This window comes from Marmota monax, unplaced genomic scaffold (genome assembly GCF_021218885.2).
Source record: "Marmota monax isolate L192 unplaced genomic scaffold, Marmota_monax_Labrador192_F-V1.1 WCK01_AAM20220418_F8-fsc00009, whole genome shotgun sequence".
Classification (NCBI taxonomy): domain Eukaryota; kingdom Metazoa; phylum Chordata; class Mammalia; order Rodentia; family Sciuridae; genus Marmota; species Marmota monax.
Genome location: NW_026694710.1, coordinates 26,066,417 through 26,196,947, shown reverse-complemented (window position 1 = coordinate 26,196,947; position 130,531 = coordinate 26,066,417). Strand labels below are relative to the sequence as shown.

The window sequence follows — 130,531 nt, the reverse complement described above, 5'->3', positions numbered from 1 at the left end:
CTGTCCTTGTCACGAGAGGGCTTCCTTCTCTTGGACCTGCTTCTTGGAGGCATTTGGCTAGTGCCCAGACTTCATGTGTGATGTGTCTCACCAGGCGGTGGCCCCCCAGAAAAACATCGCAGCCCAGGTCACTGTGGGTCAGTTGGTCCTGGTTCCTCCTGTCCAGCTGTCCACCCCCATCCCCTGCTTCATCCTAACAGATCCCAGTTCTGTCCCAGGTTCTTCCTGACAGACGCAGCCCACGAGCCTAGGAAGCTGCCCTGGGCAGCTCCAGAGTGGGCCTGTCTTGGCTTGGGCTTCTCGGCTCATTTCATTCCCCTGGCCCAGTCCCTGAGCTCAGTGACAGGCCAACCCCAAGGACGCTGCTGGGGTCCTAGGGACTGACTTGGGATGCTGGGTCACAAGTGCCTCTTGCTTTTGCTGCTCTGTGTGGTGGCTGCTGAGGAGCTCCGTGCTGCTGCTGACACGGAGCAGCCTGTGGGGTGGCAGAGATGCCCTGGGTGGCACAGAGCAGGGGGCACAGCACAGCTGCAGGCAGTAGGTGAAGGAGGACAGGTGCCCAGACAGCCTCAGCTGACCAGCTGTTCCTCCGGCTGCCTGCAGTTCCCAGGAGGAATGAGCAGAGGCGTGGTGAGGAGTTCTCTGCATCCTGTGCCGAGGAGGAGGTGTCCCGCAGGACCCTGCTCTGCTGTCCAGAACCCGGCTGTGCTGTCCAGAAGAACCGGGTGGCGCCATCCTCCCCGCCCCCAGCAGGATATTTTGCAGTGCTTGAGCGCAGCAAGCCAGCCACCAGGGTATGAGGTCAAAGCAGGAGTCTCTGGGTCCCTCTGGTCCACATGGGCCATGCAGTGAGAGTCACCCACTGTGGTGCTTCTCCGGCCTGGGGCTGCCCCAGGGACCTGTGCTTCTGCAGGCCCTTGCTGCCTCTGTGAGGGGGGAAGTTCCGGGGAGGTTGTGTGACACGTGTCTCCTGCAGGAGAACCAGGTGCTTTGCAGCAAGCCACCTTCCAGGCAGGTGAGCCCCACCTGCGCCCCAGCTGCTCGGGTGGACGAGCTGAGCCTGGCTGACTCCACACATAGAGCCCCAAGGTCAGAGGTGGCCACCATGGGGGACTGCTCAGCCCCATGGGCACCCCCAGCAACACTGGCTGGGCAGCTCCTGTGTCATCACATGGAGACTCCACTGTCCATGGGGATGGCAGGACGTCACAGCCTCTAGGGGCACCTGAGTCACTCAGTGCTGCCCAGTGACCCCAGGGCAGGCTCTGGTTTGCTCCTGATTCTGCTCTGTGGCCTCTTGCTGGAAACATCCAGGGCATTATCTGTGGGCTCTGGGCTTGGGTCTTAAGTCCAGGAGTTTGATGTGGCTCCCTGTGAGAACCCAGCGTTCCATTCTGTTCCAAGGCTTCCAGGAATGCTCCACCGCCCTATTCCCCAGCCAGTGGAAGGACTGACCTCAGCGGGTTCCATCCCACAGTCTACCCTGCGGTGCTGGGAAAGTGACTCAGCATGCGGTGGTCAGAGAAGGCTGTTCCCAGCTGTGCAGTGGCCAGCAGGAGGTCAGGGGAGCACTTTGAAGTGAGGCCTCGTGCCTGAGGGTGTTCAATTCACACACTTGGTTGTGAGACTGAGAGCTTTGCTCATTCCCAGGCTCCGTCTTCCGCCTTTGGCACTGTCCTCAGTGAAGTTTGCTGGGCCTCGTGGTTGGTGCTGGAGGCCCATTCGGATGCTCCCAAGGACCCGCCGTGTCTGATGTTTGCACTGATAGTCTTACACGGGCAGGGCTCTTGGGTGGGAAAACGAATCCCAAGGCTGGCTGTTCAAGCTTCCGCCCTGGGAGGCTGTTCTATCCAGTTTGCAGAAATTCTTGACATCTCTCTTTTTTTAAAAAAAATAATTAATTTACTTATTTTTTATTCTAATTTGTTATCCATGACAGCAGAATGCATTACGATTCATATTGCATGTATAGAGCTCAATTTTTCATATCTCGGTTGTACACAGAGTATATCCACACCGTTTCTGTCTTCATACATGTACTTAGGGTAGTGATGTCCATCTCATTCCACCATCTTTTTTACCCCCCTGCCCCCTCCCTTCCCCTCCCACCCCTCTGCCTTATCTAGAGTTCATCTATTCCTCCCATGCTCCCCATCCCAACCCCACTATGAATCAGCTTCCTTATATTAGAGAAAACATTCAGCATTTGTTTTTTTGGGATTGGCTAACTTTACTTAGCATTATCTTCTCTAACTCCATCCATTTACCTGCAAATGCCATGATTTTATTCTCTTTTATTGCTGATTAATATTCCATTGTGTATATATGCCACACTTTCTTTATCCATTCACATAGTGAAGGGCATCTAGGTTGGTTCCATAATTTAGCTATTGTGACTTGTGCTGCTATAAACATCGATGTGGCTGTGTCCCTGTAGTATGCTGTTTGTAAGTCCTTTGGGTACAGACCGAGGATTGGATAGCTGGGTCAAATGATGGTTCCACTCTGAGCTTTCCAGGGAATCTCCATACTGCTTTCCATATTGGCTGCATCATTTTGCAGTCCCACCAGCAGTGTATGAGTGTACCCTTTTCCCCACATCCTCGCCAACACTTACTGATGTTTGTATTCTTAATAGCTGCCATTCTGCCTGGAGCGAGATGAAATCTTAGTTTTGATTTGCATTTCTCTAATTGCTAGAGATGTTGAACATTTTTTATATATTTGTTGATTGATTGTATATCACCTTCTGAGAAGTGTCTGTTCACGTCCTTGGCCCATTTATTGGTGGGTTATTTGTTGTTGTTGTTGTTGTTGTTGTTTTTTGGTGTTTAGCTTTTTGAGTTCTTTATATACCCTAGAGATTAGTGCTCTATCTGATGTGTGAATGGTGAACATTTTCTCCCAAGATGTAGGCTCTATGTTCACCTCACAGATTGTTTCTTTTGCTGAGAAGAAGCTTTTTAGTTTCATCCCATTTATTGATTCTTGATTTCAATTCTTATGCTGTAGGATTCTTGTTAAGAAAGTTAGGGCCTGATCCGACATGATGGAGATTTAGACCTACTTTTTCTTCTAATAGGCGCAGTGTTTAATTCCTAGTTCCTGATCCACTTTGAGTTGAGCTTTGTGCATAGTGAGAGATAGGGGTTTAATTTCATTTTGTTGCGTATGGATTTCCAGTTCTCCCAGCACCATTCATTGAAGAGGCTATCTTTTCTCCAGTGTATGTTTTTGGCGCCTTTGTCTAATATAAGATAACTGTAATTATGTGGGTTAGCCTCTGTGTCCTCTATTCTGTACCATTGGTCTACCCGTCTGTTTTGGTGCCAATACCATGCTGTTTTCGTTACTATTGTTCTGTAGTATAGTTCAAGGTCTGGTATTGTGATGCCACCTGCTTCACTCTTCCTGCTAAGGATTACTTTAGCTATTCTGAGTCTCTAAGTTTTCCAGGTGAATTTCATGACTGCTTTTTCTATTTCTATGAGGGATGTTATTGGGATTTTGATTGGAATTGCATTAAATCTGTATAGTGCTTTTTGGTAGTATGGTCATTTTGATGATATTAATTCTGCCTATCCAAGAACAAGGGAGGTCTTTCCATCTTCTAAGGTCTTCTTTAATTTCTTTCTTTAGTGTTTTTTAGTTTTCATTGTAGAGGTCTTTCACCTCTTTTGTTGATTTCCAAGTGTTTTTTTTTTTTTTTTTTTGAGGCTATTGTAAATGGGGTAGTTTTCATCGTTTCCCTTTCTGAGGATTTGTCACTGATATACAGAAATGCCTTTCATTTATGGGTGTTGATTTTGTATGATGCTACTTTGCTGAATTCATTTACTAGTTCTAGAAGTTTTCTGGTGGAATTTTTGGGGTCTTCTAGGTATGGAATCATATCATTGGCAAATAGTGCTAATTTGAGTTCTTCTTTTCCTATCCGTATCCCTTTAATTTCTTTTGTCTGTCTAATTGCTCTGGCCAGTGTTTCAAGAACTGTGTTAGATAGAAGTGGGGACAGAGGGTTTCCCTGTCTTGTTCCAGTTTTTAGGGGGAATGCTTTCAACTTTTCTCCATTTAGAATGATGTTGGTCTGAGGCTTAGTGTAGATAGCTTTTGTAATGTTGAGGTATGTTCCTGTTATCCCTAGTTTTTCTAGCGTTTTGAACATGTATGGGTGCTGTATTTCTTGAATGCTTTTTTGGCATCTATTGATGTGACGAATTACGTTTATTGATTTCCATATGTTGAACCAACCTCGAATCCCTGGGATGAACCCCACTTGATCATGGTGCATTATCTTTTTGACATGTTTTTGTATTTTATTTGCCAGAATTTTATTGAGAATTTTTGCATCTATGTTCATTAGAGATGTTGATCTGAAGTTTTCTTTCTTTGATGTGTCTTTGCCTGGTTTTGGAATCAGGGTGATATTGGCCTCATAGAATGAGTTTGGAAGTGCTCCCTCTTTTTCTAGTTTATGAAATAATTCATAGAGTACTGGTATTGGTTCTTCTTTAAAGGTCTTGTAGAACTCAGCTGTGTACCCATCGGGTTCTGGGATTTTCTTGGTTGGTAGGCTTCTGATGGTGTCTTCTATTTCCTTGCTTGAAAGTGATCTGTTTAAATTCTGTGTATCCTCCTGATTCAATTTGGGCAACTCATATGCCTCTGGAAATTTGTCGATGCCTTCAATATTCTCTATTTTATCAAAGAACAAGTTTTCAAAATAATTTCTAATTATCCCCTGTATTTCTGAGGTGTGTGTTGTGACATTTCCTTTTTTGTCATGTATGTTAGTGATTTGAGTTCTCTCTCCTCCTCTTCGTCAGTATGGCTAAGGGTCTGTCAATTTTACTTATTTTTTCAGGGAACCAACTTTTTGTTTTGTCATTTTTTTCAATTGTTTCTTTGGTTTCAATTTCATAGATTTCAGCTCTGATTTTAATCATTTCCTGTCTTCTACTGCTTTTGTTGTTGATCTGTTCTTCTTTTTCTAGGGCTTTGAGACGTAATGTTAGGTCATTTATTTGTTGACTTTTTCTTCTTTTAAGACATGAACTCCATGCTATGAACTTTCCTCTTAGAACTGCCTCATAGTGTCCCAGAGATTTCAGTAGGTTGTATCAGTGTCCTCATTGACCTCTAGGAATTTTTTAATCTCCTCCTTGGTATCTTTTGAAACCCATTGTTCATTCAGTAGCATATTATTTAGTCTCCAGGTGTTGGAGTAGTTTTTACTTTTTATTTTATCCTTGATTTCTAATTCCATTCCATTGTGATCTGGTAGAATGCAGGGTAGTAGCTCTACGTTTTTGTATTTGCTAAGAGTTGCTTTGTGGCCTAATAGATGGTCTATTTTAGAGAAGAATCCATGTGCTGCTGAGAAGAAAGTGTTATTTGCTTGTTGAAGGATGAAATATTCTATATATGTCAGTTAAATCTAGGTTATTGATTGTATTGTTGAGTTTTATAGTTTCTTTGTCCAGCTTTTGTTTGGAAGATCTATCCAGTGGTGAAAGAGGTGTGTTAAAGTCACCCAAGATTATTGTGCTGTGGTCAATTTGACTCTCGACCTTGAGATGAGTTTATTTGATGAACATAGCTGTTCCGTTGTTTGGGGCATATGTATTTATAATTTTTATGAGCAGAATGAAATGTCCTTCTTCATCCCTTTTGATTAACTTTAGCTTAAAGTCTACTCTTGATATGAGGATGGAAGCCCCTGCTGGCTTCTGCAGTCCATGTGAGTGTTATGATTTTTCCCAACCCTTCACTTCAGTCTGTGGGGTGTCTTTTCCTATGAGATGCGTCTCTTGGAGGCAGCATATTCTTGGGTCTTTTTTTATCCAATCAGCTAGCCTATGTCTTTTGATTGGTGATTTTAGACCATTAACATTCAGGCTTAGTATTGATACATGATTTGTAGTCCCAGCCATTTTTGATATTTAACTTGCCTTGGTTTCTCCTTGGATTAGCTCTTCCTTCAGTGTCAATCCTCCCTCTGCCGATTTTCATTGTTGTTTTTAATTTCCTATTCACAGAATATTTTGCCAAGGATGTTCTGACGTGCAGGTTTTCTAGCTGTAAATCCTTTTAACTATTATCATGGAAGGTTTTTGTTTCATCATCAAATCTAAAGCTTGATTTTGCTGGACAGAAGATTCTTGGTTCTCTCTCCTTCTTTCAAAGCTTGGTGTATGTTGTTCCAGGATCTTGTAGCCTTCGGGTCTGGGTTGAAAAATCTGCACATGACCTAATTGGTTTCCCCCATGTGTGATCTGATGCCTTTCTCTTGTGGCTTTTAATATTCTCTCCGTATTCTGTAGGTCGGGCATCTTCATGATAATGTTTCTTGGTGGGGGTCTGTTGTGATTTTGTACATTTGGGGTCCTGTAAGCCTCTTGAATTTGGTTTTCCAATTCGTTCTTCATGTTTGGGGAATTTTCTGATATGATTTCATTGCATAGATTGCTCATTCCTTTGGTTTGGACTCTAATCCTTCCTCTCTCCCAATAACTCTTAAATTTGGTCTTTTTAGGCTGTCCCACATTTCTTGAATGTTCTGCTCTCGGTTTCTTACCATTTTCAATGTGTGGTCTACATTCTTTTCAAGATTATATGTTTTGTCTTCATTGTCTGAGGTCCTGACTTCCAAGTGGTCTAATCTGTTGGTGATGCTTTCGACTGAGCTTTTAATTGGTTTATTGTTTCTTTCATTTCAAGGATTTCTGGTTTTTTTTTTTTTAGAACCTCTATCTCCCTGTTGAAGTATCTTTTGCTCCTGTGTTTGTTTCTGTAGCTCTTTGTCAAAGTGATCTTCTGCTGCCTGTATTTGCTGCCTTACATCACCCTCAGTTCACAGAACCTTTAGTCACGTACGTCCTGAGCTCCTTCTCTGCCATTTCTTCTGCTGTGTTGGCCATGGGCTCTAACCATGTGGTGTCTTCATTTGTTTGGGGCACTTTCGTCCCTTCTCTTTTCAGGTTGCCTGTGTGACTTCCCTTCTACCCCTGGGGTCTGAAGTGTTACTGTTTTACCCTGAGACTTATAGGGCCCCTGCAGGGTTCCAATACCTCTCCTTTGAGGGGGAAGGACAATGTTAACAGATCCCAATATAAAAAAGATACCACCCAAAAACTAATAGTTGCTATCAAGACGTTTACAGTTTGGTCACAATGTACAGAAATGGGGAATTCAATTATCATCTACAATATACTCAGTGGGTTTGTAAAGGGGGTGTAGGATGATATGTGGGGAGGTGGAGGTGAGGACAGAGAGTCATCATATCTTAGGAAGTGAGAAGGAGGAGTCTAAGGAAGAGGGTTAGTAGCAGAAGAAGAGAGAGGGATTCTTTGGGAAGACAGGTGGAGGGAAGACCGTGGAGGACATAAGACAAACACATATATATCAAGAAAAATAAAAAATGTTAAAATAGGAAAAATTGGAGAGGAAAAAGAAAGACATGATAATACCCACGCAGCTGTGACGCGCGATCCCGTCGTAGGGTCCTCGTTCCCTCCTTCATGCCGAGCCCTAGTTTCACCTGGATGTGATGGTGGAGAGTAAGGAGGGGAGAAAGGGAAGATCTTGAAGGAAGAAGGGGAGTGTTTTCCTGGCGCTCCGTGTCCTCCCTTCTCTTGCCGCCGGCCGGTCGTCTGTGGGTAGCTGGTGTCTCCGCCCTCAGGATGGTAGGGTCACCAGGTGTGAGGGCTGGCCTTGGGTGCAGGGCACCTGGAAGTGGGGTCCTGTTGGGAGACTGCACCCCAAGGATCTCCTTTGGGGTCTGCTCCTGTGACGTGGGCACTGGCTTATCTCTGCTCTGGCCTGGGGACCTCCCAGTCCCTGCCTCTGCGTGAGCCCCCTCACCTGCTCCTTCCTACTTCCTGATCAGGAGCCTTTCTCTCGGGGGTCCTGTGAGTGGCCCTCTGGAGGCTGCGCACCTGTCAGGAGGCTGTTCTGAATTGGGCAGTCCCTCTGCTGCTGGGGACTGGGGGGAATTTGGAAACTCTGGGTACCTGGCTGTCCGGTGTCCAAACTGGTGGCTCCCTGACTGAAGATGGTGATGGAGGTGACCCTGATGGAGGCCACTGCCTTCAGCCCTGGGGAGCCGGGTGGCGGGGGCAGAGTAGCTCAGCTGTGGCTGTCTTCAGAGCCTGCGCTGTCCCCAGGTGCAGGCAGGCTACCATGCATAGGGGCCTCTGGCAGAGCTGCCGAGCCCCAAGATGGAGGCGATGGGGGAGCCCCACATTGTAGACAGGGGTGTGCAACGGCGTGGCGTATGGGAACCCCGCACTGTGCTGGCGCTGGCTAGTGCCTTGATAAGTTGCTGAGGCTGGCTTTGAGCTCGCCATCCTCCTGCCTCAGCCTCCAGAGCCGCTGGGATGACAGTGCCCCCAGCACTTCAGGGGGAGTTTGACGACCTTCCAGCTCAGAGGGTCTCCCTCAGTAAGGGTCTCCTTTAAAGTCATAAAACAAACAATGCATCATATAAAAGGCTGAACTCAGGAAGGGAAGCACCACAGCCCTGCGGCTCACCCTGACCAAGGGCTCCCTGTGGGTGCTCCATTCCAGAACGTTCCCCGGGAGGCTTTTCTGAGCATAGTTCTACTCCCACTCCTACAGACTCCCCCTCATTGCTTCCACTAATACCCAATTTGGAGTCTTTTCTGGGCACCACACGCGCAGGGCTCATCCCAGCTTCTTAAAGGAATGCTCCATGTCCCGCGAGGGGAGCTCCGCGGCCGACACCCTCACTCTCCAGCCCTCAGCAGGACAAGCTGCCAGCAAGGGAGGACAAGCCTCTGTGGCGTGACTTTCCTACGCACTGGGACCAAGTCCTACCCACGCTGCTGGACCAGGGCACTGCACGAGCCGCGGCTGGTACTTCAGGAAGCCTTGCTGGGACCGGCGCCAGGTCCCACCACCAGCCCGGGGAGGAGCCACCAGGAGGTGGCAGTTTGGTGCTTCCTGGCCGGACGCTCCCCCAGAAGCTGGGCTGAAGGAGCCTCTGTCCTCCCTTCTCCCCGCCGTCTCCTGACCAGGGCCACAGGGACGGGCTGCCTGCCGGCCATCAGGAGGCAGGGTGACGTGGAGAGGGCGGGGCAGGCTCCAGGAGACTTGGGTTCAGGTTTTCCCCAGAGCAGATGAGATCAGTCAGGCCAAAGGACCCTGGCCTGTCCCTTCCCTTCCCCTTGTGCCCGGGGCACATCCTTAGGATCCCAGTCTGACACCAGGGCCATCCTTGGCCCTGGACCTGGTCCCCATGAGGCTGCTCCACAGGCTCACTGAGCCAGTGGCCCACAGCCTGTGACCGGCAGTGCCCAGTGCGCTGTGTGCCCATGTGCTCAGGGGCAGGAAGGGGCTCTGCAGACCAACTTTTGGGCCCTTCCTCCCTGGTCCCCTCTCTTCCCTGCCCGGCACTAGACACTGCAGGCCACCCACAGTGCAGCCACTCTGGGCCCCCCACTCCTGTCGACTGGCCTCGTCTTCTGCCCTGAGCCGCAGTGCAGACCTCTTGCAGGACTCACCTCAGCCGGGGCCTGCCACAGTCCGGCTGCAGCAAAATAACGGGGGGGGGGGTGTGACGAGCAACTTGTGTACGTTGATACAGCAGGAGTGGGGCCGTTTATTGCAGGACAGGAGGGGTAGATCTACATTCCACACAGCTTATCTAATTAGCATAAACTAGATACAGCAGTCAGCCAATCAGGAATCTCCACACTTAACGGCTCGCTGGCGTTACTTCACAAACCACTCCCTCTGCAAAATGCCAGGCGCCATCCTGACTTGTTTACAGACCCTAACAAACAGGGGCCATGTAGGGCCTGGCATCCTGCCCCAGGGCTGGAGTGTCCTTCTTCCCACCCGGCCTGCCCTGGCCCTGCCCTGGCCCTGAGCACCAGAGGCGCTCAGCATCCTGTGCTTGGTGCCCACCTGGAAGCCTGTCCTGCCATAGAACCTGTCCTCTCCCACTGCCTCTTGTCCCCTGTGTCCACCCAGCCTGAAGGAGAGCAGCCCTTCACGTTGGCAAAGAGCCAGGCAGTGGGCAAGCAGCGGAGCCTCTTCTGTGAAAGGGGTGTCCCCCTGGGGACTGGAGGACACAAGGCCACGCTTTCCTTAGAGGCTCAGGGGCAGTGGCTCCCGTCACCACCTCTGGGTGAGGAGCAGAGTGAGGCAGAGGGGTGCAGGGGACCTGGGAGCCTGCGACGGCCCACTCCTGGCAGAAGCTCAGGAGGGTCCGTGGGTCTGAGGGCCCCTGCCTGGAGGGAGGCTGGGTTGGTGCTGGCCTTGTGCAGGCCTGTCTGCGCCTCGGAGGCAGGGCTGTGCTGTGCCCCCTGGATGAGGCGGCACAACAGCTGTGAGTGGGGACCCGTGGCCAGCCCTCCAGCCGGGGTGCTTTGGGGCCCAGCCCTGAGTGCCTGAGCTGGACCTTGATGTCAGAGTCTCTCCAGACACCATCTCTACTCCTCACAGCTGTGCTTCCTTAGGATGCACACACACACACACAGACACACAGACACACACAGAGAGACACACACAGAGAGACACACACACACCGACACACCCACACAGACACACAGAGACAGACACACAGACATGCACACACAGACACACAGACACAGACACACAAACATGCACACACAGACACATACACATGCACACACAGAACATAGACACACAGACACAGACACGCACATAGAGACACACACACACAGACACGCAGACACTGACACACACACACAGACACACACAGACACACACGCACACACAGAGGCACACATGCACACACAGACACATGCACACACAGACTCACACACACACAGACACACAGTCAGACACACACAGGAACATACAGATATACACAGACACACAAACAGACACGCACACACTAACACACACACAGACACACATACAGACACACAGGGACACACACAGACACGCACACACACAGGAACCCAAACCAAACAGAGAACAGAGCAGGACGTGGAGCTCACCCGGCCACCCGCAGGCTGCCCGGCCACTGTCCGGTACAGGACCCACCCACAGTCACTCTGGGTGACCTCCCTGGGAAGGGTCAACAGTGTGCTCCCAGAATCCCCTGGGCTGCTGAGGACACAGGGGTGGTTGCCACATGTCTCCCAGGCCCCTGCCCCACTGTGGGAGCTGCTCCAGGACAGGACACAGCAGGAGGGAGGCAAAGCCCTGAGGCCACGGAGGCCACCTTCCAGGGCCAAAAAATAAAACAATAAAAGCAGAACAGGGCGGGGCCAGAGAACAGGTGGGCGGCTGGGCCCAGGGCAGCGGGAGCCAGAGAGCAGCCTGCCCAGGGCAGCAGGTGTGGGAGGGGGCAGGAGTGACGAGCGGCCCAGACTGCTCAGCCTGCGCAATCGGGAGGACGGGCCACAGTCCCCAGGAGCCGGCCACGCAGAGCCGCTGCCCCTCCCGCGGGGGAAGCGTCTCCAGCGTGTCTGGAAAGCCAGGCGGGACGCACAGGAAGCCTGCCCTCCACATCCGGCCCTTGCTGCTCACCTCCTGACAGCTCGGCTGGCCCTGCCTGGGACCTGCTGGCGCCGTGCTCCCCAGGTCCCTGCTGGACGCCCTGGCCACTTTGGCTCTTGCCTGAGGCTTCTTGTGCTAGGGCCCAGGTCACTGTCTTCTGGCCTCCTCAGTCAGCATCCTTGGCCCTGGGGACACTGCCCCGTGGGCATCTGCAGGCAGGTCTCAGGGTGCACCCCTTAGGGGCCGAACCCCACATCTCATGAGCACTTCTTGCCGGGGTCCTTTCCAGAGATGAAAGACCCTCTGTGAGTGGCACAGGAGAGGTGGCTCTCCAAGGTATGGCCCAGGGGCGGCTCTGGGTGCCACAGGGCCTGCCTTCTCCCTCCTCCCCACTGCCCGGGAGCCTGGTCCCCCCAGGGACCTAGTCACCACCAGCTCCTCATCAGCGGCTGGACTTCCCTGCCCGGGCCTCTCACCCCCTCCCCTTTCCCAGATGGCCTCAGCCCAGGGGGCCCCTCCTCCTTGAGCACCCTCCTTGCTGGCCACCACCCCTTGGCCTTCTTCCCTTGAGCTGAACTTGGCCTGCGCGTCCTGTTCTCTAATGTCCGTTTAACCAGCACCCTCAGTGGGAGACCTGGGCTGGGTCCACTGTAAGTGCTTCACCGGGCCTGACCTTCTCCTCCGTACACCCGCTGAGGTTCTCACTGACACCAGCAGCAAGAGAGGCTGGGCAGCCTGCCCACGACACACCGCCAGCGGGCGCTAGAGCGAGGGCAAGACAGACGCCTGGACCCTGCGTCCGGGCTGCCTCGTAACACACACTCCGCTGTCCTTGCCTGTCCTGGCTGCCAGAGCCCCCGGGGTTGCAGCCCCAGCAGAGTCCTCCGCGCCCCTCCTGGCCTCTCCTGGCCTAAAGCAGGGTAGGGTCACGGTGCTGTGTGAGGGCAGGAGCCCCCTCCTGCCGCACTCAGAGGTGAGGAAACAGGGGCACTCACGATGCTGCTGGATGCCGGCTGGCCCCGGCTGGCCCCGGTGTCACCAGCCTCACGGTTCTCACTCTTGTGAGACTGGAGTAGGATCCAACCCCCTATGGCCGTGAGCAGACCCCCGCCCCTCCCACAGCAGCGGGGGGGCCTGGGGAGCAGCCCCGGGGGTCTTGATTCCAGCACAAAGCTGCCAGCCCCTGGACCCCACTCTGAGGAGCAAGGCCGTTGGACCTTAGAATGCCCAGCCTGGGCCAAGGGGACAGGTGAGGGTCTCTCGTGCCCCTCACCACCAGGGGAACAGGGCTGCTGCCCGAGGCACATGGGGTGCGGGTCAGGGCAGGTTCAGGGCCTGGGGAACTGAAGGGGAAGGAGAGCTCACGGGCCGGGGAACTGAGGTCCGAGACCCGGGAACTGAGTCTGAGGCCCGCAGCACAGATGGGGCGTGACCAGGCCACCTCTCCCCCACACCCAGGGCCATGGGTCCCCATACTGGGGCCAGAGGGACTGGAAAGTCGTCCCTTTCTCCGAACACCAACAAGTCTCGGCCTCACTCCTGTCCACGGCCTTCGGACTGGCCAAAGTCGATGCAGGCCCCACAACTGTGGGAGCAGGGCCAAGTCCCTGCCAAGGCCACTCAGACCCTTGTCCAAGCTGAGGGAACCTGGTCCTGCCCTCAGGGCATCTTCAGGACTGGCTGGGGGACAGGCCACCAGACCCAGCCTGGCCCTGCCCCAGCCCTTACACCCACCCAGGGAAGGTCTCGGTCCTCGCTCGCCGCAGACGCTCGCGGACTTATTCTTAACCACAGCCTTCTGTGCGTGGGGTTCTAAGGAGCTGAACCCACTCCCTGCCCCGCTGCCCACCCCCAACCCCTTCCCTCCAGGCAGCCACGCCCTTCAAAACCCGAGAAATCTCCTGGGGCTTACGCCTGAAACCTAAAGCCTGGTACCACAGCGCTGCATCTCCCAGCCGTGGCCCTTCCTGTCTTAGCTCCCCTCTAAAGATGTCGGTAGCAAGGCGACTGCATCATGTCTGGCTGGATGCTGATTCAAGCCCCGACTCTCTCCTGACCCCCATCTCCAGCCCGTGTCACGTGGTGACCCATCGTCCTCTACCTGGATCCACTTCCTGTTGATGTACCTGCTTTCCACCGAGGGTCCCTGGGGACTAGTCGCCATGATCTCAAGGACCTGACAAGGTCTGAATCCACTTGATGGGCAGTTTGACGGGTTCCGAATTCTAGTTTGGAGATGGTTTTCCTGCAGAGGCCAGTTCTGCAGGAACGGTGCCATCCTATCTAGTTGCCAGCATCGCTATCCCAAGTTCAAAGCCACTCTGATTCCTAGTTCTTCAGAGTGACCCTCCCCTCTTCTATTACCTACTCAAAAGTTAAATTAAAAAGTCAGTGGTGCCCTGCGAGGTCCTGTTTGTCCCTCACGCCTGTGTCCCTCAGGAGGAGGAAGTGAGTCTTGCTCCTTCTCACGGTGGTGGAGCCGGACTGCAGAGCCCTGGAGCACCCAAGGACTAACAAGTGACCTCGTTTTCCCCAGGCTCCTCTAGTGCGGCCCCGGGCCAGTGGGGAGGAGGAACCCTGCATTTGTTGTCATCTCCGACGTCACAGGTGTTTGCTGAGGCGGTGGCTGCAGACTGAGCAGAGGGCCTGGCCTGCCGTCGTGGGCAGCAGGCGGCGCCCAGGAGCAGCAGGCAGAAGGCCGTCCTCGTCCTCGGCACAGCACCTGCTCTCTCCAACCCCACCTGGAGCGCCTGCCCTGGCCCTCCTGCAGCTGCTGCCCGGGCTCCCAAGAGCCACTGTTGAAGGAAGGCAGCTCAGGGGAGAGCCCTGAGGGAGGGTTGGGCACAAGCACACTGTGTTCAGGGACAGTGGGCTCCGCAGCCAGGAGGACGGAGCCAGAGCCCACAGGAGGATGGCGGATGGCGGGCTCCTGAGGCCACCCTGGCTGGAATGCTGGGTCCTGATCCTGCAGTGCTACAGCCTCAGGGGACATGAAGCCCCCCACCCCACTGACCCTCCCTGAGGCTTCAGAGAGGCGAGTCCCTGGGGACGGGCGGGGGTCTGTGAGAAGCAGCTCTTCCTGCCTTACTGGGGGGCGGGAAGGCCAGGGCCAGCCCACCTGGCCCACAGCTCAGTGTCCTGGACGGTAAGAACTCAGTGGATGAGCGCATGTCTCCTGGGAGCCCACGACGTGACCCTGGGCCTCGGTCTCTCTAAAATGGGGTTAAACCCTGACTTCCCCGGCCAGGTCATGAGGATGACCGCTAGCTCCTGTCCCTGCAGTGAGAGTGCGGGGCCTCCCGCCCCGGCTGGCATCTGTCCTCGCGGGCTCTGGAGAGCGCTGCCCTGCACAGTGCCCTTCCGTGCTGTGGAGGGAGGAGGAGGGACATCCAGAGCAGCAGAGGCCATGATGGCCCAGACCAATCTCCAGGCTGCATGGGCCGAACGCTCTGCGAAGGCAGCTCTGAGGGAAGGAGGGCGGCGTGGTGGGGCCCGGAGGCCTCAGAGGCTGACCTGCAGCTTGCTAGGCAGAGGAGTGGGCTCCTGCCCCCGCTGTCGGCTGGGGTTTCAGTGGGACCAACCAGCTCTGAGCGGGTTCTAAGTTGGAATCTCGGTGTTGCCTCTGCGGCTATGGCGACTAGGGCTGGGGTGTGGTCACTGGGGCCTGGGCTTCCTCTCTGCAGAGCGTGGGGGCGAAACTCCCTGTAAAACCCCATGATAATGAGCGTGGCTTGGGGGGCGTTAGCCCCCCAGGAGGGTCCTCGTATTATTGCCAGCAGCCTGGCTGTCTGCAAAAGAGCCAGGGACCATGGTGACAGACACTCATGACACACAGACGCCCCAGAAGCAGGAGCCCTGTGCAGACCGCAGCCCCCGTGGCCCAGCCCTGGGACCACCGCGTTCCAGGATGCGGGAGCCGGCCAGCTCCTCTGCTTCTCGTTAGGACCGTCCCCGCCCCCGCTGCAGCCCCTCCTGCCCGCAGTGTCTCAGTCCACATCGGGGCTGCCTGGGGACTCCCAGCCAAGTCTGGTCTGCTGGCCAGCCTCAAGCCAAGGGGCCCACGCCTTCCAAAAAGGAAGAGGCAGGAAGCCCGGCCCGTGAAGTCTGGCCCGAGAGCCAGGCCTGGGGTGAGGGGACGTGGATGCTGGCCAGCGAGTGAACTGGGCAGGCTGGGCCTCGAGCCGTAGGTGAGGGCAGTTCTGAAGTCTCTGCTGAGGCTCTTGAGCCTGGCCAGGGTCAGGGGGCGAACCGAGACCTGGGGCTCCAGGGCGCCGACCCAGCCCTTCCCTTGGGGCCTGGAGGGTGTGGATTTATTGGGGGTGGGGTAGACAGAGTGAGTGGTGTCCAGATGATTTCTGAGTGGGAAGACGGTCAGCAGGACGCTGGACACCAGCCAGGCCTTAGTGGGGATGCCCCGGAGGAGATGGCCGGTGACATTCAGGTTCCTCTCAGGGCCCACCTGCGTGGGCCTCCCTTGCTGGGTGCTCCGAAACCCTTCTGCCCTGTTGGGGTGACTGTTGGGCACATGTGCCTGGTCCATATGGCTGTGTGACGAAGCCCCATAGACTGCTCTCACGCACAACAGGCACCTGCCTCTCATGGTCTGGAAGCGGGAGGTCCGAGCCCAAGGTTCCGCAGGATGGGGTGGTGAGGCTCCCCTGGCTGGAGAATCGTCCCTGGGTCCTCAAGCGGCCGGTGGGGAGAAAGGGTGCTCTCCGGGGTCCTCGGGAAAGGGCACTGCCATGGCTTGGACATGGTTTGAGCATGTCCCCAAGGGTTTGAGTGTTGAATTTAATCCCCTTTGTGAGGTGTGGACAGGGTGGAAACTCAACCTGACCGTGGTGCTGGGGGCCCCTGGGAGGGGTTAGGATCACACGAAGCCACTAGGTGGAGCCCCCAAGGCCGAACCCTGGCAACTATGAGCAGAGAGAGGGCCGAGGAGACACACACCCGCTCTCTGACTCTGTGTAGCACCCTGAGCCACCACCGACTCCGCCAGCAAGAAGCCACCACCTGATGTGGGCGCTTGGCCTGCGCTGTAGCTGCAAGTGGAAGAAACCTCCTTCTAAAAAGCATCAGCCTCGGGCATTTCCTCACCTGAAGAACAGGCCGGACTGAGGGCCCACCAGGCCCCTCCTTCAGGACCTCCTCACGCCCAAGGTCCGCCTCCTAACAGTGTCCAGCCAGCCAGCGAATTCTCGAGGGAACCATTCACAGCAGCACTTCCAGGGGGCAGGGAGGTTACCCCTCCATAGCTCTTGGTTGGCCCTGGTAGGAGGGTCCCCAATGCCCCCAGTGACCAGCACTGGGCCTTGTGTAAGACAATGCCTGGACAACGCTTTGGGGACATGTACTTAGAACTGCCCACCCCCTTGGTGTCATGAGCTGCCACCCCCAGGTGGCCAGGGATGTCCCAAGCAGCCTCCCTGCTCTCAGAGCAATGGGGGAAGGTGTCTTGGCAGGTGCCGAGCCATCAGGACAGATGGGCCATCCTGCTGGGGTGGACATGGCGTTCTGTCCCTCCCTCTGGCCTCAGTCGGAACTGGTGTGGCGCCAGCTGGCAGCAGGGCGAGCTGAGAGGGAGCTGTCTGAGCGGCTGCTGGCGTCTCCCCAGGGCTGCAATTGACAGAGGGGAGAGAGCGTGATGGGGGGGGCCCGGGAGTGTGGGCCTCCCGTGTGTGCACTGCGTGTGTAGGTCGCAGATGCTGGCCAGTGGCCCCCAGCCTGTCATGACTCTGCCAGGGCTGCAGGTGGGGCCAGGCCTCTGGTGCTCAGGCCTGCCTCCCATGTGTCAGTGTCCCCTGCACCTTCACACCTGTGGAGAGGGGCAGGCCTGCAGGCTGGCCCTGCCCCTGTCAGCCCCGCCCTCTGCAGGGCGTGGGGTCCCCATCTGTGGATCTGCAGAGGCCCAGGGCTCAGCTGCAGGATTGCCCTGCCTGCTCTCCTCCCAGCCTCACTCCCACCCCTGCCTGGGCCTCCTCCCGTCCACCCCGGGCCTGAGTGAGACCCTGTGGCTCAAGTTCTGAGCCTGCATGGCTCCTAGCAAGAGACTGTGTCACCGTCACTGTCACTGCTGTTTGTGCCTCCTGCAGGAGTGCTGGATGACCTGAGGCCTCCGCCCTCCCCCCAGGCCCCGTGTCTCGGTGCTGCAGCCTGTTTGTGTCTGTTTGTCCCTGGAACTGCCCAGGATTCCCTGGTGTCTCTGGCTGTGGGAGCCACCCTGAGTCCCAGGGCGCACACCTCTTGTTGCTCCACAGGACGGTGGAGCTGACAGGATCCCGACACCCTTGGGGACTCCCACCCACTGGGCAGGAGCCAGCTCAGGCGTCCTGTCTTGCCACACAGGCCAGGGCTGCCGTCCTGGGGGAAGGGGCTGGACAGGTCACCTAGGGCCTCCCACCCCGGCTCCTGCTGCCTAGCACCGCTTGGCTCCGTCTGCACCCTTGACACACGGACACCAACCCCAGGGCCCGGCACAGACGCTACCTCACTCACCGGGGCTGCCAGCCTGCAGGACCTCAGCCATGGCCAGCAGGCCAGTCTGGGCAGGGGACAGAAGTTCCTGAGTCGGCTCCATCAGGCGGTGAACACCAGCCGAGGGTGTGGGGCAGCAGGGGCCGACTTGGTCACCGTGTCTCAGACTCCTTCTAGAATAGCACTTCTGGGGTCCCACCATGCACAGGGAGGGGACAGGGGAGGGGGAGGCCACCCAGCCCTGGGGAGCGCAGACCTGTGTGTACCTTTGCCCTGGGTGGCCTCGGAGACTCGAGTAGGACCCTGTGGGGGGGCTCCCATACCCACTCGACCAGTGAGAAATCTGAGGCCCAGGGGTGAGCTGACTAATCCTGGCTCACACAGCTACAGGTGGGGGGGGGTGGGCGCAAGATGCCAGGAAATGTCCTCTGTCCCCAAAACACATCCCACCGGCCACACTGCCTTCCTGACCCTGCAGGGCCAGCCCCTCCTGAGGTCTCACCCTTGAGCCTCAGGCCAAGCCAGGGTCCCCAGGAACTTCTCATGGAGAGAAGTCGAGAGGTGACCTCGGGCTGCCTGTCTCCTGAGGTCAGGGGTCCAGGTGGAGGCCTGAGCCAGGGACGGGAAGGGAGCCATGGCAGCAGGGCCACTCTCAGGGGACGCTAAGGCCCTGAGTGGTTGCAGGTGTCCCAGTTCGAGGCTCCCTCACCAAGGGCCAGCTCTGCGCAGGGCGGTGTCTGGTGGGCTGGAGCTCGTGAGGAGGGAGTCCTGGGTCCTCCTGGGGAGGTCTCACCAGGTAAGCAGATCCTGGCTTCCTAAATCACGCCTGCCAAGACCCTCCCGGTCTCACCAGGCCACAGTGAAGAATCAGGCGGTCAGACAGGCAGGAAGAGGGGGTGTGCAGAGCCCCAGTCTAGGAAGGTGGCCCCATGAGGGGCCTCATAGGCAGGGGGGCATCTTTGGGCATCACAGATGCAGCCTGACCTTGGACCAGCGGCCACATGCCCCTGGGGTGGGCCCAAAGGAGGCCCAGCCATCTGGCCTGAGCAGTGGCTTCCCTGGGCCCTGCAGGGTGTAGAGCAACGTCCCTGCCTCGCCCCACTGGGGACAGCAGCATCACTCAGGATTGTCACAACCCCAAACACCTCCAGCCATTGCTAAATATTTGCTAGGTCAGCATTGCCACTGATGAAGACCAGGGCTGGAGTCCCCTGGGCTCCTGGGGCTGGACTGTCCTCCTACCTGGTGCTGGACTTTCGGTGCTTGCGCTGTGACAGTCCACCAGGAGGGACACTTAATAAGGGGCTCTTTCCTGTGGTGTGTGACCTCCAGCGGAGTTAGGGAGAGCATCCCAGGGAGACGGGACGAGCAGGGTCAGGGTCTTCCCAACAGAGTGCTCCCAGGGTGTCGACCTGGGACGGGGTCTCAAGAGTCCCCCAGACACCACCCAGAGGCTGCGTCGAAAAGCCACCGACCTGCCTCAAAGAGGGGGCCCGCACCCCTGAGGCCAGCAGACAGGGATGTGGGTCCAACCCCATGTTTCAAGAGATTCCCGGGATCCACGTCTTTGGTGCCTGGCGCAGGGCAGTTATGATGCTGGTGGACACAGATGGCACATGACCATCATGACGGCACGAGAGCAGTTTTCCGAGCTTTTGCTGAACTCTTCAAAGTCCCAGTGAAGGACAGGAAGCTGTGCTTCTGAGGCTGGGTGGACAGCCTGGAGGCACGGCGACGGCGGGTCGGGGCAGCGCTGTGCCACCCACGGGGAAGCTGGGCCACAGTGACGTCTGTGCGTACAGACGGAACGCTCCGCGGTGTGATGTGACCGCCACGTGGCGACCCACCCTCAGAACGCTGTGGGTGCAGCAGTGGGCAGATGAGGAGCTGAAGGCCTGGGAGGCAGCCCGGCAGCTGGGCAGGGAGACTGCGTGCCCTGGGAACATCAGTGCCCCCCCACCCCTAGGCTCAACAGCCCCGTCCAACCCGGGAAGTTACTTTGCTGCTCTCAGGAGACAGATAGGATGTGGGCCCACACCTCAGTGCCCCGTTGCCACCGTGTGCTGGGTCACGAGCAGCGCTGACGTCTTTCTTTGTGCTGACCTGATTTTTCTGCAATGAACATGTGCTACTTCGACATTAGAAAAAAAACAGTGAAATTTTTTCTAAAGGAAAAATTGCAGAGAGAAAGGCGTATGGGCCTGAGGGCCGGGCCGCGTCCAGCCACTGCGCCTCCAGAGCGGCCTGGACGGGGCCAGGAGTGTCACCGGGACGGCGGTCACACGGCTCCTTCCTGGAATCTGGCAGCCCCCTGTGTCCCAGGGCTCCGACGGGGGGCTGTCTGGGGCCTGGGCAGCTTCCCATTTTCCACGGCCGAGATGGGCTGAGGGGACCGTGTCTCCAGCTGGGTCCTTTATGTTTGAACGCTTTAAAAGTGAACGATGCAGCAGGTCTGGTCACGAGTTCAGCTGAGCTTCTCAGTCGGGACCCCGTCTGCAGAGCCCACGGTGGAGAGGCCCGGGGAGGTCCGGGGCGATAGGGGCCTGCCTCACACCCTGCTGGGACTTCGAGGCCTGGCCTGGCATCACCCTGGGCCTCTGGGCTCCCTCTGCCTGGCGGGGGGCTGGAGAAGAGGGAACGCTCCTTCTCTGCCACTTCCCGCCTGTGCACAGGGCTCAGTTTGGCTCCCATAAGCCGATCGGGGCCAAGTGATCCCAGAAAGCCCTGGTGGGGGGTGGGGGGCGTCAGGGAAGGGGCTGTGTCGGTGGGCAGCTCAGGGCTGCGGACACTCAGGGCGCAGGGCAGTGGGGCCCTGGGAGGCTGAGGCGCACACCTCCGGTGGCCCCAGGGAGCCTGAGGAAACCAGAGTCACCCACACCTCCCAGCAGAGGACCCCCTAGGCACTGCCTGCCAGCACAAGCTCAGTCTGATCTGAGGTCGGGGTCACTGCCCGGCAGAGAGGTGGCCCTTGGGTGGATGATGGGGGCCGTCAGCAGGCGAGCTTGTTGAAGGACGGGCCACCACAAGGCCCGGCTCCTGCCTCCTGTGGCCGCCTCGGGACCGAGCGGTTGTTTCTGCCCATGTGTGCACAGAAGTGTCACCTGGTGAGCCACACCTGCTGAGGCCCTGGGGCGTGGTGGACAGGTGAGCTCACCCTTCTCTTCTCCTCGGGCCGGAGCAGGGCTGGGAGGACTTGATGAAGGAAACAGCGGCGAGGCTCCGGGCCAGACCTTGCCGGGCCGAGAGGACACGGGGCTGGCTCACTCAGCAGATATTTACCGGCCGCCCGCATGTGCCAAGCCCAAGGCTGAGCCTGCCTGAGCCCGCAGTGGCTCAGAGACCCTGAGTAGAGAGGGACCTGGTCACTGCGAAGCAGGCAAGGCTCAGTGTGGGGTCGCCAGCCGTGCCTGGTGCCACAGCCTGGGCTCCCCATCTTCCCGCTGTGTCCCAGGCAGGTCCCTCGCCCCTGAGCATCCACAGGAGTGGAACACAAACATGGCTCCAGGTCACTTGAGGATTCAGTGACATCACGGACAGCCGCGCTCAGCACAATGCCTTCCACATGGTGAGTGGTCAACACGGGGTCACCATGGTAACAGTGGTCAGACAGACTCTGCCGCCCAGAACGCGCATCCCAGAGCAGGGACCTGGACCCTGCCGACAGCAGCAGCCAGGCTCTGTCTGAAGGACGGATCAGGTGACGGGCCCACACCTGCCAGCCTTGGCCACACCACGGTGGTCAACACGGCCTCCACAGGCCGGGTGAGGGTGTTCCTGAGGGACGCGCTCAGAGCCGGCCTGCCCTTCCCCGGGGAGCCCGGGCGGGGCTTGGCCAGAACCGCCTGCTCACCTGGGCACTTGTACAGCAGGCTATGCCAGTGCCCGCCCCCACAGGGGCCTCATGTGGCAGAGCCAGAGGCTACTGCGGGCCCTGAAGTCGCTCTCTTGCCACAGAGCCAGACTCACCACACAGGGCCTCACTGGTGGGCGCTCCTGGGAGCATGGCCTCCACGCTCATTCCTCGGGGATGGGGTTCTCGAAGGGGGTAGCTGGCGGGAGGGGCTGGACACCTTGACCTCTGGGAGATGGACGAGCCCAGCTGCCACCCTGCAGGTGCCCCCTCCAGGGGCGCAGAGGCCCTTACCTGCGGCGCACCCTACAGAAAGTCCTCAGGGCCCTGACTCCGGGTTAGGAGCACTTGATTTCCCAGGCTCAGAGTCGGAGCCCACACCTTCATCCTGCTGGTGGGAAGAGGCTCACAACAGAACCTGGTGGTTCTCCTGTCCCTGGAGACTGGGGTGTGGCTCTGGCCCCAAGGTGTCGGGAAGAGGCGTCTTCCTCCCTGTGTGGACACAGCAGGCAGAATGGGAGTGGCAGCCGGGTGGGTGGTGTCCAGCCTCTGCCTCTGTGGAGGTGACAAAACGCTGCAGTATGGCATCTGCCCATGTCCAGGCGGGACCTCCCACTCGATCACCAGCAAGCTGCTGCCGCGGGGCCAGGAGTGTGGCATCGGCAGAGAGGCGCAGCCGGGCAGTGCTGCCACTCCTCGGCTCTCCTGGGCAGCAGCCACCTGGGCTCAGCTCTTCCTGCTTCCAGGAGACTCTGAGAAGCAGAGCACAGCCGGGTGGACACAGCAACTGTCCACCCAGAAGGGGCGGCGGCTGCACGTGGGTCTCCCTGTCTGGCAGGGTTGTCTCAGGACACTTCCGGGCTTGCCCCACCACCCTGGGCACTGTGACCATCCGGGGACCCTCACAAAAGCCCAGCTAGACTGCCTTTCTAGAGTCTTCCTGTCACCTTCTTCTGCCTGCCTGTCACCTCCTGCAAACCTCAGAGCCGCTGTTACCACGCCCGCTCCACAGGGAAGGGAGCCAAGGGCCTGCTCCACGTGCCAGGCTAGTTCTCCCAGATGGCATGATAACTGGCACTTGGGCACTGCCACAGTGGGCACTGTGCCCGGCACCGTCCATCTTTCCTGGAACCTCCACTTATGCACCAAGTGACAAGGACAGGCTGGTGGGGTCCAGAGCTCCATGTTCTTCTGGAGACGCTGCATGAGGGCCCTTCAGCCGAGGGCCCAGCATGGCCGTGCGTGACCATGTGTCATGGAAGCCACAGCTGCTCTGGGACTCTCTGGGAGACACCGTGACCTGCTGGAGTCAGGAAAGGTCTTCATGGCCATGGGGAAGGAAAAACGCCTCTGCAAGACAGGACAAGGGAGCTTCTACCTGGGAAGCTCGGGCTGCAGGTGGGGCTGAGGACTGCGGAGGCCGAGGAGACGACAGCTCTCCAGAGAAGGCTGGGGTAGGCGAGTGGGCCCTGCAGAGGGGACTGGGGATCCTTCAGTCATTTGCTGAAAGACTGGGATGTGCCTTCTCTCCTTTGTGCCCCAAGAAATATTGAGTCATTCTTCACCCCTGATGTAGCTATGAAATGGGCTCTTCTTGAGAAACTCTGATGTGATGGTGGTGGTGATGGCAGTGGTGATGGTGATGATAATGTTGGTCATGGTGGTGATGGTGATGTTAGTGATAGTGATGGTGATGGTGTTGTTGTTGTTGTTGGTGGTGGTGGTGATGGTGTTGGTAATGGTGATGATGGTGGTAGTGATGGTGATGGTGATGGTGATGGCGGTGGCGATGGTGATGGTGATGGTGTTGTTGGTGGTGATGGTGGTGGTGGTGATGGTGATGATGGTGTTATTGTTGTTGTTGGTGGTGGTGATGGTGGTGGTGGTGGTGTTGGTGATGATGGTGGTAGTGATGGTGATGGTGATGGTGTTGTTGTTGTTGGTGGTGGTGATGGTGATGATGGTGTTGGTGATGGTGATGATGGTGGTGGTGATAGTGATGATGATGTTAGTGATGGTGATGATGGTGGTGGTGATGGTGATGATGGTGTAAGTGATGGTGATGATGGTGTTGGTGATGGTGTTGGTGATGGTGATAATGGTGGTGGTGATGGTGATGATGGTGTTGGTGATGGTGTTGGTGATGGTGGTGGTGGTGTTGGTGATGGTGATGATGATGGTGATGGTGGTGGTGGTGGTGATGGCCTGTCATATTTTGGGACTTACCAAGGTCAAGCAGAGTTTTAGTTTTACTTTACCCAAGTATTCCCATTCAGTCCTTATGGAACCCCAAGGTTGCCCCATTATTGTTCAAATCCAAGCTCCCCTGAGCCAAGCGCATTCCTTGGTCATGTGCTAGGAATATGAGGGTGACTCTGACAGATGCAGCCCCAGCACATGGAGTGCACAGTCTGTTGGTGGGGACAGGCACATCAACTGATGGCAGGGGGGGACAGGCAGAGAACCCCAGACGAAGGGTCAAGGATGGCTTCCCAGGGGAGGTAGGATCTGGTCCTGGGGCAGATGGTGGTCTGTGGAGGCCAGCCGGCTCTGCCAGGGATGCTCAGCAGACCCCTCCTGAGCTGCCAGGGCTTCCACTGGCCAAGCAGAACCCAGCTGGCACCACCTCCAAGGCCTATTTTTAGGCTCAATTTGGCATTAAAAGCAAATACATTGTCAAGATAACGGGCAGCTTGGATCCCAGCCCTGAACAGGCCCTCTCTATGACACCAAAATAGAAAAGGGCTCTGTGTGGATGACAGGCTTCTGGCAGAGGCCAGGTCAGCGCACAGCCCTTGGATGTCCTGAATACCTCCTGCCCAATACAGTGTAGAAATGCATGCCCAGCAGCTCGCCCTGGTCCCGCAGCACACCGCTGGCCACTCCCAGGTGAGCGGGACAGGTCGCACTTGAGAGAGTGGGAGAGAGCAGAGGATCCGCCCGCCAGAGCCAGCAGCCTGAGGCACTGCCGCCCTGTCCCTAGGTGAGGAAGCCACGCTGAAGGACGGAGGCCCTGGCCACGTCAATGAAAACCCGCGCCCCCAGCTGGGCCCCGCGAGCTCCCCCCACAGGTATCTGGCAACACGCCACCTGCTTCCCGCCTCCCTCCCCATGGTCACCCCGCGGTGATGACCACTAGCCCACTTCAGGGCGAGACAAGTGAGGCCCAGAGAAGGCAAGAAACTTGCCCGACCAGTTAGTGAGTTGGGTTTGGACTTGAATTCAAGTCGGTTCGGCTATTGAATGTCCCCCAGGTCCCATGCGCTGAAGTCTAGGTCCCAGCTGAGGGGGGTCCTGGGACATGGCTCCTCTGCCAGAGCAGAGATGGTAGCCAGGCCAAGCCCTGGGGCCAGGGAGCCCAGCCCAGACCGCGCACTCAGGAAAGGGGTAGGACAGAGGCTCACAAGACCCACCAGGGAGTGAGGCTTTCGCTCTACAGGGGAACTGAGACCCACGGGGAGGCGGAAGCCTCAGTGTGGCTGTGGACATAGACCCAAGCCCAGGTGGTGTGGAGAGCGAGCCACGCACTGCCGGGTTTCAGGTGAGCTGATGGGGACAAGCTCCGTTGGCCCCGCCCCACCTTCACGCACACCCCGAGGACACAGGCTGGGCTCCACATGGGCGGCTGTGGGCATCAGACCAAAGATCAGGCCCCTGGAGCCCGGCGTACGCAGGCCCATGAGGATTGCTTATGTCGACATGTGACACAGCCACACCTCGACCTCAGGCTCCTCCTCCCTGTTTGACCACTGGCCCCCGGGATGCTATTTTCTTCTACTTTAAAAAATTGTGGTCAAATGCATATAACAAACTTTACCATTTTAAATATACAATCCAGTGGCATTTAGGGACATTTGCCTTGTTATAAAACTGTCCCCACTTGGTGTTCAGAACTTTCTCATCTTCCTAAACTGAGGCTCTGTCCCACGAGATACTCCCGCCCCTTCCCCTGGCCCACGTCTGCTGTCTCTGAGGACCCGACCGCTCCAGGACCCCCTGTGAGTGGACCCCGGGTTGTGTCCTCTGTCCCCGGCTTGTCCCTTGGTGCACTGCTCCCAGGGGCGCCCAGGTGCAGGCTTTCTGTGGCCGAGCCCCACAGTGTCTGGCTTCTCCCCTCATCTCCAGTGGACACCTGCAGTGTTCCCAGGAGGTGATTCTGGACCCCGTCAGGGCGTTGAGCGGCTGACCTAGAGACAATCGTGAGGAGCCCACGGCCAGCCACGCTGGGTCTGGAGACCCGCAGAGGAGGCCCGCGCCTTGTGTCCCCGCGTGTCCTGGGGGCGATCGCGAACTCACACACAGGCTTGTTGTAGTCACCTCTTTTTGCTGGTGTGACCAAAAGACCAGACGGGAACCATCAGAGGAGGAGTTTTCTTTGGGCTCAGGGTTTCAGAGGGTCAGTCCCTAGACGGCTGGCTCTGGGCCCAGGTGAGGGAACGTCGCGGCAGAAGGAGCTGAGGAGGACATGTCCTGAGGACATGGCCACCAGGAAGCAGAGAGAGACAGTTTTACTCCCCAGGGACAAAATAGAAGCCCCAAAGACACGCCCCTGGTGACCCACCTCCTCCAGCCACAGGCTGGCTGCCGGCAGTCCACCCAGTGAGTCCCTACGGGGAGCTAACCAGGACTCCGCTGCGTGCCAAGGTGCGCCTCTCACAGCCTGGGTACTTCACCCTGGAACCTTCCGGCACCATCTCACACGTGAGCTTGTGGGGGACACCTCACACCTGGACTGCAGGACGCTCCTGTGTGTGACGGGCGCAGGTGCCCACACCGGTGGACATACCAGGCTGGACAGAGGGGTGGGCTGGGCGGCTGCTGGGCCCCACCTGGGATGCTCTGGATCACCAGTGCACTCCAGACCCAGGGGACAGCTGTGCCGGTGGTGTGGCCGAGCTGTGGGGAGAGCAGGGGCCCTGCCGAGGGCCAGGCTGGGCACCTGAGACTCTGCGCCTACTCTTCTTCTCCTCCTGCCCCTTCCTTCTTCCCATCCTCCCTTCTCCTCCTCTTTCTTAAAACCTTTTAAACATATAAACATTGCCACCAGCCCCCAAACCACAGGGAAGCCCTGGACCTGCCCACTGGGGTGGGCGGACCCCGCGGGGGAAGACCTGGCCAGGGTCCCCGCTAAGGAGTGTGGGGTCGTCACAGGTGAGGCTTCTGATGGCAGGACACAGGCCAAGGGAAGTGACTGAGCGTCCTTCAACTCAGTGAAAGACCAAGGGGTGCCGCCCACTGCCTTCCTCACGCCGTCCGCGAGGCCTGACCACGTGCTGCTGCGCTGGCCTGTGGTGGGCCCAGGTGGTTCCCTGCCCCCCCCCCCCCGGGGACGCACAGGTCCAGTAGCAACAGGAGTTGGAGGATCGATGCCCTGGCTCCCTCATCCTTTATGTGGGTGACACTGCCGGTCAGCCCACCCCGTGTCCCTAGCTCCCACAAGGACTGTGCCAGGTGCCCAGGGCAGCAGCCAGCTCTTCCCACCCAGACTTCCTGTTCTTCCTCCTGCACCCAGCCTCGGTGTGTGCACAAAGGCTGACCCCTGGGCACGCCCAGGCCTCGCAAAAGAGCTGATCTGCTCTCTCCACACACCTGTCCCCCACGGCCACTCCAGTCCTGGCATCTGACCAGTCCATGCAACTGTGGAGAGGAAGTAGAGGAAGAGGGTCCCAGGTAGGGACACGGCACAGGGAAAGCCGAGGAGGGGGGAGGGGTGGCCATTAGGGAAGGGGATGGTGGGCGAGGCAGGGGGAGGACCAGGTGGCCGGGTGGCGGTGAGGCTGGTCTTGGAAGCCCAGGCGCATGGAGGAGGAACGAGGGCCGGCCGTGCTGGGGGAGCACCAACTGTGGAGGGGACGGAAACATTAGATGATAGCCCGAGAGTCCAGCACAGGTGAACTGACCAGAGCGTCCCAGCATCTGATCACCCATCTCAAGGGCCCCAAGGGCTGAGGAGGGGGAGGAGGCTGTGTCTGAGGGTCAGGGAGCAGTGAGCCCAGAAAGGAGTGTCCCCTGGTCTCCACTGTTGGCAGCAGGGCAGGTCCAACCTGGAGGAAGGCCGCCCCAGCGTCAGCAGACACACGGGGACAGGGCTGGTGACTTCTCCCTCAGTGGCCCGGGGGACGGTTTGGGTCAGGACATCCTATCTGTCTGAAGGTGGCCCCAGCTTCAGTGTCTGTGAAGCTCACCGAGGGCCCCGTCCCGCCCTTGACGGGGTCGAGGCCCTCAATGCTGGCTGGTCAGGGTTCGCTCAGAGGCCACCCCCACGCGGGGACACAGCCCTCAGCAGCACATTCTCATTGTGAGCGGCAGGAGTCTGCCCTGCCCAAGCACTGGCCCCCAGAGTCCCAGGTGCGTGCAACCAACCCAAAGGACACAGTCCTGTGGCCTTGCTCGAGGGCCAGGAGCCCTGGGGAGCTGGTCTGGGCTCACGGGGGAGGCGCCCCTCTCACTGCGCTCGGAGCCTGCCGTCCCGCGACTTGAACCCTCAGGGTCACTCCAGGTGAACTGGGCTGCACGATTTAACCACAGAGAGAGAGAGAGACCTTTCTCCTTGGGTCCTGTGGCGGCTCCTCTGACCCTAGGGGTCCTGGAAAGAGAGAGGAGCGCGTGCTGGACCTTTTACTGGGAAGAAGCCGTTCAAATGCGGCAAGGGTGGGATTCCACGGGGACAGGTGAGTGGAACTTGACCCCTGTGGTGACGCCTGCTCCTGGAGCCACGCCTAGCTGTCCAAGCTGGGACAGTGCTCAAGTCACCTCGAAATGTAGTGACGGTCAGGACCGGAAGGCATGGTCATTCAGAGCAGATCCCCACAAGGGCCCCCTGGGCACACCATCCGCCATGTCACAGGGGCCACTCCTAGAAAGTGCCACCCAGACCCAAGGCTGGAGTGGGCCTGGACATCTGGGCAGTGGCGGGAGCCACCCTGGGAGTGGGGGGTGGGAGCTTGTCCACTGTCCCAGGACACTGCAGGCAGGAGGTCACCCCCAGCCACAGCTCTGTGAGGTGCATTCCCCCCGGGGTTCCTGTGCTGGAGGCTTGGTCCCCAGGGTGGCAGTGGGAGGCGGGGCCTCGTGGGAGGTTGTCAGATTGCGGGGGGCTGCCCTTGGAAGGCTTCACGTACTACTGGGGGACGTTCTCATGGGGGGGTTGTTATGGAAGAGCAAGGCTGGCCCTCCCGGCTCTCTGGCTTCCTGCCTCGCCATGCGCTCCCCTCTGGCATGCTGCCACCATGATGTCATGGACCACGAGGACTTCACCAGAGCCCAAGTCAGGGGGCTATCTGATCATGGACTTCCAGACTCCAAAAGTACGAGCTAAATAAACCTCTTGTCTTTACATATTCTCAGATTCAGGTATTTTGTTATGGCAAAGGAAAAGAGACTACCATGCATTTTGAATGTACCACTTTACAGAAGGGGAAACTGAGGCTCAGAGAGATGAGAAGCATGGCAGAGCAGCCCTAGGACTGCTTCTAAGCCTGTGGTCCCTCCTGCAAAGTGCCTCTCCCTGCAGTCTCAAGTCAGGTCCTGTGGAGATGGGCCACAGAGAAAAATCTAGAAATAAATGTAAAGGCACCTGATTTCAGTGGCCAGTCCAGGACCGTGCATTTCCCTCCCTCTCTCCTCGACCCGTGGACAGGGCAGTGAGAGGAACAAAGGAAAGGATGTGGACAGGTGTCCAGGCCGGAATGGGAGGCTTCACCAGGCAAGGCTCAGGGGTTTCTGGGAGACGAATCTCAGCTGGCAGTGGGGGGGGGCTGCTGAGGGAGCGGATTGGGGGGCTCGGGGGCTTGGGGCAATCTGGACAGCCAGCTCCAGGCTGGCCACCTGGGGTGTGGCATGGAGCTTGGAGGAGGAGAGGGGTGGATCTGGCAGCGGTGTGCAGACGAGCTGAGCTGCTGGGCAGAGATAAGCCCAGCTCCTGGACTGCAGACGCCAGTTTCCAAGGGAAACTCAGCTCCGCAAAAGAAGGCCCCTCGTGTCGTCACTGAGGGGGAGGAAGCCCCCCTCTTGCACACCCTCAGTGAAGCCTGCAGGAGACCCTCTGCGGGCACCACAGGGCAAGGCCAGCTTTTTCCAGGGCAGGCTGAAGCTGTCAGGGGACACCACGTGGGTCCCATGTTCCTCGGCAGAGTCCCTCAGTGCTGTGTTGGAGCAAAGCCAGGACCAGCACATGAGGTGGGGGCAGATCCCCAGAGGATGGCAGAGTGGACTCCAGAGAGAAGAGGCTCACTCTGGCTGCTGGCAGGTGACTTAAAAATCATTAATGTTCCAGAGGAGTTGAGATTTAGCACATTATATATAGGTTGTTAGATATATGTTTAAAAAAACTGCCAGGTACCGGGGTGCATGCCTATAATCCCAGCAGCTCAGGAGGCTGAGGCTGGAGGATCATGAGTTCAAAGCCAGCCTCAGTAAAAGCGAGGCACTAAGCAACTCAGTGAGACTCTGTCTCTCAATCAAATACAAAATAGGGCTGAGGATGTGGCTCAGTGGTCAAGTGCCCCTGGGTTCAATTCCCAGTACCAAAAAAAAAAAAAAAAAAAATTGCCAGGCACAGTGACACACATTTTCCTTGTGACAGGAACTACTTTAAGTGTTTTAGTGACTTTGTCACCAGGAGGGAATTAAGATTAACTCCATCTGACAGATGAGAAAACTGAGGAAAGAGAAGTTAAGTCCCCCAGTCATGGCTAGAAAGTTGCAGAGCTGAAATTCAAACGCAGGTTACCTGGTTACAGATTCTGTGTTCTCATACAGACTCTAGTACTTCTGGAATGACCAGGAGGGCAGCATCTGTCTAGAGGGTTTCCAGGTTAAAACAAAAAATAGAACAGAACTTGGGTGATGCAGCCAAAGCTGTGCCAGAGGCAAATTTATTCCTTTAAGCATGATTTTTTTAAAGAGGCAAATTAATCCTAAAGAAGAAAGTAAGAGAGAGGGAATAAAAAAAAAAGGTAAGAGCAGAAATTAGTGAACTAGAAATCAAATAAACAATAGGGGAGGATCAACAAAACAGAACTTGTCCCTCCAATGAAAAAGAAAAAAAAATTCAGATTCCCTGACAAGACTGAGTCAGATAAAGAGAGACAAGAGCAAGCAGCCATGTCAAGAGAAACTGAGGACAGTGAAGACATAAAAGGGGATTCTGTGCAGCCCCGTGTTTACACACCTGCGTTCTAGAAATGAACACGCCCAGAGAACGCAGCTCACCTGAGCTGTCCCAGAGGGGACAGGAAATCCGACAATCTATTACAGCAACCAAAGCCTCAGTTTAGACCTTCCCACAAAGAAAACTCTGAAACCGATGTCTCTACCAGAAAGTTCTGTCACTGGTTAAGAAATGAATGATGCCAACCTTACACCATGTGTCCCAGAGAGCAGAACAGGTTCTGCAGCCCACAGTACACAGTGCTGACGGGGCCCTGGGCCGGGCAGCCATTGGAACGCGTCTCGTACGACCCGCCTCATGGTAACCTCCACCCATGGTCTACTTCTGCACCTTTGCCCAGTTTAGGGCTCGGTGGGAGTGGACCATGCAGAGTCTGCCCTGGGCCTGACTTACTTCACCAGTACATGTCCTCCAGGTCCATCTGTGGGGGAGGGCATTTTCTGTGTAAACCAAGAGCTCAGAAGCAAGGAGAGAAGGCAGCAGGGGACCTGAGCCCGGCTTGGACAGGCTCCGCCTCTGGATGCCTTGATGACCAGCAAATGCTTGAAAAGCCGCCCAACCTCATTCCCAGTCACGAGTTGCAGTTGAAACCCGCGAGTCACCACCACCTGCCTGGGAACACCATGAATCCAAGACTGGCCTCGGGAGCGCTGGTGGGTGCAGCAGTAGGATCCCAGAGCTGGCGGGGTGCAGACCAGGACCCCCTCGGAAAGTGCACAGTCCTGAACGCAGGCCCCACGCCCACTCAGCAGAAACCTTGCCCGAGGGCACCAGCCATGACGGTCAGCAGCCCTTCAGAACCAGCCCTGTGCCCATCAGCGGGAGGCTCCTGGGGCAGGCTCTGCACCGTGGTGTTGTGAGTCGCCCTGGCTGCAGCCACGCCACGGGGAGCCTCCAAGCCGGAGGTGGAGCTTGGAAGCCAGATGGGCGGAGCACGGACAGAGCGGCTGTGTTGGTGAGGGCTGAGGGTGCAGGGGACGTCCTGCTGCCGGCCATGGGAGCCCCCAGAGGAAGGAAGCTAGGTCCTCCATGAGGCTGGAGGGGGCCCCCGCTGTCTCCGGCCCCAGGTGATGGGTGTACGGTGGCTTTGAGGTCATGCAACGAGCTAGCAGACTTGGGGTACTTTTCTGCATGTGTCGCCCTTCATAATAAAAATGACCTTGAAAACATAAAAGCACCCAAGCTTGCCAGTCCTCAGCAGGCCCAGCACCCCGCATGCTCTCGGGTCGGAGCAAGCCGTCCTGGGGAGCCGTGGGCGTGTGCACGCGGGTGGGCTGGGCACTTCCCTCTTACCTCTGCTCACCTGGGTTTGGAGTGGCCACCAGCTCTGGACCTGAGCAGGTAGAACTCAGCTCTTTGGGGACAGGGAGGTAAGTGTGGCTTGGGACCAGTGTGTGGGTGAAGACAGGCGGTCAGCGGAGAGCGTGTGGGCAGCCCAGGAAGAGGGGGCCTCCCAGTTAGGGGCTCTAGAGGGAGGGAGGGTGGCCCCGGAGTCCAGGAGTAGAAGTCTCTTCTCCTGAAGAAGGAGCAGGTCAGAGGTGGAGACTGAGGTGGAGAGGACAGGGCCTCCACTTCCTGGGGGCTCTCCTGGTCTGGGTGTCCCCAGAGCCTCATGGTTCCAGAGAGGGGCTGAAGGTGGCTGGGGTATCATGGACAGCACGAGCCTACCCTAGTGGAGGAGCGTTGCTGATGTGGACGCTGCTCCTCCAAACCAGAGAGGACCCTAGCCTCAGGGAGCCCAGTGGTGAAGTGCAGCCCCTGCCACCCCCTCTCCTTTCTGGGTCTCACACCCCAGGCTTCCCGGCATTCCCCGGCATTCCCTGGCATTCCCCGCATTCCCGGGCATCCTGGGGTCTGGTTTGGAGTGACGTGGCCAGCCTGAGCCCAGAGTCCCAGAACCAAGCTGGACTTCTAGGTCCCAAGAAGAATGTATTCCCCGGACACCTGCCATTTTCCGGGCACTGGTGGGCTCTGGGGACACAGCTGTGATAAGCAAAGTCCGTGAGCACACGGAGCTGGCGCTCCAGGGGAGAGAACTCAAGATCTGAATGAACACCAAGATCAGCTGATGCCTGGAGCCGCGGCTGGCCGGGTCCCTCAGCTCCGTGACGTAGGCAGGGCCCGGGCTTCCGGGAGGGACTCAAGTTTGAGACAAGTTTTAGAGAGCACAGGAGTTTCCCGGGGCCGTTGTGACAGACCATCACCGACTTTGTGGGTTCCAGCCGCAGGCTCTATTCTTTGCAGTCGTGGAAGCTGGACTTGGGCAGTGTCCGCCTGGGCTGAGGTCTTGGTGGCTGCAGTGCGACCCTGCCCCGCCTGTCAGCTGTAGAGGCCATCTGCCATCGGCCCTCCCCGTGGTCGCCAGCCCTTGTGCTCTCCTCTCTGTGTGACCCCTCAGCCCCCTCAGGACCCTGGGATTGCACCAGGCCCCTGTGTGACCCAGGATCACCTCCTCATTTAGCCTCCTTAACTTGATCCCATCTGCAAAGTCCCTTTTGCCACATATGGTGACATCCTGGGGCTCCAGGGGTTGAAGCGGACACTAAGGGGGCCACTTCTCAGTTGGTCTTGGAGGGGAAGGTCAGTGGGGAGGAAGCACGGCCCTGGGAGAATGGTCCAGGCAGGGGAGCCACTGTACAAACCCAAGGCTGCCCATGAGAACAAGGGCCAGGCCGGGCCAGAAGGGCCTGATGACTGTGGACCAGGGCCTGGGAGGGAGGGTCCGGCGCCCTCTCTGGCAGAAAGCGGCCGGCCCCTCCCCAGGCTGGCCTCAAGCCTGGGCACAGCCCCAGGTGCCCCTCTCCCCTCAGCTGGGAACCATTCCAGAATGTTCCTCTATGGTCAACATGTGCTGGAAGAAATGGGGGGTGAGGGGATGGTGTCCACTGGCAGGGTGACAGCTGGGGCAGAAGCTGTCCACCCTCCTGGAGGTCCTGACCTCTTGAAGGTCCCCCTGTTGCAGAGCGGACGTTTGTCCTGCAGCAGCTGTGGCCACAGCTGCCTGAGGGGCAGGCAGTTGCCTGGAGGTCAGCCACAGCCCATGCGAGACCTGGAGTGAGCCCTTCCCTCTCAGGGCCTCAGTGCCCCTTGTCAGGCAGACAATGGAACAGCCTCCCAGGACTCCAGGTGTTAGCGGAGGCCAGGAGTCGGGGCAGCATGGCTGCTGAGTGCCCTGTTTACAGCCCCAGGGTACACCCAGGGGACAGCGGAGCCCTGTGGGGCGTGGGCCTGAGTTACACAACATTCTGGCTGCAGCAGGCAGCCCCGAAAAAGTTGTTTTTCACCAACAGCAGCTGGAGGGGCAGCTGGGAGGTCAGCACTCCCCGAGGGAGCTGCCAGGCCTGGGGCCAGGAGGGGGCCTGGGGCCACAGTCCCACCTCCAACAACAGGGCTGCCCTGGACACATGGACACATAGCCCTGGCACTGTGAGCTGTCTGAGAGCTGGCCTCCCTCCTGGGGATGGTAACCACAGCCACCTGGTGTAGAGGCTCAGAGCTGAAGGCCCTGAGGGTCAGCCGGAGTCAGAGCCGAGCCGAGCCTGGCCTGCCGGGCTCAGACCCCACCTCGGCCTCCCTGCACTCAAGAGCAGCTGGGGCGTGGGGGGGCGGGCGCGGGACGAGAGGTGGCACCGGGCAGACCCCGGTCAAGAGCCTCCAGGCACTGTCATTGTCCCCACCACATCCAGCTCATCCTCAGGTGACCCCAAACCGTCAAGGACGCAGCATCAACTCCACAGCCGAGGAGGCTGCGGCTCAGAGGGCAGAGCCACCAGGGCCACTTGAGCTCTGCCTCCCACCCCACAGCACTGCTTGGTCTCAGGAGGGAGGCCCGGAGGCTTGGTGGCCCCCAGCAGTGTGCGTGGTGGGCGTGGGAGGAGATACCGCCCTCCGCCAGCTCACTGCCCTCACCCACATGGCCGGGTGTCAGTGTCTGCCCCCTGGGGGGACAGTCTGAGGAGGGGAGGGGTCTTCTACCCACCACACGGAAGGTGCCAATGCAGGGCACCGGCAGGACCTGGTTCTGGAAACTGCTAGAGGCCAAGGCTGGGCGAGGGCTTTTCTTGCCCAAGACCTGGGGCTGGAAGTCAGCGGAGGAGCTGGGCTTTGTACCCCATGGGCTGACTTGAGACCCTTTGCAAAACCAGAGGTCTTGGGGACAGGTATGTCCCGATCCTTAGCTGTTGTAGAAACCTGTCCTTATCACAGAGGCCACCGCCTCGGTCTAGGCTCCTACACCTAGCAAGGTGTGCGACACGGGGCCCCCAGGAAAGCGCCGGCTGCTCGGCGTGGGCTGCCCCAACACCCCTCAGACGGACAACTCTGTGCTTGTAAACTTTAATTTCCGTACAGTAGAGAAACACACGGGGGGCGGGCAGCTGTGCAGCGAAGCTCGAGACACACCCGGAGGCACACACGGGAGGAGGTGTCCACCAGAGCCCGCTGCTTCCACCAGGCTCTGTGGGCAAGGCGGGGCCGGCTCAGTCCTGCACTCGGGCGGCTCTCCCCTCCGCCCCCTGGGGCTGAACTTCTCCAGGCAGCAGCTGAGTGTGTGCCTCATGCTCTGCTCCCTGGGCTCCCTGGGCTCCTGGGAGGGTGCACCTCGTGGCCAGTGCAGGGCTCGGCTCAGCAGAGGGTTGTTCACTGGCACCTGCTCCAGGCCAGTCCCTGTTGGACCCTGACCCTGCCAGGGGTCATGGGCACAGCCTGCCCTTTGGGGAGTCTAGGTGGCAGGGCGGGCAGCCCCTGTCATACCATGGGGGGGCACTGCAGCAGAAGGGAACTGGACAACAGGGTGAGGGAGGTGCTCATGAAGGAGGAGCAGACGTGGGAGCTGGGACCTGAAGTGGGTGGCGAGTGGAACAAGGGGGACATTTCAGACAGAGGGATGGACAGGTGCAGAGGCAGGAAGCCGAGGAAGAGGGTAGACTTCAGGAACTGCAGGAGTTTTATAGGTTCCAAAGAACTTCGAAGGTGACCTTCAAGAGCAGGTGCACCAGGGGAGCATGGGACTTCCCTTGCGGTGCTGGGATTTGGGATCAAGGCTGAGATCTGGTCCTCCAGCCAGGCCCAGCCTGGGACTCTGCCTCTGGACGCTGGGAGGCTGTGGCGTCCTCCCTGCTGAGGACCACAGGTCCTCCGTCCTGGTCCTGGAGAGGCTCTATCCCTGCCATCTGCAGGGCCTGACCCTGGCGCTTGATGCTGGAGAGGTGGCCCGCCTCACACGACCACCTCGGGCACAATGCGGAACAGGAGGTCATCATTGCCCCGCTGCACCTCCAGCAGGAGTGGAGACTCTTTCATGATGGCCTCCTGCAGCTCACTTGAGTCCACCAGGGGGCGCCCGTTGACCTTGACGATGATGTCGCCATCTTGGATTCCTCCTCTGCCAAAGGGAGAGACACAGGGGCACTCTTCTCACGGGCCTGGGCTCAGGCCAGGACATGGTGGGGTTCAACAGCAGCCGTTGAACAAAAACCATGTCAGTGAGAAAGAGCAGCCAGCAGACCACGAAGTCCCTTCCCCAGAAGGGAACCAGTGGGTGCGGAATACCATTCTCCATGTGCCCTACCCCAGGATATGCTGGGCCACCTTTGCCAGGAAGCTCACAGCCACCTGAAGTCAGTGCAGGAGACCTGGCCCAGGCTCCACCCCGCCACCAGGGTCTGCCACCCGCCTCCCAGGCAGCTCCCCGCCTCTTGGCAGAGCCTACCTCTGAGAAGGCGAATTTGGAACAACCTCCTGCACATAAATCCCACTGCTGACCGACGGGAAGTCGGGGTCGCCAGCCTTGAGTTCCTCCACCAAACTGAAAGGACAGCTCAGCTGTGAAGCCTCTTCCGAGCCCTGGAACCAGCTCCTCGGCATGCAGCTGCCCCGCCCTCTGCCCAGGCCAGACAAGGAGCCTCCCGGGGGCCGCCACACTGCCCTGTCCTGCCACCTGGGCACTCCGTGTCCCCCACGAAAATCTCAATGCGAGGCCCCATTAGAAATGTAGAGGGCAGAGCCGGAGGGGAGAAGGGAGGGTGCACGGGAGGAAGGAGGCGGAGGGAGGGAGGTGATGGGTGATGGAAGGAGGAAGGACAAGTGGGGAGCAGAAAGGAGAGATGGACAGACACTTGGCACGTCCGTCAGGGAATGCTCAGAGGAGACTGGACAGATGGCAGGACGGGCAGGGGACAGAGGAACAGGAAGGACACATGAGCAGGCCCACCAGTGTGGTGGTCTCCATTACAGAGGGCCTCCAAATTGCACCCCTGGAGTAACCCCCTGAAACAGGGAGAGTGTCATTTGGGGACCGTGTGGTGGGGTAGGTATCCCAGTTCTTCCCAGAGCTCCTCGATGCCTGCACGTCCTCCGGCTTCAAACCCTCGGACCTGATTGGTGGACCCCGTCTCCCTCCTCTGCCCACTTCTCCGTCCCGCCTGGGTATTTCTGGGCACTGATCACGGTAGGCCTGCCATTGGGGGCAGAGTAGAGTGGGTGGAACACAGTCCTTGCCCCCAGGGGCTCATGGCCAAGGAGGTGGGGAGGGGTCCCACGAACAGTGGGGAAGGCAAAGCTGGGGCTCTGCAAAGAGGGGTGGCCTGTGAGGCAGAAGCGCATCCCCCAGATCCATGCACTCCCAGGACCTCAGGGTGCGACCCTGTTGGAAACAGGGTCTTTGAAGATGGGATCAGTTAAGGATCCTGAGATGATGTCATCCTGATGTAGGGTGAGTCCTAAGTCCAGGGACTGGGGATTTTGTAAGAGAAACAGGAGGGAGATTCGGACACAGACACACAGAGGAGGCCACATGGACACAGAGGAGGGATTGACATGATGTGGCCACAAGCCAAGGACACCCGGAGCCACCAGGAGTGGAAGAAGCAGGAAAGTTACTCCCTGAGCCCCTCAGAGGGGCCCCACTGACACCCTGACAGCAGACTTCGGGTCCCCAGAACCGTGAGCTTAACACATTCGGCTGTGCTTAGCCACCCACTTTGTGGTGACTTGTGTGGCAGCCCCAGGAGGGATCCAGAGCAGCACAGGAGGAGTCCCAGCATTGGCCAGCCAGGACCAGGGCAGCCTGAGCAGGGGCACAGAGGGGGCACCCCTCACCTGGGAGTGATGGTCCGCATCCGAATGCCGATGAACCGCTTCTTCCAGTCTGGAAATGAGTAGAGCAGGACTGGGTTACAGCTGCTGAAAAGCCACCGCCCTCCCCAAGAGGACCAGCAGGGGACAGGAGGTGCCCCTTGGGACCAGGAAGCAGCAGGAGCCACCCTGCCTGAGGCAGCCGGCCCCACGTGGCCAGGCTCCTGCATCTGTCCTCTCAAATACTCCCCAGAGCTAGGAGGTGCCCCAGCTGCAGTCCCCCATACCACTGCCTTCACGTCCACTCCATCTCTGTTCCACCCATCAGCTCCAACACCCACTCCCCTTGCTGAGCTCCACACCCAACCCCAAGGGCCCTCCCCAGCCCCACATTGCCAGTCCCCAGTGTCCTTACTTGGAACTGAACTACCTGCCCGTACACAGTGACACCTGAAATGCCCGGTGAGCACTAGCCACGTGCCAGGCCCACTGAGGTGGCCCCGCCACCCCGCTGCTCCAGCCAGCGATCTAGCAGGTGTCACAGACCCAGAGACTACAGCGACATGTTGTGGACCATCAAACAAGACGCAATTCGTTTCACATTTTCAATTCATAAAAGCTTTCTGACCACAATGGACTAAACTAGAAATCAATAATAGAAATAAACCCAGAAAGTTCTCAGCCAGTTTCAAAGGAGAAATCAAAAGGGAAATGAGAAAGTATTTTCAAAATTGCATAAAAGTGAAAATCTAACCCATCAAGCTTTGTGGGAATAAGGCAGCTCTTACAGGGGAACCAGCTTACTTAAGTGTGTGTGTGTCACAAAAGGGTGGCCTCAAGTCAGGGCCCAGATTCCACCCAAAAAACACAGAAAGGAGGCCAATGAGACGTCCAGAGAGCACATGGAAAGAAACAGTCTGAATCAATGAAATAGAAACAATGGAGAAGATAAAGGCAAACCCAAATCTCATTCTTTGCCACCAAAAAACCTGATAGACCTTTAGCAGCATGACTGGGGAAGAGAAGAGACACCGTTGTCACCGGGGAGAGCTGGAGAGGCCGCATGGCACGGACCCACAGACAGCACAAGGGTGTCACCAACCACCCGAGGCCAACACGCCTGGAAACGCTCTGTCCTTCCCTAACGTGGGAACTGGACGACAGGGGACTGGACAAGGATGTCCACTCTCACCACTTCCCTTGAATATTTTACCAGAAATTCTTCCCGGGTAAGAAAAAGAGAGAAAGGACATTCAGACTGGACACGAAGAGGTCTGACTGTGACATTCGGGCTGTAAGGCCATCTATGTAAACAATCTAGTAGACTCTACAGAAAAGTGACAGTGAGCACCAGTGTCACGGTTGGACCTAACGCTCCCAGCGGCTCCCGGGTTGAAGGCGTGGTTCCCGGGCAGCAGTGTCCAGAGGTAGGGCTCCTGGGAAGGCACTGGACTCAGGGCTCTACCTCAGTGGACTAACCCACGGGTGGAGTCATCTGAATGGACTCTTGGAGGTGGTGGGAACGGCAGGAGGTGTGTCTGTCCCTGTGCCCTCCTCTCACTCTGCTCCATGAGGCGGGCAGCTCTGCTTCCCCGTGAGCCTCCTGACCATGCTCTGCCTCACCTCAGGCCCTGAAATGATGGTGCCAACTGCCCACGGACTGACTCCTCTGGAACCGACTCACAGTAAGCCTCTCCTCCTCTGGCTGATTTTCTCAGGTCCTCGTCTCCGTGGCGGGGAGGTGACTGGCCATCAGGGAGCTACCAATCTGGGGAGGCAGCTGTCTCAGGACCAACACGCCAACAGCATCTTATTTGTATATTCTTGTTACAGACCATCAGCGACTGACCTGGACGCTGCAAACTCTGGCCACTGCTGAGAAGGGCCAAAGAGGACCCAACCGACGGGGAGTGGCGGTGATCGCAGGTCCGAAGGCCCAACAGTGTGGACAGCAAGCCAGTTCTCCCCAGGCTCATCTCTGGGTCCAATGCAAGCCTGACCCAGACCCCGGCAGGTCACCAGAGTGAAAAGCTGACCCTGAAGGTTTGGGAGTCAAAGGACTGGAAGAGCCAGAACAGTTGGAGGAAGAGCAAGGGCGGGAGGGGGCTCCACGCCCGGCCTGAAGCCCCTCTCTCTACTTTGCACCATATAAAAATCTATTTTGAAATGTGTTTTAGCCCCAAGTCTGAAACCTCAAAAAGTAGGACTTCTGGGGGAGGATCCTGGTCCTGGGCTGCGGAGATCCCTTAGCTACGACACTAGATGCGTGACCTAGTCCCAAAGAAGCTGGACTCATCCAATTGTACCCAATTTCTGCTCTTTAAAGACACAACTGTTAAGAGAAGAAAAAGGCCAGTCAAGGCAGCAGAGAACCCCGCGGCTCACGGATCAGGCTCCTGTGCCAACCAGAGGGAAACTGCAGCCCCTCCAGGAGCACAAGCAACCTCAAGCTTTTTTTTTTTTTTTTTTTTTTTTAGGGCAAAATATTTAAACAGACACTTCACCAAAGATGGACGCCTTTACCAGCCACATGGTGGGTGGTGTGTGCAGGCTCTGGTTTTCAACGGGCTCACGGCACAGGCTGCCTGGGGTTCTGAAGCCTCCCGGCTGCGGAAGGGTCTGGGGTCAGCAGGGAGACAGGCCAGTAAGGGCTCTGGTGGCCAGAGGCCAGGTGTGGGTAGTCCTGCAGGTAGGCCCCGAGGGCTTGCTGGTGGGAGGGACGAGGGCTGGAGGCGGGAAAGGACGGGGCTGTCCAACACTGAGGGGCCGCTGGGGGCTGGTGGGCAGGAGTCTCCTCCTACAGCTGGGGAGAGGTCCGTGGGGAGGTGAGTCTGTGGACTCAAGTCTAAGCCCAGGAGGCTGGACGGGGACAGGCCAAGCCCGAGTCTGAACACCTGGGCCACCCTAGCGGCTCCCTCCTGGCCACTGGCTGCAGGTCAGCGTGGTTCACAGCGCGAGGCCATGCTGAAAGAGGTAAGGTGCGGCCTCCCGCACACACGTGGGGGCAGGGCCTGGTCCCTTGCAGGCGAAGGGTGCCTTCCCAGCAGAAGCCCAGTTTGGGGTCACCTGGGAGGCCAGGGACAGTCACTGGGTAGGAGGACCCCTTGCTGCCCCTCCAGCAGGGCCAGCAGCCCAGCCATGGAGGCAGCTCTCTAGGGACACGGGGGCAGGGGCAGGGGTGTGGTCGTAACCCCAGGTTTTCCCGCAGCCTTTGCTGGAGTGTTGTGAACAAGGGCGTCCGCCACTGGCCGGAGGAGCTGGGCACCTGGCTGCGCTCCTTCCTCAGCCCATGGCTCCGCCGCCCCAGGGTGCCCTTCAGAGGGAGCCCAGAGGCCGCCGAATGGCGAGGAGATGGAGCCTGAAAGGGCCCGTGACCTGGGCACACGAGCTTTAGAAGCAGAATGCGGTAAAGCCCCTGAGTGGGAATGTCACCTCCACAACCCAAAACCTCCGTGCACAGGGGCTGCTCCCCGGCTCCCTCCTGCCCTTGGCTCCCTCCTGCCTGGCTCCCTCCTGCCCGCGGCTCCCAGGGCTCTGCCCAGTCCCTCCCGCTCCCACCCACATTCCACCTTTCTAGAAACCCTGCTGGCTCCACCTTCAAGCAGACCCCCACCCACCAGGTCTCCCTGGCTGCTGCCACCGGGCAGGGTACTGACAGCACCTGCTGTTCCGTGGCTCACCTTGCCCCCCCCCCAGCCAGAGGAGCCCCTGCCGTTACCCCCACTCTCTAAGCCTCTCCAGCCCCCACGCTGGCCCGGGGTCCTGCACAGAATGCGCTGGCCCACCCCTGGGATGTCACACGTCCTGCTCATGGTCAGACAGGGCCTCCCCCATCTCCTGAGCAGGCGCCCCTCTGCCAGATGCCACCTCCCAGGGGTCTCCTGCTCCCTGTCCTCTGCAGCCTCCCACCTGCCTTCCTCCTGATCTCTGAGACACCATGTCACCTGTTGGCCCTTGGGGCATGCTCTTTGAGGGCTTGGTCCAGCCTGCAGGAGGGCCAGGCAGGGAGAGGCAGCTGGACACTTGCCCTGGCTGCCCCGGCCTTGTGTGTGACAAAGCCAAAGTTCAGCTGGACCTTGTCCAGAGCTCAGGAGGAGAGGCTGGCCTGGGCTCAGCTGCCCCCTCTCCCTGAAGAAGGAATGAGAGGCACAAGACCCCCTGCCCAGCCTGGGCCTCGGCTCTGCCCTGCCCTGCCCTCCTGCTCCAGCCTTGCCTCTGTGGGTGGGGGGCTGCCTCTCCCACCCCCCAGTCTGCTTGGGAAGGACCTCCCCAAGTTCTGCCTGTCCCCCCTGCCCACTCCTACCCTGCAGCTTTCCTGAGCGCTCACAGCCAAGGAGCCCTGCCCCCCCCCACAGTGCAGTGGTCACGTGACCCGAAAGCCCCCGGGGCATCTGCAACCCTGGGCAAGAACAAGAGTGCACTCAGCATCCTGATTTAATAAAAAGATTGATCATTTTAAAGAACTTTAACTGGGTTTGGATCATTTCATATTTTTATTTAGAAAAAGAAAAAACAAACTCTGACTTTGGAAGAATTTTAAAACAACAGATTCGCTTCTCAGCTAAGATATCTGGGGGGGTCTTTGTGGGAGGGGGTGGTCTGCACTGTCCTTGGGTGAGGGATGAAGGTTTCTCAGGGGCCAGGTGAGGTCAGTGCTGACCAGGACAGTCCCCGTGACACAGAGAAGCAAAGCCAGGTGCTGGCGGGTCCTTTTCCAAGAAAGGAGAGGAAGAGGCGAGAAGGGAGAGGCCACCACCCCACGCCAGCAAGACAGGCAGCTCACACCTCACCCACAGGCACAGCCACTGACTCCCGGGGTGGCCCAGTCCAGGGGACCCAGAGAGCTAGGACAGCTAAACTGGAAAGGCTCGGAGAAGGAAGGCCCAGCTACCAAGGAACCAAGGTGCAGCCCTGGTCTAGCTCTGAGGCTCCTGGCAGCCAAGAAGAAGAGGCCTGGGGCTCAGATGGTGCCCACTGCCCAAGAAGAGGAGGCTGAGCTTCGTGGGAAAGAGCCTCTGCCCAGCCCCAGACTGTCTTCACCTAAGGACACTTAGGAACGAACGCAGGGTCCGGTGGCCATTCTTCTTTGACCAGTCCTCAGGCTGCGCTGGGGTCCTTGTGCTTGGCGGGCAGGATGGTGGAGGAGGGGCGAGCAGAGAGGGCCCTGCTCAGTGGAGTGCTGGTGAGGGGCGGGGGAGACAGGGAGCAAGGTCAGGGCGAGGGTGCCGGGTGCCAGGCTGGGTGTCGGCCAGGAGGTGAGCACAAGATGGAGAAGCTCAACTGGGCCACCAGGAAAGGGCCCAGGTCAGGAGTGTGCCCTCCCCTGGAAGGTGGCGCCACCACCAACCAAAAGTGACTGGGGTGATCTCACTGGGACAGCCACCTTGTGCGTGGCAAGACCTCTCCCAGAGGGGTGCTCATGGCCACGCAGGAGTGGACAGGGTGGAGTGGGCAGCCCTGCTGGGACGGGGATGAGGCGAGGGAAGTTGGCTGGAGGTGGAGGAAGGAGTTGGCCACGGGTGGAGGGATGGGTGGGAGGAAGGGAGGGGAGGCGGAACAGGTGAATGGGAAAATGGATGGGCACGCGGACGTGAGGATGGATAGATGGACGGATGGATAGACTAGGCAGTGGGTGGATGGTGAGTGAGTGGGGTGGGTGGATGAGTGGTTGGATGGAAGGGTGGAAGGAAGGGAGAGAAGGAGGGATGGGTGGGGGGCAGGTGGGTGGACGGGTGGGTGGATGGGTGGGTGGGCTGATGACAAGTAGGTGGGTGGAAAGGTGGGAGGATAAATGGACAGATGGATGGACAGGTCCACGGGTGAGTGGGTAGGTGAGTGGGCGGGTGGACTGGTGGGTGGGTGGGTATTAGGAAGAAACCATCAAACTGTGACAACTAAGGAACAGCCCAGTCAAGAGGAACCAGAAAGTCCAAGCTGATGAAGAGAACGGAGGCCAGAGCCCGGAGCCACCAGATGTGCCTGGAGGGCAGCAAGTGAGGAGGGGCAGGGAGGCCCCTGAGAGGACACAGAGGAGCTGTCCTGACGTCCCCTGGCTCTGGGAGGGCGAAGGGACCCCGTCTGGTGGTGAGCACTGCTCACAGCGCACCTGCTCCGACGCTGGCCCCGGAGCCGGGAGGCAGGGCCTGGCCCTGGGGGTGCCCCCGCCCCCCGCCCCCCAGGAGGCCGTACCTTTGATGTGCTTGTCCTGGAACTCTGACAGGAAGCGCGTGATGCGGTCCGAGGGGATGGCAAAGGAGATGCCAGCTGCAACCTTGAGCGTGTTGATGCCAATGACCTCACCATCCTGGCAGGGCCGTCAAAGGAGGGTGGTCACACGAGGGAGCCAGGCAAACTGCTGCCCACAAGGCACGGTGCCCACAGCCTCCTCTCCAGAGGGGGCCCTCGATGCCCCCATAGGGACACTCCTGGAGTAGCCCCAACTGGCCTGAGGGGTTGCCCCTGGGTTGTCCCCCTTCTGCTATCTCCAGAGAGACCTTCTCCGTCCTGGGAGCTCGAAGTCGAGGCCTGCCCCCTGCCCCACCCTCTGCCCTGGGCGGTAGTGCCCCTGGACCCAGGATGCCAAGAGAGAGGGAGGGCTGTGACAGGGCGCTGTCTTCGTGTCTAGGAAGCAGGGGGCAGGGAGTGGGGCCAGGGCAGCCCCACAGCATGCCTCTGTCCCTGAGCCTCCCCCTGCCTCTTCCCCAGCCACCAGGACCTCACTCCCTCAGCCTGGGCAGCACCCTGGGCCTGCGCCCTGGCCAGGGGTGGGATGTACCTTGAATATAAACCTGAGGGAGGGAGGCCCAGGGTGACGATCGCCCAGACTGTCTCCTGCCCCACGCACTCAGGGCGCTGTTCTTGGGCAGTGCACTCTGGTGGCAGCCACGGCCCTTGAGGGCATGGGGCAACATGGGCCTTGGGGCTCAGTCCCCTCCTGGGCCTCCGGCCCAGCCGTGCTCCTGTCTGTTAGGTGTGTGGGTTCTGGGGCCTGACTGTGGGTCCTGTCCCTGCCTTGAGGCTGTGCCCCCCTGCGAGCAAAGCCCTGGAAACCAGACGCTGGATCTAGGAGACACTCACCAGGTTCACCAGGGGTCCCCCGGAGTTCCCGTACTGCAGGGGAGGAAACAGGTGTTAGCTCTGCCTGAGCCCCAAGTCCCCCTCTGCCTGGCCCTGGCTCAGGCGGTGGAGACACAACAGCGCTCCCCCCGCAGCCTCGGCTCAGCCCTGCCTCACCCACAGGAGAGCTGAGGCCACAGAGGCCACGCCCACAGCCCTCTGAGGACTCCTCTGTCCACCAGCGCTCTCCGCGCAGGCCCCCTGCTTTGGTGTCTGACCACTGGCGGGTGGGGGCACCCAGTGGGGCATGCAGCGCAGGGCACCTTCCCGGTCCTGCTGACCTGGCCCGGGGTCCCCATAGAGACTAACGGTTCCAGCCCTGGGAGTCACGCAGGCCCGGCGGGCGTGTGCCGCACTGTCTGGGCAGAGCCCTGAGAATGCAGGGGAGGCACCACAGGGAGGTAGAGGGCCCAGCTGGGCACAGCCCGGGCATGACCCAGCATGGCAGAATGCAACGCTGCCCGGGGGACAAGGCGTCCGGGTCGTGGCCAGGCCTCCCCATGGCTGAAGGACCATTAGGGTCTGAACCCCCAGGGTGGCCGGCAAGCCTGGGCACAAGGCCCGGGTCAGCACTGCTTCTGGCAGCAGTGAGGAGCTGGCACCTGCTCCGGGGACAGGAGCGAGCCAGGTCTTAGGTGTGAACAGGGTGTGCCAGGGCCTGGCGGCCTCCCCTGCTCTGGGACTCACGTTGATGATGGCGTCTGTCTGGACGTAGTCCATGTCTGAGTCCCGGAGGCCCAGCTCCCTGCCGTCCCGCTGGGCGGTGCTGACGATGCCCGTCGTCACAGTGTTCTGCAGGGCGAAGGGACTGCCAATGGCCACCACGAACTCACCAGGCCGCAGGTCTGCCGAGTGACCCAGCAGCAACACAGGGAGCTTTTTCTGGGGGGACGGGGAGAAAAGAGAGGGAGGCTCAGGTGACCTGAGTTGAGATCCCAGTGGGTGGGCCCAGGGAAGCCGGGGGCAGCTGCACAGGGAGGGCCCCATGAGGCCGAGCCAGGCCCCAGAATGGACCAGGCCCAGGACAGCGCCAGACCCAAGCTGGAGTCATAGAACAGAGGCTCAGTAGGGCTGGCCACGTGGCCCGCCATGGGAAGGCACAGAGGGCCCAGCTGGGCACAGCCTCTGGGCTCCTGAGCCTCCTGGCTTAATGGCCACAGGACCCTCTGGAAATCTGGTGGTGCCTGGGGTGGACAGCTCTGCAGGTGCCAGAGCCAGCTGAGGACCCCTCGACACCCCACCTCCTGACAGATGCACAGGGCACCCGAGTCCCGGGGTGAGCTGACGTGGCCACCCACGCCAGCCCCAGTGCCCCTCTCTTCACGTGGGGCTCAGCGCCTCTGTCTGACCTGTGACTGGGCTGGGAGCTGGCAGAGGGGCCAAGTCCAACTTGCTCTGCACTCAGGAGCTGCAGGGGGGCTCTGAGGGGTGCCCTCGAGTGCCCGTGAGCAAGTGCCAAGGTGCACACACAGGGCAGGTGACTGGCAAGAGCCAGACAGCCCTGTCAGTGGCGTCCACGTCAATTCCAGGGTCTGATCTGCCTGAGTAGCCTGAGACGTCACTGCTGGGGAGGCTGGGGAGGGCCACCTGGGACCGCCTGCCCACGGCCAGACCACATGGGCCTAGCTCTGGAGGGAGCAGGACGGCTTCTCACCTCTGGCCCTCTCCTCCTGCCCTCTGTTCTCCCCTTGCCCTTCTAGCCCTGTTGGGGGCCTCCATGTCAAATGAGACACCTTCCTGGGGGGCAGTTTTCATAACAGCTGTCCGTGGAGAAGAGGGGGCATCCGCGGACGGAAGCCACACGGAGAGACCCCGGCGGGTGTGGGCACGGACCCCTGTGCTCTGATACTGGCCATGAAGCTTCCGTCCATGGCATGTAGGGGCCCAGGAGGAGGAGCCAGGCCACCCATCGGAAGGCGGGGACCCAGAGAGCAGACCTCTGAGAGGCCAGAGGGCCAGGGTGGCTTGTGTGCAGGGAGGCCCGAGACCGGAGCTGGCCAGCGGGGAGGCGGAGCCACCACTGGGTTGGTGCCACGAGGCCGCCAGGCTCAAGGGGGCTTCCCCTGGGGACATGGCAGGAGGTGCTGGCCAGGGGTTCAGTGCTGGGTTTCACTGGCTCGGGCAGCACCTATGGGCACAGGTGTCCACGAGAGCATCTGCTCTGCCCACCTGGTGTCCACGCTGGCTGGTCCCTCAGGACAGTGCCATGAAACCAGGCGGAGAGACCCAGCCGGCACCGTCTGGCTCTCCCCTCCCGGCCTGGGCCCCGGGGCAGGGCCAGCTGTGGTCCTCAGGCCACACCCCCTCTGCCTGCGCTCAGGCTCTGCTGGGCACAGTGACCTCACCCTGGCCTGGCCGACGGCCCCTCTGGACATCAGCACAGTCGCCCAGTGGTGACAGAGACCACGGGGCCCCAGCCCACAGCATGACCACCAGGCGCGTCACGGGATGGGCCGGCTTCTGTCCTCGAGCCTGCTCCTGCCAGGACTCAGGTTCCCTGACTTTAAAGGGAGGTGACGCCCCAGACTCAGCAGCTGGGGGTGAGCCGGCTCAGGTGCGGGAACTGTCTCCAGCCTGCCTTGGCAGGGCCACAGGAGGTCCTGCCAGAGACCTGTCACTACGAGTGCTGTCCACCTGTGTCCAGGGGAGGGGCCAGACCCCAACTCAGCACCAGGGAAGCCCCACGTGCAGGCGCCCACCAGAGGCTTAGTGACTGCGTGACAGTCGCGGAGGAGGCCACGGGAACCCCAAGGCAGCCTAACGACCACACTGGGCACCGCGAACAAGCCCAGGGGAGGCCCAGCGTCTCGGCTCAGCCGGCTGACCCTGCCACACTTGGCCACGGTCCTGGAGTTACCTGCCCTCCCCCATCCTCAGTTTCTCCGTCTGAGATTCCAGGCAGGGACTACCTGAGTAAGCACGGCTTGTGCCCAGCACCAGAAACAGAGTCCCTGTGCCGGGGCAGCTGTGCCGGGCAGCCAGGGGCAGGGGCAGATGCCGTGGAGGGCGAGGTGGGTGTCTCCAAGGCTCGGCCTCAGTGGCCACATGGGACAGCTGCATCTGCAGGAGCAGGCCTAGGTGCGCCCATGGAGCCCCGTCCTAGGGAGTGACGAGGACCTGGTCTTCCCGCTGCTCGCCACACACTGCCTGGCCAGTCACGCAGTCTTGCTCGGTCCTGCGCCTGGGGCCGGGAAGGGCAGGGCTCCAGAGACCCAGGCTCCAGCTCTGACTTGGCCAGTGACCATGGGACGATTGCTGGTGGCCCTCAGGACTCAGTTCCCCAGCCGTCCTGGGGACGTTGGGCCGGGCATCCAAAGGCCTGGGGTCTGGAAGAGGCTGCCTCACGGTGTCCCTGCCGTCCCTGAGCTCACCTTGGGGTGGATCTTGATGGTGGCAATGTCAGACTTCTTGTCGATGTCCTTGATGGTGGCCTCGTAGGAGTCTCCGTTCTGCAGCTGCACCTTGAGCTGTTGCCGGCCTGAGGCTGAGTTGGTGCTGGACACCACGTGGGCGTTGGTGACGATCAGACCCGCCTCCGACATGATGAAGCCCGAACCGCTGGACAGGGGCACGTTGCGGCCAAACAGAGGGTGTCTGCAGAGCGCAGGCACAGGGGGTGCTCAGGCAGGCCTCCTCGGCCGGGGCAGGGGCAGGCAGCCGGGAGCGGAGCCCGCGTGGGCCAGAAAGCACGGGCGTGGAGTCCCCGGGCTGTGCAGATGGTGGCTGTGTCACCTACAGGCCATGCCCTGGCCATGAAGCTGGGCCCGCCTCACAGCCATAAAGAAGGGATGGTCACCTCCAGCCTGCAATTTGCTGCGATGAGCACCATCCCCGTGAAGGCCTGCGCCGCCCCCAGCGGCACTGTCTGCCCACACGGGGCCCTGGAGCCAGACAGACTGGACCCTGATGGTCAGGCCCGCTGATTAGCTGCAGCCCTCAGGTAGGTGTCTAAGCCTCGGGCCTCAGTCGCCCCATCTGGAAACAGGCTGTCTGCGTCAGGGCCACACCCACCCAGAAGGGAGGGAGGGGCAGCAGAGGCAGCTTGGGGCAGGTGGGGGGTCCCGGGTCCCAGCACAGGGCTGCTGCAGGGCAGTGCACAGTCCCTGGGGCTGCTAAGTGGACGGGGACAGGGGACCAGGCCCTTGGGGCCTGGACCAGGCAGGAGAGGAAACACCAGGAGGAAGGCCTGGCACATCTCAGGGGCACGAGGGCTTCTGCAAGGTGCAGAAATAGCCCCTCGGACAGCAGCAAGGCCACCGGGCGGCTCCCAGGTGGGCCAGGCCCGCACACTCACGGCCGGTGTGGGCATGGGCACAAGCGTTAGTCCAGCACCTCATGCAAACAGGGTCTTTGCCGCTGTAATGAAGTTAAGATGAGGTCACGCTAGAGCAGGGTGGCCCCAAACCCAGGGACTGTCAGATACAGGGACACGGGGGCACGGGCCAGTGGGTGGACTAGACAACACAGCACAGCCCAGGATGCCAAGCGCTGCTGCCCACTAGCAAGGAGAGAGGCCTGGAGCAGGCTCTCCCGAAGCCCAGGAGGGATGAGACGGGCGCACCCTGATGTTGGGCTTCCGGCCTCCAGAGCGGTGACCAGCCCCTCTGCGGCCAGGCCACGTGGTCTTGACCCTTCTGTCAGAATCCAGGAAAACAACGCAGCACATGCCCAGGGAAGCCCAGCCCTGCCCGGGTCAGGCCACGGCGACGGGCAGAGCGTGAGTTTGTGTCCAGCTGCTCAACCAGCCTGCGCTCTGAGCCTGGCACTGTCCACCCCCGGCTGTGACAGCCCCGTCCTGTCCAGCTGTGTCACCTCCAGACGCCCTGCACAGCCCCCGCGCCCAGCACGTGGGGTTTGCAGACAGGGCCCGAGGGGGTCCTGTGGTCTCCTCCCCGTGGCCACACCTAGGTCAGGGGTCACCATCCACTCAGATCACTGCCTCCAAGGCCAAGGAGGGACTGGCACTGCCACCCCCCAGGCCACCTGCAGTCAGTGATCAGTGGTGTGGGGCTGGTGCCCCCGCTCTTCGGGGAGCTGGTGTGGCTGTCCAGACACAGAGGGACAGCGAAGTGCCACTTAGTGCACCCAGTTGTAATTTCCTCAATGACTTGTCTCGGCCCCCGGGGAAGGGCAGCCGGGGGTCAGCCTCTGCACAGAGACCGGTTCCACCCGGGGGTCAGGAGCCCAGGTCAGCCGCAGCGGGGCCTCCAGCTTCGCGGCAATCTCAGGCCTGGGCTTTGGCCTCCTGGAATGGGGACAGCAGAGGCCCCTCCTGGGGCTCCTTGGGGCTCCGTGGGCCTGGGACTGTCCACCAACGCAGGGCGCTCCGCAGGCCGCTGGTCGCGTGGGCCACGGTCACCCGTGCGCTGAGTCCCGTGAGTGCCCATCTCCCTCCCGTAGGAGGTGGAACCCCCAGGGCTGCGCTGAGAAACTTGGGCCAAGCCGGGGCGCCGCGGGGAGCCCGGAGAAGACCTGGCTCTGTCCCAGGACACCAGGGACGGCGGGGTGTGGAGCCCGGCACCTGCACTCACTCCAGGCCAAACAGACGGGCTCCAGAGGCCCCTCTCCTCCCATCCCTATGAGGACAAGGATGACAGGCTCCCGCCAGACTCCTGGCCTCACCCAGGGCCTCACCCAGGGCCAAGAGTAAGGCAGCAAGCGCTCTGAGCTCGAGAGACGTCGTGTGGGACCGTCTCCTCTTCCCCAGGACTGCACTGGACACAGTGGCCAGTGACTGGGCAGGGCTGGGGACCAGCTCTGAAGGCCCTGTAATGCTGGGGTGGGGAGGCTGGGGCAGGAGGCTGTGGCAGGACCCCGGGGGGACCTGTGCTCCCTGACCCTCCCTCCCTCCGCACCCCACCCTTCCCTCCCTCCCACTCCTGCCCCTGCCACACTGACCGGCCACCTTGGTTGGGGCCAGGCTGTCCTAGGCAAAGCCACTCTGCCAACCCCCTTGGGGACCCCACTCGTAGCTTTGGTGTGGCCTCCGGGGCCCCAGGCAGCCCACCACCCTGATGCCCTGCTGCTTCACCCTGGAATCCAGCCGAGTTTGGGCCCCAGCAGACAGAAGGGACCCAGGGGACATCAGGAAACCACCGGGGTGCAGCAGGGCCCCACGCACCTCAGGAAGAGCTCGATGTGGACCACGGCTGGAGCGATCTTCTCCACCACGTCGGCGATGAAGTTGAACTTGTACCGCGGGCTGGTCAGCGGGTGGAGACCTGCACTGACAGAGGCAGCCGGTGGTCAGGAGCCCTGCGGCTCCCAGCAGCCCTGACTGTCCTGGGGAGGAGGAAGCCCCACCTGAGACCCCCTATTGGGGCCAGCCTCTGCATGTGCAGAGCCTGGGGTACCTCACTGTATGATGTCCAGACACTTGGGAAGGTGGCCCCTCACCCTGAGGACAGGTAAAGAAGGCTTCTGCAAGCTGAGCATCCTCAGATCGCCTCCCTGGACATTGCTGAGCTAGCCAGGAGGCTCAGAGAGGCTAAGACACTTGCCCTGGGTGACACAGCATTGATACTGGAGCCAGCGCTGGGCTCAGTACCCTGTGCCCTTCCTCTCTGATGTGACAGCTGTGTGCTGGCAGGAAATGAGCATTCCACCTCCTCGTGGGCTCTGCAGGTCCTCTAAGCCTGGGAGCTGGTGAGTACAGTGGGTGGGGAAGCTGCCCCCCGGCCCCAGGGTGGCCTTGCTGGACAGACGGTGACTGATTCCTGAGTGAACAGGGCCACACCTTCATCTCTCTTGGCCACAGCCCTGTCCTGCTGGCTGGGCGGCTTGTGAATTTCCCAGCTCGGGTCTCTGCTGCCCTTCGCCATGGGCTACTGCCCACCAGGCCCAGGCTGTAGGCAGGTGGGGCAGGGCCCAGGCCATGGCCTCTGGTCTCCTGCACTGGCCTTGCTGACACCCCCAGGTCCCTGTGCTTCTAGGCAGGCCCCTGCTCTGGGCCTGGCCCTGGCTTGGCTGGGCAGGCTGCTTCCAGCTCTGTGGCTTCAGTGCTTCCTTACGCACCTGGCCCGAAGGTGCCCCTGGGCCTGCAGGGACAGGTGTGAGGGTGACTCGCAGACTGTGACCCTCCCTGCCAGGGGCACCACCACATGGACACCCAGCCACCTCAGCTAAGGCCCAGCCCAGAAAGCACGGTGTGTAGCTGAGGCCCCCAGGTCACTGGAGGTGGGGACCGCAGACCAGAGGACACCTGGCTTCCTGGACCGTCCAGCCCACCTGCTCAGCCTGAACAGAAGGCCACCTGTCAGGGGTGGCCAGGGTCTGAGGGGAGACGCCAACCCCCACGGGCTCCTCACAGATCAAGCTGGTCGGTGCGGTGCCCTGGGCCCTGGACTGTCCTCCTGGGAGCAGCTCTGCAGGGTCCCCGGTTCCCAGACCCCTTCACCACTGACTGGGTTGGCGCTGCCCAGGCTTAGTACCCAGGGGACCCCTGACCCTCCACACAGCGGGTGGCCAGGCCCGCAGCTCCTCCGCATGCCCCTGGCTCTGGGCAGGGCGGGGACCACGAGGAATCTGCTCTCCCGCAAGGTGCCCACAGCACGGAGGCTCTGACCGGGCTCTCGGGCACTCCAAGGGGTGCCCAAGCATCTGGCAGGGAGGGCCCCCTGCGACCCCCTGCGTCTGGGCCTGTGAGCAGCAGGCTGTCTCGGGGAGAGGCGCTCGGTCACCCCGACACTGAGGCCGATGTCACCCCTCCCCAGTGCGTCCTGCCACCTCTGCCCTGCAGGGCCACCCCCACTTCTCCTGCCTCCCCAGGGACCCCCAGCCTTCTCCTGGTGGAGGCTCCCCCTGGCCCCTGGCCACAGCCCCAGCCCCCGGGGCTCCCTCCGCCCACCTGGCTCCGTTTCCCCAAGCACCTGAGGACCAGGGCGGGACCCGCCAGGGGAGGACCGCCAAAGACAGCACAGTGTGACGGGAAGCTCAAGGGCGAGGCCCGGAGTCCAGCGGTGCCCAGGCCAGGCCCGGGAGGGTGGGCAGAGCACACGCAGCCATCTGTGCCTGTGCCCTGAAGACAGACCTGGACACTGGGCTCTGGCAGCCTGGGACAGGGCCCCGTGTGACAGCATAGGGTGGGGACGTGTGTCCACCTCACAGGGGTGATCAGACGCTCAGGTCGAGCGGCCTCCCCGCTGACTTTATCCTGGACTGCAGAGGAGCTGACCCCGGTCAGAAGCCTCTGCAGGCCGCCCCGGCCCCTGGCTGACCCTGCAGGATCCCCACAGGAGCAGGGTGGGGGAGCGGGGTGGGGGAGCGGGGCAGGGCCACGTGCCTGGGCTGCTGGCTCTGCACCGACTCAGCAGAGGCCTGGACGGCGTGGACAGTGGCCCTGCTCCTCTGTGCCTGGGGACCAGCACCTCTGCACCACGCCACGGGCGCAGGCCGACGGGGCTCCACCCAGCACGGGAGGGGTGGGCGGCGCTGCCCGTTTCCCGCTCACCCCTCCTGCGCCCGGCGTGGACTCTCCAGAGAAGCCCTCGTCCACCTGGCCCCCCACATGAGCCCCTGGGGACAGAGATGGGTCTGGGTCACCCCACACCCCAGCAGTGACCAGCACAGGGCAAGGCAGCCCCCAAAATGCGCAGAAAGAGAGAAGGAGGACGGGGTGCTCTGCCTGGGGCTCCTCCAGGACCGGGAGGGCCACCCACCACACCAGGGAGGCCCAGCCGTTGCCCTGAGAGCGCAGCCGGCCCACGTCATGGCCCAGGGCGGAGGCTGGGAGGCAAGGAGAGCGCGGCGCTGGCAGCCCGAGACCCCGGCCGCCAGGCTGGCCCTTTAAGCCGGCCCCACACAGATGAGTCAGGATGAGTCAGTGGGAGGGAGGCAGCGCTGGGAAGAGGCTCTGTTTATTTGGGGTTTTGACAACCCCACCCCCACGCCCGCCTGGGCCCTCGGCTGGTTCAGCTGCTGCTGCTTTTATTTTCAAAAATAAACTAAACTGGAGTCTAGGGAAGGCCTGGAGGTTTGGCCGGGAGGAACTGGACAGTGAGGCCCAAGCCAGGTGTCCGTCTGGGCCTCTGGAGAGGAAGGGGCACAGCCAGGACCGCGGGAGGCTGGGAAAGGGACAGAAGCGCCGTCTCAGGGCTCCACCTCCACTATTCCTTCCTGGCAGGCTTCCAGGAGCACTGAGGGACAGTGGCACCCCCTGAACTGAAGATTTTGTGCTGGTTCAGGGCAGTCAAAACTGCCAGGAACAGACGGGGAAACTAAGGCCCTGAGTGGGAAAGTGAACGAGCAAGACGCCCTGCAGGACCACCTTGCCCTGCTGCATAGGTTCTGCACTGCACAATTCTGGAGCCATTAACAAAGATCATGTGGCCTGCTTCCTGGGGGGCTGCGCAGGGCACAGCTGTGTGCATCAGCCCTCTAGCTCCTAAGGGACACAGCCAGGACACAGCCCAGTTCCCTGTGTCCGGCTGCTTAGGGGTGAGACCCAGCGTTGCTGCTCCCCATGGCAAGACCCCAGAGTCCCCCGAGCCCCTCACACTCCTCATCTGTGAAGGGGATAGCCGGCACCCTCCTTCCCTGGGTCGCTGGATGTCTGAGACGTCCGTTAGCGGTCCACACGTGGGGGCAGGCCCAACACTGGCCAGGGGGTTCCTTAGGTAGAGGGCGTGTGCTAGCACCTGGGAGGTTCCTGGTGAGGCGCGGCCCAGGGCCCGGGAGCTAAGGCGGAAGGCGGCAGGTCCAAGGTCGGCCTCACAACTCAGCAAGACCCGGAGCCAAACCAAGCAGGAAAGAGCAGCGGGGGACAGGAGGGAGCAGAGGGGGCACCTGGCGGGCACCCTGCCGTCCCTCCAGGGAGTTCCACTGACCCCTTTAGCCCCAGGTTGGCGGAACTTGCACCCAGAGGGTCAATGACTGGACCCACGGGAGGCCAGGAGGGCTTCCTGTAAGGGGAGGCCCAGGGTGCTTGGCCTGAGTGGCCTGGGCCGTCCAGCACCCCGACTGGGGATCGAGGGGCCTGGCTCCATCTGGACACAGCGCGGGTCAGTGGGTAGGGCCCCGTCTTCCACAGGGTCAGCTCAGCACAGAAGTCCACAGTCAGGAGTCAGGCCGGCCCAAGCCAAGGACAGGCCAGGGTTGGACTCTCCTGGAGGCTGGACGCCATCTCATGAGCCAAGGACCAGAGAGTGAAGGGTCAGGAGTTGAGGGGCCTGGCTGTGTGCCTTGGGTGGGTCCCCTGACCTCTCTGGGTGGCTCCTTGTCTGTGAGGTGGACTAGCGATTCCCGCCTGGAATCAGCAAGATCACCGGCCCCAGGAGCCCGCCTGGCGCCCGGGCCCAGCCAGGGCCGTCACAGTGGCTGTAGGAGATGCAGCCCTTGCCCTGGGTCTGGGCTGCAGCCCTCCCTGCCCTATGTCCCCCGCTCGGGGGGAGCAGGCTGGATCCGAGGTTCTGGGGGTGGGGCAGGAGGGGCAGAAGCACAGAGCGGCTGGGAGCCCCACAGAGCCCCAGGGGGCTGCTCCCAGAACATTCCCTCCCGCCCTCCCTGCTCACTGCTGTGGGCCAGCCCAGGGTGCGGGCCAGGCCTCGGAGACAGATGAAGTGCTGGGCCCGAGGGCACACTGGACACAGGCCTGTGAGGCTGGGCCCCGAGGGGGCACCGCTGGCCAGGCCTGGGGTCAAAGGCTAGGCCACTCCTGGTGCAGGACACTGAACAGGCCCGGAGCTTGCAACCCACGGACAGTGGCAGCTGGAGGATGGACACCTGGTCCCTCAGTGCCCTGTGGAGAAGTTGCCACCATGTACAGGCCGGGTGGGCGCCGGGCAGAGCGGGCAGAGCCTGGCACGGGCATGTCCTCTGGGTTCCTGCTGCACCAAGGACGAGGGTTCAGGTCTGATTCTGCTTCTCTCAGGAGGTCACTTCCTGGGGTGCTGGGGGCCAGCACCAGACAGCCAGGCGGGGGCCGAGGCTCGGGCAGATCTGCCCCTCCACAGAGGGGCAGCTCAGTGGGCTCCCGGGCCTTCCCCGTAAGGGGCCGTGACGCCGGGCGCCCGTTCCCCAGCACTCTGAGGTGGAGACCAGAGGATCACAAGTTTGAGGCCAGCCTCGGCCACTCAGCGAGTCCGGCCTCACCGAGGGCTGGGCTGCAGCTCGTGGTGGAGACCGGGGGGGTGCCCAGGACCAACACAAACAAATACACGCTCCCCACAAAGACGCCCCAAAGGTGCGTTTAGGGCTTTTCAAGCCGGTGCACAGTCCCTGCGTCACCCCGTCCCTCCCAAGCCCCGGTGGCCGGCTCCTCCAGTGTGAGCCCGCAGGAGGCCTTCGGCCTGGCAGAGGGGCCGGCCACCTCCTGCTGCAGCTGGCACCGACCTCGGGCCCCCGGAGCCAACACATGGGCCTGACCTCACTGCCCAACAGGGGCCGGGCAGCAGGCCACCAGCACCTTGCTCAGGCCCCTTAGAGTGGACTTGAAGGCAGCACCTGGGCAGGTGAGGGGGTCTCCTGGTCTTGCAGTGAGCTCTCCTCACCCGCTGGCCGCCAGGACACCAACACCACCACCAACACCGACGGCCACTGCACCGGGTCACCCGCCCTCCACAGGCTCTCCCACCCGCTCCCCCAGCACCCCACCGCCACTCTAGGCCCCACCACCCGCCACCCTCCTGCCACCCAGGGCCTCTGGAGCTCCCTCCCTCAGTTGTCACCCCTGCACGGGGCCCATCCGCTGTCCTGGCCACACTGGCCACCGTGAAAGGGCTGTCAGCCACGTGGCCATTCTGTCTGCAAGGACCCAGCCTCCCGGGGCCCACCTGCCTCTGGGGCCTCCCTCGGGCCCCCTGTGCTGGCTTCTCCGTGGCTGTTTCCATGCTGCCTCCTCCAGCAAGCACTCCCTGATCTCTCCCTCTCCCCGACCCCATCTGGCACCTCACCATCTGTCACTAACAGCACAGGACTAGGGACTTCACAGGGGCAGGGTGATGGTGGGCAAGGAGCGGAGGCCAGATCACACCGGGCCTGCAAGCCGCCTCGGGGGTCTGTTTGGTGGGTGGAGCCATGGTCTTGTAGAGGGCGAGGGAGGGGACAGCCTGGTGGGAAGACCCAGGGCAGGAACTCCTGACGCCCCCGACCCCAGGCTGGTGCAGGAGCAGCAGGGGCAGGGGGTTCCCGGGCCCCATGCTCCTCCCTGACTGGCTCCTGGCGCCCGGACGCTGTGGCAGAGGCTCTCGGGCTCTCCGTGGCCCGTGCAGCTCTGAGTCACCCAGGCCCTGAGGAGGGGGCACCAGCCGCGGCAGCTCCTCTGCAGCCCCAGGAGGGAGGCACACAGGAAGCAGGGGCTTCACCTCCTGAAGGGTCCCGAATATGGGACTCCAAGGTCTGCAGCCCCGAGGCCGCAAAGAGGATCGAACTCCAAAGCCACCGGACGGGACGCGCTCCCACAGAGACCCCTGGAGACGCGCGGACCTCTGGGGCAGAGTGCCCCTGGCCCTGACACCACGCCAAGCCACCGGACTCTGAGTCTGAACTCAGGGTGACCCAGCAGGTGTGGAGCCCTGGGCACACGTCACTCCGCTGACAGGTGTCCCCATATGGGAAAAACGCCTTAGCAGGGAGAGGGCGGGTGCTCCCAGAGCAGGTGAGCCTCTGCACGGCGCTGTGGGTGGACGTCTCCTGGGGACCCTCTCGTTTCACGTCACCTACTGCACGTGGCAGGGACCAGAGCTGGCCCTGCACTGTGAGGCTCAGAGTCCACAGAGGAAGCAGAAGGGTCAGTGCAGACCCAACGCAGGTGATGCTGTGGCGCTAAGGGTAACCTGGGCGTGGTGGCATGAGGGCAGCCCAGGGCCACGGACACCAGGCCACAGCAGGAAGAGGGACCAGCCACCTGCTGTCAGGGAGGGGAGCTTGGCACTGGGTACAGCAGGTACAAAGGTCCTGTGGCCCTGCAGAGGAAAGCCCAGGGCCCCAGAGCACAGTCCTCATTCTAGGCAGACCCAGGCCAGGCCTGGCTCCTTCCTGGCAGCCACATCACCCTTCCCAGCCTCTGTGGCACATCCGGGTGTCTGGCCCCAGCACCCTCCATATGGAGGGGCCTCTGTACGTGCAGCTCTGCTGAATCCTGAGGTCTGTGCCCTGGGAGACAGCAGCTGGCCACGCACAGTCCCCCCAGGAACAGTGGCCCTAGGGTGGGACCGCAGCCCTGAGCAGCCACCAAAGCTGGGTGACGCACTGGTGTCAGTTTCAAGGTCCCAAGCAGCCCTGTCCCTCTGGCCCCCCTGGCCGGTGGGCTCTGGGGCAGCACGTGCTCCTGGGCCCCAGGCCCTCCTGTCCCTTTCAGGGAGCTGCCACTCATGTGCTGCTCAGCTCAGGTGCCCCCTCGGGGAGCCCTCCCGAACCCCCAGATGGAACGGATGCCAGCAGCAGGACGGCACAGGACAGAACACCTCGGTCCAGCAGTCGAGCGGAGCTGTGGGAGGCGCTGCCCACGGGGGCACAGCTGGCGCACACCGGGCTCGGGACGCCGTCTCTGTGGGTTCCTCTGCAGGAGTGGTGACAGTTCACCCACAGGTGAGGACTAGAGGGTGAATAAGGGAGGTGACTCGGGGGAGAGGCGCTGGGGACAAGCAGTCAGCCCAGACCCCACATCCATAGCCTCCTGCCTCCCCGAGCAGCCTGCCCATGTCCCCGATGGTCTGTGCCATGTCCTTGTCACCAGCCCGGGGCCAGGCAGCAGAAGGAGCGTTTCCAGCAGCAGGCACCTCTCTCCTCCTGCCCTCCCGGGCCCTGAGCCTCATCCTGATGGCGACTGCCCAGGCGCAGGCTGGAGGTGGCCCCGCCACACACGAGCTGCAGTGGGCAAACGTCGGGTCCCCGGGACCTCTGCCCCTCACAGCGAGGTCCTGGAAGAACCAGTGCCAAGCCCCTGGGTGGGTGGCCCGTGAGGCGCAGGGGACCTTCCCAGATGCACGTCCATCGCTGAGCTATGGCAGTGCTGTGCCCCACGCTCCGCGCCCCGGGCAGTCTCCACACAGCCTGGCGGTCACCCTCTCCTGCCGGGTGTGAAGAGTCTGTTCCAAGCCCAGGCCTGAACCCCACGGGCAGCGCGAGACACGGGGGGGGGCCTTGAGGGCCCAGGTCACGAGGGCCCCACACCAATGGTCTTGAGGCCCCGAGGGAAGAGGCACCGCACTTGGCCCACTCCCCACTGGGCCAGCCGGCCCCCTGCCTGGGCCGCGTGGACCCAGGCTCTCCTGCCCTGCAGGGATCATGGCCCCACCAGAACCCAGCCTGCCCACGCTCCATGTTGGGCTTCCAGCCCCCGGAAGCGTGAGAGGTTCTGTCCCCTGTAAGTAACCCAGCCTCGGGGACCTCACTGAACCACCACAAAACAGACCAGGACACAACCTCGCCCTGCGTGTTCCCCCACAGGATGCCCCAAGTCCCGCCTGCTGCCCAAACCGTCTGCCCAGACCCGCAGCTGCAGGAGGAGGTCCGGCCTGCGCGGGGGCCCCACCAGCACCCCTGTGGGAGGACCCACGAGCACCCCTTGGGAGGGCCCACGAGCACCCCTGTGGGAGGGCCCACCAGCACCCCTGCCCCTGTGGGAGGACCCACCAGCACCCCTGTGGGAGGCCTGGGGTTACCCCGATGCAGCTCTCCTCAGGTTCTACTCCACACTGACGGACCCAAGCCTGTGGGGGTGGTTTCCCGACCTTTCCCAACCTACAGCACCCTAATTTTTAGAGTGCTGGACACAACTTGGGGAGCTCTGGCCTACAGGATGAGGACTCGAACAGTGGTATGAGCCTTAGGGCCACTCACCTCCTGCCCAGTCTCCAGTGTCACCCCCTAGCCCGTGGCTCCGTGCTAGCTGCACCTCCCAGTGGGGCTCACGGTGCTGGCTCGGCAGAGCCTAGAGTGTTCCTGCAGGTCTCTCCCGCCAGAGTGCCTCCCCACCGTGACCGCGAAGATCTGGCCCACAGGGCCCTCTGCAGGCTCCCTGAGCTCCGGGGTCCTCAGGCCATGCCCCGGCTGCACCCAGTCTCTGCCTGGCTGGCTGCGGGCTGCGGGCCCAGGGTCCCGCCCATTGCCACCTGCCCAGGCTTTGGCACAGGGCTTCAGCAAGCACCCCCCAAGCACCAGCCCAGCCTGACGCCAGGGCTTTCTAGCTCTTCCTCACGCCCGCGGCCATCTGGGGGGCAAGAAGCACTAGAGCCACTTGCAAGTCAGAAGGGGCTGTCTTGGGGACTCAGGGGACACCCCCAGGTCCCCAGGCAGCCAGCTGGAGAAATGCCTGGAGCCACCAACAGAAAGAAAGAAGTGGTGGTGTCACCCTCCGGGACACAGCCACCAGAGACTGAGGACCAGGAAGGACTGTGACAGCCAGCGCTCTGACAGCCAGACAGGAGGGGCAGGGGAGGTCAGTGTGCCAGGCCAAAATCTGGAGGAGCCCACCCAGGGGCTGGGGACCAGGGGGTCTGGAGCACCCGGTTTCACTTTGGTGCATTGTGTGTGGCCTTGAGCACGCTGTGGCATCCCGGGCCTCAGTGTCTCCTCCTTTCTTCTGGAAGGCCAGGGGCTAGCTGGCCGCTTCTAAAGGGCAGCCCCTCGTGCGCAGGGAGTGGGGTCCTGCGGCTGGGCGGTCCTCTGCGCCTGGGTCCCGGGCCGACCACCCCGTCCACCCCGTGCCCCGTCCACCCGCAGGCTTACCCGATGGGCAGGCGCCCTTCTGCAGCTGGCGCACCGGCGTCCCCGAGAGCTGCAGCGCGCGGCGGCTGGCCGCCAGCAGTGCGCACACGTTGGCGTAGGTGTGCCCGTCGGTGCCACACACGGCGTGCGACCCTCGGCAGCGGCACACGCCGCGCGCGCACTCCAGGCCCTCCCCGCACGGCGCGTCCAGGGGCCGCCCGCAGGGCTCGCCCTCGCTGGCCGCGCACACCAGGCAGCAGTTGCAGAGGTCGGGCACGTAGCCGCCCGGGCAGCGCGGGCTCGGGCAGCGCGACACGTCGCAGCGCGCGGGACACGGCGCCGCGGGGGGCTCCCGGGCCAGCGCCAGCGCGGCCAGCGAGGCCAGGAGCAGCGCGCGCGTCTGCATGGCGGGTCTGCGGCGTCGGCGGGGACACCGAGGGCGGCGGCTCAGGCGGGCGCGTGCCCGGGGCGCTGGGCCGCTCCCTCGCGAGTCTGCCGGCCGCGGGCGCCTCCGCACTTAAGGCGGCCGCCCGACCCGCCCTCGCTGGACGGCCGCCCGCGCCCGCCGGCCCCGCCCCGCGACAGGCCCCGCCGGCCTGGGACTCAGCCTGCCTGTTCCGGAAACTGCGAGTGACAAACCCATGCGTGAGGACCTGGGGAGGGAACCCGCCGGGAGCACCCCAGGCCCAACCGCAGGCTACCCCCCAAAAGGGGCGAACAGTCAGGATGTTCCGCGCCCCTCCCGGCCCTCCTTGGCCAGCACCACCAGGTCTGCCGCAGACTGCCCTCCTGGCTCCCGCTGCCCCTGGGGACAAACACTGGGTCAGAGCTGCTGCAAGCTTCCCCAGGTGTCCTGGACCGCGGTCTCCCTCCAGGCTTCCGGGTCTGTGTGTCAGTCTGCCCATCGGGTGGAGTGCCGTCTCTGTCCTCGGCGACTCTGGAATGGCCTGGCAGCCCCGGGCCTCAGTTTCCCCTCTGTGAGGAGGATCTAGTAGCACTTCCCACATGGCAGAGGCGTTGAAGTCCCCGCTGACATTGCTGGCACTCAGTGCTGGGGTCTGGAAGCTGGCTCCTTTCTCACTGTCCCTCATGCATTCTCCAAAGGCCACCTCAGACCAGGGCCTGCCCCGGGGGCTCACTCTGGTGACTGGGACATCAGGCTACCCTTTTGAGGCTGCAGGAATCAGAGAGCGCACCTCCTCTGAGCCGAACCTTGGGTGTGCAGGGTGCAGGCCCAGATGGCAGCTGCCCACCACCTGGGCTGAAGCCGAGGGAAAGCAAACAAGGCAGGAGACCACGGTCTGTGCCTCATGGACCCGCAGCTCCAGGGCCTCACCTCTGGCCACCTGGAGAGCCTGCAGAGCCCCCTCAGCATGTTCTCAAATCCCCAGACAAATGGTGGCGGTGGCCGGGGAGCAGCTCCTTTAAGGCAGTTTCCAGACTCCGCAGAGCAGCACCTCGCAGCGAGTGGCCCTGCCGCCTACCTCACCAGCTGCCGCGGGTGCCCATGGGATTTCCAGGCAGCACTGACTGAGCCGAAGGGGCCAGGAGGCCCACAGCCAGCAGTGTGCATGGAGACCCCGTCCCCCAGGCGGTGCAGTCCCAGGGACAGCAGGGGCTTGGCTGCCTCACCACGAGGGAACGCTGGTCTTCATTTGGAGTCGGCGAAAATGAGGATTTTTTTCCATCCAAGTTTATGGACACCCAGGTCAGGGGTGCAGGGGCACTGCTAGGAGGGGTGGGTCAGACTCCTGGGGCCTCCTGTCCCTGCAGGCTTGGCTCTGCTGGCGATCAGGCAGGGGAGTGGCCCGTCAGACAGCCGTGAGCACCCAGGAGCCCCAGGGGGGCAGTGACCTGTGAGGTGAGGTGGGCTTCAAGGCCAAGGCAGGGGTCTGGAGTGAGGGGGGCCAGGGCCTCCCCTTCCCAAAGGGCCTTCCGCAAAGGACCACAGCTGCATTGCTGCTCTGAAGCTGTGGCCGGTTCGGACCACTACTTGAATGTCCTGGGTGGGGCCTCAGGGCTGGGCTGGGCTGGGCCACCTTGACCCTGACCCAGGCTCCTGCACCCCGACTCTACAGGGTGACTCGGGCCCGAGGGACAGAGGGTCAGGATACCAGCCTCTGAGTGTGCCTGTGGGCATGGGACCCAGAGCAGGCTGTTTGGGGGCCCTTGGTGTCCTACAGATGCCCGCCCAGAAGGGGGACACAGTTCCCTGCCAGGATTCTCCAGGACACAGAAAATCAGGCCTTGGAAGCACCCGAGCTCCTTAATTCAGACTTTTCACGTGCAGGTGGGGAGACGGTCCCCGGTTCTGCTCTGCAGACAGGAGTTCACACACCCTCTGCAGTGTCCAGGGGGCGGGGCTGCACGCTCTTGGCCCCGGGTCCTCCAGGGTCCCCAGGTGGATTATCCACCTCAGTGCTATACCTGCCCTGAGAGGTGGGCATCGGAAAGAAGGGCAGGAGGGGGCCAGAGTTCACGCAGGCTGGTTCCCGTCCAGGCCTGTCTCAGGTCAAGTGCGTGCTCTCTCCTCTTGACCACACCGTCTCCCCTGACCTGACTTACAGCCACTTAGCAAAGGGAACGTTTAGTCCCCTTGTGCAGAGACCGCGACGTGGAGTGCAGGGACACAGTCCTGTCTGGTTTCCTTTCCTACTGAGCAGGCCGCAAGGACTTGCTTTGTTCTTTGCTGAAGGGGCCCCGCCCTGCGGGCTCCTAAGGGGAGCCCAGGGGCGGACTGTAGGGGCAGTGGCGCCCCCTGCTGCTCCTGCCCTTTGCTGTCTCTGACCCTCCCAGAGCCCTGGCCTCCTGGGCAGGACTGTCCTGAGGGCCTGGCGTCTGCAGGGGATCTTCCTGGTCGGGGCCCCTCTTACTCCCAGGACATAAGGGGACACAGGCATGGGACAGCCTCTGCTGCAGTCAGTATACCCAGACCCTGGCAGGCCCCTGCCTGATGTCAGCCCTGTCCCCCGGGCCATGGTGGGGACCTTGTGATGCACGCAGACCCGTCACACGTGTATGCCTGCTCCCCGGCTCCCCCCACCAAGAGAGACATTCTTTAAAACAAGACCCGGGAAGCCACAGGAGCCCACGGGACCCCTCCAGCCTGGCCAGGTCTGCTCCCTCCAGGGGCCACCGTCCCTCGGACTGGCCCAGGGCAGGACAGCAGGGCCCTGTCGGGGCCTCGGCTGCTGTCTCCAGCCTCCTCCACGTGGCCCCTCCCGAGCCCAGAACCCACAGTGGGTGAAGTCATGGCTTACGTCACTTTGGGGACCTCAAAGACCGTCCCTGGCCACACCTCAGCCTGCGATAAGATGTCTCCATCTGCGCTAGCGGGTGACTCAGAGGGTGGCCCTGCTCAGGGCTGGGGTGGAGAAGATGTGACGAGGACACAGACTGACACCCCCTCCCTGGACTCCCTCCGAGAGGACACCCCGAGCCCTCCTTCCTGGGTGTGTCCAGGCCTCCTGCCACCAGTCCCTGCACCCCTCTCTGTGCCCACCATGCATGTCCCTCCGGCCATGGCTGGAGCTCCTCACTGCCCCAGGAGCCCTGTAAAGTAGCTGATATAAGGCTCTGTGTTTTGCAGGTGAGGCAGCCCTGGCACAGAGAGGTGGAGTAACCTGCTCAAGGCTGCACAGCATAGTTCCACAAGGGCAGACACAGGATTTGGATCCAGATGCCTGGCTCCAAACGCCTGCCCTAGGCTGGCCTGTGGTTCATCTGGCTGCTGTCTCATTACCCATGCACAGTGGACACTGGGATGGAAGGGAGCAGGACTGACCAGGGACACCGCGGGGGCTCCTGGAGTGGGCAGCACGCAGGAGGGGCCCAGGGCAGGTGTCCAGGGAGGGTACTGGGGCCCAGGCCTGTCTCCTCTCTGAGAGTCTTGCTGAGCTTGGGGCTGGGTGCAGGGGGCAGAGGGGGCAAGAGTGGAGGGTCAAGAAGGACAAGCCAGGATACAGGTGAGAGCCTGTCCCCCCGGGGAGCCCTCGGTGCAGAGCAGCACAGTGTGGCCATCCGCTGGGTTCCCATGCTCTGGCAGGGAGAAGAAATGACCAGCCGGCAGGGGGCCGCCGGGGGCTGGGTGGGCACCTGCTGCAGGGCCACATGCCTCAGCCCACCCCCACCCCCCCGTGACAAGCACAGCTCAAACTGCCTTAGGCAGCGGGCTGTCAGGCCTCTTTCTGATGGGTCCCGGCTCTGGCATCAGGCGCGGCCTGATCCAGGCCCTCGTTGTCCTCCAGCCCCTCTGGACTCTGCTCCCACGGTGCTGGTCACAGTCTCAGGCTCCGGTGGTCACAGGTGGCTGCCATTGGCCCAGACCCTTGCCCTCTGAGGGGCCTTGCCCCCAGTCCCAGCAAGAGGCAGTGAGCCACCTTGACCCTGGTGCTCAGTCCATCCCTCACAACCACAGGGTGCAACCTCCAGTCCAGCTCCTGTTGGGCCCCTGAGGCCCTCCTCCTGGGATCAACGGACAGAAGCTGTGTGGGTCCGGGAGCAGGAAAGGCAGGTGGACCTACGGCCTCCTGAGGGCCGGCCTCTGCTCCCTCCCCATCAAGACTGGCCCTCGAGTGGTGAGGGGGCTGTGCCTTCCGCAGAACCACATTCTGCTCCTGCCTCCCGCCTCTGGAGGTGGCCGGGCCATGGGGGCGTGGGCCTGCTGCCCCACTTCTGCTGGGGGACCCTGCAGACGTCAGCCTGCCCCGAGTTGTTGCTTGTCTGTCTGCTCTGAGTGGCCGTTGACCCTCAGTTTCCCATCTATCTGGAAAATGAGAACCGAACTTCTTCCAGGGGTCCCTAAGCACCAAAGGGGGCAGTGGGCAAGATACTAAGAGACCCCTGCCCCCCCCCTGTGTGCACAGCCATCACAGCCTCTTCCTTGGAGCGTGGGTGGGCCTGACCTCATCAGTTGAGCCCCATCAGGCATCTGTAATTCTAGCAGCTCAGGAGGCTGAGGCAGGAGGACTAAAGTTCTAAACCAGCTTCAGCCACTTAGTAGATTCTGTCTCAAAATTAAAAAATAAGAAGGGCTGGGGATTTGAGAAGAGGCCCTGGGTTCAATCCCTGGTATAAATAAATAAATAAAAAGAGGCTGAGCCCTTCGAGGGGAGAGGTTCACGGCATGAGAGGCTGGAGGCAGGAGGTGTGGCAGGGACCACAGGCAGGGCCCAGGGGCCTCAGGGAGCCGGTGGTCCCTAGCTGACAGCCAGAGGACACTGGGGACTTGAGTCCTGTAGCCACAGGGAGGTCCGATCCGCCCACCAGAGAGCCTGGAAGCGGTAGGCCACCAACAGCTGATGGCAGCCCTGGGTCCCTGGCCGAGATGGCCCTCCCCCCACAGAAGCCAGGACCAGCTGCGGGGTGGGTGGGACTTGCCCCCGGGCCCCTAGAATGGAGGCAGGGCCTCTTGGTGCAGAGAGGTGAGGCTGAGACTGCCATCGGGCAAGGGGCCTGGGGGCCTGGAGGAGCGAGGTCCACTACACCTGTGCCCCTGGCCCAGGGGAGCTGGCCGCAGCCCCCGCCCACTCACCAGCTGGGCCCCCCAGTGCTGGTCCAAGTCCCAGGAATATCCCTACGCCCAGTTCTAGGGTGCAGTGAAAAGGGCCAGGAGGGTTCACGCGTCCTGCCAAGGCCCCCAAGCCCACAGAGGTCGCTGACCGTGGCCACCTGCTGTCCCCTGACATCTCGAAGGCTGCTGGGTGAGGAGCCCTCCCTCCCCGCCCGGCCGCTCCTGCTCCTGCGTCCAGGGGGATCGGCGCCTTGCCTTGCACCAGAAGGTCACGGGCCAGGGGCCTCCTGCACCTGGCCCTTTCCTCTCAGTGGACGGCCTTCCTGGCTTGTCCCCTTTCTGAGGCTGAGTGGAGCTGTGCTGTGGTCCCACACGGTGCTGTGGCCCTCCCGTGGCCCCATGTTGGCTGCTGTGAATGGGCATCACGGTGCAGGGCAGGGGCCTGGGACCCGGGTGGCTGCCACAGTGGAGAGTTATGGAACCCTCCTGGTCCCAGGTGCTGGTGGACGTCTAGCTGCCCAGTGGGGTGCAGGGGTGGGTCTGAGTGACAGGCAGGCAGAGGCCAGTAGCATGTGGCCCTCAGCGTGAGTCCCTGGAAGGCCCCTGGTGACATTGTCCTCTCGGGCCCCGTCCCTACTCCACCGTGCTCTTGTGGGCTCCCTGTCCTGTGCCCTGCCCCCGGGTGCCCTCTCCACTCTTCTTTCAATATCTGGTTTGGGCATCATCTTCCCAAGGCTGGGACGGCCATGGCCCCTGGACCCACTCTCCCCGGGCTTCCCCTGAGCAGCCCCCTGGACAAGGGTTCTCACCCCTGGTCTGCCCAGGACCCAGGTACATGGCCAGTGCTCATGCCCATCTCCAACAGGACCTCTCTCCTGGCCCTCCGGGAGGCCCTCGGAGCTCTGGGGAGGTCTAGGGACCTGCAGGACGTGCTGTCCAGTGGACTGCCCAGGGCCACACGGCTGTCAGGGGGAAGCCCAGGGTGGTGGGGCCTGCTGTGTCTGCTCGGTGCCTGACGGACGCGGCCTGGGCTCGGGCAGCAAGCGCAGGGGCTGCTGGGATGGGAGTGGGGTGCGGCCCAGGGACGGGAAGGTACAGGTGGGCCAGCACCTCTCGATGCCCAAGAGCCACGTGGAGGGTGTCCAGTGCCTCCCTACAGCTCCGAGCCTGCTGAGGAGGGCCCGTGTTCCTGGGAGGGGTCCCTCCCGATCGCCTGCCCCCGCTGTCCAGGCCCGGGCTCTGCCTTGCTCAGAAGGAGCTGGACGGCCAGTTCCCCACGGGGCCGACCCAGGGGCATGGCAGCTACCCCCAGCCACAGCAGAAGGCACCCTGTCACCAAGGGAGGGAGCAGGGCACAAATCTGCAGGGCCACGTGACGCCATTGTGTGGCGTCCCTGTAAGTGCCCAGGTGAGGCCACTGCAGGCTCCAGGACATCCTGCTCTCAGGGACGGCCTCTTCCTGTACGGTCATGTGGGAGCCACATGCGTGTCATGTGTTCGTGACGTGAGTCTGCACTGTGTGTGGACACGTGTGCTGCACACGCATGTGCATGTTTTGTGTGGCGTGTGGCTGCGGGGGATGCCGCAGTCTGGCTGGGCACAACCAGGAGCCACTTGTCAAAAGAAACTAACTTTATTTTTAGAACCACACACGCCAAACAAAACTGCCTCTCAGGAAAAACCCTCAGAGCCTCAACTGCCACCACCGGCTTTCCCACAAGCCTCTCTCTCCCACACAAGCTTCTCTCCACCTCCCACAATCCTCCTGCTCTTGAGGCCGATTGGCTGGGTCACGTGGGCGGAGCCAAAAAAGTCCCCCAATGAGCAGCTCCGTGGTCTGAAAGGGCAGGGAAACAGCCCAATGAGCATCACCGCAGAGGAGCCAATCAGCTAGATGTTGCTGGGGCCGCTGTGAGCCAATCATCAGCCAGCAGCTGGAAGTTTGCTGGCAGCTGGAAGTTTGCTGGGGCCCCTTCGGCTGTGGCTCTCAACAGGGGGAGACTGCAGTGTCTGCATGTCTGTCACCATCCAGCCCACAGTCCTGCCCCCCGAGGCATGTCCAGGCCAGGATGGACGTCCTTCCACCCTTGCCACCCTGGGAGTCTTCCTGGAGGCAAGACGGGGCGAGGAGAGGCTACTCCAGCTGTTGGGGGGCCTGGGCTGCTGGACCCGGGGCTGACCTCCGCTCCCAGGAGGCCAGCCGCCATGACCGGGGCAGGAGCGCTGCCTTTACTGTTCACCAGTGCGGCCCAGGGGGCACCGACGCAGGGACGGCCCAGGGGGCACCGACGCAGGGGCAAGCTGGACGTGAGCTCTGCCTGGGCGAGGGGCTGCCCACGTGGAGGTCACCAGCGGGTGATGAGCCCAGGAGGGACCTGCACAGCACGACCAGTCAGCGCCCCCCACAGCGGCCCCTACTGCGGTCCCATCCCTGTCCCTGTCACCTCAGAGCCACTGGCACCCCCACCCTGTCCCCACAGGCTCAGAAAGTCCTGTGGATGTGTCGCCCCTACACCACGGCACAGGGCTCACTGAGTGTCAGCCCCAGTGTGGGGCAGGTGGGGGTGACCCCGCCCCAGGAGGGGCCTGGCCCACGACGTCACAGCCAGTTGTCACTTGTCAACCCTCTGTGCCTTTCTGTGTCTACACTGGGAAGAACTTGTTTCACGACTTACTCATCAGTAGGGTCACTGCTGACGCTTGTGGTGACAGACCTGCCGTTCTCCTTGGGGACCATCAGGGAGCAGCAAGGGTCACAGAGACTCTCAGGTCACCTGGGTAGCAGGCGGCACAGTGGCCAGAGAAGACAGGCCCAGCCCACCCTGCCAGGGGACCTTGTGAGGAAGCCAGGTGGCTCTGGGCCATCCGGGGCCTGGGTCTGACCGTGAGGCCCTTGTGAGGGGCGCAGGAGGGCGGTGGGCAGAGGAGGGCTGCAGAGGGCCTGGTGCCTGGAGCAGGTGCAGGCAGGGGTCCTCGGGGCCCGGGCTGCATTCGGCGTCTCTGGACCTGGAGGCCCGAGAAGGGACCCTGGCTCCCTGGACCAGCCTGACTGCGCTTCCTGGGACCCCTGAGCTGCCCGGACTTGATATGGAGTGTGAGCTGTGGCGGGTGAGCCTTCAGCCTGGGCCCCGCGGCCCTGCGCTCTGCGGAGCAACTCAGGGCAACACACAGCCTGCAGAGCCGAGGACAGGAGGCACGGCCTAGGGGACAGGGGACAGGCCGGCCGGCGGTGCTTTCCGGGTCTCCTCGGGTTTGCACACGGTCAGAACCCTCCCAGGAGAGGGGGAGGGTCTGGCGGCTTCTTAAAAAGCCACCCATACAAGTCGGAGGCAGCGGGGCACCTGGGGGCTGGCAGCAGGGAGATGGAGGCCATGTCCCCCCCAGAGACCAGTGTGACCCCACAGCGGCTGCATTGGCCTCGCCCCAGACAGGTGATAGGGTCGTGTGCAGGATGGACCCCAAGCAAGCCGTGGTGTGGCCACTCCACCCCGTGCAGGCCGGGGCCACTGCCCAGCCTCGAGAGGGAGCGCCTTCTGATCCCTGTCACCCACACACGCTTCCCCTGCGTCACCTTGAACCAGTGGCCCACAGGGGTGAGGGGCCGTGGTGGCCCAGGGCCGAGGTGGGGGTGGGGATGGGGTGGCTCCGTGGGGCAGTGCAGGGTCGTCCTCGTACAGGGGACGGTTCTGCGTCTGGGTTGCAGTGCTGGTCACACAATCCACTGTGACACAGGACGTGGGATCCTGCGGGGTCAGCGCTCGGCTGGAGGTGCGCTCGACCCAGGAGATGGGATCCCTAGGAGGGACCAGGGAGAGACGGGGACCTCGGCAGTGTCTCTGCACCTTTTTCTAAATACGGAGTCAGCAAAGACGATCCCCGGGGGACGGGAACAGGAGAGGACATGGCTCAGGGTACTGGTCAGACGGGACGGAAGGACAGGACGCAGCTGAGCCGGGAGCTGGGCCACCCCCAGGACTACAGGGATGGGGCAGGTGGGATTGCTGGAGCCCAGAGCGTGTCCCTGGAGCTGGGGTCCTGGAGAGGCTGGAGAGCACCCGGTCTATCCCCTCCCCTCCCACCTGGGCAGTGCGTCCATACGCCCAGGCAGGTGCAGGAAGGAGGAGCCGCAGGGCCCAGGGGGAGCCCGTGTGCCTCCTGGAAGCTTCACGGCTGGGCTGTCCCTCCAGTCTGGGGCCCACCCGGTTCACCTTGCTGTCACCCAGGATTAGCTTTGAAAGGACGTCTGTCTTGTTACCTGGCTGCCACTGGCTGATGGTGCTAGGTGGGTGTGCTGAGCGTAAGGCAGCAGAGCCCTGGGAGGGGAGCTGGGACCAAAGCCTGGAGCAGGCTGCTTCTCGTCAGTGTGACTGTGACGCTTGCTGGGCCTGGCCGGCAGCCACGCATACGCAAAGCCCTCTCATCTGGCAGCCTGCTTGATCGACCCCTCCCTGCAGCCCACACCCTACGACTCATTGTCCTGAGAACCTCATCCTTCCTTGGTCGGCCTTGCTCTGCCTGGAATAGCCTCTGCTTCCCTCAACGACTTTCCCCACACCTCAAATGAGTGAGGGTGTCCTGGGGGCCTCATGGCCTCAGGAGCTGGGTTCTGTGAGGGAGGCCCCTGGAGGTGTCTCTTGGTGGCCTGGGAGTGGAGGGCCTGGCCTTAGACGGTCCCGGGGGGAAGGCAGCGCCACCCGATGCTCAGGGCAGCGGGGTTCACACAGCGAGCGCTGGAAGGAAGCGTTTCGCCAAAAACCAGTTAATAAAAGTGGACGAGGCCGCAGTGGACAGACGGGCTGCCCTCGAGGTGACCGTGTTGAGACCTGTCCCAGCTGTGGGAAGGAGTGGGGCTCTGGAGCCCACGGCGGACACGGGGCCAGCACACAGCGAGGTCTCTGCTGGGAGCCAGGGGCCTCAGAACTGCTGGGCACCGGCCACCAGGCGCCAGTGCTGAGGCGACGCTTTTCACAGCAGCTCGGGGACACCGAGGGGCACCGGGGGGAACCTCAGGGACACCGAGGGGCACAGAGGGGGGAACCTCAGGGACACCGAGGGGCACCGGGGGGAACCTCGGGAACACAGAGGGGCACGGGGGGGGGGGTGCTGGCCAGGCAGCAGTTGCAGAGGGCCCTTGTTGGCAGGAGGGCGTCAGGCGGCAGGGGCTGGGACCTCACACACCTCAGTGCCAAGGTGCCACCACTATTTCAGAGTCTCCTATTTCAGACGCTTTTCCAGAACCGAAGCTGCTTCTGGACGCTGGCCTCAGCCCTTGTCCATCTGCCTCTGCAAAGCCAAGTGCTGCCCCTGGCCCTAGCCCTGTGGACCCCAGGCCTCAGCTCCCAGCGTCTGGCAGACGCCCAGGCACCGGCACCGCCTCCCGGGGCTCCAGGGTGGCAACTCCTTTGCCCAGTGGTGGGTGGCAGGGACCCTCTGGGCTCATCGGGGGCTGCTCTGAATGGGGAGACAGGAAGTGGGCACAGCCCAGCTCTGCCAGGCCAGCTCAGTTCCCCATCCGACAATGACCGCTGGACGTCAGGCCTGGTCCCTGGACCTGCCCATGTTATCTCCCAGGAACAGTTTTTCTAGGCAGAGGAAGGTGAGTCTCTGGAGAGGAGCACCTTCCTGGGTGACCCAGGTGGGCCCCGTGAGTGTCACAAGGGTCCTTGTCAGAGACAGGCAGAGGGAGAGCTCACACACAGTGTGGCCAGAGCCTTGCGGCTCCCAGCCAAGGACGCGGAGCCCCAGGATCTGGGGGACGGGGAAGCAGAGCCCGGGCAGGAGCGTGGCACTGCCCGCCTGCCCCCGGTGCCCGGCTCAGGCCCCCGGCTGTGGTGTGTGACATCAGCAGGGAGGGGCACCAATGAGCCGTGGCTGTGGAGCTAGAGGTGCAGCCACAGGGGGACGTCCTCCGCACGTTTCCTGGCACTGCCCGCCAGCGTTGTCTTCCCGGCCACCCCTGAGGGTCTTCGTGTCAGAGCTGAAGGGCCAGGGAGACGGGCCAGCCCTGGGGATGCAGGCGAGGACAGGTTGGATCTGGTGGCTTCCCCCCAGCCCATGTCCAGCCAGGGCAAGCCGCCCTGGTCGCCTGCTGGCACCCTGGGGCTGGTGGGGAGCTGGAGGCCCAGGTGGGTCTGCTTCTGCAGCCCACTGACCTCCCCTCTCTGAGCCTCAGCTCCAAGGGGCCACAGCCCTGGGGTGTCTGGAGTGTGCTCCGTCCCCACGAGGTGACGGCCCCACTGCCCACCCAGAAGCCCGCAGTGGTTCAGAGAAGGAATCTGAAAATGTTCACTTGTCAAAACTGATTTACACAAGCAGCGGGCAGGCTCTGGGGCAGCAGGAAGTCCAGCAGGTGGGCAGCAGCTGGGTGGAAGTACACACCAGGAAACTCAGGCAGAAAAGCAGAGCCCGGGTGAGGAGCTCCAGGTGCCTCTAGGAAGGAAAAGAACCTTCCTCTGGGCACAGGATCCGCAGGGCCTTCCTTCCCGGCCTCCCCTGGACTCAGAGCCTGCCCCGCTGAGGCCCAAAGGCCCAGCCTTGCCTGCCCCCACCCCCAGCCTCGTCCCTCCAGGCCTGCTGCCTCCAGGAGCCCCTCAGCCCACGCCCCGGCACGGGACGGTGACAAGCCCTTGCACAGGCCCTGCAGTGACAGGGCAGCCAGGTGGTGACCAGGCGGTGACAACTAGCACCATGGCAGCTGCTTGGCGGCGATATGCGGCTCTCGAGCCCCTGGGCCACTGCGTCTTCCCTCTGGGGGTGTTCATGTGTGTGAGTTCCACACGCTGCCCTCCACGCACACGCTCTGGTCTGTGCGTCCAACACAGTGGTCCTCGCACAACCTGAGCACCCTGTGCTGGCACCCAGCTGGGGGCCCATGGCCCCTGCTGAGGATGGCCGTGCCCACGTGCAGCAGCTGGCAGGGACCGGGGTCCCCTGCCACGTGCCCTCGGGGACTCTGGGCTGCTCAGTGCGGGACGCGGGCCACCCCAGGAGCAGGCACTGGGCACCTCTGCCCCCTGTGCCCCCTGTGCTCCTGTCCCTGGGTCCAGTAGGCCACGTTGCCCAGGTGGTCCTGCACCCACGGCCGGTGGCAGTGAGGGCTCCCCGTCATGCGTGGCCCTTCCTCTCCTCCAGCCCCAGCCGTGGGCTGCCCTGCCCACCCTGTGCCCGCTCGCCCAGACCTTGGGGAGCTGCAGGCTGGAGCGGGGACACCTGACCTCGGCCGGCAGCCCCGGAGCCTGAGCCAGGACGAGCGTCTCTTCACAGGTGGCTTGGGGCAGGCCTTGGTCACAGGGAGGATGGCCGCTGACAGGACAGGCCCCCTCCCCCCGTGGGAGCCTGGAGTGTGGACGCCCGGCCCTCCCGTCTCCCACGCGACCTCGGATCCAGTTCTGAAGCGGACGCAGGCCGGGGACCCTGTGGGAGGATCCCGCGGGGGGCTCTCCTGCCCGTGGGCCAGTAGGTGAGCTGAGGTCTCGGGGACGGCCTCGTCTCGATGTCCAGCTCTGTTGTGGGGCTGCGGCCGGCCTCCCTGCGCTCCTGCAGGAGCTGGGCTTTCTCCCCGCGCCTGGCCTTGCGCCTGAGACGGGGACTCTCTGGGGTCACCTCTGAACGCTGCCCACTTGTGAGTGTTTCTTTCCCTCTGTCCTGCTGTGACCGGGCGTGGGGGGACCCTGAGCCCTCTGTCAGCGGCTGCTTCTGTGTCCTCTGCCAACCTGGCGGGACCCCAGCAGGCCCAGGGGCTGTGCCGCTGCCCATTGGGCACAGACGGGGGCCTTCTGCCTTTGTGTCCTTTTGGGGTCTCCCTTGGTTTGTTCACAGCCTGTGACTCACACAGAGAGCCCACCAGGGGTCCCATCCACTGTCCCCAGAGGGGCAGAGGTCTAAGTCTCTGCAGCCAGGCGGGGACCCTGGGTAAGGCAGGGCCAGCCCGGCCTCATTGGCCCGCGTCCAGGCCGTGGCGGGAATGGGTGCGTCCGCAGCTCCTCCTGGTGCTGATGACCCACCCAGTGGGCCTCCAGCCGGCCGCTGCCCTGGAGGGGGCTGTCCAGTGTGAGTGGCTTTGGACGGCCTTCTCCAGCCACCTGGCAGGGGGGATGTGCTGGACGGCCGGGGCAGCGGCTGGGAGGGCAGGGGAGGCCCTGCTGGCCTCGGGCTGAGTTCTGGGGACGGGCGGGGCACTGGGACTGTCTCTCCCCGGCAGACCTCCCCCCGGCCCCAGGGAGGGCTCCTCACTCTGCGGCCAGTGCTTACCGCCCCCTGATGTCCCCATGGCCCTGATGCCTGGCCACATGGCCCCGCCCTGGAGTCCCTCCTTTCAGAAAGGAGATCCAGCCCAGGCTGCGGATCACGAGCCCCGGAGGCCATCAGGGTCAGGGGACGTGTCACCTGGGCTGCGACTCCTCCCGGCTCAGGTCCTTCCAAGGCGGAGCTCAGCGCTGTGCAGATGGGGCCCCCTGTCCTTGTGGGCAGTTGAAGGGGACTGCTGGGCTCCTGGGGGAACCCCCAGCTGACTTCCCCATCACCTGCTCCACAGGCACGAGGTCAGGCCCTGGACGCCCGAGGACGTGCCAGTGGACAGCCACTAGAAGAAAAAAGCTGAGGTCCCCGATGGTGCAGGCCAGAGCCCAAGGGCACCCCAAGCCCCAGCAGGGACACCTGGACACTCTGCATTTGCAGGACAGGGACCCCAGGGCCCACGTGAAGCCCCCTGAGGACTGGGAAGTCCCTCCAGGTGCCCTTTCCCCCCTGCCCTGGGGAGAGCCGGCTGCCTTGCTGGGCAGCACCACCTTCCTAACACCTGTCCCTGGTCAGGGCCGCCAGCCACTGCGGTGGACGTGGATAACAGCAGACATGCTGGGGGCTCCCACCCTCCCTGAGCCTCAGAGTTCCCATCCGGAGCAGGAGCCCAGCCTGGACGTGTGCCTGGTGGGCTGCCGGGGAGCCGGCCACGCGGGACGGAGCTGGGCTCTGTGGCCCTGGCAGACGGCTGCTCTTCTCTGTCCAGAGGACAATCCCAGGGAGCCCTAGAAGGAGTGGGGTCTCATCCCCAGCCCTGGGGCCCTGGTCTGCAGCGGCCCACGGAGCAGTCAGTGGGCGGTGAGCGCACGGGAGGCACGGGGTCTGCACAGGCAGCCTGGGCTGCAGAGGCCCTGGCACAGGCCCCTGGGTGGCCTCACGCCCACTCTGCTGGAAGGGGGCATGTGCTGCCTGGGCCTGGCCTCGAAGGGCAGAGCAGGGCTGAAGTCCAGCGGGCCTCGGCCCAAGCCAGCTGAGCCCCCCCACTCAGCCACAGAGGAGGCCGCGAGCTGCACTCGGGCTCAGCTCTCACTATTCACTCTTTCTCCCTTCTTCCTGGGACCTCAGGAAGGGTTTCCCTTTGGTACTGATGAAGAGACAGAAGGTCTGAGAGGCTAAGCAAGTTGACCAGAATTACTCAGCCTCTGGTCTAGTGTTCCGTGGAGGCTGGAGTCGTCCTGCGGTCATCGCAGGCAGCTGTGGTCAGGCTCTCTGCACCCCACATGTTGCCTTCGTCTCCTGGCAACTGGGCTGAGGCCCAGAGGTACCAGCTCTCTGAGGCCCTGTGCTCCCAGGCAGGTGGTAGAGGACACCTGGGCCTATGGACCCAGCCCATGTGGAGGGGTGGACGATGTCCAGGGGCGGTGACTTCAGAGACCTGGTCCTCAGGGTGGCTGCGACAGCACTTCTGGCCCAAGTGGCACAGGTTGCCCGTCCCCTCCTCCTGGTCCCACAGAACAGGGCAGCAGGAGGCCCCCTGCCTCCCCAGCCAAGGCCCCCCCGAGGGGGTCTCTGAGCGCTCTCTGCTGCCCCCTGGTGGGCGAGGCTGGGAGCCCCGTGGGCGGAGCAGAGATAGGCCTCCCAGCTGGACTCCTCCTGGGCTGGCGGAGACCAGGCAGCAGCCCCCCCAGTTCCACCCCAGGCTCTGCCTACGGCCCCTCCCTCTCCAGGCCCGTTTCCGTCCTCAGAGGCTGGGGAGGCAGTGAGGCTCTTTTAGAGGCTCTGGGCACAGGGAGGGCTGGCTGACCTCACAATGGCCCAGTCTGCTCCAAACCCCACCTCACTTGAAATCATGTTTGCAAGAGGGGTTCAGGCAGTACAGTGGGGAGGGGGAGGCCCTCCCTGGACCCTGCGCCTCTGAGCCTCGGTTTCCCTGCCTGGAGGTTGGTGAAGACACCACCTGGGCCCCTTCCCAGGGGCCTGGATGCCCATGGCACCCAGAGTTCCTGGGGACAGGGCTGAGGCTGGTGGCCAGAAGGGAGGGGTGGGGAGCCTTTTACCAGCTGCCCACTTCTTGCAGGGCTGAGGAGGCTGGGGTTGCCTGGCCATGCTCAGCCCAGCAAGGTCCTGGGCCATAGGACTCATGGACAGCACTTAGGCCTCTCTCCCCTAGTCTGTAACCCCTGAGAAGTGAGAAGGTCCGGGAGCCACCAGCAAGGCCTAAAGGCAGGCTGGTAGGGTGGTGTGGTAGTTACTGCCCTGGGCTCAGGGGCTCAGCCCCTACCTGCTGTGTGACAGTGGGTAACACACTCAACCTCTCTGTGCCTACGTTTCTTTAACTGGGGTAATAACAGTCCGAACTCCTCACATACTGGGCATTTTGAGGACAGAGCAGGTCCAGACGCTGGGAGGGAGGACAGGGCTGACACAGGATCCTGCCTGGCTCCCGCCACCTCTTCATCATTTGACAGGTCGGGAGGCAGAGGCTGGGGAGGAGACTCACAGGCCACACCAAGAGAGGCCAGCAGGTCACTGGAAAGATTTATTGCTATTTCCCTGCGTCCAGCCTGCCAGGAGCCTCCAGAGCCAGGAAGGCAGAGGCCCTTCCACAGGGCCAATCCCTCGGTGTCAGGGCAGGTGGCCGGGGGCCAGCCAGGGGGCCCTGCTGCAGAAGCTCTGGGGCACCAGGTTGGTCCTGCGGGCGTTGAGCTCGGAGGCGAAGGTCCTGGCCTTCTGGTAGAAGAAGAGGGACATCTCGCGGTCCATGAGGAAGTGGTGATAGATGGTGGCCAGGCGCGAGTAGATCTTCAGCTGGGCCTTCTTGTGGCCCAGGTCCACGGCTGCCGCCAACGCGAGCTGGTAGTAGCCCGCTGCGTCGAAGGGGTCCTGAGGCGGGGAGGCCGTGTGAGCAGGCGGCTTCCCACTCGGAGCCCAGCCCCAGGTCCCCGCCCCAGGCCCGCGGCTCCTCCACCCTCTGGCCTGCCCACAGCCCACCCCCGCGGCACCCAGAGGCTCCGTGTCTGCTGGGCACAGGGCCACGGCTGGCCACGGCTGGCCACGGCCGAGCCTGCAGATGGGGGCTCTGAGCTCTGCCCCGCGGGAGGCCCAACTCCTGTGTCCTCGTGACCGGACGTGCTTCCTGGAAGCTCCCCCAGGAGGACCAGCAGCTCCCGTGGCGGGGTCAAGCGCACCCAGTGTGACCCAGAGCCTGGCCTGGAGCAGCGTTTGGCAGACCCCAGGTCCCCCGGTGCCTGGTGTCGGAGGACGGCTGCTCTGCGAGCGCCTCTCCCCCCGCCCTGTCCCCCACTGGCCGCCCCCTCGGGCCCTCCCTCAGAGGCCCTGGCTGTCCACACGCCTGCCCCTCCCTCCCAGGCTGGGCTGGGTCCCCTGGGCTGCAGGGTCTGTCCCTGCTGTGGCGGCCCCCAGGCCATGTGCTGCGGGAGACAGGCAAGTGACCCAGGCCCCTGCGGCCCGTGCTGCCACGGCACCAGCATTCCCAGGGGCCAGGCCAGGCCACCTCCCAGATGTCCTCTTCCCCAGGCCCTCCTGGGTGCACCCCTGACACCCACCCACCTCCAGCCTCCTGCCCCTCACCCAGCACCTGTGAGGACCCCGCCCGCCCACCGCTGGCCATCTCCACCTCTGCCCCCGAGGTTTTCCCCCCCCACTGCCCCAGAGGCCTCCTAAGACCTGGGCTGGCCTGTCCCTCTCCTCCTTGGCTCTCACTGTGGCTCCCCAGGACCAGGGACAAGACACACAGCACACAACCCTTTCTCCTCTCTGTCCCCTGCTGCCCCCTGGCGGACCTGAGGACAAAACCAAAGATGGTGCGGCAGTGAGTAGGTGCTCCCTGCTGCCTGGGGCTCCCAGGCAGGGAACCTGGAGGAAGGTACAGGGAGGCCCCCAACTCTGCCTGGGCTGGGGCGGGAGGGCTTCCTGGAAGAGGAGGCGTCCCAACTGAACAGGAAGGAGCCAGCCATTGTGCGAGCCCGTGTGTGTACCCATGTGCGAGCCTGTGTGTGAGCCCGTGTGCATGCCTGTGTGTGTGCCCATGTATGTCCCTGTGTGCGAGCCCGTGTCCTGTGTGTGAGCCCGTGGGTTTGCCTGTGTGCGTGACCATGTGCGAGCCCGTGTGCATGCCCGTGTGTGTCCCCGTGTGTGAGCCCGTGTGCGTGCCCGTGTGCAAGCCTGTGTGTGTGCCCATGTATGTCCCTGTGTGCGAGCCCGTGTCCTGTGTGTGAGCCCGTGGGTTTGCCTGTGTGCGTGACCATGTGCGAGCCCGTGTGCATGCCCGTGTGTGTCCCCGTGTGTGAGCCCGTGTGCGTGCCCGTGTGCAAGCCTGTGTGTGTGCCCATGTATGTCCCTGTGTGCGAGCCCGTGTCCTGTGTGTGAGCCCGTGGGTGTGCCTGTGTGCGTGACCATGTGCGAGCCCGTGTGCATGCCCGTGTGTGTCCCCGTGTGTGAGCCCGTGTGCGTGCCCGTGTGCAAGCCTGTGTGTGTGCCCATGTATGCCCCTGTGTGCGAGCCCGTGTCCTGTGTGTGAGCCCGTGGGTGTGCCTGTGTGCGTGACCATGTGCGAGCCTGTGGGTGTGCCCGTGGGGCAGCTCAGGATTCGCCCGGGCCCTCCGTCCTCGCTGAGCCTGGCCCCTCTGGCTGTGAGGAGCCTGGGGTAGACGGGGCTAGGGACAGCTGCCAAGGGCACCCTCTCTCTCCACTTCCTGCTGTCCCCTTCCCAGGGGCACCACAGGCCAAGTGCTGCACACTGGAGGGACCAGCTGCCCTGAGCCCCTGGACACAGGGCTCCCCGAGGGAGTGGGAGGCTGGCCGTGAGGTCGAGGTGAGGCTGTGGTGACAGCTGGGCAAGAGGCGCAGGAAGGAAACAGAGGGACTTCTCTGTCCTTGACCCCACCACGCCCGGCCCAACCTTGGCCTCTGGATGCCCTTTCCTTCCTCCCATGGGCGGGGCAGGTGGTGGGTGTACCCAGGAGGAGATAAAGGCCCCTTCCCAGAGACCCTGGCCCCAGAATCACAGGTGGGCAGGTGAGTGTCCCTCGGGGCTGCCAGATGCAGCCCCTGAGTTCGTGGGGACCTGGCCACAGCAGGAGGCTGCAGGGACCACGTCTGGCCACCAGGTGCCGCCAGCGCACAGCAGGGCCCACAGGAGCGCAGTCAGGGGTGGGCGTGCCGGTGGGCGGGCATTCAGGGTGGGTGGGCAGGCGCCCCAGCTCCCCAGCTCCCTGATTCCTGTCAGGGCCCCGAGAGCTCAGCCCAGGAACTGGGGCTCCCTCGCCCGCGCAGGAGGAGACCCTCGCACAGCGCAGGAGGAGACCCTGCGCTGTGGTGTGAAGCGTGGGCCTGGGCTGCGCAGGGTGCCTGCTTTGGGCTGGGAGACCTGCAGGGAGCTCCTGAGGGCAGGGGACAGATGGAAAGATGCCCCGCTCAGGGCCTGGAAGGGCAGCCTGGCTGCGGGGGTCTCTGCACCCCTCCCTAAGCCTGTTGCCTCTCTGGGAAGCGCAGCCTGGGTGCCTTGAAGGTCACCTTCCCCCAGAGCCCTGGGAGGGATCCTGAGAGGCGGCTGGCACCTGGGGCAGGCCTGGAGCGGGGGCCAGGGTGGGCCGGATCTTGCAGTGCGGGTCTCCGGGGATCCGGGTCCCCCAGCAGTCCACCCCCTCTGCCCTTTCTTGCTAACTCCTACTTGACCATCAAGACTGGCCTGGCGTCACCTCCTCTAGGAGACCCCTGACTACACCCCCTACTGAGTGTCCTGTACCCCATGAGTTCCTGGCTGACCTGGCCACCCTAGGGGCTGGACAGCATCTGCCTTTCTAGAAGCTCCTCGCAGCCAGGCCTGGGGCTCCAGGGAGACCACTCGGCGCTGCTGGAGGGCTGGACCCCAGGCCCCACGCCCCCCCACGGAGCACCGGCCCCCACCTTCAGGTCGTGGAAGATGATGTCGCCGAGCGCCAGGTACACCTTCACGTAGTACAGCGTCTCCTCCTCGAACTCCAGCGGCGAGCTGCAGAGCGACAGGGCCTTGAGGTAGAAGTGCTCGGCCAGCTCGCCGTGGCCCAGCCGGTGGTGCAGGGCGGCCAGCCGGTGGTAGGCCACTCGCTCGTTCAGCCGGTCACCTGGGGACAGGCGTAGGGGTGGGTGTGAGGACACGGCCCTGCGGGGTGGGCAGGACACAGGGCAATCTGGAGCAAGGGCAGACCCTGCCTCTCAGCACTGGGCAGCTCCAGCTGGTCGCTTCCCCCAGGCCTGGCTTTTCCTCTCTGTAAAGTGGGTGGACAACGCCTGCTTCCCCTGGACCTCAGGAGTGGGCCAAGGGGTGGATTTGGACACCCTGCTCCAGGCCCGCACAGAGCTCCCTGGATTGTAACCAGGAACCCCTGATGGCCCTGCGATCCTGTGCTCCTGGGCACTAGGGCTCAGGCCACCTGCAGACCTGCTGCGGTCTCTTCCTGAGTGTGTCACCAGCAGAGCCTCCTGCCTTGGGGATTCTCTGTCCAGTGGAGCCCCAGGCCTTCCCCTGCAAACAGGCAGGCCAGCCTGGGTGGTCCCCAGCGTCCTTCCCCTTCGGGGCCAGCGCTTGGAGCCTGTGGGCAGTGCACGACGCTCTGCTGTGGGCTCCCTGCGTCTGCAGGGAGACGGAAGGCCTGGCTCAGCACGGTCAGGTGCTGGGCAGAGGGACACCTAGAGTTAAGGGAGGGGCTTCTGGGAAGGGGACAGGGATTTCCCCAGCCAGAGAACAGTAGTGGCTGACCAGGGCAGGGGAGGACCAAGGCCGTGGAGGCCCAGAGCCAGGAGTGCCCCAGGGGCCCATTGGCCTGCACCCAGTTGGCAGGAAAAAGGCAGAGGAGCCCAGAAGGCTTTGCCCTTTGCGGGACACTGGCTGGTGGACAGGGGCTCACCCAGGGTGATGCTGAGAGCCAGGGCCTCGTGGGCGAACTCCAGGCCCTCCTGTGGGGCCTCCAGCGCAGCCAGCAGGGCCACCAGCTTGTTGCACAGCCGCAGCTCCGCCTCCCGGTTCCCCACGGTGACCGCCAGGGGCAGCGCCCGGTCCTGTCACAGGGGGAGGTGGCTCAGGCCTCTGCAGCGCCCAGGTGCAAAGTGCCCCTCAGCCCACGGGGCCGGAGCTTCCCACGCCCCCTCCCGCTCTAGGGTATTCCCACAGCCGAGTCCTGGGAGGAGGACGGGTCGGGGTCCCGACAGCTACACTGGGCGCTGGGGTCATCCGGACTCGCCCCCTCCCAGTCTTGGACCAGCTCCTCCCGCCCCCAGCCACCAGGGCCTGAGGGGGAGGCTCCTGCACCCTCCACTTGAAACACACACTGATGTGGACGGGGCCCAGCTGCACCCCAGGAGCCTTGGGGACGGGAAGGGAGGAGGCCAGGTCTCATGTGCATGTCCCTTGACACCTCCCCTTGCCTCCCAGCCTGTTTCCTCATCTGTAAGATGCAGACAAAACCTTCCCACCCAGGGTTGCTTCAGACCATTGGGTGCCAGCGAGAGACCAAGGCTGGGCCTCTGCCCTGCCCTGGTGGGCGTGCCGAGGTCATTCCAGGAAGCCAAGCAGGTGCCCAGGGCAGCCCGGCCTCCAGGAGGACGCCTGACCCAGCCACACCTACGCCTGGCCCATCAGTGGTCCCTGCCTGAGGCCACGCACAGACTGGTGGCGCTGCTCACCCGATAGAAGGACACAGCCTTCTCCCGCTCCCAGCTGCCATTGAAGAAGATGTCTCCGGCCGCCTCGAACAGCTCCAGCCCCAGGTTGGGGTCCCCCGTGTACAGGGCCGCATTCTGCGCCACCTGCAAGATGGAGCTCTGGAGGCCACACCCGACAGGCACCCAGGGTGCTCAGCCCAGCAGCCTCCCCACCCGCCCAGACGCAGCCTGCTTCCACTCGCTGTGCTCTTGGGACCCAGGGGCCACAGCCCTGAGGCCCTGAGAGCCGAGAGGGGCCTGCCCAGCCACAGCCCCAGAGCCCTGGCCGGTGCAGCCGTTGGCAGTGGGCAGGACAGAGCCCAGCGGGCCTCCAGTCCCACCCACCCTACCCCACGTCACCTGGGCTCCCGCCACTTGCTGCCCCTCTGTCTCCACTTCTTCTCCAGGTCCTTAGCCCCCCTGACCTGACCACGTCCACCTTCTTTCTCACCAGCTCCACGGGAAGGGGGACTGAGGTCGCAGCTGTGCCCACCACTTGGTGCACAGTAGGTGCTCAGTGAACATCCCGAGTGGAGCCTCTCCCTGGAGTCCAGCCACACCCTACTGCCTGTAGCCCCAGAACGTGCCAGGTCCCCTGGAACCTCTGGGCCTCTGGACCACGGGTCCTGCTGCCTGGAGCACCCTCCACCAGGCAGCTCTCGCCCCCTTGCCCACAGCTAGCTGGAGCCCCCTCCCGGTGCCCAAAGCAGGACTGGTTCTCCTCTCAGTCAGAGCTCCTCGTCCTGAGTCCTCAGGCCTGGCTCAGGGAAGGAGCACAGTGGTGCTCAAAACAAAAGCCTCAGGGCCCCCCACCGTGTCCTATGGTGTTGGGGAAGCCCCCAGAAACAGCTTGCAGACAATGTCGTTTCAGAGGAAATGTGCCTTGGGCTGCTAAAGCAAGATCTTCTGGGCTTCAACTGAGGGAGCACATCGATTGTACAGGGACTAAGCACTTCCTGGGCACCAACACAGAGGGGCCATCATGCTGCCCCCAGGGAGCTCAGATCGTTGTTGGAGATGCTGGGCACTGGGGGAGACTATCAGGGAGCCAGGAGGACAGAGAGGGAGGGACAGGGGCCCTGGCATACAGCAGGTGCTCAACATTGGCTCTGGAATGGATGGACAATGGTGGGTGGGTGGGTAGATGGTGGACGAGTGAGTGGATGGATGAGTGGATGGATGGGTGGGTGAGTGGGTGGTGGGTGAGTGGGTAGGTGGATGGGTGGGAGATGGGTAGGTAGGTGGGAGATGGGTGGATGGATAAGCAGGTGGGTGAGTGGATTGGTGGATAGATGGTGGATGAGTGAGTGGGTGGATGGATGGGTAGGTGGGTGGGTGGATGGTAAGCAGGTAGGTGGGTGGATAGGCAGGTGGGTGGGTGGATGGATGGTGGGTGAGTGAGTGGATGGATGGGTGGATGGACAGGCAGGTGGGTGAGTGGATTGGTGGATAGATGGTGGTGAGAGTGTGGGTGGGTGGATAGGCAGGTGGATGGATGGATGGGTTCATGGGTGAGAGGATGGGCGGGAGGGCGGGAGCTGGGGTTCGAGTGGACGTGTGGCTGGTGAGCGCGGCAGGCTGCCCGTCTGCACCGCCCACCTGGATGTACAGATCCACCAGCTCGTTCTGCCGCAGGATGTAGTAGATCTTCCCTGCCTGCAGCCAGGCATAGGCCTCCTTCTCCTTCTTCTGCAGGTCGATGAATATCCCTAGGCTCCGCTTGGTGTAGTCCAGAGCGGATTTGTAGGCCCTGGAGTCAGACGCAGATGTCAGGCAAGAGCCCTGGGACCCGCCTGGGCTCCTCCACGGTGGGTCTGCAGGTGGGTGGACCTTGCCGTGTGCAGCGCCCTCCCCTCCCAGGCTGCTGGGAGATGGTCTTCAGGTACAGAAAAGGCAAATTGTTCAGAGGGAAGCGGCATTGGGGCAGACACCCTGCAGGAGCAGCCTGCTTCCTGTGGCTTCCCGGTTTCTCTCCCATCTCTTCCCGTCTCTGCCCACGCAGCTTTGTCTCTGGACACACCAGGAACCCTCAGCACAGGGCAGAAATTCAAAGACGGCCTAGACGGGTGGTTCTCACACTTGCGCCTGCCCCAGAGCGCAGAGGGCTGTTCACAGGCAGATCGCTGGGCCCTGCTCCAGGCTCTGCCTCCAGCGGGAGCCAAGGCTGAGCCCTTCCAGCGGCCTCCAGGGCTCTGCCTGCCCAGGTCCATGCTTGGAGAGCAGCACTCTAGAGCACTGGCCCATTTCTTCTGCTGTGAACTCAACGCCTGGACAGGAACCCGTCCCCCTAGTCCTCGTGAACATCTGGCTTCTGCCCAGCTATCAGCGAGTCCTACGTGACAGGTGGTGTTCACCACAGTGACCCCACAGGGCCTGTGGGCTGCTCAGTGTAAGCCACACAGGGAGGTGTCCCAAGATGCTGTCCCAGGGAAGCAGGTGGAACAGTCGGCTCTGCTTCTCTGGGTGCAAAGCCTTGGGAACACATGGCCACTGTCATGTCTGGGGGACAAGGGAGGCCCGGCCACCCTGTGACTGAAGACTCAGGGCAGGCAAAGTTCAGCTCACAAAAGCCACCATGGCAGGAAGGGTGACTTAGCGATGGCTGCCCTGCATCTGTGGGGCAAGGCTTGTCTGGGGCTGAGAGCAGATGGGAGGGTGCCCAAGCTGGGACTCGCAAGTCATGAGTAATGGACAGAGTGACCCCAGGCCCATCAGCTGATGCCAGGAGCCCCACAGTCACCAAAGGGAGGTTGCCCAGGAATGGGGCATGGTCTCCATGCTGCCCCCACCCCACACTGGGGTGCGACCCTTACCGCTCAGTGCCCAGTGACAGGTACAGATGACTGATGGCCTCTAGGAGCTGTCCCTCCAACACCTTGTCGGCTACCCTGCGGGCCAGTGTGAGCTGGAACTCATGGTAGATGACGCTCTGTGCCTCATTGGGCATGACACTGCTATAGAAGTGGCACAGCTGCTGGACGGCTTGCAGTTGGCCTGAGAAGAACGAAAGGAAGATGTCACCCTTGTGACTCCACAGTGCTATATGCAGGGGTCAAAAGCCCCTTGCTGAGTGTCCGCCTCTTCCACACCTCTATAAGCAGGTCCTTCAGATGGGAAAACTGAGCCAGGATAGTCCAAGTGGCCATCTCAGGGGCATAGCATGGACAGCCCAGGAGCAGCAGGCTGTGGAGGCTCCAGAGACAGCCCTGGCCATCTTGATGACCCTCAGAGCCAGAGTTCCGTCCCATCAGGCCTCCTGTTTCTGCCTCACCAAGCTCCTAGCCAGAGCAGGGGCTGCCTCCATCCCGACCTGATGGCCAGGTGGCACCATCACCTCCTCTTACAGATGGATACACAGAGTCCAGAGTGTTTGCCTGGAGCACATGGAATGGGACTCCGCTGTGCCCCGGCATCACAAGGCCTGCACTCTGTCCAGGAGCAGGCTCCAAACCACAGGCCTGCGGGCCTCTCCTCAAACCAGGGGCTGGGAGTTATGGAGAGCTTCCAACTGTCAAAAGTAATCCAGAGGAAAACAAGGAAGTGGAAATTACCCACACCATAAACCAGCTAGACCTCATAGGTACTTACAAAACACTCCACCCAACACTAGCAGAGTTCAGTTTCAGTGTCATAGAACATCCTCCAAGATGGTCCACATGCCAGGCCACAAAGCGAGCCTTAGTAAGTGTAAAAGGGTTGAAGTTTTGAGAAATATGTTCTTCAGTTACTTTGAAATGTAGTTAGAAATCAGTAACAGAAGGAAGTTTGGAAATTCCAAAATATGTGAAAATTAAAATACACATTCCTAAATAACAAGTGGGTCAAAGAAGAGCTCACAAGGAAAACTAAAACCACTCTGATATGAACAGAAACAGAAGCACAATATACCAGGACTCAGGGGGTGCAGCTAAAGCAAGAGTGTAGAGGGAAATTCATAGCCCTGAATGCCTTTGTTAAGAAAAATTTCAAAGGCCAAACCTAAACTTCCTCTGCAAGAAACTAGAAAAAGAAGAGTTAAATAATTCTAAAACAAGCAAAGAGGAAGAACATAACGAAGAATAGAGTGGAAATAACAAAATAATATAGAAGACAAAACAACTAACCCCAAATCTGGTGTTTTTTGCTTTTGTTTGTTTGGGTTTTTGCCTACTAGGGATTGCGCTCAGGAGCACTCGACCTGAGCCATGTCCCCAGCCCTGCTTTGAGGCAGTGTCTTGCTAAGTTGCCCATACTAGTCTTGAACTTGTGATCCTCCTGCCTCAGCCTCCTGAGTAGCTGGGATCACAGGTGTGTGCCACCAATGTCCACTCAAAAGTTGATTCTTCCAAAAGATTAACAAAATTAACAAATCTTCCACCAGACTGACAAAGAAAAACGAAGAAGATGGAAATTACTAAAATCAGAGTTGAAGAGGGGATGTGGCGGCCAACCTCCTGCCAACCTCCTAGAGAGGAAGGCTGTAAGGAGCGCTGTGCCAGCAAGTCAGATGACCGTGGGAGGTGGCTGGCTCCAGGAAGGGCCCCTCCAACACCCACTTGGCTCAAACATGGCCGAGTATGCACCTGGCAGCCCTGGGAGCCACCCCTGCCCGCCTTCTTGGACGTTTGGTCTGGCCCAGCGTGGGAACCCGCGGTTTCTGCACTCAGCATTCTCCGGGTGGGACAAGCCCCCCCGGCCTCGGACTCACACCCAGGCGCTCTGAACAAAGATGGAAAGTTTTCTTTCCCGGACGCCGGTTTGCAGAAGCACGCCGGGGAGGCATGGAGGAGGGACGCGGGTGGCACTTGTGGTCACCACTTACTCTCCAGGTGGCCCGTCTCCACAGCGACCAGAAAGGCCCACTGGTAGTAACACTTGCCCTGCTGGGCGAGGGCCCGGCGGGTGCACAGGTGGCCCGTCCACAGGAGCACCTGGGTGAAGTCCTGACCACACTCCCCGACGGGCAGCTGTGAGAAGAGTCTGATGGCCTCCAGGAGGTAGTGCTGGGCCAGCCCGATGGCACTGACCTGCAGACACAGCGCCCCGAAGTTGGCCAGGACCACTGCCTGGTTCCGCAGCTGGCCCAGGCCCCGAGCCAGGCGCAGGGCGCGGTAGTAGCCCTCAGCCGCCTGCCGGGTCCTGCCCGTCCTCTTCAGGGCAATGGCCGCCATGTTGACAATCACACCCTCCTGGTCCTCGCTGGCCACATCTGCATCCAGGATGGACTGCAGGATGTCCAGGGCCACCAGGCTCTGCCTGTGGAGCAGGTACAACCAGGCCAGCACCACCAGGCGGTCCACCACGGGGCGCGCACCGGCCGTGGCGTCGGCCTCCACTGCCCGCATCATGAAGGCGATGGCCTGCCTGTGCTGCTCATGGTGGCTGTGCAGCTGGGCCAGGCTGGCATAGAGCAGGCCGCGAAGGGCCCGCCCCGTGCCTGTGGCTGTGGAGGCCAGCGCCTGCCTGAGGTAGTGGGCGGCCTGGGCAGGGAGGCTGTGAGCCGCCGTCCTCTGGCCATGCAGCCGGGGGGCGTTCCAGAGGACCAGGTCCACGCTCCTCAGGGAGCTGGCCAGCGAGCCTGGGGTCCGCAGCGAGGCCACCCTGATGCAGCTCAGAGCCAGGTGGGGCAGGCACTTCCTGCTGTAGGTGTCGGCCAGGAGCAGGTAGCAGCTCAGAGGCCAGGCGGCGGGCAGGGCGCCCAGGCCCCTGTGCAGCAGCAGCAGCCTCTCCAGGTAGGGCAGGGCCTCCTCCGGCTGCTTGAGGTGGGTGTGGTGCCTGGCCAGCAGGAAGCAGGCCCGGGCCTCGGCCTGCGGGCTCCCACCGCTGATGGCCCTCCGCAGCGCGTACCGCAGGAGCTCCGCCTCTGCCTCGGTGCTGCAGATGTGGCTGGGCGTGCCCAGGAGCAGGGCTGCAGCTTTGGGCACCACCTGGGCACACTTCTCCCTGGATTTCTGCTTCAGGTAGATGGTGGCCAGGTTTGCATACACGGCCACCACCAGGAAGAGGTCCTCAAAGCAGCCCCCGCGCGCCCTCAGGGCTTCCTCAAAGTACACGCGGGCCTGGGAGAGCTTGAGCTTCCGGGCACACAGCCGTCCCAGGAGGAAGCAGAGTCTGGCCAGTGCCATGCCAAGGCCAGCCTTCTTGGCCATCTCCCGGGCCCGTACCAGGAGCCCGGCCAGCTCCTCCTCATCAGCAGAGCTGCAGAACACGCTGCCCAGCCATGGCAGGCAGGCGTCATACAGGCCACGGAAGCAGGCCTGGTACCCAGGGGCATTCAGGGTCTGCAGCAGCGAGCCCAGGGCCTCTGGGTCCGTCCCACTGTCCTTGGGAAGCAGGCAGAAGGGGGGCTCCTCGGTGTCGGGGGAGCTCACACAGCCAGAAGCCTCCTGGAGACCCCTGGCCTCGGGCTCCTCCTCAGGGCAGCCTGGGAAGGTCTTGCATTGTTCTAGAACATCCTTCACTGTCCGTAGGGTCTCCTGGGGCTCGGGGTTGAGGCCGGGTAGAGGCATTTCTGCAAGTCACAAAAAGGCCCAGTGGGATTAGCGTCCAGTGTGAAGGCCACTGGCCTGCACAGTTCTCCCCTCCCCCGCCGTCCCTGGAGCAGCACCACCCAGGTGACCCTCCCCCCAGGCTGCTCCAAGGACAGCAGGGTCTGGTGGCTCCATGTTCCTTCCCCATGACCCTCTTCCCTCCATCTCCGCCCTCTTGAGAGCACCGTCATGGGAGATCCGTGCTTCAGAGCTCAGCCGTGGCTGGTGGGTCCCTTTCCCTTCAGAAAGAATTGAAGCCTCATAAGGAGTCCTGTCCACCCTCTGGGCTAGCCCCAAAGGTGTGATTTGCTCAGCCTGCTGGGCTCGCCCCATCCAGGAAGCCCCAACTGCCAGTCAGAACTGCTGATCTGCCCACTGAAGTCGTCATGCAGAACAGGCAGAACGGCCGGCCGGGTGCAGCTCCGCGGGGGAGGCAGGCCGGCTCCATCCCCAGGAACCAGCCAGCTGGAGAGGAGGGCTGGCCATCTGCCCTTCCCCGCCACAGGAAAGGGACCATCTCTGGCAAGAGGGATCGGGAATGGCTCCCAAAGCAAACTCTTTGTCAGTTGGCAAAGACTTAGAACAAGAAAAAATTAAACTCAGTTTAGGGGCAGAGGTCCTGCCAATCCGACTGCCCTGGATTATAGGAATCTGCCCCCCACAGAGCCCCCATGGCTGGCCTCCACTGCCAGCCCAGCACAGGCAGCTAAGGGGCCCACGGGGTCTTTGCTCAGGAGACAGGAGGGTCTGCAGAGGCTCCAGGTGGGAAGGAGGCAGGCCCAGCCTCCCGCAGGCCCCATCTCAGGGCCTCCCTGTCTGCACCCCAGGGCAGCCCTTGTGAGTTGGTGCTTGGTTCTCCCAGGGAATCTCCAAATGCCCCCACCCTGCCATTCAGACCCCTGGGGAGGGGTGCAGGGAGCCAGCTGAGCTGCAGAGGGGAGAAAAGAGGGTGTCCCTGAACCAAGAAGGCCCTCAGGAAGGACCTGTAGAGACCTGATTGGGGGAGCGGCTTCTTCTCCAGAGCAATGTTCCAGCTCCACCCTCCTTGTCCCCGCTCCCTGCGGGCAGTGTGACCTGGCCGCCTGGCACAGAGCAGGACAGGCCTCAGCTGCTCTGAGTCACCCAGAGGAAGCCATAGCCGAGTGGGCTGTCCTGTGGGGCCCAGTGGGGCTGACACATCAGTCAGAGGAAGTGAGGGGCCCAGCGCCTCGAGGTGCAAGGGGGGTTTCAGGCCCACCCCATAAACCTCCCACACCCGCCTGCACCCTCACGGCAGAGGACTGGCACCCCTGCTCAGTACCTGGTGCCCAGCACTGCCACCTCTGCCCTGCACTCCTGCCACGAGGCCCCACCTCTGACCACAAGACCCCAGACCCCAAGCTGTGGGCAGCACCCACCTCGCTCCTCAGGCTGCACACCCTCTGCTTCTGCCAGGCGGTCTGGGAGGGAGGAAGAGAGGTCATCAGGACTCCAGACAGTGCCCTGTGGTCCCAGGCCATGTCCAGGCAGGGACCCTCTGGCCACCAGCACCCATGAGGGAGAGGTGTGGCTCAGGAGCCAGGAGTCCACGTCCCCCAGGACCTACAGACAGGACAGAGCGTGGTGGTCTGCCCCTGCCCTCCCCTGACCACGCAGAACTCCAGCCTGCCCTCTGGACAGGGGACCGTGGCCATGGAGGGGTGCTCTGGCCCTGTAAGCTCCACTGGGGAGCAGGGTGGATGGAGCCACAGCAGCCCTAAGTCCCACAGGCTGGGGCGGAGCCACCCACTGTGGGCACGTCCCTGCTCAGACTGGGGCAGGCACCTCCTGGCCTCAGCTGCCACCTCCTAAGAAGGGGCTGACGCCCTCTGGCCGGGACCACAGCGGGCAGGAATGAAGAGAGCTGTAACCATGGGCACGTGAGGGTGCCTGGACCTGACACGGAAGGCACGTGCTCCTGGGTGCCCGGCAGGGAGGGCACATAGGTCACTGAGGTACCCCAGCCACAGCGTCTGCTCCCTGAGAAAGACAGCCCATGTCGGGGGCTGGAGCCCGGAGAGGCCAGGGTCAAGGGGCAGTCTGTTCAGGAGGACGTTCTTCTGTAGGCCTAGAAAGCTTCAACCTAATGTGGGCGGGAAGGTGTTTCGATGCCTATCATTAAGCAGGAAGAAAAATATGTGTAGAAACGTCTGTGTGCGTGTGCACATGCTACATGAGTACGTGTGGGTGTGCGGGCATGAGTGTGTTTGTGTGTGCATACATGTGAGTGTGTACACGTGTGGTTGCGTGTGCATGTGTATACCTGTGCCTCATGAGTGTGAGTGTGAGTGTGTGCGTGGGTTGTGGGCCTCTGCTGGGCTCGGGCATCAGGGCCCACCAGTGGGCGTGCACGTGTCCCTGGCTCAGCCTCGCTGCTCTTGGTGTGGACGGCTGGCTTCCTCCACTGCACTGTACCTTGGGCCTCAGGGAGACGCTTTCCCATGCAGAGGTTTGTGGGGAGGTGGGGAGTGGCACTGCTCCGTAGGTGGGCACCCTGGGTCCTGCCTGCCTCCCCAGCCGCCAGGCTGGGTAGCCCTCCACAGTGGCAGAGCTCCGGCTCCTTCTCCACAGGGGGTTGGCAAGGCTGGGCAGAGGCCGCCAGGGTGGGACCCCCCTGGAGCTTGTCCCCCTAGAGCGAAGCCAAGCTCCATGTGCCCAGCCAAGGCCAAGGGTGCCCGTGCCTTGGGTTGGGGCCTGAGACCAGTGGGGAAAGGCTTCCTCATGACCTTGGGCAACGGGGGCCTCAGCACCTCCTGCGTCCCCAGCTCGTCACGCCTCTCTCTCTGTGCCTACCCCACATGCCCAGAGGCAGTGGCCGTCTGTCGCCTGCTCACCTTTGGGCACCCAGGGCTTGGCCTTCTCTGCCCACATGAAGGCATGAGGAGTGGGCAGCTGGGGGCTGCTGGGAAAGGAGGGGGAGCAGAAACACCTGTCCCCAAGGACTCACTGGGAGACCTACAAACCCAGTGCCAATAGGGTGGGGGACGGGTGGCCTCAGCACTGGCCAGATGCCACCCGGTTCACCCAGTCCAAGCCTTTATCTCCACTGTGGGCGCAGTCACCATCCTTCCAGGAATCCACCCAGCACTCTCCCAGGTCCCCTGCGGGGACACAGTCAGCCAGGCCCCACACCTACCCAGACTGTGCACGGAGCAGACCTCAGTGCCCGCCATCCTGCTCAGCAAGCGCTGGGCGGTGTCCTCCGAAAGGTGCCCCTCGCTGCTGAAGAACACCCTCTCTCCCTCGTCCAGGAAGACCACACTCTCCAACCTGGGGAGCCATGACGCAGGTGTCAATCAAACAGGAGGCCGCGACCGGGGCTGCTCTGCAGGGCCCCAAGGACCCCACCAAAGGCCCGGCACAGCGGTTCTGCATCACCACGCTGGGACGGCTCCGCTGGCCTCTGAGGACACCAGCGAGAGAGGGCCATGTCTCCAATGGGCCAGTTTTAGGGGCAGGGTGAGGACGAGGCCCCGCTGCCTTACCCCTTACAAACCAGTGACCTGCAGGGACCTGGTGCCAACGGGAAGGCTCTTCCGCTGCAGCGCGGTTCCCTAGTCCGACCTGACAACACCTGCCGCTGTCCAGCCCCTGCTGGACTCGGCCACCTGATGCGTGACTCGTGGACACAGCCAATTGGATCTTCAGCTGAATTTGTTGTGATCGTGTCTTTTGACAGTGACATTTCACAGTCAGACCGTTTCTACTCCCTCATTTGAGACAGTCCCCACGCACGGCAGCGAAGACAGGGAGGCCAGCGCCAAACCACTGTGCCTGGGAAGGGGGCTCCCGGCAGCTTTCAAAGCCCCCTCCAATGTCCCCTGCAGCTGCTGTGCCAACCGTGCTCCTCACGCAGCCTCTGCAGGGTCCCACAGTGCTCAGGCAGGGACAGGGCTGGCGGGTGGCCACCAAGTCCAGGAGGGGGACAGGAAGGAGGCAGGAGCTGGGAGGGAGCTACAGGACTAAACGGCCTGTATGACATGGACCTCTGGATATAGCTTATTGGTCAGTCTCAGCGCATAGCCCAGAACAGGGCCACCAAAAACGTGTCTCACCTGTGGGAGTGGGAGGTGAGCCCACAGAGGGGACAGGACCGGAGTGGAGGACACTTTCCTCACACCCACATTCTCCAGGCTCTGAACTGGGTTCTAACAATGAGAGGCCAAGTCCAGGGAAGAGACCACAAGGACAGGCACGGCTGTGCCCACTGACCACTCCCCAAGGACCCTCACTGTTGCCAGGGCTGGGCAGCAGTGACACAGAATTGACCAGCATCTGTCCCTGGGAGTCCCTTGGCTGGGGTTGGGGGCTAGGGGACAGGAAGAATGTCCCTGGGAAAGACCATTACAGACAAGACTCAGAACCGTGAGAGCCAAGGAACCAGGAGCCAGCCTCCCCACAGCTGGACTCCGGGGGACTCATGGCAAGCGGTGGCCCTTGGAATGGGAGGCACCAGGGCTGTGAGGGGCCTCGAAGCCCATGGCTGACACTTGAAAGGGGTTCATGGAGGGGAGAGACTTGGGGTGCTGAGTTAAGGAGTGACCCTCCAAACTCCAAACTCTTAGAAGGTAACGATTTTGGAAATGAGGTCTTTGCAGATGTAACTGGTCAAGGTGGGACCCACTGGAGGGGGTGTAACATGACAGCAAGTGTCCTTCTTAGAGAAAACAGTCACAGACACAGGGGAGGAGGCCTTGTGGACACTGGGCGGGGCTGGAGGGACACAGCCACCAGCCAAGGGGCGCTGCTGGCAGCCGAAGCTTCTGGGGAGGCTGCCTGGGGCTGCCCGCACCTTGCTCTCTGCCCCTGGCTCCAGGCCTGATGGCCAGCCGCCTGTGGGACAAGCACCAGGAGGTGTCGGGGCGCGTCCCCTCTCAGAGGATGCCCGCCTGGCAGCATCTTGGAGAGGTGCTGGGGCAGAGGCAATGGTGACCTGAGCCCCGCAAGGGGGAAGGAGCTGTCCAGGCCAGCATCCAGGTGGTCACCTGGGAAGCTCTGTGGATGTGGTGGCAGGGTCCCCCGGGAGTGGTGGGGATCAGCCTAGAAAAGGGGGGCCTCGTCCACTCACTCAGACACCGGGCCCTGCATGCTGATGTGGCTGGTCCGCACGAAGCCCACCTGGCCTGAGGCCACGTGCCGGCCCACGCACCAGGGCAGGCTGGGCACCTGGGCACCCAGGATCTCGAGGAGGTCGCCGGCCCGGAAGGACACCTCTTCAGGCCCTGAGCCCTGGAAGTCCGCCACCGCTGAGGCCTGGCCAAGCCCTGTGGAAGGAGACCACGCGGTCAGAGCTGGGGCTGGTGGGCAGAGGCCGGGACTTCTGGCAGAAAATCTGCCTTGCCCCTGGGGGAGGTGAAGGAAGCTCAGGCCTTGCAGTGTGGGGCTGGACATCTAAGTGGACCCCAGACAGAGGCGCTCTTATCCCTAAACCAAACATGGGAAACGGCGGCCATGACTCTCGCTCAGCCGGGTCTTCAGGTTCCAGGGAGACTGTGACCTGTCCCTCCTGCCCCCAGGGCCTGTGTCCACGTAGCTGGCACAGAAGCCAAGCAAACACGAGCCGCTGGGGGCCAAGCAGAGAGCTCTGGTTCCCCTGAGCCCGGGAGCTGCAGGCAGCTTTTCACAAAGACCCAGGACAGGGCCAGGCTGCGCCTCGGGGTCCCCTTGGCACCCACAGCAGGTTCAGCCAGAGGCTGGCCGCCTCCTCCCAGGTCTTCCAGGGTGTTGAGACCTGGGACAGCTCATTGAGGTGTCTGTGAGCCACATCCCAGGCTCCTGGGGACGATGACAGGATGCCAGCCCACCTTCCCAGGGGCTGTGAAGTTTGGATCAGCCCTGGAGTTCTCTGAGCCTCAGCCTTCATCCTGCAGACAGGAGGGGACCACAGCCTTGTCCCTTGGCTTGGGGAGGGTTCAGGGCAAACACAGAAACTTCCAGAATGCTGGTGCCCATGACTCATGGGCTACCTCTCCCCCGGGAAAGAGAGGCCGGTGGAAACTCTTACCCATCAGTGAGCTGTCAGATGTCACAGGTCCACCCACGGAGTCGTCAGCGGGGTCCCAGGGGGCCCTAAGGGCCCACCTAGAGTGGAGAGAGGAGGTCTGTGCCGTGGACCTCAGACTGGGGCAGACGCCTTCTGGGCAGGTGTCCAGCCCCAGCAACCTGAGCAGATCCCTCCACCTCCTGGTCACATGTACCTGCTGGGCCGGTGGCACTACCCAGCCCAGGGACTGCATCACTGCTTTGGACCCCTGCAGACCACCTCCCATAAGCACCTGCCCCCACTGCTTCCAGGAGCAGCTCAGTGCTGTGGGGCTGCAGGAGCCTGGCCTCCGGCCCTGACCCTACTGTCCATCACCATGGGCCTGCACAAATGACCCTGTCTGGGCCTCTGCTCCTCAGACAGACAGCAAGAACACTGTAGTGGAGACTGACCGTCCTCCTTCTCCATCTAACCTCTGGAACCTGACCCTGGAGGATGGCCTACGGACGTGCTCTGTGTCACCTGCCAGGACCTCACTGGGCACAGCAAACAGGGGAGTTTCTTGGAGAAACTAGGAACTCCTCTGGTCTTCGTAGGAGACATGAGCGGCCACTGACCGCCACCCCACCATCGCTGTCAATCAGGAGGTTGAGTTTCTCTCTTTGCTTTGGCTTCTAGGAAGCTCCCAGCCTAGTCTATGAGCCATTCAGCAAGCCAGCAGGATCTTCTGGGCTACCGTCCTCACTAGCTTTACCTGCACTCCGTTTCTGTGTGTGCAAATCTCCGTTTGCCTCCTTCCTGCGGGTGCAACTGTCCTGAGCCTCCCTGGAGGGCTTCCGAGGGGGCCTGATGAGGGCTGTGTGCCGCACACTCCTGTGCCCTGAGTCCTGGGAGAGCCCACGGGCCCCCCCGAGGCGCTGCCTGTGGCCCGGAGAGGAAGCCGCAGAAGAGGTTCCCATCTTGCCTGTCCTCCCACCCCACTGGGCAGTCGACCTGCCAGGCCCAGGGACCATCTGTGAGGCCCAGCACCACCCAGAGCCACAGGGACGACAGAGAGTCCGGTACCTACTGATGGAACGGAATCAAGGGCTCCGGGGCAGCCGCTGCCGCCGCCCCAGACGTGGTGGGAATGGGGCTTGAAGAGTCCGCTTCCAGGGCCACGTCCCCCAGGGAGTGCCCCGAAGCCTTCCTGAGGACCTGGGGGCCCTTCCCCACACTCTGGCGGCCAGTCGTCAGTCTCACATGGTGGTCAGGACACAGGACAAAGAAAGGCCCTTTGAAAGGAAAAAGGTGGTCATCCAGGTGGCTGGACCGGGCAGCTGAAACTCTGCCAGCAGGACCACCCCGCCCCTACAGGACCCACAGTGAAGGCAGCCCGGGGGGCGGCCCCATCAGCTGCTTCAGCCCCAGGAACCAGTGGACTGGCTCTGGAGGCCCAAGGAGCCCAGACAGGAGGCCAGCAACCCGGGGTGGGCCCCAGCTCTGCCTCCACTGGCCTCTGAGGCCTGCTCAAATTCAGACTCTCTCTGGGCCTCAGTGTCCTCCCTGACCCACGAAGGCCAGATGGGTGGTCCCCAGCACTCCCTGCTTGGTCGGCCACTGGGAGTCCAGCCCCGGCCAGGCAGCTCAGGCTGAGAGCCGTGGGGAAGGCCGTTTTACCCTCCCTCCTCTAGAATCGGGCCTCGAAGCCCAGCAAGAATCAGGGCTGGAGGTGGGGACACCAGACAGACTCTTCTGCCACTTCCCAGACACCTCATCTCCCCGGGGGCAGCCAGGGTCTTTGCTGCCCAGGCCCGCTTACTGCCAGGGTGTGCCAGGAGGCGCCAGGGGGCGCCAGGTAGCCACCACCTGGAGCAGACCTCCTGGCTCCAGAGCTGCCTCCTGCCACAGCCCCAGACCAAGGTCACCGTCGCCACGCACGGCACCCACCTTCCTGGGCCAGCAGGCTCTGGTGCGTCCGCCTCAAGGCGTCCTCCTCCACGTGCACCTGGATAGCCGTCTCCTCCTCCTCGCCTGGCCACAGCAGCCAGAAGGCCCGGTCCACCAGCAGGTTTTCCAAGCAGTGATGTGTGAAGCCTGCAAGGCCAGGCCTGGTCACCCGCAGGCTCTGGAAGGGCCAGGGAAGGCCCCAGCATGGGCCGCCTGCCCTGGGAGCCTACCTGTGCGCGGTCCACTGGTCTGACCATCCTGGCTGCCAGTGGCCATGTCCAGACCCTCACCCACCCACCACCACCATGGTCAAGTTAAGGGCCTCTGTGTGCCTCTGTGTTTGCATTCTTAAGTCAGAGGTTACAGGCCACGTTGACCATCATAGGATGGACACAGAACAGGCCAGGGAGCCCTGGCCTGGCGCTACTGGCCCATGTTATCTGTTTTCATGGAGACAGTGCTTGGCCGTCAGGGTGCTGGTGACGCCCCCACGCCTGGCCAGCAGGCAGCACAAGCCTGGCTCCCATTAGGCCACGGAGGTGGCGAGCAAGTCCTTCAGTACTCTAGCTGAGGTGTGGACATTCGAGGACAGAGCCAGAGGACGCTGCCTTCTGAGCACACAGTACCCGTGGCTGTCCTGCGGGGAGGACTGAGGACAAACTGGCTCCTCTGAGAACTGTCTCCTCCCAGGAGACAGGACAGAGCATCAACAAGACCTGCCGAGGGTGCCAACAAGGGTCTCCTCCTCCAGCTTCTCGGCCCTCAAACGGAGGTGGGCTCACAAGGCTCCCCTAGCTGGGCCCCACCCCAGGCTGCTGGCCTCCTGTCTGGGCTCCTTGGGCCTCCAGAGCCAGTGGGAGCCCAGCTCCCTCCCCGCGGAGGTAAGGACCATGCCGTAGGGAAGGGACCCGGAAGCTCAGGCACCACAGCCCCCAGCAAGACTGTCCACCTCGGCTGTAGCCAGCACAGCCCAGCACAGTGCCTCCCCACCCCCAGAACAAGGTGGACCCTGGGCCCTCCCTGTTTTTCTGGAGAGGCCGCTGTGAGACGACTTATTCTCCAGCCCCGATTGGTGCCATGGACACAGGGTGAGTTACGAGTCCTCCGAGGGGGCCCTGGGATCAGCCCTGGGATCAGCCCTGGGATCAGCCCTGGGAGGGTGGCCGCTTTACCAAGAGCGTGGTAGGTGGAAAACTTCCAGATTTCTTCAAAAGTCTTAAACGTCACCATGATCCGATCCTGGTCACTGTGGATAGACAACAGCCTGGCTGACAATTCCTTAAAGGAAAGAAATAGAATTTAGGGACAGTCCCAGTGGCCTGCAGGGCGGTTCCTTGCAGCCCTGGCTGATCCTCTCCTGCTCGCAAGCCGACCGCGGCTCCGCCGCCTGCAGAATACAGCCCAGCTCCTGCCAGAGCCCAGGGGCCGCCCTGCGCTGCTCTCTCGCCTCCCAGCCTCCCCCTGGCCACTGCCACCAGCAGCTGCCCTCAGCCCGGCCACAGCGCTGCCTTGGGACCCGCCTTGCCTCGCGGCACCTGCACCTCCCACCGAGGCTGAGTGCACTCCTGCCTGTGTCCTCTGGGGTGACGGTGACGGTGCTGGGAACAACCGCACCATCCGGGAGCTCTTCTGACTAAAGCGGGGGCGGCCAACACCCCTCCATCTGACAAAGGAAGCCAGGCCTGATTCTGAGCTCAGACCCTGGGCAGGTGGCCCTCCTCTGTGGCCCAGTCCCGGGCGGAGCCCCGTTTGTTGAGCAGTCTGAGCCAGTCTCTGTGCCGGGCACTTGGTGAGGTATTTACCTGGTCCCCACCTCTGGGCGTCTCCAGTGTGGCGGACGAAGGTGCCTTCACACAGGCTAGGAGGCCACCGTCAGGGCGGTCTGACCCCAAGTCCGTGCTGCCCCCATCCCAGCCCTGTGGCAGAGGGGGGCCCTGTCTCCTGAACTGTCCTCATTCCGTGACATCCCCCCCTGTGCCTATTCTCTTTACTCGAGGGGGCTCCTTTCCCCTGCTCCCCAGGCTCCAGGGCTGACTCACCCCCAGCACGCGGGCCACCTCCTGGCTCTCGTTCTCCAGCAGGCGCAGCCGGCCCCGCAGGGCCTGCTGCAGGCCGGGGTCTGGCTGTCCACTCTTCCTCCGCACGGCCAGCAGCTGCAGAGCCAGGTCTGGAAGGGGCAGATGGAAGTCAGGAGGTCCTGCTGGCCCAGACCTGGGTCTATGGGGTGCTCCCCGCCACCCCCGCTGAGCCTCCAAGTCACAAAACTGGTGCTGGAGGCTGGGCCAGCCCGGGGCACCCAAACCCAGAGAGCAGCTTGACCTCCAGTAACAGACGCCCAGCTCAGCTGCAAAGACCTGCCTGTTCATCCTCAGGCCCGGCCCGTGCAGGGATGGGAAGGTGGACTTTCGTTTCACCCTGCAGCAGGTCAGCCAGGAGCCGACATTCAGCAAGTGGCCTGGGCACCATGACCTCCAGCCCCACCTCTCCCCCGGCCCCATCTCCAGATGTGGCACCCAGCCTCCTGGGACACCCCCCAGGCATCACAGAGGCCTCAATTCTACCCTGGCTCCTGTCCCCTCTTCCTTATCTCCTGGGGGACCCTGTGCCCACTCCATTCCCCGGTCACACATGGCATGGGCCCACCAGCCTGTCCTGCTGGCCCTGTCCTCAGCCCCTGCCCACGGCTCAGGACAGCAGAGCCGTCGGACAACTGTCTGGCCAGGCTCTGCCCTAGTCAGTCCTCTGGCCCATGCAGAGCCAGAGGCCCCAAGAGAGCACCCCCAACCTGGCCTGGCTCTGGACCCTCTAGGGTAACACTGAACTTCTGCAGATGGACATGGCCTGTCTACAATGTTCCAGGAAATGGCCAGCAGCCGTGGGGGCCGCAGAGCTCTGGAGAGCTGGCCGAGCACACGAGGGGCCCGGCTTTCCCATCAACCCTGTACATGTTGGGGAGGTCTTTGGGTGAGGTTGATCCGACTGGGTTTTGATGTGCATGTGAACATGCCTCCGTGGAGCCCGCCCCTCTGCACAGCTCACAGGCACCAACAAGAAAGCAAATCTGAAGGAAATCTCCAAGTGTGGCCAGGGCTTCCTGTGGGAGGGGGCAGTGGTAGTCTCCCACCCCAGATAGAATGAAACGCAGGTCCCCTCCCCGGCCCTGCTGGTTCTCTGCTGCCCAAGACTCCAGGCACCCAGGGCCTCCCCACCTCTTCACTCCCCCAGGGCCTCCCAAACCAGGCCCTGGCGGCTGTTGCCCTGATAGCTCCCAGCTTGGACACCACCCCAGGCCCTAAAGCCAGGTAGGAGACAGGGCACGGGAAAGGGGCCACCCCTTAGGGAGCTCAGCTCCACCAAAAAAGGGGAATTTGAGCCCAGGAAGGAGGAGTCCCTGCGCGGACTCCAGGGACCACCTGAAGTTAGCTGGTTGCTGGTCACTAGCATCACGGCTTGCTCCCCCTGGGCAGGTTAGCGGGGAGGAGGTCACATGTGGGCAATAAAAGAAGTCCTGGGAGGTTCAGCTGCCCATCAAGGTATCAGTGGACCCCCCAGGGGAGAGGAGAGGAGGGGAGACTAACAGCCCAGCGAAAGCCCCTGTGCAGAGGGTCCAGCCCTCCTCAGCTCCACCTTCTGCTCCCCGAGTTCGCTCCTCCCAGAGGCACTCCGCTCTCAATACACCTCTCTTTGTCCCCAGTCTCTCCAGTCTGGCTCAGTTCCTTGCTCCGCAGGCTGAGAACCTGGACCAGGACCCTGGGCCCTGCTCTAGCTGCACCCAGCTCACAGGGACCCTGAAGCAACAGCCTTTTTTTCTAAGGCTGGCTGCTGCCACCAGAATCCAGGTTCCTGGGACAGCCACCTCACCTGTTCTGATGCTGAAACTCTAAGACAATCAGCCTACCTAACCCCTGGGGTCAAGGTCAGCTAGAGATCTCCAGCAGATGCCCTCTCCTCCCCTACTGCCAGCCCTCTACAGAGTGGGGCTGCCCTCAGATGATCAGGAAGGAGGGAGGGAGGGGAGGGAGGGAGGGGATTGAAAGGAGGAGGGGGAGGGAGAGGAGGAGGGGAGGGAAAGGAGGAGGGAGGGAAAGGAGGAAGAGGGAAAGGAGGAGGGAGGGAAAGGAGGAGGGAGGGAAAGGAGGAAGAGGGAAAGGAGGAGGGAGGGAAAGGAGGAGGGAGGGAAAGGAGGAGGGAGGGAAAGGAGGAGAAGGAGAGAAAGGAGGAGGGGAGGGAAAGGAGGAGGGAGGGAAAGGAGGAAGAGGGAAAGGAGGAGGGAGGGAAAGGAGGAGGGAGGGAAAGGAGGAGGGGGGGAAGGGAGGGGGGGGGGGAGGGGGAGGGGGGAGAGGAGGAGGGAGGGAAAGGAGGAAGAGGGAAAGGAGGAGGGAGGGAGAGGAGGAGGGAGGGAGAGGAGGAGGGAGGGAAGGGAGGGGGGAGGGAAGGGAGGAAGGGGGAAAGGAGGGGGGGGGGAAAGGAGGAGGGGGGGAAAGGAGGGGGGAGGGAAAGGAGGAGGGAGGGAAAGGAGGAGGGAGGGAAAGGAGGAGGGAGGGAAAGGAGGAAGAGGGAAAGGAGGAGGGAGGGAGAGGAGGAGGGAGGGAAAGGAGGAGGGAGGGAAAGGAGGAGGAGGGAAAGGAGGAGGGAGGGAAAGGAGGAGGAGGGAAAGGAGGAGGGAGGGAAAGGAGGAGGGAGGGAAAGGAGGAAGAGGGAAAGGAGGAGGGAGGGAAAGGAGGAAGAGGGAAAGGAGGAAGAGGGAAAGGAGGAGGGAGGGAAAGGAGGGGGGGGGGAAAGGAGGAGGGGGGGAAGGGGGGAGGGGGGGAAAGGGGGGGGGGGGAAAGGGGGAAGGGGGAAAGGGGGGGGGAGGGAAAGGAGGAGGGAGGGAAAGGAGGAAGAGGGAAAGGAGGAGGGAGGGAAAGGAGGAGGGAGGGAAAGGAGGAGGAGGGAAAGGAGGAAGAGGGAAAGGAGGAGGGAGGGAAAGGAGGAAGAGGGAAGGAGGAGGGAGGGAAGGAGGAGGGAGGGAAAGGAGGAAGAGGGAAAGGAGGAGGGAGGGAAAGGAGGAGGGAGGGAAAGGAGGAGGGAGGGAAAGGAGGAGGGAGGGAAAGGAGGAGGGAGGGAAAGGAGGAGGGAGGGAAAGGAGGAGGGAGGGAAAGGAGGAAGAGGGAAAGGAGGAGGAGGGAAAGGAGGAGGGAGGGAAAGGAGGAGGGAGGGAAAGGAGGAGGGAGGGAAAGGAGGAAGAGGGAAAGGAGGAAGAGGGAAAGGAGGAGGGAGGGAAAGGAGGAAGAGGGAAAGGAGGAAGAGGGAAAGGAGGAGGGAGGGAAAGGAGGAGGGAGGGAAAGGGGGGGGGGGGGAAAGGGGGGGGGGGGAAAGGGGGGGGGGGGGAAAGGGGGGGGGGGGGAAAGGAGGAAGAGGGAAAGGAGGAAGAGGGAAAGGAGGAGGGAGGGAAAGGAGGAGGGAGGGAAAGGAGGAGGGAGGGAAAGGAGGAGGGAGGGAAAGGAGGAGGGAGGGAAAGGAGGAAGGAGGGAAAGGAGGAGGGGGGGAAAGGGGGAGGGAGGGAAAGGAGGAGGGAGGGAAAGGAGGAGGGAGGGAAAGGAGGAGGGAGGGAAGGAGGAGGGAGGGAAAGGAGGAGGGAGGGAAAGGAGGAGGGAGGGAAAGGAGGAGGAGGGAAAGGAGGAGGGAGGGAAAGGAGGAAGAGGGAAAGGAGGAAGAGGGAAAGGAGGAAGGAGGGAAAGGAGGAGGGAGGGAAAGGAGGAGGGAGGGAAAGGAGGAGGGAGGGAAAGGAGGAGGGAGGGAAAGGAGGAAGAGGGAAAGGAGGAGGGAGGGAAAGGAGGAGGGAGGGAAAGGAGGAAGAGGGAAAGGAGGAAGGAGGGAAAGGAGGAGGGAGGGAAAGGAGGAGGGAGGGAAAGGAGGAGGAGGGAAAGGAGGAAGGAGGGAAAGGAGGAGGGAGGGAAAGGAGGAGGGGGGGAAAGGAGGAGGGAGGGAAAGGAGGAGGGAGGGAAAGGAGGAGGGAGGGAAAGGGGGGGGGAGGGAAAGGAGGAGGGAGGGAAAGGAGGAGGGAGGGAAAGGAGGAAGAGGGAAAGGAGGAGGGAGGGAAAGGAGGAGGGAGGGAAAGGAGGAGGGAGGGAAAGGAGGAGGGAGGGAAAGGAGGAGGGAGGGAAAGGAGGAGGGAGGGAAAGGAGGAGGGAGGGAAAGGAGGAGGGAGGGAAAGGAGGAAGAGGGAAAGGAGGAGGGAGGGAAAGGAGGAAGAGGGAAAGGAGGAAGAGGGAAAGGAGGAGGGAGGGAAAGGAGGAGGGAGGGAAAGGAGGAAGAGGGAAAGGAGGAGGGGGGGAAAGGAGGGGGGAGGGAAAGGGGGGGGGGGGGAAAGGGGGAGGGGGGGAAAGGGGGGGGGGGGGAAAGGAGGAAGAGGGAAAGGAGGAGGGAGGGAAAGGAGGAGGGAGGGAAAGGAGGAGGGAGGGAAAGGAGGAGGGAGGGAAGGAGGAGGGAGGGAAAGGAGGAGGGAGGGAAAGGAGGAGGGAGGGAAAGGAGGAGGGAGGGAAAGGAGGAGGGAGGGAAAGGAGGAGGGAGGGAAAGGAGGAAGAGGGAAAGGAGGAAGAGGGAAAGGAGGAGGGAGGGAAAGGAGGAGGGAGGGAAAGGAGGAGGGAGGGAAAGGAGGAGGGGGGGAAAGGGGGGGGAGGGAAAGGAGGAGGGAGGGAAAGGAGGAGGGAGGGAAAGGAGGAGGGAGGGAGAGGAGGAGGGAGGGAAAGGAGGAGGGAGGGAAAGGAGGAGGGAGGGAAAGGAGGAGGGAGGGAAAGGAGGAGGGAGGGAAAGGAGGAAGAGGGAAAGGAGGAAGAGGGAAAGGAGGAGGGAGGGGAAGGAGGAGGGAGGGAAAGGAGGAAGGAGGGAAAGGAGGAGGGAGGGAAAGGAGGAAGAGGGAAAGGAGGAGGGAGGGAAAGGAGGAGGGAGGGAAAGGAGGAGGGAGGGAGAGGAGGAGGGAGGGAAAGGAGGAAGAGGGAAAGGAGGAGGGAGGGAAAGGAGGAAGGAGGGAAAGGAGGAGGGAGGGAAAGGAGGAGGGAGGGAAAGGGGGAGGGAGGGAAAGACGGGGGGGGGGAAAGGAGGAGGGAGGGAAAGGAGGAGGGAGGGAAGGAGGAGGGAGGGAAAGGAGGAGAAGGAGAGAAAGGAGGAGGGAGGGAAAGGAGGAGGGAGGGAAAGGAGGAGGGAGGGAAAGGAGGAGGGAGGGAAAGGAGGAGGGAGGGAAGGAGGAGGGAGGGAAAGGAGGAAGAGGGAAAGGAGGAGGGAGGGAAAGGAGGAGGGAGGGAAAGGAGGAAGAGGGAAAGGAGGAGGGAGGGAAAGGAGGAGGGAGGGAAAGGAGGAGGAGGGAAAGGAGGAGGGAGGGAAAGGAGGAGGGAGGGAAGGAGGAGGGAGGGAAAGGAGGAGGGAGGAAAGGAGGAGGGGGGAAAGGAGGAAGGGGTGTCCCCCTCACCCCTGGGGTAAGCTGGAGCACCTTCCTCCTGTGCCTGGGGAAGGGCCAGTGTGATCATGTGGAGGCTTCTGGAATATGGAGCAGGGCCACTTCAGGTGAAGTGCCCTCCCAGTGTGTCACAACACCCTGGGCTTTGGCAGCTCCTGAGTCCCTTCCCACACAGAGGGAGGACTCTGCATCTTCAAGTCCCAAATAATGTGTCCACTGCCCAACATCCCGGCCACCCTGAGCTAAGGCAGGCAGCACTCCCACCCGGATGGACAGCCCGAGGACAGCTGGGGGGCAAGGCGACAGCAGGAGTCCAGCCCCAGAGCTGGGGTCTTCTCCCTGCAGCTCAGAGCAGGGACAGGTATCTGGGGATGGGGCTGCACAGGCTGGGGTCTTTCTGGGCCCCTGTTGCCTGTGCTGCTCCCAAGGCTGCTCCCCACCACCCAAGGCAGATTCAGGGGTCCTTGGACTTTCCTCCTCGGGAACCCTTTCTGCCCTCTGCACCCCCACAACGCAGCGGGCACCCTCCTCCTCTTGCCTCGCCCCACCTGGGCAGCCCTCCTTGAGGGTCATTGGCCAGCCTCTCCCAGGTGGGCAGTTGCCCAGGGAAGGTGGGTGCTGGCCGGCCCCAGTCCTCCAGCTGCAGGTAGAGGCAGAGTTCAGAGCTGACCCCCAGCCCTAGAGTCAGAACCTCTGGGCTGGGGCCTGAGCAGCTGTGTCCAGCAGCCACGTTGAGGCAGGAAGTAGGAGCCATGCGGAGGAGCCTTGGGAGGGCGCCTCACAGGCATGGGACCCCCCCCCCCCCCCGCCGTCCCACCAGGCCCTGTGTTGAGGGCTTGGTCCCCTGCGGCACTGCTCAGAGGTCCCGGGACCTTTAGGAGAGGGGCCCAGTGGGAGGTTTGTCACTGGGATGTGCCCTTGAAGGGACTGTGGGACCCCAGTCTCTTCCTCTTCCTGTTTTGACTTCTGGCTGTGAGGTGGGCAGCTTGGTCTGCTCCTGTTCTGGCTGGGGTGCACCACACAGGCCCAAAAGCCATGGGGCAGCCGACACGAACTGGACCCACTGGGCCTGTGAGCCAGAATGAACCTCCCTCTGTGAGCCCACTGCCTCAGGAGGAGTCGTTTAGCTCAGCTGGGGTTTGGTTCGGGTACTAGGGATCGAACCCGGGACACTTCACCACTGACCCACATCCCTGGCATTTTTCTTTTTTTTTTTGAGACAGGGTCTCACCAACTTGCTCAGGTCCTTGCTAAGTTGCTGAGGCTGGCCTTGAATGCACAATCCTCCTGCCTCAGCCTCCTGAGTGTCTGGGGTTACAGGCTACCGTTAAATACCCACACTGAGGTTTTGTAGGAGAATATCCTGGTTGTGGGAATCCTGGATTCCTTTGGGATGAGGGAATCATGTTTACTCTTAAACAGTTCAGAAAAAAAAAAAAGTGTGTATGTAGGTAGATGATGGATGGATGGGTGGATGGATGGAGAGATAAAGCAAATACAAAGAATGTCAGCATTGGAAGGGTAAATGGGAATCGTTTCTGCTATTTCTTACAACTTGAAATTGTCCAAGGAAGACAAGGAGGTGGGGAATCAATGTGGAGTCCTCTCCCCGGAGCCGGCCTTGCTGCTGGCGGCCAGTTGAGCCTCCTCAGACAGAAGTCCATGGACTCAGCCAGCTGGGCTCAGAGACCACATGCGGACCCGGAGGCAGCGTGCCTGCACATCTCCAGAGGAAGCCCCTGGCAGCCACAGGGCTGGGGACACCTGACTCCCCTGGAGGTCCGAAGCCGCTTCTTGGGTGGGCCACTCTCCTGCTGCTGGTCTGGCCCGTCTAAGTCCGGACTTCTGTGCACTCTGCGGGCCTGGGCAGGACCCAACCCCTGCTGACCCACCCAGGCGCTGGATCCACGGTGGAGGGTGGGCTGCCAGGCCCCGTCCCCAGCCCTCTAGGCCACCCCTCCCAGCAGGACCTCTTCCCCTTTTGAATCAGTGTGCAAAGCCCACCTGGTCCCTCCCCAGGTCCACCCACAAGCAGGAGGACTGAGATGACAGGCGTGACACACTGGGAGCCCAGGGCCGCAGTGACTGGGTCTGGACCCAGCAGGGGCTCAGGGGGTCTCCACTCCACTCTCCCACTGTGCCATTCACCCACTGACCCCTCAGATGGCCTTCGAGCCTCTACCATGAGCCACGCCCTGGAGACCCTCGGCAGGAGAGAGGAGGGCCCTGCACTAGCTTGTGTCCACCTCTCCCTGCCCCCTCTGCGGGACGGTGGAGGGAGGGTCCTGGAGGTCGCAGAGGCTGCCCCTCAGATTTCCCAGAGGGCAAATAGGCCCAGGTTAAGCAGAGGCCCATGACACTCAGGATTGGAGCCGGTCTCCCGGGTGCAGCCAGCCTGGCCGCCCTGTCACTGTTCCTCATGTCCCTCACACAGAGCTGTCCTTGTCTGGGCCTCGGGAGACCCAGCCCCTGTCCCCATGTGGCCTGGCCAGTTTCTCCCTGTCTCTGGGCCTGGGCTTGCCCCCTCAGGAGCAAGGGACACCCTGTCCAACAGGGTATGAGAACAAGGAGGGGCTGTGAATGCTGGCCACCCAGAGTCTCAGGGCAGCCTCTGGAGGAGTGGGCGGCCTCTGGGTCCTTCCCCTCTGGTTTTGCCATCATGACAGGCCCCCCAAACAGGAGCGGGGCCCTGGTCAGGAGCATGACTTGCTGGGTCAGCTCTTGTCTTAACACACCCGAGCTGACACCAGAGCTGGGGCCTGTGTGCGGGGTGGGGGAAGGCAGGGATGGCGGGGGTGGGGTGGACTGGACAGCGGTGGCCCCAAAGCTGCACTCACCACCTCGGACTGGCGCCTTGGCCTCCTCAGGCCCAGCCTGCTCCCGGCCACAGGGTGAGCGCATGGCCCCACTCTGGACCTCGTGCCCACTGCTGTGGCCTCCAGAGGGTCTTGCAGGCCCCCAGCCCATCTCCGCTGGCTCCCCAGTGGTCTCCTCCTTGTGGCTCTTCATGACCCGCCCTGGCCCCAGTGCTGAGGCCTCGGCATGCCCAGTTGGCCTGTGGAGAGAGCAGTGGGCGTCAGCAGAGGCCTCTCCAGGGTGGGGCTGCCAGACCATCAGGGACCTCTCTGCCGGGGGTGAGGTGACAGGGAGAGAAGCCAACATTGCAGAGTGTCCGGCACCTCCAAGGCCTAGCCGTGGCCCCGCTTGCAGCCTGTGTCCCCAGCACTGGGGCCACTGTCTGGCCTGTGATGGCCAAACCAGACCTGGTTGTGACCTGAAAGCACAGAACCACTGTGGTAAGAAACCTGTGCCTGGGGAGGGGTCAGTCCCCCCTCAGCCTTTCTCCAGGAAGCCTGAGGGACCACGTCCCCACCTTTGGGTGGTGGATGACTGCCCTGGGGCTCTGACGGCGCCCTCTGGAAGTGTGCGGATGCCTGTGAGCAGAGCGGGTCCTCTCTGGGAGCACCTTCAGGTTAGAGCCCCTGCACGGGCTCCAGCCTCTAGACTAGGAATTTTTTAAAAGAGGAGAAAAGCCCCAGTGGTAGGACGGGCCTAAGATGAGGACCTGTGAGTGTCGAGGACACTGCCGATCAGGGCTCGGAACCTGGGGTCTGCTCTCCTCTGGGCCGCCCCCCACAGCAGAGATCCAAGCTCTCCCCTCCCAGGCGGCTTGCTGCTTCCCACAACAGCCCACCTCCTCCGGGAAGCGGGGAGGAGGAGCAGGAGGTAGGTGAGGCAGAGCCCTGGCCAGGAGCTGCTCCCTGGCCTCACACTTTCCTGGGCTCAGAGATGAGCACTGACAGGCCATGCTCCCAGGTCTGTGGTTTTGTCACTCATCTGAGGACACGTTGTCCCTTTTCATGCATCAAACACAAGCAAGGCTGCTGAGCATGGGGCAGACCCCCAACGACGACGGCTGTTGGAACTGGGCAGAGGTAACCGACGGCCGAGCTCACTCACAGGGAAGGCGGGAGCCACCGGGGTGGCACGCCCAGCCTGAAGGCTGCACATGTCAAGCCTGACCATCTGCTGGCTGTGAGCAGGGAACATTCAATCCTGAGGGTGCAGAACTCCCCAGGATTCCTCTGCCCAGAGCACTCAGGGGGACAAGGCAACAACCCCTGTCCCCTCTCCATCCACCAAGGTGCAAGTCTGGTCTCCCTGGACCTGCCCCCTGTCTTGGCAGACGTTGGCGGCAGACCTAGGTCATGCCATGGCCAGCTGCATGGGCCGGGCCCAGGTGTGCCCAGCCAGGGCCAGCTAGCTGTGCTCCCGAGTCTCTGGCCTCCGCCCTGGTCCCAGGCAAGGAATCAGCAGAGGACAGACAGGGAGTCAGACAGGGCAGCTGCAGAGGCACCTGGGTCTGGGGTCTAGGATGCAGGACGTAGGCTAACAGATGAGGTAGAGTGTACCCCCAAGGGCAGAGAGGCCATCAAAGCCTCTAACCTGGGTGCAGTGGCCACACCTGTAATCCCAGTGACTCGGGAGGCTGAGGCAGGAGGATCTCAAGTGCAAGGTCCGCCTGGGCAATTTAGTGAGATCCTGACTCAAAATAATTAAAAAGGGCTGGGGGCGTGGCCCAGTGGTGGAGCACCCATGGGTTCAGTTCCTAATACTGCAAAAAAGAATGTACTGAAGAGTCCCCGTGGGAGGTGAGCGGTGGGGTGCGGGGCTTGTCACCAACACAAAGGCAGCTGAGCCCCCAATTAGTCACAGCACAGGTGTCATCTCACATCAGGTTCTTGCAGACCCTGTCCCTGTCTTTTGGTCCTGGATGGTTCCAGGTGGCAATTCTAGAACGGGAACTGAGGGTCACCTTGTCCCGGAGGTGGAGGGAAGGGAAGTGGACTGCAGGGAGGGCTCCCTGGAGGAGGTGTTCATGGTGAAGGGCCTCAGCCCAGGGCAGCCAGGGGCCGGCAAGGCTTCCAGAACACCAAGGCTCTGAGGTGGCCTCGTCTAGTTCCCTGCCCAACTGCCCTCTGCCCGCCTGTTCCATGTGAAATCCGATGGTCAGTTTATGCCAAATCCTTCCCATCCCCAACCGTCTCTGAGGGGCAGGGACGGGGACTAGGCTGGGTAGATGGGAAGGGGGCAGCAAGTCAGAGGGCCCCCAGTGAGGGTCCCTGGTGCCTGAAGAGACCCTTTCCCCTTCCAAGAGAGCTGCTCAACCCAGGAGGTCAGCGCAGGCCTGAGAACACCCCACTCCCTAGCAAAGAGGCAAGTGGACCTGGACCCCGGGAGCACAGAGTGCCAAGGAGGTGACAGAACTGTCAACAGTGCGGTGTGTCCACCAGGTTGAGCCTCGGCCTGGAAGGCTGCCCCACCTGGGGATGCCCGAGGGGCTCCTTAGCACATTCAGGATGCAGCTGGGTCACCCTGGCCACCTCCCCCAGCGCTGAGTCCAGCCCAAGCCTCAGAGTCTGCTCCCGTCCCCTGTCCCCCTTGCCCAGCTGCCACACTGGCTCCTGCCATGGTGATGCCGACTGCCTGGCCCAGGTCTGCCGGGGGCAGGAAGCCCACGGTGGAGGCCAGGCTGTTTCGCTGCCCCCTGGTGGAGGCACGCAGAGGCACGTCCATAGAGCTTGACTCCAGCCCTTTGATGGGGGGGGGGGGGCTGTAGCTTCTACCCCAGCCCCCGCCAGGGTCCTGGCCTCTGAATCACTTCTTCCTTCAAGAGCCAGGTCACTGCCTTCACTGCAGGCAGCGCTGGTGTCCCAGCAGCCCAGGCGGTGACTGGACCACCTGCCAATGCCCTGGCTGTCTGCCTCCCTTCCCACCAGCCTCCCCAGCACAGGAAGTGGCCCATTTGAGGAGGTGCCCGGGGCCTCATGGGCCTGGCACAAAGCTGGTGCTCAGGGACAGGTCCCCAAGAAAAAGGGAAGGCTTCCCTGGCTCAGGGGACTTCCCGCCCGCTGGTGAGGGACGCGGGACAGCCGCACACAGGGCTCCTGCTCGGAGGAGGAAGTGGGCTCAATCTCTGCAGGACACTTCCCTCCAGGCCGCTACAACAAGCAGCCTCTTCCGGCCTCAGGCCTTCTGAGTCCTGCCCAGGACAGCAGGCGTGGCACCACAGAGTGAGGCCTCTAGCAGATGTCCCGTACTCCCTGAGGTCAGCTGGCTGAGCCACATGCTCCAGGCCCCGTCCAGCACCCAATCCCAGAGTTTGCTACCAGAACCCAGAGACGAGGTCCAATTTCAGTGAGTGGAGGTGCTCCGTGCTCCGTTACCACCCAGAAAATGAGAATAAAATGCCGCGAGGGGTCGTGTGGTTGGAGCAGGTGGCCCTGTGGCTCAGTGTCCAGGGAGCTGGGCTGCTAGCGGGAGATGGAGCCCACAAGCCCTGACTGGCGGGGGGCTCTGGCTGGAGCTCCCCGGGGCTCGGACTGGGCAGACCCCTAGGGACACCAGACCTCGGCTCTTTGCCAAGAAGCAAGCCGGAGGGTGGTCCAGTCCTGCTCCCTGGATGGCAAGGGAAAGCTCATGCCCCCCAACCCATGCCCCCCAGGGACCGCGGGCTGAGCCTCACGTGGAATCACCTTCAGCTGAGCTGAGTCCTGCTGGACAAGGGTGGCCCTCACCCAGTGCCGGGTGTCCTCATGAGAAAGAGAGGCAGACCCATGGAGAGGCCCTGGGACCGCAGGGCCAGAGCCTGGGTGACCTGACCACAGGCCCAGCAGCCCTGGGCTCCAGGGCAGGAAGAGCAGGACCCTCGTGGGGCCTCTGGGCGCAGCCTGGCCCTGCCCAGCCTGTCTGCAGCTCCAGCCTCCAGAACTCTGAGAACACAGTGTCACTGCGGGCCACCAAGGGTCACTGTCAGGGCAGCCGAGGACATGACCGCTCGTCTCTTTCTCTCTGTGTGGCGGGGCTGCCGGTGCCCACGTCATGGAGTTTGTGGGGAGAGGTGACCTCTCACGTGACACGCTGCACAGGGCCCGTCAACCTCATGCTCCCACGCCCTGGCTCCGCCTACCGTTGTTGCATCCCAGACTGGGGGGGGGGGGGGGGTCCTAGGTCCCTGGGGAGGTCACCCTCGGCCTGCAGAAGGTCTCCATGGGGCTTCTGAGGCCACATGTCCTGGGCAGGACGTGAGGCTGGAAGGCTGGGCCCAGGAATTTTTGGTTGGTGGCCCTGGTCCAGCCACTTATCTTGTTCTTTGATGTAAAAAAGACCCAGGGTGACTTTGGAGTGGCCTGGTCACACCCACAGTGGCACTGCGGGCTATGCGGAGGTGCTGCATCAGCAGTCGTGCCAATGTGGCCTGCGATGACCCAGGGCTGGCCACACTTGGGACACACTGGCCCAGAACCCCTTGTCCCTGGCTCCGTTCCCATGTCTCATCCAGACCCTGGGGGCACACCCCGAGGTCAGTGTGGCCATGAGGTCACTGTGAGGCGCTTGTAAATGAATTCTCATGTCAGATCACATGATAATCCCTGAGAGGGTCTGGCAGCACCGTGGGGGGGCCTGGTGACAGCCTCCCTTGGCCTACAGCAGTCCTGCCCCACCCCCACTGCAGACAGTCTGAAGAATGTTCCCAGAAAGTGGAAGGTGGGAGGCTATTCCTAGACACAAAGACGGCCACTGTGTGTCTGCCAACACAGCCGCCTGGCGGTCCACCGCCCTCCCTCCCGCCCCAGAGCCCGCCGTACCTGAGCTCTGCTCCTGAGACACCTCTCAGGCCCACCAGGCCAAGGGTGCAGGTGGCCTGTCCCAACTCTGCTTGGTGCTGGCTGTCCACGGGGCTGTCTGCAGCTGGCCGGGGCAGGCAGAAGCCGCCCACAGAGGCTGACTGCAGAGCAGCCACCACCGCCCCTGCTTCCTGCCCCACTTCCTCCCAGAGCCTGGGGCAGCAATGAGAGGCCAGCGCTGGCCGCGATTGATCATTAGCCCCTTCCTGGGTGGGTGCCAGGCCCTGTCCCCGCCTGCCCACTGCCAGTCCCCAGGCTCTGGGGTGGAGGCCAGGGGGCACCCAGGCTCCCGTTTGGCACTGGGATTGGGGAAGTCCACCAGCTAGCAGCCCTCGGGCTCTGCTCTCTGTTCCCCTTCCAGTTCTGTGCACGTGGGCACACACGTGTGGGCCTAAGGACACACACACACTCGTGGGCACACAGACACAGTTCCTCACTCCTGCGCCCAGGTCATAGGAACATTCTGGGGGAGGAGAGGGGCTGTCCTGCTCCTCAGCTGGCCAGTGTGTCCCACCTGGGAGACTGGCCAGAACCTTCACCTCTTTACCTGCCTTCTGGCTGCAGCCCCACCTGGGGTTGGGACGGGAGAGCTCTAGCTGGCCAAGGCTGCGGCCATGACAGGGAACCCCTGGCCTGGCCCCCTGGGACTCAGAAAGAAGCAGGACTGAACATGGGCCAGCCTCCTGCCCCAGCCCTCTGTGCCTGCCCCTCAGGCTGGGGCTGGCCTGCACCACGCCCTGGGAGCACCCCCCATCCTGTCTCCCTCTGTGAGGGGCTGACAGTGGGTGCGCGGGCCACCCGCTCTCTGCCCAGACTCTGGAGGGTGAAGACCCCGACATTCTGGCTTCCCTGGGCCTGTGTACCTGGGAGCTATGCTGAAAGAGGTCCTGGATGGGCCCCTGTCCACACCAGGGTCAAGAGGCGTTTCCTCTCCCGGCCATTGTCCCAGGCGGAGCCCAAGACCCGGCATCCTGTTTGTCTACAGCCGAGCTCTTGGCTGCAGCCCAGGGCTTTTCCAGGACCCCCCCCACACTGTGTGCGGGACCCGCCTCCCCCCAGCTCCGGCCGCTGAGGAAGGAGCAGGTGTGTTCTGGGTCCAGGGCTTTACAACCAGGGCCCTCCTGGGGCTGCTGGATGGACGGCCCTGCCTGCCCAGCCTCCTGAAGCCCAGCCCAGCTGGCGTTCCCAGGGCCACCTGTCCCTTCCCAGAGCCTCGGTTTCCCCCTGGTGGAAACCACTAAGTGCCCTCCCAGCTCAGTGGTTCTGACCCTGACACAGGGGTAGAGAACACGCTGTCATCTGTCAGGAAGACGCCACAACCCTCCAGGTGACCCTCACCCCGTGGGTGGTCAAAACAGCCTGACCAAACATTCCCGTGACTCCTGTTGGAGTGACCGGCTGAAGCCCAGCCCACGTCCCCACCCTCCCTCCCAGCCAGAGGCTCTGGGTGCTGAAGTCCAGCAGAGGAAAAGCAGCACGCTCTGCCCAGGAGCCCAGGAGGCCACCCTGGCCCAGAGTGCAGGGCTCTGCAGGTGACCAGATACCCATGCCTTCAACCACCAAGCCCCAAAGCAACGACCCCTCGTCCCTTTTCCCTCGTCAGAGAGGCCAGCCGGTGCTAGCGACTCTACGGGCCTGGCGGCCAGTGACCTGCAGGCAGGACCCGGAGGCTCTGGAGTCCCTGTCTCCTTGCTGCAGAGGCCCCAGGAGCAGTGGAGCTGGGCAGAGTGACAGGCCCTGGAGGGACTTGCTCCTGTGAGGAGCAGCACCCTCTGGGGAGCACCATCTGCCTGCAGGAGGCCCCAGGGCCCAGTACTCCAGGCCAGGGGGACGCCTTGTCCAGCCAGTGCAGAAGCCACAGCTCCACCCCAGCGCCCTGGACGTCCCCTAAGGCTAAAATGCAAGGGCAGGACTCACCCAGGACGGGAGCACGGCTCACCTGGGAGGTGGCCTCCGAGTCCCACCAGGACACAGGAAAGGCCTTTGCCAGCAGGGCCTCCTGCAGGGGCCCATGTGGCTTTGAGCTGCCCCGGCACACTCGGGGCCTCCTCCAGGGCACACTCCTGCCGTCCCATCTCGCCCGGTCCTCCACCTGGAGCACGCTCAGAGGTTTCCTCAGAGACGGACTTGCCAGACTGGGAGCACCGGGAAGGGCCCAAACCTGTCCCTAATCTATCCTGTGGGGAAGCCCCAGCCACCACCAGGGCCCAGTTATGGCCTCCAAAGTCCCTAGTCAAGCCCTTAGCTGTGGCTTCCTGAGGACCCCTTCGGTGGACCCTCCTGCCCTTAGTCGGCCTGGGGTCTACCCTGCCCGTGGGCAGCAGGTTCCCTCCTGTGGAGGGCCCAGTGGCCGAGCACCCCCAGGGGCTCCCCAGACAGGGGCCCAGTGCTGCAGTCCAGCCCTGGGAGCAAGGCAGGTGGGGTGCCCGTCCCCCTCCTGTTGCAGAGGGCTCTTGTGTTTGTGTTCTGAGTCCAGTAGGGAAAACAGTGACCACTGTGGTCAGTCAAGACAATGGCTTTCCTAATTGTGTCATTTAGAGCAGCGACGGTTCTCGGGACAGCTGTGAGCGGCACCCTGTGGAGGGTCGAGCTGGGGCGGGTCCAGAACCCCATGCAGGCTGCCGTCCCCCCACGGCCTGCCTCTCCACCTCCAGGCACCTCAGCTCCCTGGGGTTTGGAGCTACACCTGCCTCGTGTGACGATGGCCCGACTATCCCAGCCCTGCCCCTGGTCCCTACCCACCAGGTCCCATAGGCAGGTGGGAACAGGGAAGCCAGGGAGGAGGAAGAGAGGGCGAAATCCTAGAGGCTTCCTGGAAGTGGAGGCTCCTGGACAAACTCTTAGAAGGAGAAAGACCAAGAGGGCGGGCCCAGGGCACCCCAGGGGACAGGGATGCTCAGGAGAGCACATGCCCAGCAGCAGCTCACGGCAGCCAGACACACCCAGGCTGGAGCCTCCACGGCCACTCTGGCAACTGGATGCTGGCGGCTAAGGAGAGGCCTGGCACGCTGGCCCTGAGGGCTGACCTGCAGCAGGCCATCAACAGTGACCCCAAGAGTGCAGGGCCCCGGGGAGCTCCAGCCCAGGCCTCACCGGGGCCTGTCCAGGCAAACGCCGTCTGCCGGGGCCTCTGGTTGTCCTTGAACAGGTGACCACCCCCATCCCCTACCCCTGTGGAGGCCAGAGAGAAGGTGCTGTCCTCTCTGGCTGTCGGGCCCTCACATCTCTGCCGTCCCAGCATGGAGACGGACAGACGAGGTCAACAGGTGGGCGAGGCGGCCGCCAGGACGACTCCACAACGCAGGGGCGGAAGGCCTGTGGTGTGGTCTGAGGACCCGGCTTTGGACATGGGAGTGGGCCGAGATGACGGGGAGGCAGCGCTGAACCTCGTCTGGTGACAGGCCAGTGAATGGCACAGCGAGGGCCCCTGAGACACTGGCCTCAGCCATGCAAGGAAGAGCCCAGCCTCCACGAACAAATGGGGACAGTTCACCCACACGCGCCGGGAGGGGAGCTCCTGGGGTCTATGTGGGCCTTTCATTTTAAAGGTGACCTAAGTGACCAGCCCCTGCCCAGGTTCTGAACGGGGGGTTCCCCAGAATGGCAAAGACGCCAGGCCCACCTTCCAAGGAACACGCGTTCCCAAGCCCTGGCTGACCTGAGGTTGGGGGGCGGGGGGAAACCTGCCCAGAGACTGCCTCCCAGGCTCCCGCCTGTACCCCCCAGGGACGGTGCTGTGAGCCTCGGCACCAGAAGAGCAGGTGCCTGCTGCAGGGTCCACACAGGAAGGACTGGACAGCCCCTGTTGGCACAGGGAGTCTGTTTGTAATGTCTGTGGTTATCACTGAAACCAGCAAAAATGTGCACCGGCCCCAGAATTTCAGGAACTCCTCTGCAAAAGCAAGGCTGCAGGAGTAAACAGGCTTCCCGGATGACCGATGGCCGCCGGGACCCGGATGAGTGGCTGGGCGCGGGCCCCAGGCTGACAGGAAGCAGACAGCACGTCCCAGGCCTGCGGCGAAGGGTGCCCTCCGCAGTCTGGCCAAACCTGGAGCAGCCACTGTAGTGACACCCCCTTTCTCCACAGAAGTCTTAACTGGGCTGATTTTAGGACTGTCAGCAAAAGAGTCCAATGTAGATAAGCTTCCTATTGTCCTGTCCCCTGTTTACTTGGCCACTAGCAGGGAAGAAATCAGCACTCCAGGTGCTGGACACCCCCTCACTAGTTTTTCACAAATGTATCCAGTATAATAGTTTGTGGAAATGTGCAAACAGGCCTCTGGCCTTGAGCTGGGCTTCACAGAGATGTCTACATTCCTAAGATAAGAGAAGATATAACTGGGCTCCATGGTCACAGCTGGCAGGGGACGGGAGAAAGGGGAGGAGAAGCTCCCCCCTCCTCAGGGGCTGTCCTTGAAGGGTTAACAGTGAAAGAAAAAGCTGCTTTTATGTGAACTTCTGCAGACTGGGAACTTCTGAGCCCCTCCCCTTACACGCGGGGTATAAAGTTCTGAAACTACCTGAACTCGGGGTTCAGGGGATTAACTGAGTCCAGCAAAACCTGGCTGCAGTCAAATAAAACTGTTTCCTGCTATCTTTGGTGTCCTGCCTCGTCTGTCCCTACAACACCACAGGACAGTGGCCTGCCAGCTGTCAGGGCAGGTGTGTCCCCAGCCTGGGAGATGGAGGACTCTACAGCCCAGCTGTTCCTGCATGACAGGGACCCCTGGGAACAGTGCTCTTCCCTGGGGTGACAGGGCTGTTCCGTGGGCAGGGCATGTAGAAGAGGGACATGGCCTCCTCACACCCCAATAAAGAGGCTTGGCCACAGAGGAGGAGGAGGAGCAGAAGGGCCTCCTTCCCTGCCGAGGGAGCAGGCCAGGCTATGCACTGGACAGCCCTGCGGGCCAGGTCCCCGAGGCCCAGCTCACAGCTCGCAGAGCACCCCATGGGCCACCCGACCTGGGGGTTGTGGGGTGCACAGAAGAGGCGGGAGTAGGAGGCTCCAAACGGGGCCACGTTGGGGGCTTCATGGCTGCCGTTCTCCCAAGAACACGAGAAAGAAGGCCCCAGATCACAGACAAGATCCTGACACCCCAATCCCAAGGACCCTCACTCCCCGGGCCCCAACATTCCTGACTCAGGAGTGAGAGCTTGGCCGGAATTCCTGACATTCCCTGGAGCGCAGTCATCCTGGTTGATCTTGACCTTGGCTTGTGCAAACATTAACCTGCCAGCACTCCCCACCCAGACCCCTCCCTGGGGAGCGAAGTCCTCCTGGCCGGCCCCTCTCCCTGGAGACAGGCTCCCAGCCAGTGCACTACCTGCCAGCTGGGCCCGAGGGCTCAGGCGGGTTCCCACAGCCCTGCCTCCTCACCCCACCTCCAGCTGTGGCCAACACAGGCTGGGCTGCAGGTCACCCTGGTGACCTTGGCCTGTGTTGGCACTGCCCGTCCTACTCCCTCAGCTGCTTCCACCCAGCAAAACCTCAGTGCTGTCTGCTCCGGCCAGTGCCATGACCCCTGCCAGCAGATGCCACCCACCCACCCCACGTGCCCCTGAGTTACCTTGCCTCGGTCCCCAGCACCGTCCATGCTGCCTCAGCCTGTCCCTCCCTATCCTGACTGCATCTGCCTGTCAAGGGTCTGCCCTGCCGACTGCAGCCCCTGCTGGACACCTCCTCCCTCACCTTGTCACAGAGTCACCTTCTAGGGTTCTTGCTCCTTGTGACTTCTAGAAGCATCTACCTACCCTGCTGGCTTTGCCAGGGCTCTGGCTCAGACCAAGGGCTGGAGGCCGTACCACCTGGGCTTCCTCTCCATCGGCCTCCAGCCCAGAAAGACATCTCAGTGGACTTGGGCAAGGTCCACAGCCCCAGGAGGCAGCCAGCTCGGGACCCTTCTCCCCACCAGGTCCATCCAGCCGCCCCCACAACCTCACCCGGCTGTCCCAGGGTGTCCCCTGTACCTGCCTCGATTCTCCAGGCCTCCCCTGATGCAAGACCAGCCAGTGCCCGGCACCCCAAGCCCACCATCCGGGACCTCCATTGGGGCCACACCTGCCTCCTCCTCGGTCCTCCAGGGAGGTGCTGGCCTGTCAGACACGGCATGGCACTCTGCAGGTGTTCACTGAATGACCAATAAGCAGAGGTGCCAGCAAGGGGGCCTGGCCGTGTCGGTGCACACAGGCCACCAAGTAGTGAGAGCAGAGGGCCCATGTGCTCTGGACAGGACGGCGGCCCCAGCAGGGGTGGGTCAGGCCCCACTAACCCACTCCTCTGCAGGCCAGCGGTGCAGGCAGGCCCCTCCTCCCCATACGTCCCTCCTGCTCCTCGGCAGCTGCTGGGGGGAGTCACTCAAGTGTGGAGGCTCACAAGGCATGGGAGCCTCCGTGAGGCCCAGGATGAGGCGAGTGGACAGTCCCTGGCAGCATCTGGCCTCCAGCCCCTGCTGTGCCCACTGGGAGTCTGGAGAGAGGGACTGGGTGGCGTCCTCCGAGCCGCAACCCCTGGGCGGGCAACACCCACACCTGCACCCTTCACAGCCCTGGCGCCCAGCTGTGACGCTTCCCAGGTGACATCACAGGGGCGTGGCCAGAGGGCGCTGCTTTGATGCCAGGCCAGGAATGAGCCCCCAGGCTGCTCTTGCCTGCACCCCCAGGACTCAGAGGACAGGGTGGCAGTGGCACACCTCCACTGGCTGGCGCGGTACCCAGGTGTGGCTTGGAGATGGAGAGTGTCCCGGAGCAGCCACCAGGCCGGAATCCCCAGGAGGGCTGCTCCTCTGCTCTGCCTTGGCCATCTGCCCGGGCCCTGCACTGCCCCACGTGGAGACAGGGGACTCCACCAGGGAAGGCACCTACTGTCGTTGGCCTTCCACAGGGACAGGACCGGCAGTGGCCTCGTCCAGCCCTATTCTGGGCCAGGCCCAGCACTGAGCACCCAGGGCATCGCTGAACCAGACACCCTGCCCTCCTGAGGTCTCAGCCAAGGGACAGACAGGCAAGGAGACGGACGGAGACAGACAGCTCAGCCAGGGTGGCCAACAGGGCAGTCAGAGGGACTGGGCAGCAAGCACCACCCATCTGCTGGGGACAGCCAGGGGGCTGCCTGGAGGAGGTGCTGTGAGCCAGCCTCGGAGCACGAGAGGTTCACCAGACGCAGTCCCTGGGAGGAAACTCCCAGCAGGGGCCTGGGGCGTCCGCAGGCAGCGCAGGAAGTAAGGAAGCACAGTGGACAGACGGACGACGGGGAGGGAGGGAGGGAGGGAGGGTTGGCCAGATGATTGATGGATGGATCAATTTTCCCTAAAATGATGAGCCTGGGTCTTTCTAAGGATGTAAGAGCTCATGAAAGAACTCCCAACACCCAGTGTGGTGGCACACACCTGTAGTCCCAGCTACTCAGGAGGCTGGGGCAGGAGACTGCAAATAAGTTCGAGGCCAGGCTGGGCCAGTTTGTGAGACAATGTAACATTTTTTAAAAGGGCCCGGATGTGGCTCAGTGGGAGAGCAGTCCCTAGCATGCTCTCGGCCTTGGGTTCCATTCCCAGTACTGCAAAATAAATAAGAGAAAATGATAAAAGAGCTGGGGGTGTAGCTCTCGCATGTGTGAGGCCCTGGGTGCCGTCCCCAGCACCTCCGACACAAACACTGGGGCTCCCAGTGGCCTGCGCTGGGACAATTGGAACAACAATATAAGGTAGTGTCCACCCCAGCCCTGTGGCGGCATAGGTGGCCTGGGTCCATACTGATGTGAGGCAGTGGTTGGCTAACCAGGTACAGGGCCACCTCCCTGTGGACCGAGGGGCCACCTCCCTGTGGTGTGGGAGCAGAGCCAGCTCCGCCGTCCTGGCCAGCACGCCTGCCAGGGCTGGTGCGTCACAGGGAGAGTCCTGCACTAGTGTGTGGCCTTGGTGCCATGTGGCAGGGATGACACCTCACCCTGGCTTCCTCCCCAAACCCAGTTGTGTGGGGACAGGTGTGGCAGGGTGGCACGGTGACAAGTGAGGACATGAACTCTGCTCGGCAGTCAGGAAAGGCTCTTCCTGGAGGTGTGACACCTGAGCAGGGCCTGGGTGCACGGCAGGTGTCGGAGGGGCAGGGAGGTCTGTGTCCTGGGAGGGACGCAGGCTGGAAGGGGTGGTGGGGAGGAGGGTGGACAAAGCCCTGTGAATAGGGTCTGAGCCTCCAGCCAGGCCTCCCCACCACCGAGATGGAGGACAGGGCCGATGGGAGGGACCCAGCGAGAGGACAGGCGTCCACGTGTGGCCAACAGAGCCCAGACGAGCACGCAGACTGTCCATTCCTCCTACTGTCTTGAAAGATGAGAAATGAGGCTCCGTCCCTCCCTTAGAAGGAGCATGACCTGACCCCAAGACACCCTTTGTCACCTCCCAATTGGGCTCTTGCCCCGTGTCTCCTCCTCTCGGCGGTGAGGGAGGGATGGCTGGCGGCGCAGACCCTCCTCACCCCGTGTCCCTCGGCACACCCTGGGCAGCTGCAGAGAACACGGTGTCAACGGCGGGCAGGTGACCAGCACCTGGAAAACCACGACTGTGTTCACCCTTTGACCAGCGGCCTGCCCCTGCCCGCTCTGCAGATTGCTGCCTCCTCTGAAACGGCAGGTGTGGGAGGTTGCAAGTCTCTGTTGACAATGACAACACCTGGAAGTCACTGAGGTGTCAGGTCTTCTCACCAGCTCCGCCCCGCCCAGCAGGCCGCGGTGGTAGAGAGGGTGGACTTGTGGGCCGGCAAGGAAAGACCTCGGGACAGCCGAGCGGAAAGAAAGGAGCCGCAGATGACCACAGCCCCTCCCACCCCTGGCAGGTCTTCAGTGTAAAAGAGCCCGGAGGGTCGCCCACATCCCAGCCGGGACGTGCCTGTGAAATGCAGATGGATGGGGTGTGGGACTTTCTGGATCATATGGGGGCAGGCACAGGGCACCAAGGACCCTGAACGCTGTGGCACATGTGAACCTTGACCCACCAAAGTTCAGAAGAACACTTGGAAGGGCCGGAGTCCCGGGAGGTACAGGTGGACAAGACCACTCCTCACCTGCCTTTTGGATGTGTGGACAGTCCATAGGAGGAGGAGGGGGACAGGGAGGGAGGACCCCGGGACAGAAAAGGACACTAGGTGGAAGCACAGGGTCCTGGGCAGGGGGGTGGGAGCTCTGCACCCTCTTCCTCCGCCTTCTGAACCAAACACATTCCACCAAATGAAACCTACAAAAGAGGCCCAGCCCCCGGACACCGTGGCACACACTGTGATCCCAATAGCTCGGGAGGCCGAGGCAGGAGGATCGCAAGTTCAAAGCCAGCTTCAGCAACTTAGTGAGACCCTAAGCAACTCAGCCCAACCCTGTCTCAAAATAAAATAAATAGGGCTGTGGCTCGGTGGTAGGGCACCCCTGGGTTCCATCCTGATACTGCAGAATAATGATAATAATAAAGACCCAGCAACGCAGAGCAAGCTGGACAAGATTGGAGGGCAAATCATTAAGGCCCAATGATACGGCGCTGTGGACGGCGCTGGGGACGGGGCCAGGTTGGAGCTCGCTGCCTACGCTGACACCCCAGGCCACCTGCGTGCCCAGCCTTGGAACGACCCAGGAGCCCCCGCCACACCTCCTTCTGCGGTGAGCCTGACAGTCTCCTCACTGCCCTGCAGGACGAGGAGATGGAAAGAGGCCTTTGGAACAGCACCCAGCTCCAGCTGCTGCAGACAGCCTAGGCCACCCCTGCCCTGGGACGGAGGGTACGTTCCCTCAGGGTACACCAATCTGCCCCTGGGCCCACGCAGTCCACACCCAGGTCCACACAAAGATCCTCCCAGCTCAGGCCCGGCCCTGGGCCCCAGGCTCACTGTGCACCAGGAGAAACAGGCTCAGAGAAGGCCACCGCTTCTCCTCTGGCCACCAGGCTGCTCTACTCACCCTCAGGGCCTCCTGCCAGAGTCCACAGACTCCTGTGAGGGCCAGCCTTAGAGATCCTCCTGCCCAAAGACGGGCCGACGGGCCTCCACCCCGCCAGGTCAGGCCCCTCTACTCAGGCCTGCTGCAGACCCTCCCTCCTGCAAACCCACTCTAGGGCCCACCCAAGGAAGGAGGGGCTGTCCCCTGCCACACCAGGGACTTTGGCCTGAGGGCAGGGGAGGGCTGTGCTGGGGGCTGGGGGAGCTCTGGATTCCCTAAGACCCTGGATGCTGGCATCCAGGGAGGCAGGCAGCCCTGGAGGTGGGCACAGCCTTGACCCCCACCCAGGGCTCCTGATCCTCTCTAGGGCCACCACACTGCAGGGTCCCCTGCAGCTGCTGTGGACATTGTTCTGAGCACGCAAGATGCTCCCACCTTACAGACAAGAAGACCGAGGCTCGGAAGCAAGCCATGGGCCCAAGGCACTCAGCCAGGAAAGGGAGCCCCCAGCTGTGGCCAGAGGCCCTGGAGGCCCCCAGATCCTCCCCTTTCCACAGCCCGGGTCCTCAGGTCCCAGGAGGTCGCAGCCCCACCTCGCACCTACCACCCCACAGCACACAGTCCCATCACTTCTCAGACACAGGACACGGGCTGCCCTTCTACGGCCCTCCCTCGTCCCGGCCAGGTGGTTCCAGGCGCACCCCCTCCCCATGCACACCCTCCCCAGCCTCACCTGTCTCCGGAGGCCCAGCACAGAGGTCTCAGCCCAGAGGTCGAGAACTGACCTGCCGCAGGACCGTGCCACCCAGGCGGGGAGCACCGAGGGGGCAGGCTCCAGGTCCTCACCTGCTCCGGCTGCCGTCTCAGCCCTCAGTCGTGCCGAGCAGCACCCTGGCTCCCAGGATGGCTGGAGCTGGGGGGGGGGGGGTGGAGGGCCCGCCCCTGGGCAGGGCCAGCCTCCTGGCCTCCTCCTTATCAGCTCTGGGCCAGCATTCCGGAGCAGGGCGGGGAGAAGCTGCCCCAGGGAACTCAGAATGGAGCTCCAGGCCGGGCCAGGCTTCAGAGGGGCTGAGTGGGGAGGTGGGCAGGGGGGACAGGCACCACCTGCCTGCATGGAGGAAAGAGGCCAAGACTGTGGGACAATCCAGTGCCAAATGGCACTTGTCCCTTCATATGTCAACAGGTGGGCGTCACCTGAGGGCCCACTGTACCCCCACAAGCCCACGGAGCACAGGGGTGGGGCCGCTGTCTGCTGACTGGCTGTGTGACACCAGGCAGGTCTCTCAGCCTCCCTGTGCCTCCTTTAAAATGGAAGAGCAGAGCGGTAGGTACCCGGCCAACCTCCGGGGTGTGAAGGGGGAAGGGTCAGTTAATAAATGTTGAAACAGCACCCCACACACACATCAGGCATCCTGGTGGTGCTGACTCTCGGTCCCCAAAGGGGGTTTGTGGGGGCCTGGGGGAAGGACCAGGTCTGTCTGGAAGTGGGACATGCTGGCCATGGGGCCTGAGCTGGACTTCAGTACTGAGCAGGAGCTGCCCACCCGTGAGTGGGGTGGACACCGCCTCTATTTCTCTGTTTTTGCTTCTGAGAGCATCGTGTTTGCCCCACGGAGCCCTGCTCACCGACGCCTGCTGCGATGGCCACAGGCCCGACAGGTCTCGAGGTCTAGGCACTAGGGCTTCCTGCCTGCGGTGCTCCTTGTGCACAGAGCCGATCTGGGACCAGGGATTGTGGCCACGCCAGGCCTCCTCTGCTGTTGGTGTGATGAGGGACAAGGGACGGTCTTCAACATTCAGAGGGAGAGATTTCACAACCAAACCAGGCATCTGGCTGCTCTGGAAGATCCAGAAGGCCCGGCCAGGTGGCGTTCCCACCCTGCCCACAGGGCAGGAGCTGAGGGCTGCTACTCCCTTCAGGAGGCCACAGCCGGGCCTGCTGGCTGACCCCTGCGGGGTCTGTTGTGACAGAGGCCCTGCGGCTCCCTCCGGGGCCACCAGAGCCCTGGATTCCCGGAGGCCCCACCATGCCTTCCCACAGGTCTCATCTCAGCAGGCCGGGCTCCACCCTGGGCTGACCTTTAGGACGGCCTCTCTGGGGGCCCTGGAACGGCGCTGGTCACCAGCTGAAGCACTGGCTGGCAGGGGGCCTGCGCTTGGGCTCTCTGGGCCTCAGTTTCTCCACCTCAAACTGGAAGGGGCTGGTCTGGGTGAGCTTCCGACAGGACCCAGCTCAGGCATGGGAGCAGGCACCCCCTGCCAGCGAGGCTGGGGATACCATCTTCCTCCTCAGGGCACTGAGGGCCCAGGGCCACAACTAGGGCCCTGAGCCTGTGATCCAGGGTCTGTCCTTCCCAGGGCTCGCGCCACCTCAGTGGCAGAAGCTTTGACACCGCAGCCTTACATGGCCCCTTTTCATGTAGCTTCCTGGGCCCAGAACTCACCCCAAAGAATGAGGGCTTCATCGCTGGGCCTGGTGGGGACTGGCACTGTGGGGCCCAGAGTTACTTGAAAACACAAATCCTCCTGTCACCCCAATGACTTGGGAGGCTGAGGCAGGAGGATGGCAAGTTCAGGGCCAGCCTGGGCAACTCAGGCTCTGTCTCAAAAAATGAGAATGGCCGGGGTGTGGCTCAGTGGCAGAGCACCGGAGCTCAATCCCCAGCACAGCAAAACCAAAAATAAGGCAGGTGCAGTGGCACACGCCCCTGACCCCTGCGGCTTGGGAGGCTGAGGCAGGAGGATCAGGAGTTCAAAGCCAGCCTCAGCAACAGTGAGGTACTAAGCAACTCAGGGAGACCCTGTGTTGAAATAAAATGCAAAACAGGGCTGGGGTGTGGCTCAGTGGCCGAGTGCCCCTGGGAGAGCTGAATTCCTTGTCTTGGCCTTTTAAAGGCAGTTTTAGACTCTTGCTTAAGGGAAGAAAGCCAAGCATCGCTTCCTCTAGCCGGCCCAGGTCACAGTGGGGCCATCAGGCCACCAAGGGCCCTATGAAGCAAGTCTCACATTAAAAGAGGAGCCCATGGGAAGCAAAAGGTGGCCCCTAGGACTGGCCTGTCCACTCTGAGTGACGAGCTGCCCAGGAGAAACCAGGAAATCCCAGGTAGTGATTGGGCAAGAGGCAGGGAGCCGAGAGCCCCGGGGACGGCTGGCCTCCCCGCTTCCTCCTGGGTGAGCATGTTCCCCAAGGCCACAGCGAGACCCAGAAAGGGCGGTCAGTGGGCAGAGTGGGGACAGGTGGGGCCGAGCTGAGAACTGCGGCTCCACACAGAGAAGAAGGGCCCTGACTGGGTGACGCTCAGGGCCTCCCAGGACCTGAACTCAGTCCTTGGGACTGGGCTGAGGGGGCCCCCACCACATCCTGGGCTCCTACAGAGCTGGGCCTCCATGTCCCAGGTGGACCCAGCCTCAGGGCCAGCAGCACGCCCCAGAGAGCTGCGCCCGATGTGGCTGTGTGGGAAACAGTCTCCCTGGACAGTCCTCTTGCCTCCTGTCCATGGGGACTGGGCCAGGCCCTCCTGGGCCACCCCGCACAGCATCTCACAGAACCCACACGTCCTCCTGAGAGCTTGAAGCACCCTGAGGTGACCTCTCACCCAGCCCAATGCAAACACTGTGTCAGGACAGGTGTGTGTTTATTTATTTATTTACGTATTTTTGCAGCATCCACACCCTGGAGTGCTCTACCACCGAGTCACATCCCCAGCTGTTTTTATTTTTATTTTGAAGCAAGATCTCACTGAATGGCTGAGGCTGGCCTCCAACTTGCAATCCTGCTGCCTCAGTCTCCCTAACAGCTGGGATTACAAGTGTGTGCCTCTGTGCCCTACTCAGAGGTGGCATTTTAGAAAACATATTTTCAACACTCAGTTGGTGGAATTAAAAAATGCTCCTAGCTGGGCTCAGTGGTGACACCTGTGATCCCAGTGACTCAGGAGGCTGACGGAAGAGGATTGTGAGTTCAGAACCAGCCTCAGCATCTTATTGAGACTCTGTCTCAAAAAATAAAAGACTGGGGATGTGGCTCAGAGGTGGAGCACCTGGGCTCAACCCCCAGGACCCAAAACAAAACAAACAAAAACACTCTTTAGAGAAAAAAAAATCGCACAGAAGAGCGTGAGAATCCTGCTGCAGTCCTCGGGCGGGCGCAGCTGGGAATGGTGCTCCCTGCGCTCCTCCTCCTGCTCTGCACGTTCACCTCACAATCAGAAGACAGCGATTTCACCACCAGGAGGATGCTGTTGTGTGGAAATAAAAGCAATGTGGGGTGAGTTCCCAGGCTGGAGCGCCCCTCTGCAGGGCCACCCGGCACTCAGGCCCCTGGGCCCCTCTCAGAGGCCACACAGTGTGTCCCAGGTGTTCCCAAGCCCTTCCTTCCAGCCGGCCTGAGGCTGAGCCCAGGAGCCTGTCCCTGATGCTTTGTGTGAGCCCCCTCCCCCGGCCTCCCTTTGGGGTCCCCTGCAGACGGCAGCCTGGCCCTCTGGCAGCAGCCACCACTGCCCTCTGGTGGAAACCCAGGAGACCAACAGCAAAGCCCTGGGTGGAGCTCGGGCTTCTAACCAGGGCCAGGGCCTCAGTGGGAGCCTGCTCCCTAGAGAGTGGACGAGGCTTGCCGGCGAGGCCCTGTGCTGGCAGCCACCTGGAACCGAGCCCGGGGCACATTCACCATTGAGCTAAGTCCCCAGGACTTTTAAAATTTTATTTGAGAGAGGGGCTAAGTTGCTCCGGGGTCCTGTTAGGTTGCTGAGGCTGGCCTCGAACGTGTGACCCTCTTGCCTCAGCCTCCTGCCTGGCTGGGACTATAGGCACGTGCCACTGTCCCCAGCAGACCCCTGATTCTCAGTCACACAATAACTGTAGACAACACGTGCTGATCACTTAGGTCACCTGAGCATCGTCTGGACACGTGCCAGCTCACGTGGGCTGCCTCATCTGGTCACCAATGCAAGGTGGACAGCCTCAGTCTGCAGAGTGACCAGCCCATGGGGTCAGTGTCACATGGCTGACGAGGGGGTTAAGCACCAGGTGCAGCCCAGGTGCTGGCCTTGTGACCAGACACCAGCATGGCTGCCTCCAGGGGGCTTCCTTCTGCAAGCTGTGGCACTGGGCTCAGGACGGCCAGGGTCGTGGCCGATGAGGCTGTCGCTCTAGACTCGTGCTGTGGTTTGGAGGTAAGGTGTCCCCAGTGCTCAGTGCCAGACGATGCAAGAAGGTTCAGAGGAGAAATGATGGGTTTAAGGGCCTCGGCCCACTCAGCGGTCACCCCCAATGGGATAACTGGGTGGTGGCACTAAAGGAGGGGCGTCGGGGTGTATATTTGTGTCTGGAGAGCGGCGTCTCCCTCTGCCTCCTGGTCATCGTGGGGCTGCTGCCCTCCACCACACTCTTCCCATGACGTCCCCCTCACCTGCAGCCCAAGGTGGAGCCTCTGAAACCGGAGCCTGATCAACTCTTGCTCCTCTGCGCCTGCTCTGGTCGGGTCTCTTAGTCACACAGGGAAGAGCCACCGAGACCCTTGGGAAGCTGCTGGGTGAGGCCAGAGCAGGGCTGGCAGTAGGGACCCTGGGCCAGCCCAGGGCCACCTGAGAAGTGAGGTGGGACGGAGGAGGGCCAGGCTTGGCCACCTGGGGCCCAGCGGGCGCTCCTGGAGCAGGCTGGGGTGCCCAGCACCTTCCCCCCGTGAGCGGTTTCCACCTGGACGCTGGCGGTCCGCACGGGCCGACAGACCCTGGCTCCTGTCCTCAAGCTGTGACTCCAGACACCGATCTCCCTCCACCTTCTCTCACAAGTGGGCTCCCGCGTGGTCACTGTGGAAGCAGGTCCTCCCTCAAGGAGCCTTTGGAAAGGCACGGCCCCAGCCGACACCCTGACAGAACCCCGAGACCCTGGCCACAGACGCGGTGCAAAACTAGGTCCTCAGGTGAATGGGACAGTGCAGTCCGTGAGAGCCCTGCAGCGCCCGGCACGTCTGTTGTACACAGTGGTGGCCTTGTGGGTGTCCCCCTCCCCTCGTCACCCCAGAAGGTCAGCTCCTTGTTGGAACAAGGAAACTCAGGAAGGCTGGGTCTACTTGGGTCTTGGGACCTATCTTTCTGGAAGGGTGTGATGAGAACAATCTGGGAAGGTGTTGTGGTAGCTCTCCCTGGCCTGCGGTCCCCAGGAGTCCAGGGTCAGGCTGGCTGGCACCAGGCTCTGAGGGCAGCATGGTCTTCCTGGTCCTGTGTGCTCTGCAGCAAGGGTCCTGGTTGATGGGTGGCAGAAACCACTTCTCAGGGAGGGCATGAGGGGCAGGTGCTGGCTCAGGGGAAGTGGAGGAACCAGACTCACCTCTGCAGAAACTGCTGCCATCATCCTTAGAACTTTCCAGAATCCACACCAGCCCCGGCAGACCAGCTTCCAGACCCGCTGTGTGCCTGCAGAACCTCACGGGCACCCACAGCGGCATGACCCTGGGAAGGCCCTCCCCGGGGTCCTCTCAGGCTCTGCACCTGTACAAGGACACCAGGACAGGGACAGGAAGGGACATGAATGACCATGGGAGTGCCCCTACCCTGCATCCAGTGGGCACCTGCCTGATACATTATTTAAATTTTTTTTACATGCAGTAAAAGTCATGCTGTTTTGTTTTGAAAGAGGTTTTTGCTTCTGTGTTTTGGGGATGGGGTTTTGCCATTGCCCAGGCTGGCCTCAAGCCCTGGGGTCAAGCGGGCCCCCTGCCTCGGCTCATTTTTATGTCATTTTAGCGAGGTCCTCAGCCAGGCCTCCGAGTTTTGACCTGAGGTGACGTGTTCCTTCCTGCAGCGCCCAGGTCCCACTGTACACCCCTCTGGAGACGCCTGCCTGGATTCTGTCTTTTCCTGCAGGTCGAGCTGGTTAGGTGGGGATGGAAAGCCCTGGTCTGCTCTGGTCTGCTCCAGGGCTGCGTGAATTTGGGTCCTTTGCAGCACTAGGAGGCCCCGCCCCCGCCCCACCCTGCAGCCCCCCCCCCCCCCCCCCGCCCTCCTTCAGGCCAGGCCCTGCAGCATGTGCAGCTGGGTGACCAGACTGGGTGCTCCCAGATGCCTCCCGTGGACCTCGTGGCACACTGAGGACCACCACGTGGCAGAGCCAGGAGGCGCAGAAGCCTGTCAGTCAAAGGCGCAGGGTGGGGCGGGGCGGGACCTATCTGCGGAGCACCTACTTATGGGCACCACTTCACCAAGAGCCACAGCCAGCCTGGCAGGTGTGTGAGACGGGAAGAGCCAGGTGAGGCGTCTGCATGTTGCCCGGTCTCTCCAGGCCACGGCTGCAGAGCAGCGACTCCAGTGGCTCAGGCCTGGACCTGCCACTTGGACCCTCTGAGACTCTGTGGAGCCCCCCTGCTGGCTGACTGCGCCTGGTATTTGAGGTCCTCAGGACAGGGCCACCAACACCAGCCTCGGCAGCCCCGGCTCCCCCCTGCCCTGGTCCCTCCATGCCCTAAGCTGGCCCCACCCCCTCCCTGGAAAGCAGAGCAGGACCCAGGGGCACAGGAGAGAGTCAGGGAGTCCACCCAGAGCTGGGCTCGGCGAGTCCCAGGCAGAACAGAAGCCAGAACTCCTGCAGCAGGTGTCCTTCGCCCTCGAGGTCCAGCCTGGCGGGGCGGCAGGTGTCATTTTTATTTCTAGTTCTGAAGAGGGGTCAGGGCAGAGGGACTCTCAGGAATCCCTGGACCAAGCTCTCAGAGAGGGAACAGGACAGGCGAAGGGCTCCCGGGCTGTTCTGCTGTTTAAACCCAAAATGATCCAAAAGATGCAAGCTGGGGCAGCCGTGCCCAGGACACTCAATCCTACTGGCATTTGTTGACCTCAGTGACATCATAAATTCTGGTGCTCTAGGGGGCTCGTGGAGGATGTTATAGATAGCAAAACCTCAAGTCCAAGTGGCTCAAACAGAAACTTCTTCCTAGGCTCCTAGACCTGGAAGTCCAGAGGTAGATGGGCCTCAGGGCTGGCTTGATCCAGGGGCTATGGACTCACTTCTCCAAGAATCCCTGGGCGTTGACTTCCTTCTCGGGCTGATTTCCCACAACAGCGGCCCTGCTGCACACTTCCCTCTGTAACACCTGGCCAGGAGAGGCCACCGCAGGTGAGCTGACCTCCTTTCCAACACCCCTCGGCACATGCCTGACACAACCCCATGGCCTGAATTGGGTCCCAGATCCTCCCAGGAGCAAATCCTTGTGCTCAGGGAATGCTGGGAGCTGACTAATTCACTGAGCTCTGTCTCCAGCGGGTGGGCCACCCTGGGCCCCTGAGAACCTTCTGAGCTGGGCCTGGGCAGCTTGCTGGAGGTCTGTGGGCTGGCGGGGGAGGGCGGTGGCCGTGAACAAGAGCAGGTGCTATGAAAACTCAGGACACCAAGGGGGCCCGGGCAGGCGTTCCTACGGCCTCCACCCTCAGGCTTAAAGACTCAGAAATCAGGAAGGGGGTACTTGAGACCTCATGTGGAACTGTCCCTCCCTCCCGACCCTTTGAGCTGGCAGAGGCAGATGCTGGGAGCTCTCCGCCCTGACCCAGGTCTGCCCACTGTGGTGGAGGAGTGCAGGGCCAGCGGAAGTTAGGGTGCCTGCAGTGAGGGTGTCCTGCCACCAGGGGCAGCAGAGTGAGGAGACCAGGAGCCCCACCCTGGCCCTGAGTGGGGTGGCCCTGGGACAGGAGGGCCGTGGGCTCTGTCTCAGGAATGTGGAGGCTGAGACCCCGGCCCAGGGTGCCAGCCAGGTGACAGCATTTGTTAGCGGAGCAGAAGGAAAGCGGAGCT

The 130,531-nt window shown here is 62.1% G+C and overlaps 2 protein-coding genes and 1 long non-coding RNA gene across 10 annotated transcripts; 1 reads left to right on the top strand and 2 right to left on the bottom strand.

Annotated features, from left to right (window-relative positions):
• The first annotated feature begins 24,600 nt into the window (after window positions 1-24,600).
• Window positions 24,601-27,515, top strand: LOC124078792 (uncharacterized). Its single transcript, XR_009224853.1, has 4 exons — window positions 24,601-24,709; window positions 24,804-24,891; window positions 25,260-25,361; window positions 25,946-27,515. It is a non-coding gene; the product is annotated as an uncharacterized LOC124078792 (long non-coding RNA).
• A 7,796-nt stretch (window positions 27,516-35,311) lies between these two features.
• Window positions 35,312-61,248, bottom strand: Htra3 (HtrA serine peptidase 3). 2 transcript variants are annotated; one of them, XM_046423895.2, is made up of 9 exons: window positions 60,849-61,248; window positions 51,304-51,403; window positions 48,554-48,776; window positions 45,870-46,064; window positions 45,144-45,176; window positions 44,256-44,370; window positions 38,091-38,139; window positions 36,703-36,798; window positions 35,312-36,375 (listed from the first exon to the last, which is right to left on the bottom strand). In XM_046423895.2, the coding sequence occupies exons 1-9, from the start codon at window positions 61,231-61,233 to the stop codon at window positions 36,210-36,212; spliced, it is 1,362 nt and encodes a 453-aa protein (XP_046279851.1). In that variant the 5' UTR covers window positions 61,234-61,248; the 3' UTR covers window positions 35,312-36,209. The 2 variants fall into 2 exon arrangements, with proteins under 2 accessions (XP_046279851.1, XP_046279852.1); XM_046423896.2 differs by lacking the exons at window positions 35,312-36,375; window positions 36,703-36,798; window positions 38,091-38,139 and adding an exon at window positions 42,529-43,245.
• Window positions 61,249-77,103: 15,855 nt separating this feature from the next.
• Window positions 77,104-122,655, bottom strand: Sh3tc1 (SH3 domain and tetratricopeptide repeats 1). Of its 7 annotated transcripts, none has more exons than XM_046423582.2 (17): window positions 122,539-122,655; window positions 106,990-107,207; window positions 98,757-98,884; window positions 97,890-97,995; window positions 96,718-96,864; window positions 95,858-96,062; window positions 94,810-94,886; window positions 93,874-94,069; window positions 91,942-92,075; window positions 90,185-90,226; window positions 87,080-88,768; window positions 85,092-85,272; window positions 83,878-84,028; window positions 82,261-82,383; window positions 81,486-81,636; window positions 80,506-80,702; window positions 77,104-77,460 (listed from the first exon to the last, which is right to left on the bottom strand). In XM_046423582.2, exons 2-17 carry the CDS (start codon window positions 107,159-107,161, stop codon window positions 77,203-77,205), a joined length of 3,957 nt encoding a protein of 1,318 aa, XP_046279538.1. In that variant the 5' UTR covers window positions 107,162-107,207; window positions 122,539-122,655; the 3' UTR covers window positions 77,104-77,202. The 7 variants fall into 7 exon arrangements, with proteins under 7 accessions (XP_046279538.1, XP_046279537.1, XP_046279536.1 ...); XM_046423581.2 differs by having other exon boundaries at window positions 122,487-122,643; XM_046423580.2 differs by lacking the exon at window positions 122,539-122,655 and adding an exon at window positions 112,704-113,010.
• Window positions 122,656-130,531: the final 7,876 nt, after the last annotated feature.

Coding starts and splice junctions, on each gene's coding strand:
- Htra3 (XM_046423895.2), bottom strand. CDS start 61,233: ATGCAGACGCGCGCGCTGCTCCTGGCCTCGCTGGCCGCGCTGGCGCTG. Junction 46,065..48,553: donor CCATCAAGATCCACCCCAAG/GTGAGCTCAGGG, acceptor CCGTCCCCCCAG/AAAAAGCTCCCTGTGTTGCT. Junction 36,799..38,090: donor ATGCGGACCATCACTCCCAG/GTGAGGGGTGCC, acceptor CTGTCCTTTCAG/TTTGGTGGAGGAACTCAAGG.
- Sh3tc1 (XM_046423580.2), bottom strand. CDS start 112,810: ATGCCGGGTCTTGGGCTCCGCCTGGGACAATGGCCGGGAGAGGAAACG. Junction 94,070..94,809: donor ATCTGACAGCTCACTGATGG/GTAAGAGTTTCC, acceptor CTCCTTCCACAG/GGCTTGGCCAGGCCTCAGCG. Junction 88,769..90,184: donor TGTGCAGCCTGAGGAGCGAG/GTGGGTGCTGCC, acceptor TGTGACTTGCAG/AAATGCCTCTACCCGGCCTC.